Raw genomic sequence first — 112,072 nt, forward strand, 5'->3', positions numbered from 1 at the left:
AACATGGAAAGTGTTAAATGAAATTATTAAAAACAGAACTGGAAAGCCAGGATATCCTTCTTACTTTGTAAACAGTAACAATATAACTATAAATGAACTTGCAATGATTGCAGAGGAGTTTAATGATTACTATGTTGGTATTGGGCCTACTTTGGCGGAAGAAGTACCAAAAAAAGGGAGTACAAGTGACCTAATTAAGGATGTACCCATAGCCAAAAGTATGGTTCTAAGGGGAACGGATGAGACGGAAATAATAGAAATCGTTAGAGGATTTAAAGGTAAAAAGTCAACTGATTGTAATGGAATAGATATGTCACTTGTTAAAAATATTGTTGAAAGTGTGGTGAAACCCCTAACACATATTTGCAACCAATCACTGACAAATGGTGTTTTTCCGAGTGAAATGAAAACAGCTAAAATTATTCCGATATATAAAGCTGGGGACAAACACATATTCTCAAATTACAGGCCAATATCTTTACTCCCACAATTCTCCAAAATACTAGAAAAAATATTTTATAAAAGGCTTGATGATTTCATCACAAAACAAAATATTCTGTGTGACCAACAGTATGGATTTCGGAAAAATAGAACCACCACAATGGCTTTGTTAGATTTCGTAGCTGAAATAACAACAGCTATTGAAAATAAACGATATGCTGTAGGTGTCTTCTTAGATCTTAAGAAAGCTTTTGATACTGTAAATCATAAAATACTGTTAACAAAACTTGAGAGATATGGCATACAAGGTATGCCACTCACTTGGTTAAACAGTTATTTATCAAACAGGAATCAATATGTGCAATTAATGGACTTCAAATCAAAGTTAAAGCAGGTAAAGTGTGGGGTTCCTCAGGGCTCAATATTAGGCCCCTTGTTATTTATTTTGTATGTTAATGATATGTGCAAGGTCTCCAGATTACTCAAGGCCGTAGTTTTTGCAGATGACACGAATCTGCTCTGTAGTGGGGACGACCTGGACCAACTACTGGATATTGTGGGTATTGAAATGGAAAAATTACAGAGTTGGTTTGACACAAATAAACTTACATTGAATTTAAGTAAAACAAGGTATATTATATTTGGAAACCGTCCGACAAACACAGACAAAATTCTTACAATAAATAATATAGAAATAGAAAGAGTGAATGAAGTAAAATTTCTTGGAGTGCTAATAGATAAAAATTAAGTTGGAAACCACATAACGTATATCAAATCAAAGATCTCAAAATCACTGGCAGTATTGTATAAAGTAAAAGATCTTATAAACCAAACATCATTATATTCCTTGTACTGCTCCTTCATACTCCCATACATTATGTACTGTGTGGAGGTGTGGGGCAACACATACAAAACAAACACAGATCCAATCTACATTCTACAAAAAAAAGCTATACGACTTGTAAATGATGTTGATTACAGAGAACCATCTAACCCTCTTTTTGTAAAACTGAATGCACTGAAATACAATGATCTAGTCGATTTTAAAACAATCCAACTCATGTACAAAATAAAAAATAATCAATTACCAAACAGTATCCAGAGGTTGTTTGAGTGGAGGGAAAGTACCTATGATTTAAGAGGAACACCATCCATCCATCCATTTTCTGAACCGCTTAGTCCCCACGGGGGTCGCGGGCGTGCTGGAGCCTATCCCAGCCGTCATCGGGCAGTAGGCGGGGGACACCCTGAACCGGTTGCCAGCCAATCGCAGGGCACACAGAGACAAACAACCATTCGCACTCGCACTCACACATAGGGACAATTTGGAGTGATCAATCGGCCTACCAAGCATGTTTTTGGGATGTGGGAGGAAACCGGAGTGCCCGGAGAAAACCCACGCGGGCTCGGGGAGAACATGCAAACTCCGCACAGGGAGGGCCGGAGGTGGAATCGAACCCGCACCCTCCTAACTGTGAGGCGGACGTGCTACCCAGTGCGCCACCGAGCCGCCATTAAGAGGAACACTTATGTTTAAAAGAGATTTGGTGAGAACAACTTTAAAGTTGCATTGTATAACAGTTAAAGGTGTGGAATTATGGAACGCCAGCAGTGACGAACTAAAGAATTGTAGTTCATTACCTCAGTTTAAAAAAATGTATAAAGGCAAAATACTGATGGGATACCGTAGCATGCTGTGAGGTGTTTAAACTGCTTTTGTATTTATTTAAAGGAGGTGTATGTATGTATAAGTGTGTGTATGTATAATATCTATATGTATGTATGTATGTATGTGTATATGTATATATATATATGTATATCTTTAACAAATCTGAAAATGGACAAATCTTGACGGAATCAAGCAAACGTGGTTACAAGGGGTAGAGCTAGATAAGCCTAGGCTTCCTTCTACTCCCTTTTGAACAAATAAGATTTTTTATGATAAAGTGAAAATTTATAACGCAATGTTTTTTTTTTTTTTTCTGTTCTTTCTTCTCTATTGTACTATGGAGTTATTATTTTCAGTATTGTTACTTTCTTTCTTGTATTTCTTTAAATGTTCGAAATAAATAAACAAAACAAAACAAATACCAGGGCTGTGGATTCGGACTTTCGGACTTTCGGACTCTCGGACTCGGTCGGACTCGGTCATTTTTGCCGGACTCGGTGCTGATTTTGACAGAGTCCACCGAGTCCGACTAAAAAAAATACGTTCAATTTTATTTTCATCATGCTGCTGAGAATGCGCGTAGGAATACTGTCCGCAGCCCTGCTTTCGATCAATGCGGCCACGTTGAGTTGCACTTAGGCTAATGTTTACATTATGTACCAATGTCAAGGACGATTATGTCACCCAGCTTATATAATGATGTGTTTCGATAGTTGTGGGGTCGTCACTAATTATTTGTGTTTAGATAAATGTCTGAGCTATAATGGTGTAATTAATGATTAAAAAATATTATCTTACATGTCCTGTGTTTCAGAATGGTTATTTAATTGGACGAAAGTGTGTGTTTTCAAGCGTTTTGCCTCATGCCAATGGCACTCAGGGCTTCAATGACTATTTTTGTAAAGCCACGCATTTAATACCATGTCAAATAATATATTAGAGTGTAGGTTATGTTCCAATGTATCCACTTCTATCGGTTAAATTGTCAACCGTACATTTCTGACTATGCCATGAGTGATCTACGTTATGAACTAGCACAACTCCGGTAGGGCAGGGAAAATGTTATCGATCCGACGTCCTATTGGAACGTCGCCTCACTTTTACGTCCGCGCTCTCAGCAAGGGATCCTATATAAGCCGAACCAGCCAGTGTGAAAGCAGTTGCGTTCGTTCTGGTAGATTTTGATCTAAATTAGCTTTGAATAAAGACTAAGCAGTCACATGAATTAACAGAAAAAATGGACAGCCGGACTCGGTGGTCAAGAGGCCGGACTCGGACTCGGTGCAAAAATCCGACTGAGTCCACAGCCCTGGTTCATACTGTCCTTTCCGTTTACTGTGTTAAATGGTTATTTTGGTCAAACAGAAAAAAGTTTGATCTTTGCTTTACATGTTTTGGCTACTTCCTGTCGCCTTCCTCAGAAGTGTCACAAGATGGGGAAGTGACGTGTCTTACTGTTTGTTTATGAGGGTTAGGTGGTTCTTGGTTTGGCCAGACAGCAGGGGCGCTTGCGCCCAGAAATGACATCATGTAGCCTGAAAACTGGCCTTTGAGGATGCAGCCTGTAAATTTGGACACAGGGTGGGTGTGGGCCCCCTCATCTCGCGTCATACTTCTGGGACCTTGCTTGCGGATTTCGATGGCCTCTCTGATCCAGCGGTGGTGTTTATTGCTTTCAGCACATATGACCCTGGCATTGTTCCAGTCCACGATGTGATTTTTTTTTTTTTCTCTTACAATGATCGAATATGGCTGACTTGAGATTTTCTTGCTCGGCTTGTTGTTTTATTGCTCGTTTGTCTGTTGGTGGTCTCTTTTTCACATTCCTTCTGATGTCTTTTCCTTGTCCCAAACACAAATGCAAAAAATAAATAGAACATCAATCCACGGGTCATCCTACACACAAAACAAGTTTTAGTTACACCCAAGGACAAGATAAATCCAAAACACAAATGAGATGTAATATACGAAATACCTTGCCTATCTTTCAACAACACATACATCGGGGGGACAGCGAGAACATTTGGGAAATTTCGTCCACCCATCCGTTCATCCGCCCATCCGCTAGTATAGATCCTTCACTTATTTCTGTGATTCCATCCATCCATCCATCCATCCATCCATCCATCCATCCATCCATCCATCCATCCATCCATCCATCCATCCATCCATCCATCCATCCATCCATCCATCCATCCATCCATCCATCCATCCATCCATCCATCCATCCATCCATCCATCCATCCATCCATCCATTTTCTATACCGCTTGTCCCCACGGAGTCGTGGGCTCTATGATTTCAGTTATTTTCAAATAATTACTGTGTACAGTTATGGATTTTTTTTATTCTGGCACGTCGTAAAATATTCCGTCTTAATGAAAATAGCTCAAAGGTAACTCCAAGTAAACTACCTGCAAGCAGAGTGTACAATTATTTCTCTTGTGTTCTTTCTGTTAGGCATTAGGAAATCAGTCGCCTTATATACATAAGGTTGTACTGATTTGCTTATTTAATGAATCATATTAAAACAAGATAGGGAAGTGTGTCTGGACTGAACGGATTTGAGAGGTAGAGACTAAGAATATGCAGATTACTACTACAGGGGGTCCTCGGTTTACGACGGCGATCTGTTCCTACGCGGCGACGTAAACCGGTACGCGGTGTCGTAAAGATAAAAAAACTGGGACTTTGCTCATTACTTGTTACTTTGTTCGTCAAGTACTGTGTACATCTGTACTGCCTGTTCTCTTTTACTGTCTGGATAGACTAGCACAGGGCTTATTTTTTAGCATGAATGTGAGATTTCTGCATCACCACGAATTTCTGTACATTTAGAGACAACAGAGACACTTACTTCCTGTGTCTCCCCGCCATCACTTTGTTCAGCTTCAGTGTTTTCAACTTGAGTATGGGGTGGACCTGGGTGCTGCACTGATAAATGTCTATCGCTACCACAGTCTGTGCACTTTATCCCCACCTTGCAGTCCTTTGCTAAATGTTGAGTAGAGCCACAACATTTAAAGCAAATCCTGTTGTCTTTAAGAAATGATTTACGTTCTTCCATGGGTTTTGCTCTGAAGCTTTTGCACTTTTTAAGTGGGTGTGGCTTCTTGTGTAATGGACATAGCTTGTCAGGACTTTCTGTGAGCTTCTTGTAACTGTGTTGAGAAAAACTAGAATCTGCAGGTAAATCTGTTTTGTGCACGCTTATCACTCGCCTGTCATTGCCTTTGAAGCTTTTCTCAATTTTTAAGCTTGTGTTGGCAGGAAATGTAATGAAGAAACTTGGGTCGTTTTTAATTTTGGCTTGTTGTCTTATAAACTTTGAAGACGTTGAAAGGGGAAAAGGCGACTCTGTGGTCCTCTTTGTACTTTGCTACTATTGCAATCCATTTTTCCTGCATACTGTAGGGTAGTTTTTCCACGATCGGGCTAACTCCTCGAGCCGTGTCCAGATATGAGAGACCTGGTAAATATCCACAATCTTTGGCACATTCAATTTCTTGCAGTATGTCACTCCGCTCTCTTAACTTTGTGTTATCTTTGTCACTAAGTTTGGGAACATGTTCAATCTTTTTTGATAGTGCGTTTCCCACTACTTCCGGAGACCTGTAGCATTCCTGGAGTCTTTGCCACACAAGATCACAAGTTGCAATTGGACTGAAAATGTGAATTGAGCGAATTCTTTTAGCTTGCTGACCAGACTCATCTCCAAGCCACTTTATCATTAAATCTTGCTCCTCTTGAGCCGTAACATTTAAGTCTCTAATGGCATTTTGAAAGGATGATTTCTACACCCAATAGTTTTCAGGGAGATCATCAAACTTCAAGAGTCCTGTGCTTAACATATCTCGACGGATTAGGTACCTTGTAATAATATCCTGAACATCCCGTATGTCCGTTGGTGTTGTAGGGTTGCCATATGGATGCAGCCTGGTAGGATATTGTCTCTCTTGTTGTGTTGCGCCATTTTAACAGCTTCACTTTGTGCACAGCGTGCGGTTTTGTCTTCTGTCTTTATGTTCATAGACTTTTCACATCATTCACGTGCAGCTTTGTCATCAACAACTGGTTCAATTTGTATTTTGACTCCTTCATAGGAAATTTTGGTGTTTTCGTACATACTCTGCTGTGCGTTGCATTGCGTTGGCTGTTGTTCCCACGAACAAATGGCTCAGTTCAGTTTTCGAGAGTCCCTCCTCTTCTTCATGAACTGCAACCTCTGCTTCTGCCATTGCAACGGCTTTTTGACAGCTTAAAACGTGTAAATTAGCCTCTAGTTCAGATTTCTCTTTCATTATGGCAGCTTCCTTTTCTGAATATCCCATCTGTGCATGTGCAGCCATTACTTTTGCTCGTACTTTTAGAGCCGCAGAACTAGTTGATGAATGTGTGGATGTATGCGTGCGTGTAGACTTAGCTTGTAAATCTGTGTTGCTTGCGTTATCCTTGTTCACCATAAAAGTCAAAGTCAAAGTCAGCTTTATTGTCAATTTCTCCACATGCCAAAGACACACAAAGAAACCGAAATTTCGTTCCCCCCTATCCCACGGTGACAAGACATGGCTCACAACAGACAAACAAGTAAACAAGTATAACAAAAGCGTGCTGAATAAATAATGAATAAATAACACAACAATAAATAAATAAGAGGAGCAGAAAAAAAAGGAGCAAGTGCGCATACAGCAGACATTCCCGAAAATAGCGCAACAGTGCCGCACGCTACGCAGAAGGGGGTAGCGAGTTCAGGGCCCTAACAGCCTGGAGAAAGAAGCTGTTGGCGAGTCTGGTGGTGCGGGAGCGCAGGCTCCTGTACCTCTTCCCAGAGGGCAGAAGGTCAAACAAAGAGTGAGCCGGGTGACTCACATCTCTGGCAATCGAGGTTGCCTTGCGGGCGAGATGGGAGGTGTAAATGTCCTTCAGGGAGGGGAGCGAAGCACCAATAATCTTACCAGCCGTGTTGACTATGCGCTGCAGGGCCTTCAAGTTCTGTTCAGTGCAGTTACCACCCCAGACAGCGATGCAACTGGTGAGGACGCTCTCAATGGTGCCACGGTAGAATGTAGACAGGACTGCCTGAGGAGCACATGCACGCCTGAGCTTCCGCAGGAAGTACAGGCGGCGCTGAGCTTTCTTTGCCAGTGACGAGGTGTTTGCGGACCAGGAGAGGTCCTCACTGATGTGCACCCCCAGGAACTTGGTGCAGCTCACCCTCTCCACCACAGCACCGTCGATGATCAGCGGCAGGTGTGTTGTGTGACCCTTCCGGAAGTCAACAATGATTTCCTTGGTCTTATTGACGTTCAGCAGGAGGTTGTTGTCCCTGCACCACGTGGTCAGAAGGTCAACTTCCGACCTGTACCGAGTCTCGTCGCCCTTCGTGATGAGACCCACCAGTGTCGTCAGCAAACTTCACGATGCGGTTGTCGCTGTAGGTCGCAGTGCAGTCATGCGTCAGCAGAGTGAAGAGCAATGGACTGAGCACGCAGCCCTGGGGGGCCCCCGTGCTCAGCGTGATGCTGGCGGAGATTTTGTCGCCAACACGCACCACCTGAGGCCTCTGACAGAGGAAGTCCAGTATCCAGTTGCAGAGGGAGGTACTGAGGCCCAGCTCGTCGAGTTTGCAGATGAGTCGCTGCGGCACAATGGTGTTGAAGGCAGAGCTGAAGTCCACAAACAGCAACCTCACATATGAGTCCTTTCTCTCCAGGTGGGTGAGGGCCGAGTGGAGGGCAGAGCAGATGGCATCCTCAGAGGACCGCTTGGCACGGTACGCAAACTGGAAAGGGTCAATGGTGGGGGGGAGAACAGACTTGATGTGCTCCATGACCAGCCGCTCAAAGCACTTCATGATGATGGGCGTCAGTGCCACAGGGCGGTAGTCATTGAAGCAGGACGGTGCAGGTTTCTTCGGCACAGGAACGATGGTGGCAGCCTTGAAACATGAGGGGACGATGGCCTGCTGCAGGGAAACGTTAAAGATGTCCGTGAAGACACCCGACAGCTCCCCAGCGCAGTCCTTCAGCGCTCGACCCGGGATGTTGTCAGGGCCCGCCGCCTTACGGGTGTCAATAGCGGCAAGCGCCCTCCTCACACCGTCGGCAGAGAGGCGCAGGGGCTGCTCGTGTGGGGGGGGGAGTGGTCTTCAGCGGGCAAGTGCTGTTCTGGGCGTCGAAGCGAGCAAAGAAGCGGTTCAGATCGTTCAGCAGACGGACGTCGCCCTCACAGCTCCTCGGCGCGGGCTTGTAGTCCGTGATGGTCTGAATGCCCCGCCAAAGGCTACGTGCGTCCTTGCTGTCCTTGAAGTGGGTGGAGACCTTGCACGAGAACGCCTTCTTCGCTTCTTTGATGCCTCGGGACAGGTCGGCCCTCGCTGTCCTCAAGCCAGCCTCATCCCCCACTCTGAAAGCCTTGTCCCTGGCCCTCAACAGTCTGAGGACAGCCCCCGTCAGCCACGGCTTCCAGTTCGCGCGAGTGACGACGGATTTCGAGCAAGTCTGCCTCCATTTTACTGTCCAGTTGTCTTGTTCCATGTGAGTCGGGAATATTGTCCTCTTCTTAAACGTCCTGATGACACACTTTTCCTGAACGTAGGCTCATGGTGCTGATGTGTCTCCTGGTGGTTGTGCCTGCTGTGCTATTGTTCTTTTGCTGTGCTGTCCTCACTCCGAAGCGTCTACTTTTTCCACCAGTTAGACTGCCTGTTTCATGTGAGTCAGGAATATTGTCCTCTTCTGAAACGTCCTGATGACACACTTTTCCTGAACGTAGGCTCATGGTGCTGATGTGTCTCCTGGTGGTTGTGCCTGCTGTGTATTGTTCTTTTACTGTGCTGTCCTCACTCCGAAGCGTCTACTTTTTCACCAGCTAGACAGCGAGCGAACGATGCCCCAAATAATCAGACTTTATTGCTGATTTATTGAGGAATGGCCTCAAACCATTGCCCTCTTAAGACCATCGTAAAACTGAAAATACAAAATAAAGAAACACCGCGTTAGATAACCGTTAGCTTGTAGCATGTTGGTTAACGTAACTTCGATATGTAAATAAAATTAACATAGAATCGTTTACAAAAGTAAAGACAGAAAAAACACAAGTTCACAAGACTTACGGACAAATCTTGTCCAAGGCAACAACGTTTGAAGTATAACATCCACTTCGTACATCCACAGTAGGTATAACTGATTCGTCCGTGGGTCACGTGCTGAGTAAAACACTTACACTAAGCGTCCACAGGAGGGCGCTCTTAACAATTAAATAGAAAATGGTGACGTTTCATTACAAAACATACAGAGGGCAGAACACGATTAATACTAATTCAGTTTTCCAGCAGCATTCATACCGCTGAGTGGGTATATAAAAGACATACTAATGACATGAGCACAACTCAATAGACTTCTAGAAATGGCTGCCACAACAAATAAAACATGCATTCAAAACTTTGCACACACTACAGATATCGTTGATTTGTATTAAGTATCATATTTTGGATTAAATATTTGTATTAAGTATCTTATCAACTCGGTGGAGAACTGGTTACCACGTCCGCCTCACAGTTAGGTGGGTGTGGGTTCAATTCCACCTTCGGCCCTCCCTGTGTGGAGTTTGCATGTTCTCACCGTGCACGCGTGGGTTTTCTCTGCGCACTCCGGTTTCCTCCCACATTCCCAAAACATGCTTGGGTAGGCCGATTGAGCAACCCCAGATTGTCTCTAGGTGAGAGTGCGAATGGTTGTACGTCTGTGTGCCCTGCAATTGGCTGGCAACCCGCCTATTGCCCGGTAACTGCAGGGATAGGCTCCAGCACGCTCGTGGGAACAAGCGGTATAGAAAATCGATGGATGGATGGATGGATGGATGGATGGATGGATGGATGGATGGATCTTATCACTAAGGAGTGATGGGGCGTGTCCAGCCGCGATGCAGCAGCCAATCATTTTGCAGCGGGGTGTGTCCTGGCAAGATCAATGGGATTTATAATAACGCACCCCCATCATCGTGAGTCCCCCCGCAAATTATTGTGAAGTCTTTGTCCTAAATTGTTGTTAAATACCCCCACCCCCGGTTTGTGCACTAGACGTTCTGAAAGGGAATGCGTAGTAACGCTTAGGAGAATACAAAAATTGGTTGGACTCTACAGTTTTGCAGTCTTTGGTGAGTGACCTAACGTTGTAGCTTATCAATGCTAATGCTAACAATGGGATTTAACTAGCATTCTATGTTGTACAGATGGTGGTCGTGAAACCATTGTAAAATTTATTTGATGGAGTTACCGTGTCATATATTCTAGGTGCCACCTCGTTGCACTTACGGAGACCAGCTCAACCTTATGGTAGGTTTAGACAGTCGGGCCTTGTTACGGCTTGTGTTTATATCCTGTCGTGGCGCTAGCAAACCCCCTTTTCAGCCGAGTGCGTAACGGTGTTCAATCACAGCAGAATAACCATGGACAGTTAATTAAAAACGAAAACCTTGAAAGCAAGGCTAAGAAACTAAACATAGTAAATAAACCCTAACGCCTCTTCGCTGCTCCCGAAGCAGTATGTAATTGATCAAAAACATTTTGAGCAGAGGTACTCACTAGATGAACATAGATTAGAGCAGTGGTTCTTAACCTGGGTTTGATTGAACCCTAGGGGTTCGGCAAAGCCTCCACTGCGGAGATTTGAACACACCTGATTTATCGTGTAAATTCGTGATGACGCATATCTGAACTGGTCTTGCAAAGGCAACAGCAGAAGAAGTCACACTGATTTGCAGGTATGTAATTTGTTGTGAGTTCATGCATTGTGTTGGTTTTGTTCTTTGAACAAGGTCATGTTCATGCACGGCTCATTTTGTGCACCAGTAAAAAACATCTGTCTTGTATTTGGAAACAAATATTTTATTTTTCACTTAAGAGGGAATGCGCATGTGCAACTTGTGGGGTTCTGTACCTCCAACAAGGTTAAGAACCACTGGATTAGCGACTTGAGACTCAATTATCATCACAAATGTTTTTTTGCCACATTGGCAGAGCAAAACCAAGCCATCGGAAAGAGACGCTTCAATCGTTGCGCTTGTAACTGTAGAATAGAATCATCATCAAGTGTCTTGCCTGGAACAGGCATTGACGGCCATGGCCCTCCATTCTTCTCTGTCATCCGAAGCTTTCATGAACTGGTTGTTTGTTAGCTCTTTATGAGTTGCCCATTCATTGAGGCTGTCCACATACATTTGTCGTTTGCGTCCTCTGCTTCTCTTTCCCTCAATCTTTGCTGTTGCGCTGAGATGTTCTATTCCCTTTGTTCTGTAGATGTGCTCAAAGTATTTCATCTGTCTTTTTCGTACTGTATTGAGGAGTGATCTTTTCATATTCATCATTTCGAGGACCTCCTGATTTGTCCGTTTTTCCTTCCATGATATCTTCAGAATTCTTCTGAGGAACCACATCTCTGTTGCCTCTAGTTTTTTCCTTATGCTGCTGTCGATTGTCCAGCATTCGCATCCATACAAGAGAACCGACCATACATATGCCTTTAGTATTCTGAATTTGGTTGTAGTTTTGATGTTTCTGTTGGTCATGACTGGGGACAGCTGTTTAAATGAGACTTTCGCTACGGCAATGCGTTTTTGTACCTCTGATATGCATTTCCCGTCTGTAATGGAATAGCCCAGATATTTGAACTTGTTGACTTGTTTTACTTGTGCGCCATCACTTTGTAGTTGGCATGTTGGTGCTATAGGCTTTTTTGAGATCGTCATGCTTTCCGTTTTTGATATATTTAGAGCCAGTCCTTTCCTTTCACTTGCCTCCACAACAGTATTCAGTATCTCTTGGAGGGTCTGTTCTGACTGTGCCATTAGAACAATATCGTCAGCGTATCTTGGATTGTTGATATTGTGTCCGCCCAGCCATATTCCTCTCATGTCTTCGATGTTTCTTAGAATCATTTCACTGTATAAATTGAAGAGGCCTGGGGATAGGACACATCCCTGTCTCACTCCCCGCCTGATTGGAGTTTCTTCACTATACACGCCATCTATTGTCACTGTGGCTGTCTGTTTCCAGTAGAGGTTGCTCAATATTCTAAGGTCCTTGCCATCAATATCCAGTTTGTTCAGAATTTGGAAAAGTTCTACATGCCTCACTTTGTCGAAGGCCTTAGAGTAGTCAATGAAGCAAAGGTAGATATCATTTTGCATTTCTATACACCTTTCTATTATCATGGTCATTGTGAATATGGCATTTATTGTTCCTTTATCAGCAACAAAACCAAATTGTGCTTCTGAGATCTCTGGTCTTATTTTATTTCTCAGCCTCACCAGGAGTATTTTCAGGAGGAGTTTCAATGTATGGCTCATGAGGCTTATCGTTCTGTGACTTTCACAATCAGTTGTTCCTGTTTTTTTGGGGAGTGTGATAAATGTGGAGCGAAGCATGTCAGCAGGTATGTTCCCGGTATCATAGATGTCATTCAGCAGTGAAGTAAGTTTCTGTGTTCCCCATTCTCCAAGGGCTTCATACACCTCTATGGGAATTTGATCGGGCCCTACAGCCTTTCCTTTGTTCATCGTTTTAATTGCTTCTTCGACTTCCGTATCCAGGATTGGCGGTCCTTCCATTGGTTTGGTACTCTCTGGTTGGTCTTCTCTGTCGTCATCAAACAATTCTTCAATATACTCAGACCACCTGTTGAGAATGTCTGCTTTTTCCATCAGGATGTTTCCATTTTTGGATTTTATGCAACCGCTTTGGGATGTTGTCTTTTTGCCAGAAATGTCCTTGATCTTGCTGTGCATGTACTTGCTGTCCGTCCTGCATGTTCTCTCTATTTCATTACACTGTTCATTTAACCAAGCCTCTTTAGCATCATTGCACATTTTCTTTATTTCCTTGTCAATGGATTTGTATGTTGTAGGGTCATTTTTCGCTTTGCGTCTGGAGTCCATGCGGTCCAAGATCTCGTTTGTCATCCATTTTTTGTGCTCTTTCTTTGGCTTGGATGGGATATTTTCTTTAGCAGCCTCTTTTATGCTTTCTTTCAGATTTTCCCATTTTCTCTCCTCTTCTGTGATTGCTTCAAGAGCATTATATTTGTTTTCTACATCAACTGCAAATTTGGTTCTGAGGTTGTTGTCCGTTATCAATAATTTGAAGTTGTAGCTTGGATATGTTTTTGCCTTTTTGATAGCTTTGAGCTTCACCTTCATTTTCGCTACCACAGGAACATGGTCACTTCTGCAGTCCGCGCCGGGCATGGATTTGGCTGATTGGATTGCATTACGGAAGCGACACTGGATCAGGATGTTGTCGATCTGATTGCGTTGTCTGTCTCCTGGGCTCATCCATGTCCATTTCCTTCTTGGATGATTCTTGAACCATGTGTTTGTCACTGTGAAATTGTTTTCTGAGCACCATTCAGTCAATCGATCCCCTCGATCATTCATTTGACCGAGTCTGTGTGGGCCAATGATGTTTTCAACTCTGTTTGCTCCAACTTTAGCATTGAAGTCACCCATTATAATCTTGACATCGGACGTCTTCAGCTGTTTCAATGTTTTGTCAAGCTCTTCGTAGAATGACTCAACTTCTGTGTCATCATGGTCAGTTGTTGGTGCGTATACCTGTATAACGCTGATGTCAAAAGGCTTGCTGTTAAGAGTGGTCACAATGATACGGTCTGATATTGGCCAGTATCCTTTCAAAGATTTTGCCATATTGGGTGTGAGCATTACTCCAACACCTCTCTGGTGTTGGTCTCCTCCAGAGTATAGTAGTTTGTAGCCGTCTGAAGTAAACTCTCCTGCTCCCTTCCATCTGACCTCTGCAAGTCCCAAGATGTCAATCCCTATTCTTTTCATTTCCATCTTTACATTTTCAAACTTTCCTTTCTGGTGTAGACTCCTCACATTCCATGTACCTATATATACTGGTTGTTTCTTTGGTTGGTTTTGGGCAGTATCTTGATGATGATCTGGTGCCACCTGTCCATCATGGCAACCCCTACCGAGCGAAGTGTTCTTATTGAAAACCCCATTCACGCTGTTCTTCGATTTAAGTATTGAATGTCTTTCCATGGCTTTCTTTGCAATTTTACAGACAGTAGGTTGCAATTGCTTTCTGTCCGAGCAGTGTCCATACTGGGCGGCTGTCCTGACCATTGTACCTAAGGGTATCCTCTGCTCAGCACGACGAAGTCCAAAACCAGTAACAAAGATACTCTCTGGCTGCCTTCAAGCTTCATCCACCACCTGCTTCCCGTGGCTTCATCGTGACCCTGACAAGGGGGGCTAAATGGGTACTCAGTCTTGCCCAAGGACCTCCCATAGGCTAGCGGAGGGAAGGAGCGCCTTACACTTCCTTTGTCAAAGCAAGCTCTGACCCGCCACCCGCATAGAATAGAATAGTATAGAATAATAGAATGCCTTTATTATCATTGTACAACAGGTAAACAACGAAATTGGGAGTGCTGCTCCGTTGGTGTTCTGTAGTAGGAAATGGGTGTGTGAAACATAAATGAGTATCAGTTGCGGTTCTCCACTGAATTACTCCCTGGGCGAGACAATTTCCGAGTGGAACAGCGATGCTTTTGTCTGAATTCCTCATTTTGATACTGTCACAGGTCTCTCTTTTCTACTCGTTCTGAGGTGCGGCAAGACGTTTTGGTGCAGTATCTCTAAATGCAAATGAGATACTTCTCAGGCCGCAAGATGTGCAACTCCCTTTCCGGTCGATGTTTGTAGTTTTTTTTAGCCGAGGTAGCGTTTACATTTTTGTTTTTTTTGCTTTATTTAAATGAGGTAATGTTTACTTTTGCGCCACAAACTTTTTGATTGATTAAAAGATATCAGCGGCAGAAGACTTGTCCATTCAACCATACATGACACATAAATAAATCCCCTTACAATATTTATGAACGTCTCATAAACAAGCACTGCAGTCAAGCTACGACGTAAGCTAATGCTAGCGAGAAGCTAACGAATGCATTGAACGTATTCGTGTTCCCCAAAAATACAATTCTTTAAAACTCGATGCGATTCATCTGATACAACTACTCAGAATACACCCACAAGAGGTGAAAACATAGGGTGCACAGCTCCAAAATCGGCAGAAAGACTGACACCAATGTAGGGTGACCAGATGGGTTTCTGAAAAAGAGAACACCTTTTTTTGGAGGGGGCGTGGTCATTTTTGGGAGGGCGGGGTAATTTTTTTTTGGGGGGGGGGGTCATTTCTGTCATGTTAGGACACAAATGGCATGGTGTCTGTACAGTAATCCCTCGTTTATCGCGGATAATTCGTTCCAAAGCCACCCCGCGATAAGTGAAATCCACGAAGTAGGGTGACCCTCTCTCATCTGTATATTTTTTGTGCTTCAATAAATGTATATGAAATCATTTAAGTGCATGTTATTATTAGAACATTAAATAATTGTTTCAAACATGTAAATAATGCATTAATACTATAAATAACATACAGAAAATATTGTATAAATATTGAAAATATAAATATTATACGCGTGTGTGCGTGTGTTTGTGTGTGTATAACATATGTAGATGTGATGTTCTGTTGTTAACCTTGGTTAAACAGGGACCTCTAGTGGTCACAAGTTACCATAGCAGCACTATGCGCATTTTGTAGATGTAGATGTAGATGCAGCTAAAGTATACATACTGTAGATATGATTTTAAGACTCTTATTATTATAACAACTATTTATAACAAGGTACATTACTGTAAATATGTTTTCAGAAGTCTTTTGTGATAACTTCGTTTATAACAAAGTACAAGACTGCAAATATGTTTTTAGAACTCTTATTCTAACAACTTTTTTTGGGGGGCTGGAAAAAATCTACGATGCAGTGAAAATGCGCTAAACGAACCGCAAAGTAGCGAGCGATCACTGTATAGCAATTGCATTTATTGGCCCGAATAACACAAAACAACATATATACAATAACAAAAACATATTTACACAAAAAAAAAAAAAACATGTGTACAATGACTTTTTTAGTTTTATAGGGGTACGGCCATCGGTGCAGCATTTGAAGAAAAAAAGAAGGGCTCCTCCTCAGTCCTCCTCTTGCTGGGTGCGTTGGCACCTTTATTTGCCACAGACACGTAAATGCCTTTCTTGCATGTCAAGCACTCGGCTTCATAAGGGTAACGACCATGTTGAAATCACGGGAATTGTTTTTATTCAACTTCTCCGTGAATGTGCATTTTCGTTTCGGCATTGCTTCTAAATACTCGGTGGAGAGTGTAGACTGGCCAGCCCACCCTACTTTGTAGCAAAGTGACTAGATTTGAGGAGAAGGGCGTAACTTATTTGCGAACGATACAGAAAAACCTGGAATTGAGTGAAATGGAACGGAGTGGCAATTGTATTGACAATGTACTGTACGAGTATTGTGTTTGAGGCAGTCCCACAAAATCCCGGACAATTTCGAAATTCCCCCCGGATATCTTTTTCATGGGCTCAAAAGTAGGACATGTCCGAGAAAAAGAGGACATCTGGTCACCCTAGCTCAGGGGTCGGCAACCCAAAATGTTCAAAAAGCCATATTGACCCCCCCCTTGGATAGATGGGAGGTTCATTCCAATTATCTTTTCTGCAGTCCTGATTGTCCATTGCAGTCTGTGCTTGTCTTGTTTAGAGGCCGATCCAAACCAGACAGTGATGGAGGTGCAGAGAACAGACTGGATGATGGCAGTGTAGAAGGTCTTCAGCAGCTCCTGCGGCAGATTGAACTTCTTGAGCTGTCTCAGGAAGTACAGCCTCTGCTGGGCCTTCTTCCGGACAGAGTCTATGTGGCCGGTCCATTTCAGGTCCCGAGAGATTGTGGTTCCCAGGAACTTCAAGGTGTCTGTGGAGAGAATAGTATTACTGCGGATAGTGAGGGGTGAAAGTGGTGAAGGGTCTCGCCTGAAGTCCACTGTCATCTCCACGGTCTTGAGCGGGTTCATCTCCGGGTGGTTTTGGCTGCACCAGTGGACCAGCCGCTCCACTTCCTGTCTCCTGGATCAGTTCGATGAGAGTGGTGTCGTCTGCATACTTCAGGAGCTTCACAGGAGAGTCACCTGAGGAGAAATCGTTGGTGTAGAGAGAGAAGAGCAGTGGGGAGAGGATGCACCCCTGAGGGGCGCCAGTATTGGTGGTCCGGGTGTTAGATGTGATGCTACCCAGCCTCACACGCTGTCTCCTGTTGGTCCTGAAGCTGGTGATCCACTGATAGGTGGAGACAGGCACCGCGAGCTGGATGAGCTTCTGTTGGAGCTATATAAGGCAACATAGACTGTCAATACATGAGCTGTATGGCTACTATTAAAATAATTAAGTAGGCTACAAATACAAAGCAACAAAGCGACGAAAAATGTCGCCCCTGGATAGCCAGCGGACTTTGTTGTGCAGCAGGAGATCGGCATATTCGCTGTCAACTTCATCTAGCAATTCACAGAACTGGCGGTGGTTTAATGCTTTTGTGATAATTTTGTCCACAATATGGATGACAAGGTTCATTACCTCCATACACTCCGGTGGGAATATTTACGCACACAGCGCCTCTTGGTGCAATATGCAATGGAATGCAAACAAATTTCAAACCAATGCTTTCTGTCGTGAAGTCACAAACTTTTGCGACCCTCTCATACTCGGTGACCCGTCTGTAGCGACTGAAATCAGGTGGCCAGTGTGTATCTCGCAGCACAGCCTCGCAGATGTCCTACCCCCGTGTGTGGCCTTTTAGTGGTACCAATTTCTTCTTGCGACCCATTAGAGTTCACGTACCTGCATAGCAGAGCTGCTGATATCGGTCACGTCACACGACTCGTCCATCACAGGCAATTGAGAAAGCTGGAGCTGAATTGATGTCCTTGATTTGCTGATCGGTGATATTGCCATTCAAATGACCATTTCCTTCACAGTTTTTGCGGAGAGGCATGTCTTTAATTTTCTGAATGATCTCGGTTTTGTTTTTGAAGTCCGAAAATAGGCACTCTGAGATTTTAACGAATGAATCCCTCATGTACTCGCCATTGGTGAATGGTTTTCCGCGCTTTATTCCGCGGGCTGCAACAAAACTTGCAGCAGTAGTAGAGTTTGGAGATGCAATCCACCTCTTGAAACAGTTTTTTCGTTCCTCAAATTGCACCTTTCCTCTCAGTTCCAACTGGGTGATCAGCAGCAAATTTAGCATGCTTTAGCTGAAAATGTCGCTCCAAATTGCTCTTCTTGTTATATTTGACAACTTCTCATTGCAAATCACACATTCAGGCAATCCTTCAGCATTGGCAATGAAAGCAAATAGTTGAATCCATTCTTTCTTTAACCCTCTGTTCTCATCAGCAATCTTTCTCTTTTTGCCTTTTGAATCCATGGCCCGTCACTCACGCACCTGTTTACAACTCGCCTGTGCTGTGTCGCTTGCAATTTTGCGCCATTCTGAAATTTGGTATTTTTAATATATTTACAACTACATACATTTTCCACAGCATAAGCATGTTTGTGTCATGATTACCATCTAAAAACCATATTTAAAAAAAAAAACAAAAAGAAAAAAAAAACATTTTTCCATTTTTATGCATTTTTGCAAGAGCTCCAGGGAGCCGCTAGGGGAGAGCCGCGGGTTGCCGACCCCTGCCCTAGCTAATGCTATGGACGTCTTGTAAAGAAGCACTGCAGTCAAGCTACGAAGTAAGCTAATGCTCTCGTTAGCGAGAAGCTAACTAATGCCTTGAACATATTAGTTTTCCCCAAGAATAAAACGGTACATGATGCGCAAGTTTAAATGTACTATTTCATTGATGTAACATCTAACCATAAGATTGTAGCATAGCCTGTAGTTATGCATTTAAATAGGAATGAAATCTTATTTTCATTTAGGTGCAATTCAACAGAAGAAAGAAATGACTTGGAAGCAGCTCAAAATGAAACAAAAATATCGTTAAAAAAAGGTAAGGCATGTTTTGCTAGGCTGTGATTACACCTCATTTAATTTTTATTTTATTATTTTAATGTACTCATGCTATTAAACAAGGTCAGTATTAATTTAAAATAAAATATTAATTATGTGGCTATTTCAAATAATTTAAACCCCAAACTAAATGTTTTCCAACGTCTTCTCAGTTAATTCTACAATTCTATTTCTAATTCTATTTCTTAATTCTGATTCTTTGCGGATTAAAACTTGACACAAATTCAATTGTTTCATACCTATTGTAGTCATTTAAAATGTGACGCCATAGCCTACACCAACACTCATTAAAATACTATTTTAAAACAAACGCTGAGTTCTGCTCAGCCAACAGAAAAAAAGTAATGCTCTGCATCCCCAATATTATAAAGAAAATGCCATTTGCAAAGCGGCAGTGCTATGCATAAAGGTTGCTCTGATCTTAGTGGTCATTCGGAGTGTGTGGGAATTGAACTCATGATGCCTGCACATAAGAGGCGATTGTACCATTACACCATCAGGCATCCCACAGCCAGTGAATGTTATTGAGATAAATTATACTCTTCAAACGTAAAGCATTTCAAATTACTACGGCTTCCATATCAATCGGATTTTGAATTAAGGGCCAATCCATGATTAACAGCTTTCTTTATGTGGGAGAAGATAGATTGAAATTCTGGGTCTCTTATAGCAAACCTGCTAGCGAGCAGGTCATGTTCACAGAGTAAATTACTGAAGTAACTGGCCCAGAGTTTAAGTTACCTCTCTTTCTGGAACGGATAACTCAGTTTCCCTTGTTTCCGGGGTAACTTACTCAAACCCGCTTTCTGGAATACCCCCCAGGTGCTGCAGAGATACTATTATGATTGTTTTAAATAAGGTGATCTGTTTTTTCTCAGTTGTTGTCATGGTGACTTGTGGTATCGGGACTTAATTGATAATGGCTTTTTATAGGAGTTGTGCACGCGCGTAACTCCAGGTGAACATACTCAGAGTTGATTGAACTAACTCGGATCAGCTTTTCTGGAACCAAATAGTCTCCCATCTCAGAGTAAGTTAACTCAGAGCTTAGGGATAGACTCGAGTATGTTGAACGAACCTACTTTCTGGAATACCCCCTGGAGGGATACAGTTGGGCAAATAAGTATTTAGTCATCCACCAATTGTGCAAGTTCTTCCACTTGAAAGATGAGATGCCTGTAATTTTCATCATAGGTACACTTAAACTATGAGAGACAAAATATAAAAAAAAAAATCCAGAAAATCACATCGTCTGGGTTTTAAAGAATGTACCGTAATTGCCGGACTATAAACCGCACCGGATTATAAACCGCACCAGCTAAAATTTAGGGATATTTCATTTTTTTTCTTACATAAGCCGCACGTGCACATGAGTTTTTTACAAAGAAAGACAGTACATAGAAAGCCTTTTTAACAACGTTTTAATAACATACTTGAACATGTCTTTCTTAACATTGCCTGTGATGCAGCAGTAGTACCGCAGCAACGCGGAAGTGTGCACGAAAGTTATTAGCGAAGAAAGACTGGACACAAAGTTTTTTTTAAAGCTTTAATAACATACCTTAACATTTCTTTCCAAACACTGCCTGTGACGCGGCAGTAATACCGCAGCAACACGGAAGTAACACAGCACCAACACAGCAGCAACACGGTAGCACAGCACGAACAGGGCTGGTTAAAAAAAACATACCAGTAAAAGTAAAAAAAGAGCCGTCTTCATCTTCCTCCTGTGCACTGAAACTATCGAAGTCTTCGTCCTTAGTGTCCGATTGGAATAGCGTTAGATATCCTTCGCCTCGCACTTTCTCAGTCTCTCTTTCGTCGGCGGTTTTATGCATTTCTTCGAGTGTGAAGAGGTTCTGTTCATGGTAATCTTATTCATGCACGAAGCGCTAAATTATATTAAACTAGCGAGCGGCACGTATTGCTTAAAAGCGGCATCATATGCATTTCTTTTATCCCCCATAATGACGGTTTGTGTATGAAAGCTTCCTGTCTTTGTGTGAATGCGGGAGTGTGCGTGATGTGCGAGACGATCACGTCTTCTTCGGCGCATTATCTCTTCTTCGCCTGTCCCGCTCTTGCTTCCTGCTAGAGCGCCCCCTGGAGACCGGAGGCCGGAAAAATCCATAAGGAGGCCACGCCGCCGTTTAAGGTTCAAAGTAACCTTCTGAATAAAATGCATTAAAAGTTCACATTCATTACAACTTGTTTTTGGTGAGCAAAATGTCAGAAGAATTTAATTTAAATGCGGATTGATTGGGTTTTAATACAATGCAGATTACTTCGCTGGTTTCTTTTATATCAAACAAGAAACCAGTGAAGTGATTAAAAAAAGGAAAAACAAGATGAACTTAGTACAATTACAATGCAGATTGTCCAAACAGCGCCACTGCTTTGTGTAATCTCTGAGTGATATGGCAGAGTAAGAGAAAGGGTTTAGAGCACAGGTGTCAACCTCAAGGCCCGGGGGCCAGATACGACCCGCCACATCATTCTATGTGGCCCGCGAAGACAAATTGTGCATCAAATTCGTGTCATTACTAGAATTGCAAATTGTCTTCACTTTTAATAATAGCTTTTTTTTTAAATATTTGACCAGTTTTTACTCCTCTGATTTGAAAACGAGTTATTTGTCAGTTTGTTTTGTAGCTTTTACTGTATATAATAGTGTTAAGAGTAAACGTGATCAAGTCATCACAAAAACCTCGAAAAAAATCGTATATAAGCCGCACCTGACTATAAGCCGCAGGGTCCAAAATTTTGGAAAAATGTCGCGGCTTATAGTCCGGAAATTACGGTACTTGCAAATTATGGCGCACATTCCATATGTCATTCTCCCAATCCTTTTCTGGATCATCCAAATGCTCTCCTGCAAACTTCAGACGGGCCTGGACATGTGCTGGCTTAAGCAGGGGGACATGTCTGGCACTGCAGGATTTGAGTCCCTGGCGGTGTAGCGTGTTACTGATGGTAGTCTTTGTTACTTTGGTCACAGCTCTCATTCAGTAGGTCCCTCCGTGTTTTTCTGGGAATTTTGTTCACCGTTCTTGTGATCATTTTGACCCCACGGGGTGAGATCTTATTGACCAAATACTTATTTTCCACCATTATTTGCAAATAAATTCTTTAAAAATCAATGTGATTCTCTGGATTTTTTTTATTTAATTTTGTCTGTCATAGTTGAAGTGTACCTATGATGATGAAAATTTCAGCCATCTCTCTTTTTGTAAGTGGGAGAACTTGCACAATTGGTGGCTGACTAAATACTTTTTTGCCCTACTGTATATCACAATTTTTTTACACTCCTGGATACTCCATATACACAAGAAAATGATTTCAAAAGCTAAAACAGTCAATTTTCCATGACATGTGTCCTTTAAAAGAGCCCCTGTAAATGCAATTGCGATTGAACTGCCCCAAATTCTATGCTTGGCACACGCTCAGTTATGACAGTTGTCAGGAAATATAATTGCACTAGCAAATGGCAAGTGTTTGTCTATGAAACTAGCTTCAGATATGAGCATTCCGTTAGCTAAATACAGGCCAACGTTAACTCGAGGGGAAATAAATAGGCCTAATAATTGAACTTGTAACAGTTTTGTTGCTAAGCACAATCTTATAATCTTAAAATTATGTCTCATGTTTGTTGAGTCTGATATTGTCATCTGCGTATTGCTTCTTTTTTAACAAAATATCAACAGACCTCGATTTGTGTGGAAGATGGACGGCAAACTGACCAAAAACACACCTGACCTGAAATAATGTAACAAAGGACCCCTTCGGCGGTCCAAAAATGTGCCTTTCTCAAAATAAAACAAGGCTTTCTATACAACGCGCTTTCGGGGTTAAAGCGATTGAACGAAAATGAACCCATCAGTGGCCCCAGAATGAGCGCAGTCACACAAAAATGTTCACAAAGCAACAATACACACCGTTCTGTTCATGTTTGTCCAAATATGAATGAGTTCATGAACTTGGGTTCATTAAACACATTCAGGTACCACTGCTAGTGAAATATTTGTTATGTGAAATGTTAGAGATTTGCTCACTCCAACTTATTTTGCAAGAACCACACGGGAGACAAGCAAGTCCTTTTAGACACGTGCAGGTGGAGAGTTCACTCGCTCAAGGAATGAAATCTGAAAGTCTCCTTCCTGCAAGGGCATATTTATTAGGAGGAACAGAGTGGGGGTGAGAGTGGACAGGTTTGGTGAACCCCCGGGCTCTGGTAAGATCAGAGCAGGGGGTGTTTTACGATGTTGTGGGAAACAGAACAACTTTGATTGCTTCCTCTGCAGCTGGTCACTCAAGCAGAGGAAGCAACCACTTTATTTTACTGTTGTGAGAGCAAGACAAGATTGGTTAATCATTATAGTCTACATTCCAACATAATCCTATGATAAAGATAACCTGGAAAACCCTAACATCTCCCTCCTGTTTTATCATATGATTATGCCACCCCAAACAACAAAGACAAGTACGAAAAAAAATATATGTATAATGAAGAAAGAAGAATTGTAAAAATAAAAAACAACAAACAATGATAGCAACACTTCCCAGTGAAGATGAGGCATTACCTCAATACCCCAGATCAAACGTATTGTGTAAGCGAAAAACCTGCTGGCCAGATGTTATTAGCAGGAAAATTCTTACACGGCCCCTTTGCCTTAGGCGACCAGAATGCTATCAATAAAAAAATAAAAATAAAAACACAGAAACAGTACATCATTGTATCCATCACTTGCGAAGCATTTTCGATGGTCAAATCATCAAGTTTCTGTAAAACATGCTCAACAGAACAGCATCTACGCAATCCACGTTTCATTATCGTCATCACATCCGTCATCTCTAAGAAGTTGTATATGAACCTAGGCTACAGTAGAGGACACAAACTTCGACACAGCAGACTTCAAACATGGGATAACGCAGGTCGTAAACAAGCACAACACCACCAGCACAACAAGCACAGGAGACAGCAATTTCAGCAGCAGTTGCCACCAGTTGCCAGAGAATAGCCATGAAAAGAAATCAAACTGATGTGGGACCTTTTCTTTAGACATGGCCTACTGTAAGTTCTTCAGCGAATTCATGGCGTCGTTGATGTGGGTGTCATTTTCTCCTGGTATATATGTGCAACAGGAAGTCCCAATGATGTGGCACACACCACCTTGTGCTGCCGTGAACAAGTCCAGAACCATCCTGTTTTGCAAGACCATCAGTCTAATAGCCTGAATATCTCTATTTTGTCAATCGTTGACTTGCAGTGAGAGATTCACAAAGGATTGAAAACGATAGTTCAGTGTCTCGATGAAGAGCGATAGTTTCCCAACCCCAATCTGAGGGAAGAGCGCAAGGACAACTTTGTCTCCGACGGACCATACTTTATGGTCCTCTGGAACGTTCGCACCCCAGACAGGGTCATGAGGGTCAAAGGTTGCAACTGCTCTGCGTCGACGTCCAGAAGAGTTGTGTGCTCCTGTCAGCTGATGATGTCGTATCCTGTAGGTGTGGTCTGTCACCCACACTGGTGCACACACTCCTGTCCAGTTGGCGGGCAGCATCGGATAAACCTTGTGACCACAAAGCCACCAGCCATTCTGTATGAAGTATGTTCCGTTCGATGGTGCAGCCATGTTGGTTGGAGAGCCCTCACCACCTGAAATGGCTCTCTTATCTTGACACTCATCGGTGATGTCCAGAGCTCCCATCCAGTTTCCTCCTGGAGAGCAGTCGTCGTTAATGCAGACGTGGGTCTTGTTACCTTGGATGTAACGTGGAATTCACTCCAGTTGGTCTCTCTGTGTAGGCCACTTGTGGTATTGTTCGTCCTTTAACAGTCACATTGAGATTTGTCCAGAATAGCTGATCACAGGCACCGTCAGCAAGTCCAGGGCGGTAAGGGTCGGCATCTTTGACTGCGACGGCACGGTGCTGATATCCAACTCCTCCCATGGATGGCATACATTTTGCTTCAGTGACATTCATTGCTCTGGCCTCCAAGCGAACTTGCGTGGAGGAAGGGGGGAGTTTCGAACACACATAGCACGCCTCCTGTGTGTGAGCTCTCACAGTGAACCTGACATACCGGTACCAAGTGTTGGTTTCGTGTGGGTTTCTGGGGTCCCATGACCAGTCTTCAAAGTTCTCATCATGTGACCATTGTTTACCACGGGCAACATTGTCATTTGGTCTGTTCAGATGAGTCAATAGACCATAGCACGCTCCAACCACAACGCAGCAGAGGATCCATCTGGCATATGGAGCCCCGTTGCTACTAGGATGGCAGAGACACCGGGACATCCCCTCGCCTAGCGGAGTGGGGATCGATGAATTCTTCACCAACATTGAGACGCCTCACCCTAAACGATGGGGCCCCTTTGTAGTCAGGCTTCCCCACCACTCCGAATTAGGGGTCCAGCACTCTCTGCAACTTGCAGTGGCTGAGGTGAATCCAGCTGGGCCGTTGAGAAATTTTTACCGCCGTCGGAGTAGCAAGCAAAACTTGGAACGGTCCCTCCCACCGCGGGCTGGCCCAGCTCTTTCTTTTGATGACCTTGATGTAGACCTAGTCTCCTGGATTTATGGTGATGAGATCAGGCGGCAGTAAATTTGCATTTGACACATCTTTCAGTTTGAGCGTCCTGATTAGATAATCTGCCAAGGTCTGTTCTTCATCTGCTTTTTGCAAATCTGCAGGGAACACTGGTAGTCTTTATGGTCTCCCATGTATGATTTCAAAAGGTGTTAGTCCTTCTGAAGTGGGAGTAATTCTCATATAGAGCTTCACTAAGTCGAGGCACTCTGGCCAAGGTCTGCCTGTTGTTTCCATGCATTTTTTCAACCTGCTTTTGATGGTAAAGTTTGCCTGTTCAACCAGGCCTGCGCTCGAAGGATGCCAAGCACAGTGGTTTTTTAACGTTATTCCAAGGTGTACAGCCATGTTCTGCACAACTTGGTTCACAAAGTGTGGACCATTGTCACTGTAAATGGTTTGGGGGATGCCATGAGTTGGTATGATGGTTTTGCAGATGGCTTTTGCCACTGTTAAGGCATCTGCGCGTTTAGATGGAACTACTTCCACCCATTTGGAAAATGCATCAATCATCACTAGGCAGTATTCGTAAGGTCCACTTTGTATGAGTTCAATAAAATCCATATGCATGATTTGAAATGGATAAGAGGGTTTTGGAAATGAGCCTCTCTTAGGTCTCATGTTTCCTTGTGGATTAGGTTTCACACAAACAGGACATGCTTTACAAATTTTTTTTGAGTAAGCATCTAAACCAAAGGTAGTGAATTGTTGATCTATGATGGTCTTCATCCCTCCTGTCGACACATGGCAAAGCCCATGTGTCGCAAGCGCTGCTGCCTTAAAAAGTGATTTTGGTAAAACAGGTTTGTCATTGATGCGGTGGATATTATCTGTATCCACTATTGCACCTTTTGTCGTCCACATTCGTTTTTCCACCATTGGAGCATTGCCCTGCATATCTGTCAGGACAGTCTTATCTATGAGTTGTGTGTCCTCTGAACCCAGCAAAAAAAAATAAAAAATCATGGCCATGTCTCCCTGCAGCTGCTTCTTTTGCAATTTTGTCTGCTAATCTGTTTCCATTTGAGACTTCATCTCTGCCAGTGGTGTGAGCAGCACATTTACACACAGCTAGTTTAGTAGGTAAAAGAATGGCCTGCAACAAGTCTTTTAACAAGGAGGCATGGGTAACCGGCTTACCGGTTGATGTTGTCATCCCTCTGCGCTCCCATTGTTTCGCAAAATAGAACAGAGTAGAAAACGCATACTGACTGTCTGTGTATACAGTGACTTCCTTATCTTCCGCTAATTGACAAGCTCTTGTTAGAGCAATCAGCTCAGCAGCCTGTGCTGACCTGTTGTATACATGCTCCTCTGCTTCAACAATCTGGTTTGGCAATTTCACAATTGCATAACCACTTTGATTGTTTCCTTTAGGATCCTTTGAACATGATCCATCCACAAACCACTTTTCCCCTTTGTCAAGTGGCGTGTCACTTAAATCTTCTCTGGGCAGCTTTCAAAGTCAAAAGTCAAAGTCAGCTTTATTGTCAATTTCTCTACATGCCAAAGACACACAAAGAAACCGAAATTTCGTTCCCCCCTATCCCACGGTGACAAGACATGGCTCACAACAGACAAACAAGTAAACAAGTATAACAAAAGCGTGCTGAATAAATAATAAATAACACAACAATAAATAAATAAGAGGAGCAGAAAAAAAAGGAGCAAGTGCACGTACAGCAGACATTCCCGAAAATAGCGCAACAGTGCCGCACGCTACGCAGAAGGGGGTAGCGAGTTCAGGGCCCTAACAGCCTGGAGAAAGAAGCTGTTGGCGAGTCTGGTGGTGCGGGAGCGCAGGCTCCTGTACCTCTTCCCAGAGGGCAGAAGGTCAAACAAAGAGTGAGCTGGGTGACTCACATCTCTGGCAATCGAGGTTGCCTTGCGGGCGAGATGGGAGGTGTAAATGTCCTTCAGGGAGGGGAGCGAAGCACCAATAATCTTACCAGCCGTATTCACTATGCACTGCAGGGCCTTCAAGTTCTGTTCAGTGCAGTTACCACCCCAGACAGCGATGCAACTGGTGAGGACGCTCTCAATGGTAGAATGTAGACAGGACCGCCTGAGGAGCACATGCACGCCTGAGCTTCCGCAGGAAGTACAGGCGGCGCTGAGGTTTCTTTGCCAGTGACGAGGTGTTTGCGGACCAGGAGAGGTCCTCACTGATGTGCACCCCCAGGAACTTGGTGCAGCTCACCCTCTCCACCACAGCACCGTCGATGATCAGCGGCAGGTGTGTTGTGTGACCCTTCCGGAAGTCAACAATGATCTCCTTGGTCTTATTGACGTTCAGCAGGAGGTTGTTGTCCCTGCACCACGTGGTCAGAAGGTCAACTTCCGACCTGTACCGAGTCTCGTCGCCCTTCGTGATGAGACCCACCAGAGTCGTGTCGTCAGCAAACTTCACTATGCGGTTGTCGCTGTAGGTCGCAGTGCAGTCATGCGTCAGCAGGGTGAAGAGCAATGGACTGAGCACGCAGCCCTGGGGGGCCCCCGTGCTCAGCGTGATGCTGGCGGAGATTTTGTCGCCAACACGCACCACCTGAGGCCTCTGACAGAGGAAGTCCAGTATCCAGTTGCAGAGGGAGGTACTGAGGCCCAGCTCGTCGAGTTTGCAGATGAGTCGCTGCGGCACAATGGTGTTGAAGGCAGAGCTGAAGTCCACAAACAGGAACCTCACATATGAGTCCTTTCTCTCCAGGTGGGTGAGGGCCGAGTGGAGGGCAGAGCAGATGGCATCCTCAGAGGACCGCTTGGCACGGTACGCAAACTGGAAAGGGTCAATGGTGGGGGGTAGAATGTTCTGTAGTATCCAAACAGTTATGTGGTGTTCCATCCCCTGGCAACGGGATCAACGTTGCTGGGTTAAGGATTGTGCACCTCTTTATCACGATGTGTGGTTGTGACAGAAGTATAGCAGTGTAGGACAGATGTCTGGCTGGTGACAAAAAGTTCATTTTGCTTTTCAGCAGCAACACATCTACAGCATGTGGAACCAGCAGCTCCATTTTGTGAAAGAGCACCACATCTGCAGATTGTCTCACTGCAAGCGCCGCCGCGCATACTGCTTGGACACTGGATCCAGTTTCTTTGAATAAAATGTCTTATAAAAGGTCTTAGTTTGCTGCCATGACTCTGCAGTAACACTGAGGTCATAAAACCATTCCTGCAGTCTGCTGTTTGCACAAAGGTTTTATTGTAGTCTGGCAAGATAAGAGTTGTGGTCTCTATCAGAGCCTGTTTCAGCACTACAAAGGCATCATCCGCTACTGGTGTCCACATGATTTTTTTTGTCATTGTCATGGGAACTCCATGCACAATATCCAGCAGCGGTTGTGTTTTTTCCGCTTAATGTGGGATCCATGCTCTGCAGTAATTGCAGAGCCCCAAAAATGACATCATTTGTTTTTTTTGTTTAAGGTTTCGGTGCATCTGAAATAATCTGCTTTCTGGTACTTTGTATCTGTCTTCCAGAAGCCGACAAAGTGTGACCTAAATAGTTCACTTCCTGTCTAACCCATTGTAACTTATTTTTTGCTCACTTTATTCCCTGTTTTGCAGAGATAGTGTAACAATGCTAAGGAGTCTGCCTTGCAAGCAGCTTCAGTTTCAGAGGCTACCAGGAGATCATCTACATAAACTAGAAGTTGGCTTTTGTTTGACATCTGAAAATCAGCCAAACAGTCCATAATAGCTTGAATGAAAATAATTGGACTATCAGCAAATCCTTGTGGCAATCTGGTGTATGTATAGCTTTGTCCTTTAAAGGTAAAGGCGAGCCAAAACTGTGAGTCTGGGTGAATTGGCACTGAGAAAAATGCATTGCTGAGATCAATTACAGTGAAAAACTTCTGATTAGGCTTCAAAGTGTTCAGAAGTGTGTGTGGGTCAGGCACATTGGGTGCTCTTGTTTGCACTGCATCATTCACTGCTCGTAGATCTTGTATCATTCGCCAATTAATTTTGTCGGCCGTTTGGACTGGAAAAATGGGAGTGTTGCAAGGAGAATCCGAGCACTCCCTGTCAAAAGATCATTTATAACAGGGGCAATCCCATTTATTGCCTCCTGTTTTAAAGGATATTGCTTAACTCTCGGACGCCACTCTGATCTTGGTTTGATCTGTACTGGGGAAATGGATCGTAAAAGTCCTACATCAGACGGGCCCTTGGTCCACAGTTTTTCAGGAAGCCCAGCCAATTCCCCCTCCTCCTTTTCATTCAAACAAATGTCAACTAGTCAGGGAAGCGCACAAGCGCCTGCTCTGCCTACAGCTACTTCACACACTGTTTGCTTCCACACGTCACAACTGGTACTGTAGCTCCACCCATCACCTTTGTCCTCATAATCAGTCACAGATCCAGCAAGTTTAATTCGGGAACCCACATCTGCCCACGTTATACTGTGAGGTTTAAACAATGAGATGTGGGGTACAGCCGACAATTTGTATCTGTCTTTCTGAGGAGCGGGCAAGAGCACAGCAGCAGCTGCAAATGACCTGCGATCAGTGTACAGAGCAGTGATTGTTAAAGTTACTTCTGTGTCGCTGAGAAAACTTACAATATAGTCATCTTGTGGATCAGTGAGAATATTCATGGTGACATGTAATTCATTACAAGTCATTTCTGATTCAGGTTGGGACAATTGTTTTCGAGCTTCACTCAGCAATCTGCTTGGGAGTTTAGGATTTCGTTCAGGAGGGATGGCATAGGAGCAGCAAATCTGTTCACCTGCTTGTGCAGCATATGAGTCCACATCTCTCACTCTACATGCTCGCATGCCATCCTTTACTGGAATTATTGCAATTCCCAACCGAGTCATCAGATCTCGTCCCAGCAGGTTTATGGGACATTTTGGAGATAGGACAATCGAAACTGAAACCATGCTTCCAGTTTCCTTATCTCTCACTTAAACTGGATTAGAGATACTCTCCTTGTGTACCTGCCCATCAGCAGATTTCACCCAAATAGTATTTTGGGAGGCCTTTAGATTTGGGACTTTAGTTTTTATCACGGTTTTACAAGCCCCGGTATCACACAAAAACTCGACATCACTGCCTCCAATGTTTAGAGTAACATATGGTTTTTCTTTTAATGCACTCAGAATGTCCCATGCTGTATGGACCTACTATTTCTTCCTCTATAGGAGCACCAGAGGTCAAAGGGGGGGAATCTAGTCATGATGAGAATTTGGCCCTTCCTCCGCCCCTTCCTGCACCCTTTGATTGATATTGCTTTGCAGAACGACACACTCTTGCAAAGTGTCCTCATTTCCCACAGTTCCAACAGTTGTCAGAATCTCGTGGGGGTTTTGAATTATATGGCGGCCTGCGACCTTGTTGGCCTCTACCTCTTCCTCTGCCTTGCTGGGACCCTTGGAAGAAGACTGTTGTATCTTCATCTAGTTCATCATCATCATTATCTAGATGAAAACCCTAACCCTAACCCATCAGAACTTTTGCCTTTTTTGATCACTTTTTCAGCATGTCTGGCCCATTGCATAGTTGTTGTCACACTTGCAACATCCACTTCCACCAAATGTTTCCTCACCCTGTTGCCTATTTCAGGGCGGAAATTAGTGAAGAGCGCATTTTTAAGCTGTTGTTGATAAGCACTCTCAGCTGTATCATTGAATCGGATGCCACTATGCACCCTGAATTCTTATACAAGCAAGTCCTTTTAGACACCTGCAGGTGGAGAGTTCACTCGCTCAAGGAATGAAATCTGAAAGTCTCCTTCATGCAAGGGCATATTTATTAGGAGGAACAGAGTGGGGGTGAGAGTGGACAGGTTTGGTGAACCCCCGGCCTCTGGTAAGATCAGAGCAGGGGGTGTTTTACGATGTTGTGGGAAACAGAACAACTTTGATTGCTTCCTCTGCAGCTGGTCACTCAAGCAGAGGAAGCAACCACTTTATTTTACTGCGTTGTGAGAGCAAGACAAGATTGGTTAATCATTATAGTCTACATTCCAACATAATCCTATGATAAAGATAACCTGGAAAACCCTAACATGAAATATGACAGAAAATATTGGGTGAGGCTAGATACGTCATTTTGTACCCCCCTCCCACTCGAAACATTTAAACAGCTTTGATTTACGATAGCTGATTTTCCTTTCCTTCTCTAAATTTGTTAAGCTTTCGTGTAATGTGTTAGTATTTTCAATCACTCAATCAATCAATCAACCAACCAACTAGTTTTACCGGGGGTAAGTAGTCTATTTTGGTAGAACACATTGGGCGCTTCTCAAGACGTATTCCTCTTGCGTACACACACAGAAGGATGCATGCCAGGCACTTAAAGCCGCTTCCTCAACAACATACAGGTGGTTTGGCATATGCATATACTTGCCTTTGAGACAAAGCTGGCAAGCTGTAAATAAAAAAATACTGAGAAGAAAAAAAGAAAGGTATCAAGATATTTTTGATGCTAAAATACCAAAGTATTGTACTGATATTGGTAACGGTATCCCGTGCAACACTAGGTCAGCATAATTTTCTTTCCAATTTGCTCCCCTTTTCCCTTTTACAGAGATCATGTGATAAAGAACTCCTTGAGGTTGTATTCAGCTGTGATTGTAAATGTATTTCAAGATGTTCAAGTTAACAAGTAAAAACTAAGTTTTTTATTTTGTCAATCATTGTTGCAGTGGTAACATGCATTTAATGAAGCTTGTTTTTACTCTGGTGTACTCAATTAAAAATTCCATCTCTAGTTTTCGATTTTGCCATCGGGCCAATACTCTGTGGCCAGGGTTGCAAGGGAACTTTATAGCTGCTCGTAGCTCAAGTTTTTGTTTAGGTAATGATTTGGGCGTATTCTTTTTTTAATCACACTGTGTATGGTGGCATATAGTTTTTGAGATGTATTTGATTTCATGGTGGATTTTTTTCCCCAGTATTGCCCATCTCTAGTTCTCTCTCCACTTCACCTCCCTAAAAACCTGAAAAAATCTTTTCATATTTTATTTTGTTTTACAGAAACTTTGAATAAAATAATTATTGAAATATTTTTGGCAGACTTTGTGGGTTACTTAATTGCATTGATGATATGAAACATTTAAGTATGATGGATGCCAAAATGCTCCAAAAAACGAAAATCTGAAACTAGGACGAGGCAAATCCTATTTCATCACATTATATTCATCATATACTAAAACAATTCATCAAATGATTCCTTACAATTTTTTGAATGAGAAAAATTGCTTTACTCTTTGAAAAATTGCTTTACCCTTTGACTGCAGAACTTAAGAGATGCCTGAAGTTTGGGAACTTTCTGAGGCTTTGCCAGAGCTGCCCATGGACCCAATCACTGGAGTTGGTGTTGTAGCCTCCAGGAGCAGAGCACCAACTGGTTATGATGTTGTAAGATAATTTACTTTTTTCATTGTTTGTATCCTAGTGTAATTGTCCTAAATAAACATAATAAATCATGATTATTACTAGTTAATCCCGGTCATACAGTGAAGTTGTATGCAGCATCTCCTATGTCACTCCTGAGATGCATATGAATTTTGCAATTGCATTCAAACTAGGACTGCCACAAGCAATTACTTTGCTAGTTGACTAATCACTAGCAGTAGCTGCAATTAGTCGACTTATCGAATCATGTAAATCACAGCATATTGCACCAGCAAGCAGCTGCTCCTATATCACCATCAATACCTTACAGCTTGAATTCTTTAAACTATGTATAAAGACGATGATGATAGTACATTCAACGTGAATTAAACTTGTCCCAGCATTCCTGACACCTTTTTAAATAATGGAACAACAGAAATTGAAGGCGATGTTTTAGCTGTTAATATTCAGTCAGGTGGATACAACCTACTGTATTTTCCGCACCATAAGGCGCTTCGGGTTAAAAGGCACAGACTCAATTCCGGGGTCTTTTCTGTATTTAATCCACACATAGGACGCACTGCATTATAGGGTGCATGCATGCCATGATTTACGGTAAAGGAAAAAAAAAAAAAGTCACAGGAGCAAGGCTTCTGTTGTACTTTATTGTACTATTTAATCATGTACTCACATTGTTAGTTGATATTAATATGCAAACTTATCAAAATCCTCATCTTTTGTATCCAAATTAGACAGTTTGGTAAGTTCGCCATTAAACATGCCAAGTTCCCTTTCGTCCCTCATTATCTTGTCCTTGTCACATTGCGCTTCTGCAATGATCCTGGCTTTCCAGAAAGCTCAATTTGTGTCTCGTAAGCAGCTATGCCTCCCCTGCCATCATGAAAAGGGGAAAAACAAATGCAATTGGGTTTTTTTCAGGGCTGTTGACTCGGTCGGATTTTTGCACCGAGTCCGAGTCCGGCCTCTTGACCACCGAGTCCGAGTCCGGCTGTCCATTTTTTCTGTTAATTCACGTGACTGCTTAGTCTTTATTCAAGGCTAATTTAGATCAAAATCTACCAGAACGAACGCAACTGCTTTCACACTGGCTGGTTCGGCTTATATAAGATCCCTTGCTGAGAGCGCGGACGTAAAAGTGAGGCGACGTTCCAATCGGACGTCGGATCGATAACATTTTCCCTGCCCTACCGGAGTTGTGCTAGTTCATAACGTACATCACTCATGGCGTAATCATAAATGTACGGTTGACAATTTAACCGATAAAAGTGGATACATTGGAACATAACCTACACTCTAATATATTATTTGACATGGTATTAAATGCGTGGCTTTACAAAAATAGTAATTGAAGCCCACCCTTAGCCCTGAGTACCATTGGCATGAGGCAAAACGCTTAAAAACACACACTCTCGCCCAATTATATAACCATTCTAAAACACAGGACATGTAAGATAATATTTTTTAATAATTAATTACACCATTATAGCTCAGACATTTATCTAAACACAAATAATTAGTGACGACCCCACAACTATCGAAACACATCAATGATATAAGCTGGGTGACATAATCGTCCTTGACATTGGTACATAATGTAAACATTAGCCTAAGTGCAACTCAACGTGGCCGCATTGATCGTAAGCAGGGCTGTGGACGGTATTCCTACGCGCATTCTCAGCAGCATGATGAAAATAAAATTGAACGTATTTTTTTTATTGTCGGACTCGGTGGACTCTGTCAAAATCAGCTCCGAGTCCGAGTCCAGCAAAAATGACCGAGTCCGACCGAGTCCCCGAGTCCGAGTCCACAGCCCTGTTTTTATTATAAAGTCATTTTCCTTTTAATTTCAATAGTTTTGTATCATTTTGAACCAAAATCGCTGAATTTTTATAGTTATTTTAAAACCGAAGACGATTCGCTCTGAGGAGCCAACTTCCTGTCTAGCCTCCTCTGAGGATTGCGTAATCACACGACTGCCTATGTTGACAGGCAGGCCTGGTGGAGGGGTTTGCATGTCCCAATGATCCTAGGAGCCTTGTTGTCTGGGGCTTCATACCCCTGGTAGGGTCACCCATGGCAAAAGGGACCTAGGTGAAGGGGCCAGACAAAGCACGGCTTACGCAAACCCCTTATGAAGAAAAATATAAACGGACTTCGTTTTCCCAGGCCACCGAGGCCCCCCTTTGGAGCCAGGCCTGGAGTTGGTGCTCAAAGGCGAACATCTGGTGGGCTTCACCCATCGGGCACGGCCGGGCACAGCCCGAAAAGAAAACGTGGTCCCCCTTCCCCTGGGCTCACCACCTGTGGGAGGGGCCAAAGGGGTCGGGTGCAAAGAGAGCTGGGCGGCGGCCAACAGCGGGGACCATGGCGGTCCGATCCCCGGCTGCAGAAGCTGGCTCTTGGGACATGGAATGTCAACTCTCTGGCTGGAAAGGAGCCCAAGCTGGTGTGCGAGGCAGAAAAGTTCAGACTAGACATAGTCGGACTTGCCTCCACACACAGTTTGGGTTCTGGTACAAGCCCTCTTGAGAGGGGCTGGACTCTCTTCCACTCTGGAGTTGCCCATGGTGAGAGGCGTCGAGCAGGTGTGGGTATACTTATTGCCCCCCAGCTGGGCGCCTGCAGATTGGGGTTCACCCCGGTGAAGGAGACGGTAGCCTCCCTCCGCCTTCGGGTGGGGGCCCTTTTGCTGACTCTGCACCAAACGGCAGCTCAGAGTACCCGCCCTTTTTTGGAGTCCTTGGAAGAAGTGCTGGAGAGCGCTCCTTCTGGGGACTCCATCGTTCTACTGGGGGACTTCAATGCTCATCTGGGCAATGGCAGTTAGACCTGGACCCCCCCCCCCCCTGCCATCGATCTGAACCCAAGCGGTGTTCTAGTTTTGGACTTCTGTGCTCGATACGGATTGTCAATCATGAACACCATGTTTAATCATGAGGGTGTCCATGTGTGCACTTGGCACCAGGACACCCTAGGCCGCAGTTCGATGATCGATTTTGTAGTCGTGTCATCGGCTTTGCGGCTGCATGTTTTGGACACTCGGGTGAAGAGAGAGGCGGAGCTGTCAACTGATCACCACCTGGTGGTGGGTTGACTCCGATGGTGGGGAAGATGCCGGTCCAACCTGGCAGATCCAAACGTACTGTGAGGGTCAGCTGGGAACATCTGGCATAATCCCCTGTCAGGAAGAGCTTCAACTCCCACCTCTGGCAGAGCTTTTCCCACGTCCTGGAGGCGGTGGGAGAACTTGAATCCTAGTGGACCATGTTCTGTGCCTCGATTGTTGAGGCAGCCGACCGGCGCTGTGGCCGTAAGGTGGTCGGTGCCTGTCGTGGCGGCAACCCCCGAACCCGCTGGTGGGCACCGGCGGAAAGGGATGCCGCGTCAAGCTGAAAGAGGAGTCCTACCGGGCTGTTTTGGCCCGTGGGACTCCAGAGGCAGCCAACAGGTACCAGATGGCCAAGCAGAACGTAGCTTCGGCGGTTGCTGAGGAAAAAAAACCTGGGCGTGGGAGGAGTTTGGCGAGGCTATGGAGAATGACTTCCGGATGGCTTCAAGGAAATTCTGTCTCCACCATCCGGCATCTCAGGAGGGGGAAGCAGTGCACCGTCAACACAGTTTACAGTGGAGATGGCATGCTGTTGACCTTAACACGGGACGTCATGAGTCGGTGGGGAGCATACTCCGAAGACCTCCTCAATTCAACCAACACTCCTTTCATTGTCGAAGTAGGGCCTGGAGACTCTGAGGTGGACTCTCCAATCTCTGGGGTCGAAGTCACTGAGGTAAAAACTCCTCGGGGGCAAGGCCCTGGGGGTGGATCAGATCCGCCCGGAGTTTTTAAAGGCTCTGGATGTTGCGAGGCTGTCCTGGTTGACACGCCTCTACAGCATTGCGTGGACATCAAGGATGGTGCCTCTGAATTGGCAGACTGGGGTGGTGGTTCCCCTCTTTAAGAAGGGGGGCTGGAGGGTGTGTTCCAACTCCAGAGGAATCACACTCCTCAGCCTTCCTGGTAAGGTCTATTCAGGGGGGCTGGAGAGGAGGTTCCACTGGTAAGTTGAATCTCGGATTCAGAAGGAGCAGTGTGGTTTTCGTCCTGGCCGTGGAACACTGGACCAGCTCTATACCCTCGGCAGGATCCTCGAGGATGCATGCGAGTTTGTCAACCAGTCCACATGTGTTTTGTGGACTTGGAGAAGGCAAGGCGCGTGTCCCTCGGGAAGTTCTGTGGAGGGTGGTTCAGGAATACAGAGTACCGATCCAACTGATAAGGGCAGTTCTGTCCCCGTATCATCGATGCCAGAGTTTGGTCCGCATTTCTGGCAGTAAGTCGGATTCGTTCCCAGTGAGGGTTGGACTTGGCCAAGGCTTCCCTTTGTCACCAATTCTGCTCATAACTTTTATGGACAGAATTTCTAGGTGCAGCCAAGGTGTTGAGGGTGCCCGGTTCAGGGACTTGAACCTTTTTGCAGACAATGTGGTGCTGTTGGCTTCTTCAAACCGTGATCTCCAGCTCTCGCTGGAGCAGTTCGCAGCCTCATGTGAAGCGGTCGGGATGAGGATCAGCACCTCCAAATCTGAGTACATGGTCCTCAGTCGGAAAAGGGTGGAATGGCCTTTCCGGATTGGGGATAAAATCCTGCCCCAAGTGGAGGAGTATCTTGGGGTCTTGTTCACGAGTGAGGGCAGGATGGAGCGTGAGATCGACAGGCGGGTCGGTGCAGCGTCGGCTGTGATGCGGACTCTGTACCGGTCCGTTGTGGCTGAGCCAAAACGCAAAGCTCTCAATTTACCGGTTGATCTACGCTCCTACCCTCACCTATGGGTCGTGACCGAAAGAACAAGACCCCAGATACAAGCTGCCGAAATGAATTTCCTCCGCAGGGTGTCCGGGCTCTCTCTTAGAGATAGGGTGAGAAGCTCGGTCATCCGGGAGAGACTCGTAGTAGAGCCGCTGCTCCTCCATGTTAAGAGGAGCCAGATGAGGTGGCTCGGGCATCTCACTAGGATGCCTCCTGGACACCTACCTGGGGAGGTGTTCCGGGCATGTCCCACCGGCAGGAGACCCCGTGGACGACCCAAGACACGCTGGAGAGACTATGTCTCTCAGCTGACCTGGGAACGCCTTGGGATCCCCGGGATGAGCTGGACGAAGAGGCTGGGGAGAGGGAAGTCTAGGAGTCCCTCCTAAAGCTGCTGCCCCCGCGACTCGACCCCGGATAAGCGGAAGAGGATGGATGGATGGATGGATGGATGGATGGATGGATGGATGGATGGAAAACTAAAAAATACACAAAAAAGCCTCCATAGGGTCCGTGAACTGGCGCAGAGGCAGTTCGGCGATTCGCAGGCAACGGTGCACGCGGACAGACTGGTTGCAATTCGTCAAAACATCACAAAACAGTCGTGCCGTGTTCTGGCACTCTGGCTGGGCAGATGCAGATGGTGTGCATTCAGTTGTTTCTGCAGAAAAACACTAAAAAGCCAACAAGCGCGAACGACACAATGTGGGCCCAGCGCTGGTTATAAAATATTGTAAATGTATGTATATAATACATATACAGATAAATATCACTACATGGACATATTTTAATGATTTACAATTAGTTTTAGAATTATTTTATATTGTGACAGACCTCAGGACCAGGCCTCTGACCAACAGGGTTAGGTGACCCTAACCCTGCTGGTGAGAGGGTTATATACGTACATTTGAGTTAGGTGACCCCTACCCAAATGTACGTATTTAATACATATACAAATAAATATCAATACATGTACATATTTTAATGATTTATAATCAATTTTAGAATTATTTTATGTTATGGCACACCTCAGGACCAGGCCTCTCACCAGTAGGCCAGCAGTTAGTGATTGAGTTGTATGTGTGTGGCCTTTGTTGCGTCATGTTGGCTTTGTTGCTTTGAAGACTTGCCACAGTTGTTGGCACAGTCATGGAATAAATGTGATCCTCACTTCTGCCATAATATCATCACTTCCAGGAGACTCCACAAAAACTCTAAAAAAACAAATTTGGCTTTTAGTCTGAGACAGTGAAAATCGTTAGGTGTAAACCCACCATGAGCACACAAAAACTGTTTTGGTTGTTAATAAACGTGAATTCACTAACCAATGCCTCTGTATTCCACAGCAAATGCTACAATATATTCGCATACCCACTACATGACTTTGAAGAGTTCCATCAAACACATGCTACCATGGTAGCCTGCATGTCTACTAACTACAGCTAGCCTCCAGACACGACTGTTACTATGTCAGAAATTAAATAAGGCATCAGTCACAACGTGCTTCCTTTTTAGATGCCTATTCTCCACCACCATGTTACCATGAAAGGAAGGTTTGCATCTTATAAAGTATTCCTGGTGAAATCTGCCCGAACTTTTGTACTCTGTTGCTAGCGCTATTGTTGGTTAGCCATGACACTGAATTATCTGTTATGAATCACCAGAATTACCACTATTGGGCATGTGCATTTCAGACAGGCATACAGCCAGAGGAGGAAAGGGCGATAAGGCAGTTTCGAGAAAACAGTAAATAAAATTAGATACTAGATTTTGATCTAAATCAACTAATCTTGACAGCCCTAATTCCTAACCATGCTAATCAGTGACTATTCTGTTGACTCTAGGTTTCAACAACATCTGATGGTCTGGATGCTGATCTGTGGAAAGATGGACTTTTCAAGTCCAAGGTGACCCGATACCTGTGCTTCACCAGGGTATTCTCAAAAGAAAATGTAAATGTACTAATCCTGCTATCTGTGCATGAAACTCATTGATTGATTGAACATTTATTGATCCTGGGGGTGGGGAAATTCAGGCCCCAGCAGTATCCATACCACAGAGCGGGTATACAAAAGACACACAGATCGCATGAGCGCAACTCAATAGGTTCTCATAAGGCTGCCACACAACGGCGCCACAAAGAAAGCCAGAAAGTGCGAAAGATAAAAGCCAGCAAAGCAAGCAAAAAGACAAAGGAAAAAAGTAACAGCGGCCAACCAGCACCCCTCAATATCAGAGAACACCCCAAAACACACAAAATAGCCTCCACGGGGTCCATAGACAGGTGTAAGGGCAGTCCAGTTCAATGGCGCCCAATGGACCGTGGTCGTGAATCGGTGAAAACATCACAAAGCAGGCAAACATGTGAGCAGCGTCCTGGGCACCCAGTCGGGGCACGCGCAGATGGTCACCACGGGGCTAGCATGGTGAAGGTCGTTGGTTCTGACGAGCACGAGAGAGCGGACTCCCCACAGGGGTCGCGGCTGCAAGGCTAAGGCGAGGGACCTGGTCAGCACCTGCCGTATAAGCAGGAAGCCGCCGTAGAGTTACGCCAATCTCGACCGATGTGCGCAGCCATTCCGGTCCCAGGGAAAAACAATATCCGATCCGAAGCGATACCGAGGTGCGGTAGAAGGCACCAGCATCTCCGAATGGACAAAAAGACAGAAATAAAAAGGAGAAAAGAAGGAAATAAAGAGAAAAAGAGAGAACACTGCTGGGAGGGTGCCACTCACATCGGCGCCATACCAAAAAAAAAGATAAGGGATGCACATGAACAAATCTGTGTGTTTCTCAAAAGAAGACCAAAGGTGGTTGTTTGATGCTCATTTGGTTATTCTATGTCAAGTCAAAAACCCTCCTTACTGACATTTTCAGTTTTCTTGGTTTTTATTCTGTTAGTAGCTCATAATGCCAAATAAAATGATCAAAATTTTGAACCTCAGCTCAAATGATTTTCGAGTTACGGCCAATCAACGTTTGTGTGCCATGCCCACTTTTGTGATCCAGAAATTGCACACTAAATTTTGGACCATATTTGGAGGCCCTCATATTTTGTTTTAAGGTAGGTACAGACCTATAAACTGCTATATATTGAGTTAATTATGAAAACTAAATTGCTGTGTTTGTGTAACGTATTAAAAATCAAACTGAAATACCACTTTGAATCTAACTTATAAAAATGTTTAAACAAGGATGAAACAGTTCCCCAGATGACGTACATTTTAAAATTTAAGTTGCGTGAATCAGAAGAAAAATGTGGCAGGAAATGCAGGAGAAAAAATGGGCAGAATAAAAAAGAAAAATAAAGAATAAGAAGAACATATGTGAAATCCTCCGCCTTCACAAAATTAAGATCTGCTCTATTACCTAATACCTGACTTTCTCTTGCTTTTCGTTTCCACCCACAATTCCTTTCTTGTTCTTACAGAGCCATTTAGGTAATGTTCTTGTTGACATGAAGCTGATCGATATAAAGGACACCCTGCCTGTGGGCTTTATTCCAATCCAGGAGACTGTTGACACTCGTAAGTCACCACTTCAAGTCGTGAGTAATGTTAACTGACTGGACAGACATACACGATGCAACCGAAAAGGATTTGAAAAGGGAAACTCAACTAAGATTGTAATTAGTGGATGCAATTATAATTAATTATAATATATACAGTATTTTCTGCACTATAAGGCGCACTGGATTATAAGGCGCACCTTCATTGAATATTTTATTTTAGAAACCCCTGACCACGGTTGCCATAATGCTGAAAGCAATGCGACCTTGTGATTTACTAGTCGTACTGAAACATTTTGGTAGAGCGCTGTGTACAACCATTATGGCTCAACAAATTCACCCAATGATCCATATAGAAAACGTACCGGGTTATAAGGCGCACTGTGGTTTTTTGAGTAAATTAAAGACTTTTTAAGTGCGCCTTATAGTGCGAAAAACCCCCGGTAATTACCGTATTTTTCGGACTAAAAGTCGCTCCAGAATATACGTCGCATCAACCATAAAATGCACAATAACGTGAAAAAAAACATAAGTCGCTCCAGAGTATAAGTCGCATTTTGGGGGAAATTTATTTGACAAAATCCAACACCAAGAACAGTCATGAGCAACAACAGGCTAAACGATATGGTATGCTAACGTAACAAACACAAACGGGAAGCTGAGAACGGGCCTGATGTAACAATAACAGTTATTCAAATAACTATAACATAAATAACACCTTTATCAAACCATCTGTGTCACTCCAAATCATTAAAGCCATCGATCGAGTTGGTCCTCCTTTATGTTGTCAAACCTGCACTTTTTATTAAAGTGACCGGCTTCCTATTAAAGGGTTCGGTAAGCCGGGGTGAAGGGACTCGTCCGTCTCTGACCACCTGAGTTAAATTAATTCTAAAAGAATCAATATGACGCCAATCCCTCTCAAGTCAAACGACGCTCGTGCTGAGTAACTCAAATTTGAGGCACGTCGTCAGAATAACGGTCGGTTGTTTGATGCTTTTGTTATCCATCCATCCATCTTCTTCCGCTTATCCGGGGTCGGGTCGCGGGGGCAGCAGCTTTAGGAGGGACTCCCAGACTTCCCTCTCCCCAGCCACTTCATCCAGCTCATCCCCGGGGATCCCAAGGTGTTCCCAGGCCAGCTGAGAGACATCGTCTCTCCAGCGCGTCCTGGGTCGTCCCCGGGGTCTCCTACCGGTGGGACATGCGGGGAACACGTCCCCAGGGAGGCGTCCAGGAGGCATCCTGATAAGATGCCCGAGCCACCTCATCTGGCTCCTCTCAACGTGGAGGAGTAGCGACTCTACTCCGAGTCTCTCCCAGATGACCGAGCTTCTCACCCTATCACTAAGAGAGAGCCCGGACATCCCGCGGAGAAAACTCATTTTGGCCGCTTGTATCCGAGATCTCGTTCTTTCGGTCACGACCCATAGCTCGTGACCATAGGTGAGGGTAGGAGCGTAAATCGACTGGTAAATTGAGAGCTTTGCCTTTTGGCTCAGCTCTCTCTTCACCACAACGGACCGGTACAGGGTCCGCATTACTGCCGACGCTGCACCAATCCGCCTGTCGAGCTCACGCTCCATCCTCCCCTCACTCGTGAACAAGACTCCAAGATACTTGAACTCCTCCAGCTCAGTGGCCTAGTAGTAGAGTGTCCGCCTTGAGACTGGAAGGTTGTGGGTTCAAACCCCGGCCGGGTCATACCAGACTATAAAAATGGGACCCATTGCCTCCCTGCTTGGCACTCAGCATTAAGGGTTGGAATTGGGGGGTTAGATCACCAAATGATTCCCGAGCGCGGCACCGCTGCTGCTCACTGCTCCCCTCTCCCCCAGGGGATGGATCAAAATCACATGGGGATGGGTTAAATGCAGAGGGCGAATTTCACCACACCCAGATGTGTGTGTGACGATGATCATTGGGACTTTAACTTTAACTTGGGGCAGGATCTCATCCCCGATCCGGAGAGGGCATTCCACCCTTTTCCGATCGAGGACCATGGACTCGGATTCGGAGGTGCTGACCCTCATCCCGACCGCTTCACACTCGGCTGCGAACCGTTCCAGCGAGAGCTGGAGATCACGGCCTGAAGAAGCCAACAGCACCACGTCATCAGCAAAAAGCAGAGACGCGATGCTGAGGTCCCCAAACCGGACGCCCTCAACGCCTCGGCTGCGCCTAGAAATTCTGTCCATAAAAATTATGAACAGAATCGGTGACAAAGGGCAGCCTTGGCGGAGTCCAACCCTCACTGGGAACGAATCCGACTTACTGCCGGAAATGCGGACCAGACTCTGGCATCGGTGATACAGGGACCGAACCGCCCTTATCAGTTGGCTCGGCACCCCGCACTCCCGAAGCACCCTCCACAGAACCTCCCGAGGGACACGGTCGAACGCCTTCTCCAAGTCCACAAAACACATGTGGACTGGTTGGGCGAACTCCCATGCACCCTCGAGGATCCTGCCGAGGGTGTAGAGCTGCTCCACTGTTCCACGGCCAGGACGAAAGCCACACTGCTCCTCCTGAATCTGAGGTTCGACCTCCCGACGGACCCTCCTCTCCAGCACCCCTGAATAGACCTTACCAGGGAGGCTGAGTAGTGTGATTCCCCTGTAATTGGAACACACCCTCCGGTCCCCCTTCTTAAAGAGGGGAACCACCACCCCAGTCTGCCAATCCAGAGGCACTGTCCCCGATGTCCACGCAACGTTGTAGAGGCGTGTCAGCCATGACAGCCCCACAACATCCAGAGCCTTTAAGAACTCCGGGCGGATCTCATCCACCCCCGGGGCCTTGCCACCGAGGAGTTTTTTAACTACCTCAGTGACTTCGACCCCAGAGATTGGAGAATCCGCCTCAGAGTCTCCAGGCCCTGCTTCCTCAATGGAAGGCGTGTAGGTGGAATTGAGGAGGTCTTCGAAGTATTCTCCCCACCGATTCACGACGTCCCGAGTCGAGGTCAGCAGCACGCCATCCCCACTGTAAACAGTGTTGACGTTGCACTGCTTCCCCCTCCTGAGACGCCGGATGGTGGACCAGAATTTCCTCGAAGCCGTCCGAAAGTCATTCTCCATGGCCTCACCGAACTCCTCCCACGCCCGGGTTTTTGCCTCAGCAACCGCCGAAGCCGCGTTCCGCTTGGCCATCCGGTACCTGTCAGCTGCCTCCGGAGTCCAACAGGCCAAAACGGCCCGATAGGACTCCTTCTTCAGCTTGACGGCATCCCTTACCGCCGGTGTCCACCAGCGGGTTCGGGGATTGCCGCCACGACAGGCACCAACGACCTTACGGCCACAGCTCCGGTCGGCCGCCTCAACAATGGAGGCGTGGAACATGGTCCACTCAGACTCAATGTCCCCCGCCTCCCCCGGGACGTGGGAAAAGCTCTGCCGGAGGTGGGAGTTGAAGCTCTTCCTGACAGGAGATTCTGCCAGACGTTCCCAGCAGACCCTCACAGAGCGTTTGGGTCTGCCAGGTCGGACCGGCATCTTCCCCCACCATCGGAGCCAACCCACCACCAGGTGGTGATCAGTTGACAGCTCCGCCCCTCTCTTCACCCGAGTGTCCAAAACATGCGGTCGCAAATCCGATGACACGACTACAAAGTCGATCATCGAACTGCGGCCTAGGGTGTCCTGGTACCAAGTGCACACATGGACACCCTTATGTTTGAACATGGTGTTCATTATTGAAAATCCATGTCGAGCACAGAAGTCCAACAATAGAGCACCGCTCGGGTTCAGATCAGGGGGGCCGTTCCTCCCAATCACGCCCTTCCAGGTCTTACTGTTATTGCCCACGTGAGCATTGAAGTCACCCAGTAGAACGATGGAGTCCCCAGAAGGAGCGCTCTCCAGGACTTCCTCCAGGGACCCCAAGAAGGGTGGGTACTCTGAGCTGCCGTTTGGTGCATAGACACAAACAACAGTCAGGACCCGTCCCCCCCACCCGAAGGCGGAGGGAGGCTACCCTCTCGTTCACCGGGGTGAACCCCAATGTGCAGGCGCCCAGCCGGGGGGCAATAAGTATACCCCCACCTGCTCGACGCCTCTCACCGTGGGCAACTCCAGAGTGGAAGAGAGTCCAGCCCCTCTCGAGAGGGCTTGTACCGGAACCCAAACTGTGCGTGGAGGCTAGTCCGACTATATCTAGTCGGAATCTTTCTGCCTCGCACACCAGCTCGGGCTCCTTTCCAGCCAGAGAGGTGACATTCCATGTCCCAAGAGCCAGCTTCTGCAGCCGGGGATCAGACCGCCAAGGTCCCTGCCTTTGGCTGCCGCCCACCTCACATTGCACCCGACCCCTGCTTTTGTTATATTTCGGATATTTTTAGATGTCTTTGTTAAGACCTCAGGGATTTGTTGATCTAGTGCACACTTGCCCTAGTTGTGCCGAAGTAACTATTTATATGGGTCTGCTCTACTTTGTTGCCGAAGTAGCGAGCCTACTTGTCTTTATTCGATGACGGGTCGAATCAATGGAAGTACGACAATAATAGTAGGAATTCACTGGGGAGCCAAGGGGGCGCTAGTCTGAAAAAGTTTGGGAACCACTGGTTTAAACGAATATTTTTAAAACGAATCAAATATTTAAGCGAAATAAAATTATCCTTCAAATAGTTTTGAAGGCAATTTAATTTGTCAATTGTCCGAGTTACATTTGAACGCGGCCAGACAAGTACAGGACGGGCCTGCAACCAACGAACAATTGAATGGATTTGAATCCAACAATAATCCGACTAGTTTAATTTAGACACATTCGTTGTTTTACTTAATTGAAGTAAATATCTAAACAAATTAAACATTTAACGGGATAAACTTATCTTTCAAATAATTTTGAAGGCAATTTAATGCGTCAGTTGTCCAAGTTGGATTTAGACGCGGCCCGACAAATACAAGACGGGCCTGCGACCAACGAGCAATTAAATGGATTTGAATCCAACAATAATCCAACTAGTTTAATTTAAACACATTCGTTGATCTTATTTATCACGGTCCGATTTTATACCATAATAATGACCTGTAACCGAATCGAATTGTCAGATCAAAAACAATCGATTACCATACAAATTAGCGCACAACGAATTTAATGATTATACAAGCCACATTTATTGAAAAAGTATGCAATAGAATTACAAATCTTAATTCCTCCAACAACTTGAACAATTTCACTCACTGATACCCGTGCAAATAAAATCGTTCAGTCACTGAGTCCTTTTGATTATAAAACATAAATCAGTAAAGTAGGAAAAGGTAGCTACCAGTTGTATCAAATTTGGGAAATAGGTTGGCCTCGAGAGGACCGGCGCTCGCCCCGATGGCTGTCCTCCCCCCGGCTTAAACACGGAAAAATCCGTTCCCCTCACCTAGTTCCTTGTGAAATGTCGTTAAATCCAATTCTTTGAGTAAATCCAAGTTAACCCAAGCAAACGATCTTGCGTCTTACACTAAGATTCCTGAGGCTGGAAAAAGTCTTGGAACTCTTGCGGGCTTCTTCACGTATTAATGCTCTTTGGGAGAGAAAAGCCCCGTGGTTGTCTGCGGTGGCTTTTTTATAGGCCGCTCTGACACCCCCCGCCCTTTACTCGCATCTATACTTCGCATAGCATAGGATTGCACAATCTCAGTTGATCTGTGAGGATTGCGCAATCCCCTTTTGCCTCAGCAGAGAACCACTGCTGGTTCCGCGTCCTTACCCAGGATTGCCTAATCCAGGTTTTTCCCAGATTAGGCAAAACTGCTGCCGCTTGGCAGCTGTTTCCACTTTTTCATTTTTCCCACGAACTATTTTCCACCAAAAATACAGCCAACACCCTGGTGAGCCCCCCTTCCTTTTTAAATCCTTCACAACACTTTTCATTATAATAAAACTTCAACGTTACATAAAACATAAAATCAGTAATCGTTGACTATACTGATTGAAACATCTCAAGACATTTGAATCAACCTTTTTGAATATTTCTTACTGGTTAACACATCTCAAAACATTTGAATCAATTTTTTTGAATATTTCTTGCTGATTAACACATCTCAAAACATTTGAATCAACCTTTTTGAATATTTCTTACTGATTAACACATCTCAAAACATTTGAATAAACTTTTTTGAATATTTTTTACTGATTAACACATCTCAAAACATTTGAATAAACCTTTTTGAATATCTCTTACTCATTAACACATCTCAAAACATTTGAATCAACCTTTTGAATATTTCTTAACAAACCACCATATTCTAATGGTAGTGGGCACCTTGGTCCAATTATGTGATAATATTGCTTTAAACTGTTACTGAATATATGTAGCCAAGCAAAGAAATAAAATAAAAAATCCAAACATTTGTGCTTCCATGTGTGACTCAAAACCGACCCCGTGCTATTCTATGTATCCATATTTTTGCTAGTTCAGCTTGTTTTGCTCGACTGCCCCTTCTGGTCTCATGTATAGGTTTGGCACCAACTCTTAGAAAAATTTGGAATTTCAGCAATGCCAATTTACCCAATAATTCTCTATTCACATTTTGCACCATCTGCTGCTAAAATTTGGAATTTCAGCTATGCCAATTTATTCCTGGGAACAATCCAATACTCACATTTTGCACCATCTGTATTCCCCATCCACCATGTTACTTGACAATGTAAACAAGTGTGTCACTCCAAATCAATAAATCCGTCAGAATCTTCGTCTTCCGTGTCACTTGGAAAAAAAAAAACAAAACACAGCTGTTGACACCGGAACTACGTGTGCTGCTGACGTCAGACTAGATATATCAAATAAATGTAATATAAACAACAATTTTATCGAACCATCCGTGTCACTCCAAATCAATATTCATCCTGTGTCAAGAAAAAACCAACCCCCCAAAAAAACAGCTGTCGATTCCGGAACTACGTGCACGCTGACGTCAGTCTCGTTGTCAGTTGGCGGCTCCAATTATTCCACAGATCTACGTATATAACTATGTTGTAGCATTACCAAAGTACCAGGCAGTTCCTGGGAACCACAATCTCTCGGGACCTGAAATGGACCGGCCACATAGACTCTGTCCGGAAGAAGGCCCAGCAGAGGCTGTACTTCCTGAGACAGCTCAAGAAGTTCAACCTGCCACGGGAGCTGCTGAAGACCTTCTACACTGCCATCATCCAGTCGGTCCTCTGCACCTCCATCACTGTCTGGTTTGGATCGGCCTCCAAACAAGACAAGCACAGACTGCAACGGACAATAAGGACTGCAGAAAAGATAATTGGAATCAACCTCCCATCTATCCAAGACTTGTACCTGTCCAGGACCAGGAAACGTGCAAGTAACATCTCAACAGACCCTTCGCACCCAGGTTGCAGCCTGTTTGAACTACTCCCCTCCGGACGCCGTTATAGAGCTCTGTACACTAAAACCAGCAGACACAGAGACAGCTTCTTCCCCCAGGCTGTCGCTCTGATGAACTCACACCACTCTTAGAGTCTCAGAGTCATTACTGTGCAATAACATCCCGCTTGCCACACCTTTTTTGTCTACACTGTTTGTACTATGTGTCCTCTCTGCATCCATTGCAGCCTGGTCATCCTAGAAGAGGGACCCTCCCATCTGTGGTCTCTTCTCAAGGTTTCTCATTTCCCCTAGCTGGAGTTTTGAGTTTTTCCTTGCCCTCTTGGGAGTTTAAGATCAGGGGGTGTTTGAGAATATCTTTCGTTCTTCACATGTCCTGAGTGTTGTTGTTAGTCACCTAAATGTTGAACAGAGGCTGTGATTTACCGAAGTCAAATTCCTTGTTTGGCACGCTCAAACATGGCGAATAAAAAACTCTTGAATCTTGAATCTTGAAGACATGGGTTTGAAAACCGGCTCTTTATTTCACAAATCAAGAGCTCAACATGTGAGCCAACACACGCAAGCGCCCTGGATCGCTCGTTCCGCGCCCCCCCCCACACACACACGTTGCTACTCTAAATAAACTATATATCAAATAACTATAACATAAATAACCAGTTTATCGAATAATCTGTGTCACTCGAAATCATTAAATCTCCCGACTTTGGAAGTCAGTGATGGAACTCAGTCAGTGAGGCTCCAATTATTCCACAGCTATAGTGCGCCCTCATGCGGTTTAAAGTGAAAATAACATGTGAAGTGATCAACTATACTAGTAAGTAGTGTTAATGATCAAGTAAAAATTTGTGAAAAAATTCACATATAAGGCGCTCCTGAGTATGTCACCCCCCCACCCAAAGTATAAAAAAACGCGACTAATAGTCCGACAAATACGGTAATTATTATTAATTTTAAAGGGACAATAAAGCGAAGATTGTTCATTTCTTACTGACGAGCCCAGTTTACCGTATTTTTCGGACTATAAGTGTCATGCTGTCATGTGTCGTCCGGATCACTTCCTGTTTTATTGTGTAATTTTCCTCTCGTTCCAGTCGGTGTGTCCTTCCCCTGTGCGTCCGGTCACGTGAACCCCCGATTCCAAGTGTGTGCACCTGCGTTAATGACCAACTGTCTACACCTGTGTTCCCCTCCTGTGTCCATATAACCCGCGTCTTTCCCAGTATCCAGTGCCAGTGCGTCTTGCCTTGTAAGAACACTAGCGATCACGAAACCCTCGAGTTCCACGTAGAAGCCTTGTTTGAGCGACTTTGATCACCAATGTTAACTTGGTTACATCGCTATCTTGTTTTTGTATTTCCCTCGGTTCGAGGCGCTTTGATTTCCCCTTTTTCTCCCTCGGTTCGAGGCGCCTTAGTTTTCCCTTTTTTCCCTCCTATTGAGGCGTTTTTTGTTCGACTATCAGTGGAGACAATAAAAGCCTTTTTGGACATTGAAATCTCTGCATTCGAGTCCTCTCCCTGCTCTGCGCCTGACAATAAGTCGGGTTTTTTTCATAGTTTGGTGTCGGGGGGGCGACTTATACTGAGGAGTGACTTATAAGTGAATTTTTTCACAAATTTTCAAAATTCCCCCCAAAAAAAGTGAAATCGCGATAAACCAACCGCGATGTAGCAAGGAATTATTGTAATTTGAATTTCAAGTGATGTCATCGTTGCAGCGCAGCAGTTGTTTACATAAAGGACAAAGATCCGATCACGGGATGACAAAGATGACGAAGGGCCCCACGTACTACCGGCATCATTAGCGACTTTGTTTGTAAGTGACACGGAGGACGAAGAGTTTGAAGGATTTAATGATTTGGAGTGACACAGAAGGTTTGAAAAACTATTATGGCTTCTACGCACGCCCGGTCCTACTCTACGGAGCTCTCTTTCACCTCCGTGGATGGAAGTCGGGGGCCGGCGCTCTGCCGGGTGGCTGTCCGGGGACAGTGGATCGGGCTCGGACATGGCTTTTACGCACGCCCGGTCCTATTCTATGGAGCTCTCTTCCATCTCCGTGGCTGGAAGTGCCACCTTCGGGGATGGAAGTCCACGCCGCCACACGCCTGGAAGTAGACGGCGGTGCTTGGGGCGGTGAACTATTTATGTTAGTTATTTGATATATTTTATTTCGTGTAGCAACTTGTATGTTTTTATCGTTACTGTTCAGTAGTTGTTGGCTCGTTGAACTCTTGTTTTGTTAAATAAAGAGCCGTTTACCAAACCCACGTCTTTCCTTGTACTTTGTTAACGCTACAATATAGTTATATACTAGATCTGTGGAATAACGATGAGGCTGACGTCAGGTCGCACGCGCGGCGTTGTTGACAAAGGACGAGGAATTTGATCGATGGATTTAATGATTTGGAGTGACACAGATGGTTTGATATTATTGTTCATATAATAGTTATTTGATGTATAATTTGTACATCGTTATATGGGCCTGTGGAATATTTTGAAGTGCAACCGCCGTCAGCAGCGCGCACCCGGTCGGCATTGTTGACATAAAGGACGATCGACGGATTTAATGATTTGAAGTGACACAGATGGTTTGATAATATTATTGTTTATATAATAGTTATTTGACGTATAATTTATACATCGTTATATGGGCCTGTGGAATATTTTGAAGTGCAACCGCCGTCAGCAGCGCGCACCCGGCCGACATTGTTGACATAAAGGACAATCGATGGATTTAATAAATTGGAGTGGCACAGATGGTTTTATAAACGTGTTATTTTTGTATTAGTTATTTGAACAACTCTGAATGTTACGTCAGGCCGGTTCTCAGCTCTTCATTTGTGTTTGTCACGTTAGCATACCTATCGTTTAGCCTGTTGTTGCTCATTCATGTCTGTTCTTGCTGTTGGATTTTGTCGAATAAATCTCCCCCAAAATGCGACTTATACTCCAGAGCGATTTATATGTTTTTTTTTTTCACATTATTGTGCATAACTAGCTCAGTGGCCTAGTAGTAGAGTGTCCGCCCTGAGACTGGAAGGTTGTGGGTTCAAACCCCGGCCGGGTCATACCAAAGACTATAAAAATGGGACCCATTGCCTCCCTGCTTGGCACTCAGCATTAAGGGTTGGAATTGGGGGGCTAGATCACCAAATGATTCCCGAGCGCGGCACCGCTGCTGCTCACTGCTCCCCTCTCCCCCAGGGGATGGATCAAAATCACATGGGGATGGGTTAAATGCAGAGGACAAATTTCACCACACCCAGATGTGTGTGTGACGATGATCATTGGGACTTTGACTTTGGGACTTTGACTTTATGGCTAATACGACCTATACTCCGGAGCGACTTTTAGTCCAAAAATATGGTATTTAAAAATTGATAAGGGTTCATTTGATTTACATTTTGCCTGAATTTCACGTATGGATTAGCACCTCCGCTGCCTTTTGGAAAAGGTGCTTCAAACGGCCACACACAGCTTGCTGGTGCTCCCAATCTTTCCAACAAGCCGACATCCGGGGGTTGCCTTGCCGTTATTTATCCGAAATTGACGGCTGACGCGGTCCACGCCATTCAATTGAAACGCGGCTGACGTGGCCCACGGGAAGCCTGTTTGATGAGCCACGGGCTTCCGACGCCGTCCACAGCAAGCCCTCATGCTGAGCCGCGAGCTTCCGACACCATCCACCGCGAGCCTTCGCGCTGAGTAGCAACAGTCTGAGGTGAGCCTCCTCACTGAGCCACGAGCCGGCTTGCCCCAGATCGCGCCACAACCCCCAGAGCACCGGACTTACAGCAAGAAAGTGTTCCTTCAGCGAGTGTTGTCATTAAAGCACCTCCTTTTCGGATAGGTGGCGGAGGTGTTAGCCCAGGGGTGGGCAAACCTTTTGACTGGCGGGCCGAATTTGGTTCTAAATTTAGACCGGGGGGCCGAACCAGGAGCAGATGGATGTAGTGTTTGTAGAAATGTGTAATAGATGTAATAGAAATTACATGTAAAGGTCATTGCTTAAAAGGTTTGCACTTTTAGTAGGTAGTAAAGCATGGATATTAAAAAAAGAGGTTTTTGAAAACAAATGCATTATTAACAGCATTAAAAAGATATTTCACCAAAAAACTACTATCAGTGATTCTCTTTATATACGACACTGTTATTATGAATAATAGTTTCCATCACTTCAGCGCCTGCAGGTCAGATTTATGAAAGATGTTTAGCTCATGAGGCGAAATCACATCAAACGGCAAACATTCTGACCAAATACATCATCTTGAAGAATCAGTGAAAGAATACATCTAAATAAAGTAATAAAGAAATCAGTAGTATTGTTGGTCTCCCGTTTTTGCAAGTGCATCATGGTCTGGAGTAAAATGTTTTGTGGTAATACTTAGGATAGAGCCGATGTGTCGGTCCGTTAACCTAGATCTGTGACGGGCTTCGTTGACATTCATGTGGCTGAATGTCTGCTCACACACGTAGGTCGAGCCAAATTGTCTACTCTTTTTTTTCTTAAATAGTCGGCACTCAGTGTCCACCTTTCTTTTCCTCGGGCCACTCATTTTAATGGAAGGATTCCAGGGGAAGGTTTGTGGGTGGCATTAGCGTAAAACTGTATCTGAAAGTTCAGTTCGCGAATTACAAGAATGCTGACGTCACAGCCCACACTCGAAATTCGGCACTGATGGAAATAGAGCGCGGAGTGCGCCGGGTCCGTACTACTTGGTACGTATACGCACTTCCGGGAGTAAATGCGCAGGCGGGCGCTTCCCCATCTATATGGGAAACATAGTAATTGCAGGGAAAATGACCCCAAAAAAAGTTTGATAATACAATTTATTCAGGTTTGGCGGGCCGGATTAAACGGCCCCGTGGGCCGGTTGTGGCCCGCGGGCCGTAGTTTGCCCACGTCTGTGTTAGCCCATACATGGACTTCAGGGGAAATGTAAGTCAAATGGACCCTTTCCAATTTCAATCGACTATATAACGACAAGTCAACCTTATTTATATAGCCCTTAATCACAGACAAGTTTCAGGCTTCACATGGTGAAAGTTGACAACTATTCTCAACATGCACTGATCTTAACTCAGCTTACATAAAGCCTCTCGAAACACGTCGCGTTTGTGTATGTTGGTGACTGGTCAAAGGAAATAGACGGGCGTGACAGGGCACTTTAGCTCCAGAGACTGCTCATTCCTTTACATATTGTGACACGCTTGCTGTGCAAGTAACTTGGTGCATTCAGTGTACTTTCACTACATCGGGAGCTTGTGCTGTTTAGCGCATGAGTCATTTTTCTTTGATTATGTTTTTAAGATTGAAAAATAAAATTTAAAAAATAAGAATCGTGATTACATTTTGACTGATTGCCCAGCTCTACTCAGGCCCCTACATTTTTCATCATCAATCACGAGTTCGGCTGTCTCGCCTTGTCATCTTCTTGGGTCGTTTGAGAAACACCTGATTTGACTCTCATATTTGTGACCTTTATAAATGAAAGACATGATGGAAGTTTGGAAACCAGACTAGGGTTAAAACTGGCATTTATCACAGCAAGTTTTGATTTAAGAATTGCTTAGAGTGGCGTAGCAACTAGTCAAAAGTAGATGCGACTTGACCTTTGACTAAGTGGTAGAAAACATGAAAATCAATATGGTCTGTAACGCTTGCTTGTTTTGGTGTTTTCTATTGTGTAGAGGAACAGGCATTCAGGAAGAGGCGACTCTGTATCAAGTTTATTCCAAGAGACTCTACAGAGGCAGCCATCTGTGATATTCGTATCCTGGGAAGATCAAAGCAGGCTCCCCCACAATACACCTTCATTGGGTTTGTCTCTGCATTGTTTTTTTCCCCAATATTGTTTCTATTGCAATTGTCATCAATGCATGCAAAACATTTCCCCACCAACACTCACAAAAATCTATATGCGTATAGAGTGGGCCAAAAGTAGGGTTACATTGAACAATTTGACATTTTACATTTATTAGACATTTAGACATTTATTCATATCTGTCCAAACCACAGTGACACACATTATGATGCAAAGTTCCATCTCCATCAATTTCAGTAAACTTATTTGAAATGGCCTGGATCTGGGTCTCCACGCAAGATCTCACCCCGTGGTGTCCAAATGATAACAAGAACGATGAACAAAAATCCCAGAAACACACAGTGGGACCTAGTTAATGACCTGCAGAGAGCTGGAACCAAAGTCACAAAGACTACCATCAGTAACACACTACGTCGCTCAAATCCTGGAGTGCTAGACGTGTCCACCTGCTTAAGACAGTACATGTCTGTTCAAATGCAAATGGGATACTACACACCCCACCCCTTCCAGGCTGCAAGATGTGCGCCTCCCTTTCCGGTCGACATATTTGTAGTTTTTTAGCCGAGGTAGCATTTACTTGAAACTCTATAACATCAATGAGAATATAATTGCAGTCGTTGAGAACTTATACAAGACAGCCACAAGCGCGGTATACCTACAAAACAACATAGTGGTTTAGGACAACAATAGGAGTGCGTCAAGGTTGCTTGCTATCCCCCATGCTCTTCAACATCTTCCTTGAAAGAATAATGACAGAGGCCCTTGAACACCATGAAGGCTCAGTGAGCATTGGAGGCAGAAAGATCACCAATCTCCGCTTTGCGGATGATATTGATGGTCTTGCCGGCGACGAACAAGAACTAGTCGACCTGATCCACCGATTAGAAGAGACAGCCAGAGACTATGGCATGGAGATAAGTGCAGAAAAAACAAAACTAATGACCAACAACCCCAACGGATTCACCGAAGACATCAAGATTAACAACCAGACCCTAGAGGTAGTCAACAACTTTAAATACCTAGGTGCTGTGGTCTCAGATGAAGGATCTAAACCCGAAATACTTGCCAAGATTGCCCAAACTACAAATGCAATGACCAAGCTGAAGACCATCTGGAACAACAAAAATATCTCTACCAGCTCGAAGATCAGACTAATGCTCTCCCGAGTAATCTCAATCTTTCTATATGCTTGTGAATCCTGGACCCTAACAGCAGACACTGAAAAGCGAATCAAGGCACTGGAAATGCGATGCTACAGAAGACTCTTTGGAATATCTTACAAAGACCACATCACAAACGAAGAGGTAAAATGATGTGTAAAGAGTGCAATCGGACCATACGTCGACCTACTAACGACAGTCAAAAGGCGGAAACTGGAATAGTACGGCCATGTCACAAGATCAACAGGACTTGCCAAGGAGATCCTGCAAGGCACAGTGAACGGAGGCAGAAAGAGAGGGGGACAGAAAAAGAGATGGGAGGACAACATAAAGGATTGGACAGGCCTAAAAACATACGAGTTATTGAGAACAGCGGAGAACAGAGAGGAATGGAGAAAACTGACTGTCAAATCCTCAGCGGTGCCCCAACGGACAAAGGTCTAAGGGATTGGAAGTGGAAGTGGAAGTGGCATTTACTTCCTCCGCAAACTTCTTGATTGAGTAAAAGATGTTAACGGCAGAAGACTTGTCCATACATACATAACACGCAACAAAATAAATCCCCTCATAATATTTATGAACACGTCTTGTAAACAAGCACTGCAGTCAAGTTCACCAGTAGGCGAATGCTAGCATTAGCGAGAAGCTAACAACTGCATTTAACACATTATTGTGTTCCCCAAGAATAATACAGCACCTTCGATGCAATTCATCTGATACAACTACTCAAAATACACCCATAAGAAGTGAAAACAGAACGCACAGCTTCAAAATTAGCAGAAAGACTGACGCTAATGTTATGAAAATGAGTGCATAGACATGCAATATTATTAAAGTGAAATACAGTTAATTATTTTTATGTCACCTGAAGTTTACCGCTTTACTGTGTTTCCATAGATTGAAGGAACTGAACCTTAAACAAAACTAAGCCTATCGGCAAATTCTTCTCTATAGTGAAACACTCGCCCTTGAACAAGCAAGACTCTGCCCACATACGTGGGAAAACTGCTTGAAAAATGATATTTGACCAGGCACTTCTTTGAGTTCTGATGCAGGGGGACGGTGCAATGACTTGTGTGAATTGATGCATCCAACAACAGAACATTTTGACCTCTCCACTTCGGCATCCTCGAGTTGTTTGGACTACAAAAGTCTTGCGGAGTAATAAAGATGGCGGATTTGCAAAACCGTTTGGCCACAGCCATTATCTTGTTTGATAGTTACGCCCCAACGGATGTGATGTAATCGATACCGTATTTTTCGCACCAAAAGGACCACTAGATTATAAGGCGCACCCTCATTGAATTTTTTATTTTAGAAATTATTTCATATATAGGGCGCACCGGAGTAAAAGGCACATAAAATAGAAGCTATACTGCAACAAACTGAGGTTGACTCGGGTTGCGGTATGTATCCACTAGCCAATAACCAATGAGCCCTCTGTAAACAATTGCGTTTCTCAAATGATCAGAACTGTCTAAAGTTCAATCTAACGCATTGGTACTGCTTACCTATGTTTCCCTTCCATATCAATCCGTAAATTTACTCGAAATAGTAACAGAGCAGCCTATTTTGACATGAAATAGCCTCGTGCGTATAGAAGCTATCATTATAGCATTAGCCACCCGCAAACTCCCATGAGCCTCAGCTCGCAGAGTCCCATGAGCCTCTGCAAAATGTAAACAATCGCGTTTCTCAAACGATCTCCTATAAAATGATGGGAACTGACTAAAGTTCAATCTAACACATTGGTACTCCTTACCTATGTTTCCCTTCCATATCGATCCGTAAATTTACTCGAAACATTAACGGAGCAGCCCAGTGACGTCCCCTGACCACGGTTGCCGTAATGCTGGGAAGCGATGCGATCTTGTAATTTACTACTCGTACTAAAACGTACTGAAACATTTTGGCAGAGCGCTGTGTACAACCAGTATGGATCAACAAATTCACCAATTGAGCCATATATAAGGTGCAAATTTTAGGTTTTTAGGTGCGCCTTATAGTCAGGTAACTACGGTAATAGAAAACAGAGAAAACTGAACGGATGGTTTGATAATATTGTTGTTTATATAATAGGAATTTGATATATACTTTACATATCGTTATATGGGCCTGTGGAATATTTTGAAGTGCAACCGCCGTCAGCGGCGCGCACCCGGCCGGCATCGTTGAGATAAAGGACAATCGATGGATTTAATGATTTGGAGTGACACAGATGATTTGATAATATTATTGCTTATATAATAGTTATTTGACATATAATTTATACATCGTTATATGGGCCTGTGGAATACTTTGAAGTGCAACCGTGTCAGCGGCGCGCACCCGGCCGGCATCGTTGACATGAAGGACGATCGATGGATTTAATGATTTGGAGTGACACAGATGGTTTGATAATAATATTGCTTATATGATAGTTATTTGATATATAATTTATATATTTGATGGTGAATATTTGTTACACGTGAAGTTATCTAAAACAGGCACCGTTTCATCAGCAAGACCGGTCGGGGCGGGGTGATTGGATTTGTCTACTACCCCAGTAGAAAGTGTGTTTATGTGTACTGTAGCACTATTCAAACTGTCACACTCTAGTCTAGGCTGTAGTCAGCCCGCTAGCCCGGTTAGCATTAGCCCCAAGCGGCTTGCTAATCGCGATGAGCCAGGTAAGACGCATAGCCGTCCAAAGTCATCTCGGTCTACTGGCCCTCGCACATTGGTCATAGGTGACTCCATTACCCGAAACATTACGCTTAAAAATCCAGCCACGGTAATGTGTATTCCTGGGGGCAGAGCACCCGACATAGAACCTAATCTTAGGGAGCTGACTCGCAATAGGCCTAGTCAACGGCGTAGTTCCACCAACACTAGCTACTCGGACATAGTGATACACGTCGGCTCCAATGATGTTAGGATGAGACAATCAGAGATCACAATAGGGAGCTGACTCGCAATAGGCCTAGTCAACGGCGTAGTTCCACCAACACTAGCTACTCGGACATAGTGATACACGTCGGCTCCAATGATGTTAGGATGAGACAATCAGAGATCACAAAGAAAAACATAGCGAGGACTTGTGATCTTGCTAGAAAGATGAGTCGGCATCGAATATTTGTCTCTGGCCCCCTGCCTGGGAGAGGCACTGATGAGAGGTTTAGTAGATTAGTCTCCCTTAATCGATGGATGGCTGGGTTCTGTAAAAAGCAGGGACTGTATTTTATAGATAACTGGTCCTCCTTCTGGGGCCGCCCCGACCTGCTGAGGAAGGACGGCCTTCACCCTAACCGTGAAGACGCCTTCACTCTTTCTAGGAATATAGATTACTGTCTGAGCCACTCATGACAGGTCACTTTAGAGCAGGCCAGGGCACAGGTGATTAGACCACCTGTGAGGATGGGTTTGGAGTCTGTTAAGTTAAAGTTAACTAGCGCTAGGCTAGACTTTCAGCATACACGTAGCTCCTCATGTAGACTAGAGCGCGACAGTTTGAATAGTGCTACAGTACACATAAACACACTCTCTACTGGGGTAGTAGACAAATCCAATCGCTCCGCCCCGACCGGTCTTGCTGATGAAACGGTGCCTGTTTTAGATAACTTCACGTGTAACAAATATTCACCATCAAATTCCCACGGTCGTTTCATCCCACCGCACTAATAAACTTTTGAGAGGTGATGTCAGGCCTAGAGAACACAATCTTACTCGCATCCCGTTTAAAAATCCTTCGATAGATACGCACCCTGATCGACTGATTACACTTAAACTCGGTTTTGTGAATATTAGATCGCTTCATACGAAAGCAGTTCTCGTTAATGACCTTATCACGGAACATAATCTAAACGTTTTCGGTCTTTGCGAGACCTGGTTAAAACCTAATAAACTGCTGCCGCTTAACGAGGCCTCGCCTCCAAATTTTGTGAGCTCGCATGTAGCGCGTCCTCGAAAAAAGGGTGGGGGTGTCGCCCTCATCTCAAATTCTGAGCTTAGATTTAGGCCTCGTTCAATTCACGTATTTAAAACATTTGAAGTTCTCATTATGCGATCCACTGCTTTACCGTCATTCTATCTTGCTGTTATTTACCGTCCACCCGGGGCTTACTCTGGCTTCCTGGATGAATTTTCTGAATTTGCGGCTGATCTAGTGACAAATGCAGATAATATAGTTATCATGGGTGATTTCAACATCCACATGAATTCACCATCAGAACCACTGACTTCAGCATTTCAGACTTTAATGGATACGTTTGGTTTTACGCAAGCCGTACAGGCAGCAACGCATAAGAATGGAAATACCTTAGATCTGGTATTATTCGGGGACTAGCAACCTCAAATATAGCAGTACTGCCATACACTACTGTTTTGTCTGATCATTTCATAATAAAATTTGAAATTTTTGTTCCTTGTCAAAGACAAGAGAGCAATCAGAATTATAGCAGCCGTAATTTTAACTCCATGACTGCAAATGCGCTATCTGAGTTACTGTCGCCGGCAACCGCCATGTTTCCCGCATACAGCGGCTCTATTGATAATCTTACAAATGAATTCAATGCGACATTATTAAAAGCCATCGACTCTGTGGTGCCGCTACGTCTGAAAACTCGCCGTGGATGGCCAACTCCGTGGTTCGCAGATGAAACACGTACGCTTAAGCAATTATGTAGAAAGCATGCGCGCAGATGGCGTTTAACCAAACTTGAGGTTTTCCATCAGGCATGGAAGGACAGCCTCCTGAAATATAAAGATGCGCTTATCTTAGCAAAAACTCGTTATTTTTCGCAAGTCATTAATCTCAATAAAAACAATCCTATTTATCCTATTTGATACAGTGGAAACGCTAACTCTACGCCAGCCGACCCCCGATAGCTCCTTCCACTCAGCTGATGAGTTTATGAAATTTTTTGCTCAAAAGATTGAGTCCATTAGGGACGAGATCAAGAATACGATTCCAATCGCTCCGCCGGTTACTAGCGCTGGGGATCATGTAATAACCCTCTCAAATTTTAAAAGCGTGTCCCTTGAAAGGCTTACACAATTGGTTAGTGCGGCTAAACAAACAACATGTTTACTCGACCCGCTTCCAGCCAAACTACTTAAAGAATTATTTCCAATTTTAGGACCGTCCGTCTTAAGTATAATCAATCTGTCTTTCTCCTCTGGGATAGTGCCAACAGCCTTTAAAACCGCTATTATTAAACCGTTACTTAAGCGAGTAAATCTTGACCCGGACTGTCTCATTAATTATAAGCCAGTTTCAAACCTCCCATTCATAGGAAAACTCCTTGAAAAAGTAGTAGCGCAGCAGCTTATTGATTACATTGTTGCTAATAATCGATATGACTCTTTTCAGTCTGGCTTTAGAGCTAATCGTTCCACAGAGACAGCACTTGCTAAAGTGACTAATGATCTCCTCATAGCTATGGCTTCAAATACGTCGTCTGTACTGTTACTACTCGATCTTAGTGCTGCCTTTGACACTGTAGACTTCGATATTTTATTAGGGCGTCTTAAAATTTGTGTTGGTATCTCAGGGTCAGCACTAAGCTGGTTATATTTCTATCTATCAGACAGGACTCACCGAGTGGTCCATGGCAATACGTCCTCTGAGCTCTGTAATGTTACGTGTGGTGTCCCACAGGGATCGGTACTCGGACCGATTTTATTTAATATTTATATGATTCCGCTTGGGGATATAATACGTAAATATAATATTAGTTTTCAATGCTACGCGGATGACACCCAATTATATATGCCGTTATCGATGACAGATCCGCGGGACTGTTGTAATCTCGAGGCGTGCCTTGCGGAGATCAAGCAATGGATGTCTCAACTTCCTTCGTCTTAACCCAGATAAAACTGAGATGTTGATAATTGGTCCTACTCGTTATCAACACTTATTTAAGGAAACCACTATAACTATAGATAACCGTACTATCACTCAGAGTGATACTGTAACTAATCTCGGGGTAATATTTGACCAAACGCTCTCCTTTCAAAAACACATTAAGAATACAACCAGGATTGCGTTTTTTCACCTTCGTAATATTGCTAAGATTCGTTCGATCCTCTCGACCGGGGATGCGGAAACTATTATACATGCGTTCGTCACATCGCGCCTGGACTACTGTAATGTATCATTCTCTGGTCTTCCTAAGTCCAGTATCAAAGGTCTACAGTTAGTACAAAATGCCGCTGCGAGGCTGCTGTCACGGTCAAGAAAATTTGATCACATTACCCCAATATTAGCCAACTTACATTGGCTCCCGGTCCATTTAAGATGTGACTTCAAGGTTCTTCTACTAACCTATAAATCACTGCATGGCTTAGCGCAGGGGTGTCAAACTCATTTTGGTCTGGGGGCCGCATACAACTTAATCGGATCTCAAGGGGGCCAGACCAGTAAACTCATTCCAAAATTACATAGAACTAACAATAAGTCCACTTTTTTTCTTTGTAATAGTGCAAAGAAGATGTAAATTATAAAAATCTTTATATGAAATGAATTGTCCCTGTTACTAAATATATTATGAACAACTTAAGAGTTTTTAAGAAAAGTATGTGCAATTTCACTAACACTTTTAATCACTTTAACATTTATTCAAGTGCAAAACTCACATAACATATATGGCATGCATAAGAAATAATGCAAAGAAAACTGACAAGAAAACTGACTAGCACTGACTTTTCCAGCAATTACAACAGCAAATATTCAGAGCTGTTTATTTTTATAGTGCAATGTTGAAAGCAGCATTCCATAGGATTTAGTCTTGCTCAGTATTTGCCCCTGAAACTTGGCATCTTTTAGCCTGCATCAATATCAGGCATCATGTCCTGAGAAGCAGCCAGTTTCAGAATCTCATTTAAGTGCTTATGTGTGAGCTTTGAGCGAAGTTTTGTTTTATTAATGTTCATTACTGGTAGGAGATACTTGCAAAATGTGTCCAAGCCCACAGAAGCAAATTTGTCCTTCAATTCTACATCACACCGCAAACCAATGATTTCAAGTTGCATTTCAATGGGCACATCAGAAGCTCTGACTGTGAATGGTGAGCGAAAAACTGCAAATTCTGTCTCAAGTTCCCTAAAGACCTGAAATCGCTTCTCAAACTCCCTCAGCAACCCTGTAATCTTGTCTTTGTACTTTGTCACTTCAGGATTAACGCTTGCAGCTCACACATCTCTGAGACAGGGAAAATGAGCAGGGTCACCGCTTGCCATCTGCGTCTCCCATAACGCGAGCTTTAACTTGAATGCACGTATGCTGTCATAATACTGTGTTACAATTTCTTTGCGTCCTTGCAACATTTTGTTCAGATTATTCAAGTGCTCCGTAATATCAACCATAAATGCAAGGTCCTGCAGCCAAAGTGGGCACTGTAATTCCTTAACAGGTTTTCTTTTTTTCTCCATGAATTGTCCGATTTCCCCACGTACGTAGATCAAAGAAGCGCTTCAGCACAGCACCTCTGCTTAACCATCTTACTTCAGTGTGGTATGGCAGACCATGGGTAATGTTACAGTCACTGAGAAAGCTGTCAAACTGACAATGATTGAGACCTCTGGCTGGGATGAAATTAACAGTTCGGACAACCACCTCCATGACGTGATCCATTTTTAGCGACTTGCAACATAATGCCTGATGATGCAAAATGCAATGAAATGTCAAAACAATCACCTCTTCCATTTGCGGCTTGTACTTTTTCTCTGAACTTTGTCACAACACCTGCCTTTTTCCCGATCATTGACGGCGCGCCATCAGTAGCCAGGCTTATGGCGTGGGACCAGTCCGCCCCGACAGCGCTCCAACAATGGAGCGTAAAATGTCATCAGCAACTCTTCTGTGACAGTCAAAGTCTCGTCAACTCCACGAATTAATATGGCCAGTTGAGCGACGTCCGTAATATCAGTACTCATCATTTGCAATGGAAAATGCCAGAAATGACTCCTCTTTGCGTTTCAGTTGGCTGTCCTAGTCTGCCGATAGTTCCGAAATCCTGTCTGCCACGGTATTTCTCGTCAAGCTAATATTGGCAAAAGCTTGTCGCTTCTCAGGACACACAATTTTGGCAGCCTTCAGCATACAGTTTTTGACGAACTCCCCGTCACAGTACGGCTTTGACGCTAATGCTATTTGGCTAGCAATTACGTAGCTGGCTTTCACCGCAGCATCACTGACCTCTCGGCTCCGGGTGAAAACAGATTGCTGTTTCCTCAGACCCACCAGCATTTCATTTACCTTCTGTTTTCTCAGTTCTCCGTGCAAGCTGTTGTATTTTTCTCCATGCTGAGTTTCATAGTGGCGCCGAATATTGTATTCCCTAAGCACCGAAACTTGCTGCATGCACACCAGGCACACGGGTTTCCCATTCACCTCCGTGAACATATGGGAAGAGGTCCATTTTTCTTGAAAACTCCGACACTCTGTGTCCACTTTCCTCTTTTTTGACAAACATTTCACTGAAGAGGGTGCCAGGGTCAACAGAAAAGGCAGGTAAAGCGATAGAATTGACTAAAACACAGCGCCCCTAGCGGACAATATAGGAACTGCACATTTGAGAGAAAATTAAGTTTATTCGTCTTTAATAATGTAGATTTATCCCGCGGGCCAGACTGAACCCACTGGCGGGCCGGTTCCGGCCTGCGGGCCGTACGTTTGACACCCCTGGCTTAGCGCCTTCATATCTCGTCGACCTAGTCGTTCCTTATGTTCCGTCTCGTAACCTTTGTTCGCAAAATGCTAATCATCAGAATCAGCTTTATTGAGTAGTAGTTTATTAAGTTTGTGCATGCCAAACATGGAATTTGACTCCGGTTGATCTCAGCCTCTGTACAACATTTAAGTGACTGGCAACATTTAGGTAACTAACAACATTGAAGTGGTGAGAGCGGGATGTTATTGCACAGTTATGTCTCTGAGTCTCTATGAGTGGTGTGAGTTTATCAGAGCGACAGTCTGGGGGAAGAAGCTGTGTCTTCGTCTGCTGGTTTTGGCGTACAGCGCTCTGTAACGCCATCTGGAGTGGAGGAGTTTAAACAGACTGTGTCCTGGGTGAGAACAGTCTGCGGAGATGTTACTTGCATGTTTACTGGTCCTGGACAGGTACAAGTCTTGGATAGGTGGGAGGTTGGACCCGATTATCTTTTCAGCAGACCAGATTGTCCGTTGCAGTCTGTGCTTGTGTTGTTTGGTGGCCGATCCAAACCAGACAATGATGGCGGTGCAGAGGATAGACTGGATGATGGCAGTGTAGAAGGTCTTCAGCAGCTCCTGTGGCAGGTTGAACTTCCTGAGCTGTCTCAGAAAATACAACCTCTGGTGGGCCTTCTTCCGGACAGTCTATGTGACCGGTCCATTTCAGGTCCCGGGAGATTGTGGATCCCAGGAACTTGAAGGTGTCTGTGGTGGGAAAAGCATTACTGAGGATGGTGAGGGGTGGAAGTGGTGAGGGGTCTCTGCTGAAGTCCATTGTCATCTCCGCGGTCTTGAACGGGTTCAGCTCCAGGTGGTTTTGGCTGCACCAGTGGACCAGCCGCTCCACCTCCTGCCTGTACACTGTCTCGTCACTGTCCCGATGAGAGTGGTATCGTCCGCATACTTCAGGAGCTTTACAGAAGAGTCACCTGAGGAGCAATCGTTGGTGTAGAGAGAGAAGAGCAATGGGGAGAGTACACACCCCTGTGGGTCGCCAGTGCTGGTGGTCCGGGTGTCGGATGTGATGGTCCCCAGCCTCACCTGCTGTCTCCTGTTGGTCAGGAAGCTGGTGATCCACTGACAGGTGGAAGCAGGCACTGCGAGGTGGATGAGCTACTGGTGGAGGATATCGGCAGCGATGGTGTTGAATGTGATGCTTCTCTAATTTGTGTACTTAATAGTACCTGTTACTTACATATAGCACAAAAGAGGTGGCAGCAATCACTAACTCACTTCACAGCCGGTCTAAAATTCCAGCAGAGCATTGTAAAAAACTCAGTGGTGGTTACCGGAAGCGGTTATTTGCAGTTATTTTGTCTAAACGTTGAGCTACCAAGTATTCCGGCACACGTATGTATATATATATATATTTGCATACAACTGTGTGTGTGTGTGTGTGTGTGTGTGTGATTGGGCGCGCGTGTGTGTGGGTATATATATATATATATATATATATATATATATATATATATATATATATATACACGTATATGTATATATACACGTATATATATATATATATATATATACATCTTTGCTTTTGTAAAAATCCATAAATATGCTCCAGAGTAGACACAACACAATGTCATAAACATCGACTGCCTTTGGCTTAAAAGCGGCATCATATGCATTTCTTTTGTCCCCCATAATGACGGTTTGTGTATAAAAGCTTCCTTCCAGTAATGTCTGTCTTGATCGCGCTCTGCGTGATGCGCGAAATGTTGTAAACACAAAGTATCGCGCCTTCTTCGGCGCATTAACTCTTCTTCGCCTGTCTCGCTATTGCTTCCTGCTAGAGCGCTCCCTGGAGGCCGGAGGCCGTTAAAATTCCATAAGTATGCCGCGCCGCCATTTAAGGTTCAAAGTAACCTTCTGAATAAAATGCATTAAAAGTTCACATTAATTACAACTCGTTTTTGGTGAGCAAAATGTCAGAAGAATTGAATTTAAATGCTGATTGATTGGGTTTTAATACAATGCAGATGGTCCAAACAGCGCCACTGCTTTGTGTAATCTCTGAGTCACATGGCAGAGTAAGAGAAAGGGTTTAGAGTACAGGTGTCAAACTCAAGGCCCGGGGGCCAGATACGGCCCGCCACATCATTCTATGTGGCCCGCGAAGACAAATTGTGCATCAAATTCGTGTCATTACTAGAATTGCAAATTGTCTTCACTTTTAATATCTTTTTTTTTTAATATTTGACCAGTTTTTACTCGTCTGATTTGAAAACTAGTTATTTGTCAGTTTGTTTTGTAGCTTTTACTGTATATAATAGTGTTAAGAGTAAAAGTGATCAAGTCATCACAAAAATCACGAAAAAAATCTTATATAAGCCGCACCTGACTATAAGCCGCAGGGTCCAAAATTTAGGAAAAAATTCGCGGCTTATAGTCCGTAAATTATGGTATATGCATATATGTATATGTATATATGTATATATGTATGTATATATATATATATATATATATATATATATATATATATATATATATATATGCATATATATATATATATATATATATATATATATATATATATATATGCATATATATATATATATATATATATATATATATATATATATATATGCATATATATATATATATATGCATATATATATATATATATATATATATATATATATATGCATATATATATATATATATATATATATATATATATATATATATATATATATATATATATATATATATATATATATATATATATGCATATATATGCGTGTGTGTGATGGCTGCTGGGATAGGCTCCAAGCAGGTCCGCGAGCCCGGTAGTTCCATCACAGATCATTCATGCTGATCCATTACTGGTTTCTCATGCTTTTAATTAGCATTTCCTTTCTATCTGTAATTCATATCACTTTGACTCTTATTGGACTGCCTGCCCCACTTATAGTTCCATCTGAGATCATTCATTTTCCTTTAAAGGTTTTTGCCCAATGACATTTTTCTTGCTCTACAGCAATTGAAATAAAATACTAGTTCTGGTCCAGATGGTCTTGAAGTTAAATTTATTAGACTTGCTGCTCATGTTTTGATGTATCCTCTTGCTGATTTTTTCAATTTGTCTCTGTCCACCTGTTCCATTCTAATGATTTGAAAATGTGCTCGGGTTACTCCTCTTTAAAGGAAGTTACTCCTCTTATATAAACAGCTATTGCCCCATTATTTGCTCTATTGCAAAAAAAAAAATCCTTTTTCATTACATGAATTTATTTAATATTCTATTTCCATTCCAGTTTCAATTCAGGCCAACTTTTTCCACTACCACAGCCAAAGTTGCCTCTAATTTTTCAAGTGTCTGTGCAAACAAACAAGCTCCCTGTACACACTGTGGACCACTGTGTGCAACACTCGATGAAATAAATAAACAAATAAATGAATGAATGAATAAATGAAATATTGTCAATGAGAAATGTAACTTGCTCCAGGTCGGATTTTGCTTTCTTTTTTCTTTTGTGCTCTCCCGCAATAATGTAGGGATCCCCTGTCCCATCTTTGTACAATTTCAACAGCTTTCAAATGACATTTCTCTGAATGTGACACTTGAAGTAGCCAAACTTCCATTCAGTCAATATTTTTCCCTCCGTAAACTCGCCCGCCACTTTGGCTTCACTGCATGTTTTGCATAGTAGACCATTCTCACTCGAAAAAGAGAAAATCACACCTAGTTTCACCGTTTGCTCTGTTATTTGTACACACACCGACAACCATTCCATCTTAAAAGAACCGCCACATCTCTTATTTACTTTGGCTTGGCGTGTGGATGTGTCGCTGCTCGTTCGTTTTGCCATGAATAGGGGTTAGCTAACTTAGCATTTGCATCTCTCGACTCCGCCGCACAGTTAGCTAGCTAACCTGCACGGCACGGATGGGCACAACACATTTCCAGGCACTGTCAATGCTATGATTGGCTATGTAGCGTAGGTGAACCATATCATATCATTGACTGGACACCTTTCAATCACTGATTTACACTACAAAAAGGCACAGAAAGAAAATCATTTGTCCGCTTAATTAAATCAAGTCAAGTCAAGTTTATTTGTATAGCCCTAAATCACAAACAGTCTCAAAGGGCTTCACATAGCCAAAAATTGACAATTATTCTCAAAGCATCCCCTGATCTTAAGCTCCCAAAAGGGCAAGGAAAAACTCAAAAAAACCTGCCAGGGGAAAATGAGAAACCTTGAGAAGGGACCACAGATGGAAGGATCACCAGGTTGTAATGGATGCAGAGAGGGCACAAGTAATACATAATATGAAAATCAATGAAAAAATGGATGTCGGAGGCGCCCTCGATTGTCCTGGCAGTGTTTTCAAGGAGGTTGAGCTGCAGTTTCTTCATCTTGAATTGGTCCCCGAGAATCCAGCTAGCCGCTATCAGCTTTTGCGCCACCTAACCCCCTCCCCAGCCAGGGAGGGGGTGGGCAGAGAGAACAAAACAAACTCCGGCCGAATCGGCCACTACAAGTTAGTTAAAGGCCATCTCATAGAAATGTGTCTTTAAACGTATCTTAAATGTTTCTACTGAGGTAGTAGTTCTAATATCCATTGGTAGGGCATTCCAAAGCTCTGGAGCCCGAATAGAGAATGCTCTACAACAGGCATGTCAAACTCAGTTTGGGTCTCGGGCCGGATCTAGACTTTCTGTTCTCAGGTGGGCCGGATCAGTAAAAGAATGTCAACTCCAAATATTTTGCTTTGTTTTTCAGTACTATGCTTTATCATTCAGCCTACATTTGTAGCCTACCCTACATATTATAATCACGGATGACAAGGAATCTTTTCTAAGCACAACACATTTTTTTCACAAACAATGAAAAAAAATGATTTCATGGTTCACTGGTTTATTTTAACAATGAAGTGAATGCAGTTTTACACCTGAACCAACTCACCACACTTAACAAACTCAAGTGGGAGCTATGAAAAAAATATTCTCGCCTTAATTGTCGTACTGCTTTGAAATAAATTAAAAAAGAAATACAAAATAAAAGTTATAGCAGTGCATGCTTATACTACATGCATGCTTATACTACATCCGATCAAACTACTAGGCTGGGCCTACTGACTGCACAATATTAACTGTCTTTAATATGAAAACAGATTAATCTTATTTTTAATGATCTGTATTGAGTGCAAACAAATTTCGTGTCATCACACTTTCACTGCACTCCTGCAGTCTACTTGCTGCTGCTGGCTCCTGAAACTTGGGATCTTTTTGCCTTCACAAGTGTATCAATAATGGGTGTCAAATCCTGAGTAGCAGCACATTTAACAATATCATTCAAGTGTTTATTTGTTAACCTTGAGCGCTGCTTTGTTTTATTATTGTTCATTACGGAGAAAACCTGTTCACAAAGATAAGTAGTCCCAAACATGGATAGAACGTTTGCAGCCATGGCTGTTAATTCGGGGTAACCTGGCACGAGATATTGATAAAACGTATCCAGTCCCACGGACCCAAATTTATCCTTCATAGCGGAATCGCACTGCAAGTCAATAAGCTCGAGTTGAATGTCAGCTGGCATATCAGAAGGCTTCACTGTAAATGGCAAGCGAAAAAAGCCAAATTTGTTCTCAAGTTCACCGAATACCTGAAACCTCTCAAACTCTCGCAGAAAAATCTGTTATGTTGTATTTATATTTTTTCAAATCATTATCGGGACGGTCCGGTGCCTCCGGACGAACAGCTGTGATACAAGAGAAATGCACAGAGTAACTTCTGTGAATAAATAATGCTCAGTCCATTTTTCCTTAAACTCTGCACTCCGTGTCCACTTTTCTTTTTTTTTGACAGTGCCATTTTGGGAAGGGTGTGTTGACTAGCAGGCTAGACTTTCAGCATACACATAGCTCCTCGTGTAGACTAGAGCGCGACAGTTTAAATAGTGCTGCAGTACACATAAACACACTTTCTACTGGGGTAGTAGACAAATCCAATCACTCCGTCCCGACCGGTCTTGCTGATGAAACGGTGCCTGTTTTAGATAACTTCACATGTGTAACAAATATTCATCATCAAATTCCCACGGTCGTTTCATCCCACCGCCCTAATAAACTTTTGAGAGGTGATATTAGGCCTAGAGAACACAATTTTACTCGCATCCCGTTTAAAAATCCTTCGATAGATACGCACCCTGATCAACCGATTACACTTAAATTCGGTTTTATGAATATTAGATCACTTCATACGAAAGCAGTTCTCGTTAATGACCTTATCACGGAACATAATCTAAACGTTTTTGGTCTTTGCGAGACCTGGTTAAAACCTAATGAACTGCTGCCACTTAACGAGGCCTCGCCTCCAAATTTTGTGAGCTCGCATGTGGCACGTCCTCGAAAAAAGGGTGGGGGTGTCGCCCTCATCTCAAATTCTGAGCTTAGATTTAGGCCTCGCTCAATTCACGTATTTAAAACATTTGAAGTTCTCATTGTGCGATCCACTGCGTTACCGTCATTCTATCTTGTTGTTATTTACCGCCCACCCGGGGCTTACTCTGGCTTCCTGGATGAATTTTCAGAATTTGTGGCTGATCTAGTGACAAATGCAGATAATATAGTTATCATGGGTGATTTCAACATCCACATGAATTCACCGTCAGAACCACTGACTTAGGCATTTCAAACTTTAATCGATACGTTTGGTTTTACGCAAGCTGTACAGGCAGCAACGCATAAGAATGGAAATACCTTAGATCTGGTATTATCCAGGTACTAGCAACCTCAAATATAGCAGTACTGCCATACACTACTGTTCTGTCTGATCATTTCTTAATAAAATTTGAAATTTTAGTTCCTTGTCAAAGACAAGAGAGCAATCAGAATTATAGCAGCCGTAATTTTAGCTCCATGACTGCAACTGCGCTGAGTTACTGTCGCCGGCAACCGCCATGTTTCCCGCATACAGCGGCTCTATTGATAATCTTACAAGTGAATTCAATGCGACATTATTAAAAGCCATCAACTCTGTGGCACCGCTACGTCTGAAAACTCGCCGTAGATGGCCAACTCCGTGGCCACAGATGAAACACGTACGTTTAAACAATTATGTAGAAAGCATGAGCGCAGATGGCGTTTAACCAAACTTGAGGTTTTCCATCAGGCATGGAAGGACAGCCTCCTGAAATATAAAGATGCGCTTATTTTAGCAAAAACTCGTTATTTTTCGCAAGTCATTAATCTTAATAAAAACAATCCTAAATACCTATTTGATACAGTGGCAAAGCTAACTCTGCGCCAGCCGACCCCCGATAGCTCCTTCCACTCAGCTGACGAGTTTATGAAATTTTTTGCTCAAAAGATTGAGTCCATTAGGGACGAGATCAAGAATACCATTCCAATCGCTCCGCCGGTTACTAGCGCTGGGGATCATGCAATAACCCTCTCAAATTTTAAAAGTGTGTCCCTTGAAATGCTTACAAAATTGGTTAGTACGGCTAAACAAACAACATGTTTACTCGACCCGCTTCCAGCCAAACTACTTAAAGAATTATTTCCAATTTTAGGACCGTCCGTCTTAAATATAATCAATCTGTCTGTTTCCTCTGGGATAGTGCCAACAGCCTTTAAAACCGCTATTATTAAACCGCTACTTAAGCGAGCAAATCTTGACCCGGACTGTCTCAGTAATTATAGGCCAGTTTCAAACCTCCCATTCATAGCAAAACTTCTCGAAAAAGTAGTAGCGCAGCAGCTTATTGATTACATGGTCGCTAATACTCGATATGCCTCTTTTCAGTCTGGTTTTAGAGCTAATCATTCTACAGAGACAGCACTTGCTAAAGTGACTAATGATCTCCTCATAGCTATGGATTCAAATACGTCGTCTGTATTGTTACTACTCGATCTTAGTGCTGCCTTTGACACTGTAGACTTCGATATTTTATTAGGGCGTCTTAAAAGTTGTGTTGGTATCTCAGGGTCAGCACTAAGCTGGTTCAATTGCTACCTATCAGACAGGACGCACCGAGTGGTCCATGGCAATACGTCCTCTGAGCTTTATAATGTTACGTGTGGTGTCCCACAGGGATCGGTACTCGGACCGATTTTATTTAATATTTATATGATTCCGCTTGGGGATATAATACGTAAATATAATATTAGCTTTCAATGCTACGCGGGTGACACCCAATTATATGTGCCGTTATCGATGACAGATCCACGGGACTGTTGTATTCTCGAGGCGTGCCTTGCGGAGATCAACCAATGGATGTCTCTCAACTTCCTTCGTCTTAACCCAGATAAAACTGAGATGTTGATAATTGGTCCTACTCGTTATCAACACATTTAAGGAAACCACTATAACTATAGATAACCGTACTATCACTCAGAGTGATACGGTAACTAATCTCGGGGTAATATTTGACCAAACGTCCTTTCAAAAACACATTAAGAATATTAGTAACCGGCGGAGCGATTGGAATGGTATTCTTGATCTCGTCCCCAATGGACTCAATCTTTTGAGCAAAAAATTTCATAAACTCGAAAGCTGAGTGGAAGGAGGTATCGGGGGTCGGCTGGCGCAGAGTTAGCTTTGCCACTGTATCAAATAGGTATTTAGGATTGTTTTTATTGAGATTAATGACTTGCGAAGTTTTTGCTTAGAAAAGCGCATCTTTATATTTCAGGAGGCTGTCCTTCCATGCCTGATGGAAAACCTCAAGTTTTGTTAAACGCCATCTGCGCTCATGCTTTCTACGTAATTGTTTGAGCGTACGTGTTTCATCTGTGAACCACGGAGTTGGCCATCTACGGCAAGTTTTCAGACGTAGCGGCGCCACAGAGTCGATGGCTTTTAATAATGTCGCATTGAATTCATTTGTAAGATTATCAATAGAGCCGCTGTATGCGGGGAAACATGGCGGTTGCTGGCGACAGTAACTCAGATAGCGCAGTTGCAGTCATGGAGTTAAAATTACGGAGAAAATATTAATCAATTTAAAATGTGATTAGATTAGATTACGTCAAACATTAGATATTACTCAATCAGTTTATGCTGAATTATTTTGTGTCCAGCATGGATTTACTTGTGCGCAGAGACTGCACGAGCAGTGCGCAATTACGCAGCTGCGCAGCTTAGAGGGAACACTGACCACAGCCCTCCTGAAATTCACTAATGATGTGTTCACTTCCTTTGATAAAAGTCAGTATATTGTTGCAATTTTCATTTCTAAGCTTAAGGCTAGCCTAACGTAGAATCAGAGACACGATAAATCATTGATTCCCTGCATAATTGTGGGGAATATGAACTCGCTGTCTGTTAAGATTGACGAGATGTCTGCACTGACCAACCAGCGGGTTTATCGGGAATGCAGCTTTTTATTGTTACAGAAACGTGGTTGAATCGCCTCATACTTGATGCTAACATGGACCTGTGGGGATTCACTACGGTGAGAGCTAAAGCTAGTGAGAAGCAGAAAGGTGGGGGGTCTGATCATATTTGTGAACCAGCATTAATGTAACTCTGGACATGTCTTAGTAAGGACTGTGATGTGCTGCCGGGACCTCGAGCTGTTAGCTTGCGGCCATATTATCAGCTGAACGAGCTGAGTCACGATGTCGCGGCCAGGCTTCAGACACGCCATTCTCCCTTGGACGATACTTTGCCCGTTTTTCATCAGGCTCTTGACTGTCCTATGAGAAACAACAGGACTATTGACCTCCTGTAAGCTAATGTAACCCTTACCCCAACTGAGGAAGTCGCACCACAACCTGGTTCACCTGCAGCCTAAGTATGCCCCACGAGTCCGAAAGCAACTGGTTACAACCTACACCATCAGGAGGTGGTCCCTTGCGATAGAAAGTGGATTGACTGACTGCTTTGACTCCACTGACTGGAATGTGCTGCTTGATCCGCAAGGTGAGGACATTGAGTCGCTGACACTTTCTGACGGACTATTTGAACTTCTGCACTGACGTGGTCTCTTCTGTTGTGACAGTCTTCTAATATCCGAATAATAAGCACTGGGTGACGTGGGAAGTAAAGGCTGTCCTGAACAGGAAGAAGGCTGCCTTCAGGAACAGGGATATGGAGGCCATGAAGGCATTGCAGTGGGAGGTAAAAAACTGTGGGAGGGTGGCCAAAGACGCCACAGGACAGACACAGGAGAAAGGTGGAACAGAAGCTGATGGACAATGACATGAGAGCCGTCTGGGACGATGTGAGGACCATGATGGGCTACAACATTAAGTCCAGGGACGTTGACGTGTCCATGGAGCAGGTAAGTGAACTTAACATAGTTTTTAACAGGTTTGACCTGCCCTTGACTCTCCCGCCTCTGCCGCGACCATCTCCCCTTCCCCCCCAACAACTCATCTCCTCCGGACAACACAGCCTCCCCCTGTCAGCCCATCTTGGCATATCCCCTGTCATACATCACTGCTGACCAGAGGACAGCTGAGGAAACTTCATTCCAGGAAGGCAGCAGGCCCGGATGAGGTGTGTCCAAGACAGCCTAAAACCTGCGCTGCAAAACTGGGGGAGCCACTGCAACGGGTCTTCAACCTCAGCCTGTGACTAGAGAGAATGTCTACCTTGTGGAAGAGGTCTTGCATCACACCGGTCTCTAAAAAAATGACCCAGTGACTTCCGTCCAAAGGTGCTTACCTAGCACCTGATGAAGACGTTGGAGAGAATCTTCCTCAATCTTCTCAGACCTCAAGTGCAACATGCCCAGGATCTCCTGCAGTTTGTGTACCAGCCAGTTGTGGCGGTTATGGTGCCGCCCTCTACTTGCTGCACCGAGTCCACTCCCACATGGACAAGGGTGACGGCAAGGATCCTCTTCCTGGACTTCTCGAGTGCCTTTTAGCCCCACCCCCTAGCCTGCTCGGTAAGAAAAACTGAATAGGATGGGAGTGAACCTCTTGCTTGGTGGAATGGGTCTCTGACTATCTCACAGGCAGGCCGCAGTACGTCAGGCTGAGAGACAGCATCTCTGACACTGTGGTCAGCAGCTCTGCCCCAACCCCAGGACACGGTTCTGGCCCCTGTATTCTTCATCCTATACACTGTGGACTTCAGTTACAACTCTGAGCTGTCACATACAGAAGTATGTGGATGACACAGCCATTGTGGGGTGTATTACGGATGACAATGAGGAGGAGTTCAGGAGTCTGGTGGGGGCTTTTTCCGCCTGATACCACACCACCGATTTGGAACTCAACATCTCCAAGACAAAGGAGCTGGTCATAGACTTTGAAAAGTTCAGAACAAAGCCTAGGCCAGTACTACTGGAGGGTGCCAAGGCGCTGGATTCGTATCTTGTAGTGTGGCTGGATGGTAAACTAGACTGGTCAGCACACCCCACCTGCACAGGAAGATTCAGAGCATGATGTACTTCCTGAGGAGGCTCTGGTTGTTGAAGCTGTTGAAGGTATTCTACCAGTCTGCGGTTACTAGTGTCCTCTTCTAACACATCCATGAAGGATGCTTCCAGACTGGATAAACTGGTCAGGCGAGCAGGCTCTCTGGTTTTGTAAAGGTGTGAAGTATCATATTTTCACACAAAACATTTTTCAAAAGCTGTTGTGAAAAAAAAATCCTAATGGTCCATACTTTTTGGTTTAATTTTTCTTTGTTCATCAATGCGTAACCATTATTTTTTATTTTACAGAGAGCTAAACAACATGGGTATCTGGTATCGTATGGGAACTGTGCCACGAACTCAGGAGTCCTCTCACACATCAGGTGTGACTGACATCCAGAATGTGAATTCTATCTCCACTTCAGCCTCTGTCCCACCAGCATCCGTGGCTAAGTATGCCCACTCATATCTATTTGCTACATAATGTTGATTTGTACTTATTGTTATAATCATTTTAGGTTATGATCTACTACATGTACTGTGAAAACAGTCTACATATTTTTAGCCAGCTATTTTCAGACTAAATGGGTCGTTTCATTTTCCAGGAGCCCAAAGGTTATGGTTAAAGTTAATCTTTGTCTAAGTTTATAAAAATACAAACCGGATTCGGTTGAAGTTGGGAAATTGTGTAAAATGGAAATAAAAACAAAATACAGTGGAGTCTCGGTTTCCAAATGTCCCGGTTCTTGAACAAATCGGTATTCGAGCAAAAAATTCGAGATTTTTTTGCTTCGGATGTTGGTCGAAATTCGAGATGAGCCGAGAGAACCTGCATGCCAACTGACTCCGTACGTTATTACATTTTCATTACTCTGAGGATAGCATCAACTCTAATCATGCCTCCAAACGAAGCAATTGGGAGCAATAAACCCATCCTAAAATACGAAGACGCTTCTAAAGCAATGCAACAGTGAGCGCCCGGCGCGCTGCGGTTGCGCGATTGGACCAAGTTAAGCTCCCTGCGCACTGAGGTCCACTTAAATTTTGGAAAGTCCATTGGGACTTTAAATATATTTTCTAAATTTTAGCGACCGCTCTGTCACAATAATGCAACCAGCGCGGTGCAGTTGCGCGGTTGGCAGCGCGCTACAGTTGCGCATTCTGCGGTGCGCGATATGACAAAATTAAGCTCCCAAAAATTATGTCCCAAAAAAACAAACCCCCACGTGCTGAGCGGGAGGGGAGAAGCGCTCCATTACAAATGACCCCACTGATCTGTGGCAAAGTCCGAACCGCTCTCCGCGGCACATGGGTGCACAGAACCGCGCTCGGCGGAAACTCCGGGAACAGAACCGCACTCGGCGGAAACTCGAGGAACAGAACCGCGTTCGGCGGAAACTCGGGTAACGGAACCTCGCTCGGCGAAAACTCGGGGAACGAAACCACGCTTGGCGGAAACTCTGTGAACAGCACCGCGCTCGGCGGAAACTCGGGGAACAGAACCGCGCTTGGCGGAAACTCGGGGAACAGAACTGCACTCGGCGGACACTCGGGGAACAGAACCGCACTCGGCAGAAGCTTGGGGAACGTAACCGCGCTCCGCGGCAAACGGAGAGTCTGAACCGCATTCGGCGGCATACAGGAAGTCAGAGCCGCAATCGGCGTCATTTGGAAGTCAGAGCCGCAATCAGCGGCATTCGGGGAGCCAGAACCGCAATCGGCGGCATTCGGAGAGTCCAGACCGCGATCGGCGGCATTCGGAAAGCAGAGCTGTGCGGAGCAGCAAGAGCCACCATGCGCCGCAGCAGTGGGAGCGTTGTCAGGGATGATTGCGGGTCCGGCACAGCTGGCTCGAAGTCCGGCGATGGCTGCGGGTCCGGCAACGCTGGGGTGAGACCGCGAGTCTGATGGCGGCCGCGGGTCTGGTGTCGCTGGAGCGAAGTCTGATGGCAGCCGCGGAGCCAATGGCGCCGATGGCGTCGGGAGGAACTCCGATGGCGTTCCGCGGGTCCGATTCGCTGGAGCAAAGTCCGACTGCGGCTGCGGAGCCCGTGGCGCTGGAACAAGCTCGGACGACGGACTGGATCGGGCGTCGCGGCGGGAGCTGGTGGAGGAGATTGGTCCAGGGGTGGTCGCTGTGATGGTCGGATCGTTCTGTCACGGATCGGAATGGAGCAGGGCGACCAAATGCAGCTTGGACCAGGGTTTATTGAGGGAAAAGGTAGTTGGAAGGGAGAATGAGGAGAACAAGACCAACAGAACCGGCAAACTAACATAACTTAACAGACCGACCGACAGACTGGCCAACTGAAACAGAACTGACAAAGACAGGAACCAAGAAACAAGACATCAACGGTCCGACGGAAGTGAGGAGCAGACAGGACTTAAATACAAGACAGGTAACAAGAGGCAGGTGACTGTGATTACATTGATTGAACACAGGAGGGGAGGGGCGACGCGAAAAGAAACCATGGTAACTATGGTGACGTGTTGTGACAATATTCAATTGAATACATTACAAAGACAACATATTTAATGCTCAAACTCATAAACTTTATTTTATTTTTCAAATAATAATTAACTTAGAATTTCATGGCTGCAACACGTGCAGTAGAAGTTGGGAAAGGGCATTCTTTACCACTTTGTTACATCACCTTTCCTTTTAATAACACTCAATTAACGTTTTGGAAGAGAGGAGACTCCCATTCTTGCTTGATGAACCGCTTCAGTTGTTCAACAGTCCGGGGTCTTCTATGTCGTATTTTACGCTTCATAATGCGCCACACATTTTCAATGGGAGACAAGTCTGGACTGCAAGCGGGCCATGGAAGAACCTGGACTCTTTTGCTTCGAAGCCACGCTGTTGTAACACGTGCAGAATATGGCTTGGCATTATCTTGCTGAAATAAGCAGCACCGTCCATGAAAAAGACGTCGCTTGGATGGCAGCATATGTTGTTCCAAAATCTGTATGTACTTTACAGCATTTATGTTGCCTTCACTGAAGTCCAGTCACCCATGCCATCCGGACTGTTATCAACGCAAAGTTCAAAAGCACTAATGCACCCCATACCATCACAGATGCTGGCTTTTGAACTTTGCATTGATAACAGTCCGGATGGTCCACTTCCTCTTTGGTCAGGAGGACACGATGTCCAGTGTTTCCAAAAACAACTTGAAAAGTGGTCTCAACAGACACGAAACATTTTTCCATTGTCAGGGATGAGAATTTTCCGCGGCTCTGCGGATTTCCGTGTTTTCTTCCATAAAAAGTATATTTTCGTGAATTGTGTAAATCCGTGACCTATGATCACGAGCTATGGGTCGTGACCGAAAGAACGAGATCCCGGATACAAGCAGCCGAAATGAGTTTCCTCCGCAGGCTGTCCGGGCTCTCCCTTAGAGATAGGGTGAGAAGCTCGGTCATCCGGGAGAGACTCGGAGTAGAGTCGCTACTCCTCCACGTTGAGAGGAGCCAGATGAGGTGGCTCGGGCATCTCATCAGGATGCCTCCGGTGATGACCCAGGATGCGCTGGAGAGACTATGTCAGCTGGCCTGGGAACGCCTTGGGATCCCCCCGGGATGAGCTGGATGAAGTGGCTGGGGAGAGGGAAGTCTGGGAGTCCCTCCTAAAGCTGCTGCCCCCGCGACCCGAACCCGTACTTTTTCCCCTTTATAAACATTTCTGATTCAAAATACCATAGTAAGTGGTAGAATAGACTATGTTCTTCTGAAAATACTACAGTAAGTCTCAATTATACTGTTAGTAATGCTGTAAATAGGTATTTTATGCCAATCCCCATTTGGGGATCATGGGCAGTAAGTTTTCTGATTTCTGATTTCTGAAGAATATTGTAATGCCTAGGAAAATGTATTTTGTCACTTACTGATATATTACCTCAATTTTTCATAAAGTAACAAAATTTACCAGCATTATCATTCACTTAGCAAGGGAAATTGAAGGAATGACGCAAAATAAATTATTTCATCATGTTTTTGATTTGGAACTGAACCTGAACATCTTTGTAATACAGGCTCCAACTCGGTTTTATCTACTGAAATACATGGATCATGTATTCTTCTTTGACAATTTCTTCACAAGGTTCGAGCTCTTGAAATTACTAACTGAACAAGATGTGTCCGCTTCTGGTACAGTGAGGCTCAATCGTACCAACAAGTGCCCTCTCGCATCTGAACAAAGAGTAAAAGCCCTGAAAAAGCAAAAAAGGGGCTTTATTGACTACAGTTATGACAGTAGCAATAACATTTTTGCTGTTGTATGGAAAGACAGCAACGATGTCAAGATGTTGTCAAATCACCAGGGTGTAGAGCCGACTGAAAAAATGAAAAGATGGAGCAAGCAGAAGAAGGATCAGGTCTCGTTAGAACAACCAAAGTGCATCGCTGATTACAACAAGTACATGGGTGGTGTGGATAAAATGGACTGGCTCATCAATAAATACAGGATCAAAGTTCGTGGAAAGAAATGGTGTTTTCCAATTTTCACGAACATTATTGACATGACAGTCATAAATGCACACATACTGTTTTGCATGGCAAACGGAAAAATGCCCTTGCTGGAATTCAAGAGTGGAATAGTAAGGATATATATGCAAGTATCATCTTTGTCAGATCCTAAGAAATCAGGTCGCCCATCATTCAGTAAGCAATCAAAGCGGCGTGTGTTGGACGACGTTCGAAGAAGTAATTCAGGGCATGTTCTACAGCGAACAGATGGTGGAAGACAACGGAAGTGCGCTGTTTGCAAAATAAATGTCCGAAAGGAATGTTCCAAGTGCAACGTTGGGCTACACGTTGAATGCTGTTTTTTTCATGTAATCTAATTCATTTTGTGCTTTTTTTGTGGTTATAAATAAAGGAATTTGCAATTTGCATTAGAAAGAAGCCCTATTATCACGTACTCGCTTCATAAGTTTAGAAATAATGATAAGAAAGGTGACGAAAATGAATTAGTATTTTTTTATTACCCTTTTGCCCATGATCCCCATTTGGGACTTTTTTTTTTTTTAAACAACTGCTACTCTCATTCTATCCTCTAAAATTGGGAAGAAACTGTTTTATATGAAATATTTACACCATATGAAAGTGTTTAGATGGAAATTGCACAAATCATACATTTGGGCGTTAATGGGTTAAAACTGTTTTTTATTATTATAACAATTTTTCTATAACAAAGTATAACACTCTTAACCCTTTGATGCACAACATGGGTCTAAAAAGACCCGGCTGAGTTTATATTTTATATATCTTTGCAATAAAATTAATTCCATCGGTTGGTACTCAAGGAATTCCTCAATTAACTAGTTTTTGATGACCCTACAACCTTATTTTCATTTTTACATTTTTGAACAAATAACATTTTTGTATCACTACCCCTCTAATGAGCAACATGGGTCTAAAATAACCCGTATCTATTTTCTATGGTATTTCATGTATGGCCGAGTATTTCAATGCTGCAGGAAGAAGCAGATGAGGAAGATGAGGAGGCATTTTTTCCAAATTTAGAGTGTGAGGTTTCTTATGATGACCCAGAATATTTGCCACAGGGTGAATTTGTTTCTGGGAATTCATCTACCGTATTTTTGGACTATAAGTCGCGTTTTTTTTCATAGTTTGGGTGGAGGCGGCGACTTATACTGAGGAGCAATTTATATGTGATTTTTTTTAAAAAAAATTCAAAATTAAAAAAAATAATAAATGAACCGCGATGTAGCAAAGGATTACTGTAGTTTGAACTGCAAGTGACGTGTGAGGCGCGGCGGTTGTTTACATAAAGGACAAAGGTTTCGATCACGGGATGACGAAGATGACGAAGGGGCCCACGTACTACCGGCATCATTAGTGGCTTTGTTTGTAAGTGACACGGAGGACGAAGAGTTTGAAGGATTTAATGATTTGGAATGACACAGAAGGTTTAAAACACTATTATGGCTTTTACACACGCTCCTACTCTACGGAACTCTATTTCACCTCCGTGGATGGAAGTCGGGGGCCGGCGCTCGGCTGGGTGGCTGTCCAGGTACAGTGGATGGCGCTTGGACATGGCACGCCCGGTCCTATTCTATGGAGCTCTCTTCCACTTCCGTGGCTGGGAGTGCCATCTCCGGGGATGGAAGTCCACGCCGCCACACGCCTGGAAGTTCACGCCGGTGCTTGGGACCGCGTGGCGGTGAACTATTTGTTATAGTTATTTGATATATTGTATTTCGTGTAGTAACTTGTATATGTTTTTATCGTTACAGTTCAGTAGTTGTCGGCTTGTTGAACTCTTGTTTTGTTAAATAAAGAGCCGTTTACCAAACCCACGTCTTTCCTTGTACTTTGTTAACGCTACAATATTGTTATATACTAGATCTGTGTAATAACGAGGAGGCTGACGTCAGCGGCGCATGTGCGGCGTTGTTGACAAAGGACGAGGAATTTGATCGATGGATTTAATGATTTGGAGTGACACAGATGGTTTGATATTATTGTTTATATGATAGTTTTTTGATATATTTTATTTTGTGTAGCAACTTGTATATGTTTTTATCGTTACAGTTCAGTAGTTGTTGGCTCGTTGAACTCTTGTTTTGTTAAATAAAGAGCTGTTTACCAAACCCACGTCTTTCCTGGTACTTTGTTAACGCTACAATAGAGTTATATACTAATCTGTGGAATAATGATGAGGCTGACGTCTGCGGCGCACGTGCGGAATTGTTGACAAAGGGCGAGGAATTTGATCGATGGATTTAAAGATTTGGAGTGACACAGATGGTTTGATAATATTGTTGTTTGTATGATAGTTATTTGATATATACTTTACATATCGTTATATGGGTCTGTGGAATATTTAGACGACAGCGGCGCGGCGCATACGTGGCATTGTTTCCATAAAGGACGATCGATGGATTTAATGAATTGAAGTGACACAGATAGTTTGATAAACGTGTTATTTATGTAATAGTTATTTGAATAACTGAATGTTACGTCAGGCCGGTTTGCAGCTCTTCGTTTGTGTTTATGTCACGTTAGCATACCTATCGTTTAGCCTGTTGTTGCTCGTTCATGTCTGTTCTTGGTGTTGGATTTTGTCGAATAAATTTCCCTCAAAATGCGACCTATACTCCGGAACGACTTATATATGTTTTTTTTTTCACTTTATTGTGCATTTTATGGCTAATGCGACCTATATTCCGGAGTGAATTTCAGTTCGAAAAATACGGTACTTTTCACAAAGAAGACTCCTTTGATAATACCGACGACTCATCAAATGAGTCGTCGGTATTATCAAAGGAGCCTTCTGAAGAGGAAACTCAGACCCAGTCCGGCAGACTTACTGGGATGAGAATCCTCCCACTCATGGCAGAACCAGAAGCCATAACATTCTCAGGAGCTGCCCAGGACCTACACCTGGATCAACAGCCGTTTCACCAAAAGATACCTGGGAAATATTCATGAGTGACGACATCATTGTGGAGGTTCTAAAATGCACCAACTTAGAGGGACGACGAACAGCAACAGCAAGAGAGAAAGACTGGAGAAGCGTAGACAAAGATGAATTTTTGGCATTTTTGGATTTGTCCCTCCTTGCAGGGGGGGAGAAAATCTGGGATGTGGCTTTATGGGAGCTGTTTCTGGATCCCCTGCAGAATCCACTTTACAAAGCCACCATGGAGCTGAGGAGATATGAAGATTTCCGCCGCACTATATGCTTTGTTGACAAGACGACCAGGACTCTGTGACTGGACACAGATCACATGGCACCCCCAGCGAGGTAGGCAGGTGCAAGTTCCGGCAATGTATGCCAAGACAGCCTGCAAAATATGGCATATGTAATAATATAGAAACTATATTAGTTCATAAAGTATGAAAAGAAAAATAGAAATAATGATCAGTGGTGATAAAATACAAGATATTTAAAGAACATTTGGAATATTCAATCATAAAATAAAAGATAGAACAAATAAAACCTCAGCCAGCATGAAATACCATTGGAAATGAATGCGGGTCTTTTTAGACCCATGTTGTGCATTAGAGGGGGTGTGCATATGTTGCGCATCAAAGGGGTAATAGTGTTTTTAGAACTCTTATTATATTTTTTTTTTTATAAAAAGGTACAAGTGTATGCACTGCAATTGTGTGGACACTCCCTGCCTTCTGCTGACAATGGGCAACACTCGTGCCATAATTCCTCAATTTAAAAGTTTTATTTCAAATTAAATTTTTTTTTTTGTTTAAAAAAAAAAAAATCCGTGATGTAGTGAAACCGCAATAAACGACCTGCGATGTAGCAAGGGATTACTGTAATTTGAACTGCAACTGACGACTAGTCCGACGTCAGCGGCGCGGCGCACACGCAGCGTTGAATAAAAATAAAACTCACCATTACATTGAATTAGTGGGAGCACTGAGCTTGTTTCTCAGAAACGAGCCGGTCCCATCTAGGCGTAATCGGAGACAATTACACCCGCAGTGGTTAAGGTTTGTCTTTTAATGCAGGATGCTTGGTCTCCATGTGCCGAAGCAGTTTTGAAGGCTTCATTGCCTCCTTAGCTAGCCTGTCGCCACATATTATGCAGAGTGGGCTTGGCACATCAGAGTCACCTGTGGCGATAAATCCATATTTTAAGTAGGACTCCAGAAATGTTCATTTAATAGCAGCTTTCCTTTTCTTAGAAGTCGTAGCCTCTTCTTCTTCAGTCTCCTCATTGGGCTTTTTTCCCTTTCCGAAGCTTTCCAAACATCTCTGTTTCTTGCTCGTATTTGCTTGCTTCGCAGGCTCGACTGAGGGGACATGTCACGTGACCGAGACGAGCGTCTTGACCTGAACCTATGGATGTAATTGGGAGAGAATCAATTTTTTTTTTCTTTTTCAAAATAAATGTTTACTCATTTTTGCTAGCTTTGCGGGCTCGACTGGGGAAACATGTCATGTGACCGGGACGAGTGTCTTGACCTGAATTAATTGATCGTCAATAAAAAAAACAATATTTTCTTTTTTTTCTTGGCGGCCCGGTACCAAGTGACCCCACGGACCGGGGATTGGGGACCCCTGGAATAGCACATTACCAATATGGACGAGATTCCACTCGCCTTCAATCTTGCCATGAACCGCACTGTAGAGAAAACAGCCACCAGTACAGTGTCTATATGCACCACAGGGAATGAGAAGTCATCATTTACTGTAGTTCTTGCCTGTCAGGATAATGGGAAGAAACTTCCACCAATGATTATTTTTAAGAGGAAAACCTTGCCATAAAATGACTTTCCAACCGGCGTTGGCATCAAAGCTAACTCGCAGGGATGGATGGATCAGGACAAGATGGGTGAGTGGCTGAGAGAAATTTACATCAAGAGACCGGGGGGCTTTTTCCACACTTCTCCGTCCTTGTTGATTTACGACTCAATATGCATTCATATCACAGATGGTGTCAAAAAACAAGTGAAGAAAACTAATTCGGTGCTTGCCGTCATTCCGGGCGAATTAACTAAAGAACTCCAGCCGCCTGATATTGGTGTCGACAAGGCATGTGGGAACAGTGGATGGCAGAATGCGAACACACATTCACCAAAACAGGGAGACAGCGTCGGGCGACTTATGCCATTATCTGCCAATCGATTGTGGAAGCCTGGGATGATATAGTATCAGTCTCAACTGTGGTCCGAGCTTTCGTGAAGGCAGGAATAATATCTGAACTGCCAGGGAATATCACTGACACTGATAATGACGAGAGGGAACCGGGCATAATGAATGCCGCACTCGTCCAACTGTTCAATTTGGACACGGAAGAGGAAGAATTCGATGGATTCGTGGACGGGGACATGTAAATATGCACATTATCGTTTGAACAACATTGTTATTGTACAATATTTGTATTGTATGTTGAATTGTATATAAAGTTTGCCATATATAAAGTTTGACTGAATACCTCATTGACTGGTTTAACATTCCCTTTAGCATAGCTCCATCTAATGGATGCATAACGCAAACCCAATTTGATGCAGTAGCTCCTATTCTATGCGCCTTTTAATCCGGTGCGCCATATATATGAAAATATTTCTAAAAACACTTAATGAAGTTCAGCCTTATAATCCCGTGTGCTTTATAGTACAGAAAACACGGTAATTAACTTTTGGTCGCCACCACAGGCTATATGTTGTTGTTGCTGTTTTTTAATCTTTTTGTTGTTTTGTTTTTCTTCCCGCAGGCATTTTTCTATGACCCTCCCGGCCAGTTTCAGAGGAAAAAACACAACTCGACCAGATTATGAGCACCAAAATTCCAACCTCTACGCAATCTCTGGTTTGATATTCAACATCTCTTAGAAATTTAAACTGGATTAAACCCAGTCTTTTTGGACTGAGTCCATTATTATTGTTTGTCAAACTTTTCAGATTAATTAATAATGAATAAAAACATGCATGGTAGGCAGATTGACCATTCCAAGGCATCAGTTTTGTTTCATATTTCCTTTGCCACATAAGCGCTATCAAAATCAGAATTTCCTTTATTACCATCGTCAGTGAAGGAGTTCACAAACTAGGAATTCTTGCCGCAGGAAGAACTTCCTCTGCTGGACCTTCTTGATGAGTGAGCAGATGGTCGGTTCTCAATTCAGGTCCTGGGTGATGGTGATGCCCAGGAAGTGGAAAAAATCCACAATGAGGATTGGGGAGTTTGTCAGGGCAAGAGGAGATGGTCGGACTGTGACTTCCCTGAAGTCCAAGATCATCCCCACTCCAGGTTGTTGATTCAGCACCAGGACACCAGCTGGTGCGCCTCTTTTCTGCAGGCAGACTCATCACCGTCAGAGATTAGATCAGTTTAATAAACTGGTGGCTGAAGGTGCAGCTGTTGGTGTACAGAAAGGAGAGCCAGAGGGAAAGGACACAGCTCTGGTTGGATCCCATCCTGATCGTCCGAGTGTCCATGACAGTTGTCCCCAACCGCACATGCTGCTTCCAGTACATCGGGAAGCAATCCTGGGAGGATGGTGTTAAAGGCAGAACTGAAGTCCACAAACAGGCGTAGTTTCCTCCGGAGTCCAGATGCTGTAGGATGAAATGGATGGCCAGGTTTACTGTGTCGTCTACAGACCTGTTGACTCTGTAGGCAAACTGCAGCGGGTCCAGGAGAAGGGCAGTAATGGCCTTGAGGTGCAGAACAAAATGCTCAAAGGACTTCATGACTACAGACATCAGCACCACTAGCCTGTAGCCATTTAGTCCTTAGATCCTTGGTTTCTTGGGAACAGGAACAATGGTGTAGGCTTTGAAACAGCCATGGACATTGTTAGACTCCAGTGACGTGTTAAAAATGTATTTTCTTTCCTACCGTTATTTTATTTTTTTCTTCTCCGTGCTACCGCTATTTTTATTTTTATTCTTCGAGATAGGGGTTCGCTTTGACCTGGGGAGTTAAGTTCAGCATTCGCTTTAAAGATATCTGGCGCCATAGGGCGCGTTGTGAATAGGTATAATGTCTAGACCCCGAATGTACTTTTTCAGTCTTATTTCAATGCAAAAAAAAAAACGTCTTATATTTGGGCCAATACGATATATTGTAGCGTTACCAAAATACCAGGCAAGTTGCGGGTTTGGTAACCGGCTCTTTATTTCACAAAACAAGAGCTCAACATACGGGCCAACACACAGTGTGTGCTCTCACAAAGCGCCCCCCCACCCCGCTGCTTCTCACGGCCTCCCTAAACAATCGGAAACTACTGAACTGTAGCAATTTGCAAGTTGCTACACTAAATAAACTAACAAATAACTACAGTGGTTCTTAACCTTGTTGGAGGTATCAAACCCCACCTGAGACGGACTCATCATGGGTTCGGTCGAACCCAGGTTAAGAACCACTGCTCTAGACCCTGCTGACTTCTTTTTGGCCCTCGGAATCACTAAAAGACCAGCGTTGTGCGAACAAAGGTTTCGGGATGGAACGTAAGGTACAACTAGGTCGACAAGATAGGAAGGTGCTAAGCCGTGTAATGTTTTATAGGTTAGTAAGAGAACCTTTAAGTCGCATCTTAAGTGGACCGGGAGCCAATACAAGTTGGCTAGTATCGGGGTAAAATGATCAAACCTTCTCATCCTTATGATCAGTCTCGCCGCAGCATTTTGTACCAACTGTAAACTTTTAATACGAGACTTTGGAAGACCAGAGAACATTACGTTACAGTAATCAAGGTGCGACGTAACAAACACATGTATAATAATTTCTGCATCACAAGTTGAAATAATCGGACAAATCTTAGGAATATTACGGAGGTGAAAAAACATAGTTCTAGTTACGTTCTTAATGCGTTTTTGAAAGGATAGAGTTTGGTCAAATATAACAACGAGATTGGTTACAGTATCACTTTGGGTGATAGCACTTTTATCCGCATTTACAGTGGTTTCTTTAAATAGGAGGTGATAACGAGCAGAACCAATTATCAACATCAGTTTTATCTGGGTTAAGACGTAGGAAATTGAGAGACATCTATTGTTTAATCACAGCAAAACACGCCTCAAGATTACATCAATCCCACGGATTTGTCAAATATAATTGGAAGTCATCCACATAACAATGAAAGCTAATGTTATATTTACGTACAATGTCCCCAAGCGGAATCATATTAATACTAAACAGTATAGGTCAGAGTACCGATCCCTGCGGGACACCACACGTCACATTAATGAGCTCAGAGGTTGTGTTGCCATGGACATAGTACGCGGTGGGTCTTCGGAGAGATAAAAACTAAACCAACAAAGTTCTGACCCCGAAATACTAACGCAGGTTTTAAGGCGCTCTAATAACATGTTGTGATCGACAGTGTGGAAGGCAGCACTAAGGTCGAGTCATAATAGTACTGATGAGGTGTTTGAGTCCATGGCTAAGAGGAGATCATTGATCACTTTAGCAAGAGCTGTCTCAGTAGAGTGGTTAGCTCTAAAACTAGACTGAAACGGTTCAAATCAGCGACCATGTAATCATTAAACTGCTGCGCTGCGACTTTTTCAAGAATTTTTGCAATGAACGTGAGATTTGAAACCGGCCTATAATTACTAAGGTGGGCCGGGTCAAGGTTTGGTCGCTTAAGTAATGGTTTAATAATAGAGGTCTTAAAGGCTGTTGGCATACTTGCCAGAGGAAACAGACAGATTAATTATATTTCAGACGGATGGTCCTAAAATTGGCCCGAATATAAGACGACCCTGATTATAAGACGACCCCCTCTTTTTCAAGACTAAAGTTTGAAAAAGGTTTGAGAGTTTGAAAAGTTTGAAAAGACTTTTTGAACACCAAATTTAATTTTTATAGAGAAAATGATTACATCTGAAACAAAGATTGACAATATATTCGAGAGAAAAGGCATGTTATTTTGCCTCATTCAAATCATGCAAAAACTCTATCACATCTTAATATCTGAACATTTAAATATGTAAACTAAAGTGCAATCACATTTGTAAATTAATGGCTTCTGGTTTTTGAAATGTAAATAAACCACAAACTACTGTAATAAAACAACAAAATTGCAATAACTGCATTAACCATCAAAGTGAAGTCTAACTGTAGTCTTGAAACAAATCAGAATAAGGAAAAACATTGCAATAAAATAATGCAAACTGCTACCGCTATTGTTGGGGAGCCTGAGGACTGTATAGGGCACATATGTCAGAGTTACAGCCCGCGGGCCAGATCCGGCCCGCGAATTGATTATCTATGGCCCCCTGGATGATATTGAATTACTATTAGAACCGGCCCGCAGGCCACAGCCGCCCGCTGGTGTTTTGCACGCACCAACACTACATTTCCCACAATGCAACGGTAGCCCGCCAAATCCCTGCAGCTCGCACGAGGGGCTTCATTATTCATCAGTAGTCAGAGCAGAGTTCAACTTTCTGATACCCCCCTCCTCAAAAATGGCTAAACGTAAGGTGGACGCTAAGAACAGGGGTTTTCAGGCCAGGTGGGAGGCAGAGTACATGTTTACGGAGGTAAGAGGCAAACCTGTGTGTCTTCTGTGTGGAGGAAATGTGGCTGTAATGAAAGAATTTAATTTAAGAAGGCACTATCAAACGTCTAAGAAACACACAGACAAAGACAAGAAAATGGAATATGAACAAAAGCTACAGAAGGTGGAAGAATTAAAACGAGGCCTTAAGTCCAGACAGGCTATGTTCACGTATGCTAAATCGCACAGCGAGGCTGCTGCCAAGGCTAGCTTGATTGTGGCAAAAGAGATCGCAAAATCAGCCAGTTCAAAATCAGTTAATCAAAAACGGGTTTTGAGCCTCAGAGCCTAACCCCCAACATTGATGAACTTGTACAAAAGATGAGACACCTCTAAGTATCAGGCTCAGCCTCAGACAAGTGAGCATCACAGAGCAGTAACGTATTTTCCGTTTTTTAATTCGGTTACATTTTTACATTTGTTTCTACAAGACGTGATTTTTCTTTGAAGAAAGTATTGTTTTGTCTGTGTGCCGTAAATTTTTGAATTTTATTTATTTATATTTATTTTTCAGTTGAATGGACCAAGGGAAAATTGCAGATAAGAGCCATGAGAAAGAATACAACTGATTTGATTAATTTTTTATTTTACGATTTGAAAGCAATGATCGGTAGATCATAGAGCAGCACAATAATAAACTTTCAGTTTATAATGCATGCACTTTTATTTATGCATTTATCATGATATTAAGAAACACATTTTGTTTTTAAAACAATTTAATTTTTTGCTGTTTGGCTGTTGAAAATGTTTTCCCTTGAAGTTACTGACAGAGCCATAACAAAATATTGCCATATTCATTTAATCATTAAATAATGTACACTGTGTTAGGTCTTAGTTCAATAGGCTATGTGCAATCATTCCGATATATTTTAATAAACATTGAACCAGTCCGGCCCTCGGCTTGTAGCAAATTTGTTTTTTTGGCCCTCGATGTGTTTGACTTTGACATCCCTGGTATAGGGGGTTGGCTCGGATGGTTATGCTCTTTTCGCCCCCGGGTGTCGGTCAGAACACAGGAGGGAAGACGTGGTTCAGTTTTGATTGCTTTACTGAATTATTGGCAAAAAAGTAACAGGCACTGTGGCTCGTAGGGGCATACAGGCAAACTGGCAAAAGTTTGCCTGTATGCCAAACACATGTTTGGTTGGAAGGATGTGAGAGCAGGTGTGTGGAGTGTACATGGGTGACTCTTTGAGTGTGTGAATGTGATTCTTGTGTGTGTGATTATTGTATGAAGCGTGTGAAGGGTGTGGGGTGTGTGTGTGTGCGTGTGCGCGTGGGCGTGCGTGCGTGCGTGTGTGTGTGCATGCCTGTGTGTGTGGTTCTGTAATAGACAGAAATACAGCACGCAAGTCAACGCTCAACTTCTGACGTCACACAACACATAACTAACTGCGTGTAACGGTTCCGCTATACTAAATAACCATGAATGAAATACTCTCGGCAACACACCAAACATAAGTCATCGAGACAACAAAATACATTTGCTGGCGACCATTAGTCGTAACGGCTGTAGTCATGCGTGTACGCTGCTCGTACGATGGGAGGCAAACTTAAAGGAGCGCGCCAGAGCTGACAATCAAACGGTGCGCACAGGAAGCAAACCACAATCGGACAAACGGCACAACAGTGGACAGTAGTAACAATGAAATGTATATACTCACTTTGTGTCAAAGATGCACACGATCACAGCAACATACTCAGTCGATACCAGCAACCTTTAACTTACCGTTGCGCGCAAGTGAATGGGTATAATGTCTAGACCCCGAATGTAAGATGACCTCCACTTTTTCAGTAAACAAAAAAAAACGTCATGGGAGCAAGAAAGTGAGTTCGATCGGTTGTACAAACCGGATTCGGTTGAAGTTGGGAAATTGTGTACAATGTAAATGAAAACAAAATACAATGATTTGAAAAGCCTTTTCAACTTATATCCAATTTAATATACTTCAAAGACAACATATTTAATGCTCAAACTCATAAACTTTATTTAATTTTTCAAATAATTAACTTAGAATTTTATGGCTGCAACACATGCAGTTGAAGTTTGGAAAGGGCATGTTTACCACTTCGTTACATCAACTTTCCTTTTAATAACACAATAAACGTTTTGGAAGAGAGGAGACTAATTCTCTTAGCTTCTCATGTGGAATTCTTTCCCATTCTTGCTTGATAAACCGCTTCAGTTGTTCAACAGTCCGGGGTCTTCCCTGTCGTAATTTACGCTTCATAATGCGCCACACATTTTCAATGGGAGACAGGTCTGGACTGCATGCGGGCCAGGGGAGAACCTGGACTCTTTTACTTCGAAGCCACACTGTTGTAACACGTGCAGAATGTGGCTTGGCATTATCTTACTGAAATAAGCAGCGGCGTCCATGAAAAGACGTCGCTTGGATGACAGCATATGTTGCTCCAAAATCTGTATGTACTTTTCAGCATTTAGGTTGCCTTCACAGAAATGTAAGTCACCCATGCCATGGGAACTCATGCACCCCCATACCATCACAGATGCTGGCTTTTTAACATTGCGTTGATAACAGTCTGGATGGTCCGCTTCCTCTTTGGTCCGGAGGACACAACGTCCGTCCGTCCGTCCGTCCATCCGTCCATCCATCCATCCATCCATCCATCCATCCATCCATCAATCCATCCATCCATCCATCCATCCATCTTCTTCCGCTTATCCAGGGTCGGGTCGCGGGGGCAACAGCTTTAGGAGGGACTCCCAGACTTCCCTCTCCCCAGCCACTTCATCCAGCTCATCCCGGGGATCCCAAGGCGTTCCCGGGCCAGCTGAGAGACATAGTCTCTCTAGCGCGTCCTGGGTCATCCCTGGGGTCTCCTACCGGTGGGACATGCCCAGAACACCTCCACAGGGAGGCGTCCAGGAGGCATCCTGATGAGATGCCTGAGCCACCTAAATCTGGCTCCTCTCAACGTGGAGGAGTAGCGACTCTACTCCGAGTCTCTCCTGGATGACCGAACTTCTCACCCTACCTCTAAGGGAGAGCCCGGACACCCTGCGGAGGAAACTCATTTCGACCGCTTGTATCTGGGATCTCGTTCTTTCGGTCATGACCCATAGCGCATGACCATAGGTGACGGTAGGAGTGTAAATTGAGAGCTTTGACTTTTGGCTCTACTCTCTCTTCATCACAACGGACCGGTACAGAGTCCGCATTACTGCCGATGCTGCACCGATCCGCCTGTCGATCTCGCCCTCACTCGTGAACAAGACCCCAAGATACTTGAACTCTTCCACTTGGGGCAGGATCTCATCCTCGATCCAGAGAGGGCATTCCACCCTTTTCCGACCGAGGACCATGGACTCGGATTTGGAGGTGCTGACCCTCATCCCGACCACTTCACACTCGGCTGTGAACCGCTCCAGTGAGAGCTGGAGATCACGGCCTGAAGAAGCCAACAGCACCACGTCGTCTGCAAAAAGCAGAGACGCGATGCTGAGGTCGCCAAACCGGACCCCTCAACACCTCAGCTGCGCCTAGAAATTCTTTCCATAAAATATTATCCGGAATTCATTCTCCATGGCCTCGCCAAACTCCTCCCACGCCCGGGTTTTTGCCTCAGCAACCGCCGAAGCCGCGTTCCGCTTGGCCATCCGGTACCTGTCAGCTGCCTCCGGAGTCCCACAGGCCAAAACGGCCCAATAGGACTCCTTCTTCAGCTTGACTGCATCCCTTACCGCCATTGTCCACCAGCGGGTTCGGGGATTGCCGCCACAACAGGCACCAAAGACCTTACGGCCACAGCTCCGGTCGGCCGCCTCAACAATGGAGGGGCGGAACATGGTCCAATCGGATTCAATGTCCCCTGCCTCCCCCCGGACGTGGGAAAAGCTCTGCCGGAGGTGGGAGTTGAAGCTCTTCCTGGCAGGGGATTCTGCCAGACGTTCCCAGCAGACCCTCACAGAGCGTTTAGGTCTGCCAGGTCCGACCGGCATCTTCCCCCACCATCGGAACAACCCACCACCAGGTGGTGATCAGTTGACAGCTCCGCCCCTCTCATCGCCCGAGTGTCCAAAACATGCGGCCGCAAATCCGATGACACGACTACAAAGTTGATCATCGAACTGCGGCCTAGGGTGTCCTGGTGCTAAGTGCACACATGGACGCCCTTATGTTTGAACATGGTGTTCATTATAGAAAATCCGTGTCGAGTCCAGAAGTCCAATAATAGAACACCGCTCGGGTTCAGATCGGGGGGGCCGTTCCTCCCAATCACGCCCTTCCAGGTCTCACTTTCATTGCCCACGTGAGCATTGAAGTCACCCAGTAGAACGATGGAGTCCCCAGAAGGAGTGCTCTCTAGCACTTCCTCCAGGAACCCCAAGAAGGATGGGTACTCTGAGCTGCCGTTTGGTGCATAGACACAAACAACAGTCAGGACCCGTCCCCCCCCACCCGAAGGCAGGGGGAGGCTACCCTCTCGTTCACCGGGGTGAACCCCAATGTGCAGGCGCCCAGCTGGGGGGCAATAAGTATACCCACACCTGCTCGACGCCTCTCACCGTGGGCAACTCCAGAGTGGAAGAGAATCCAGGCCCTCTCGAGAGGGCTTGTACCGGAACCCAAACTGTGTGTGCAGGCAGGTCTGCCTTCTCCGATTGGTTCATCGGGTCTACATATTACGCCTGTTTATTACGTCTCTGTGTGGCGGAAGCCACACAAAACAATATCCAGACTTGCACAAACAGTAATATTTATCTATCAATGGGGACAGAGGTACATACTTTGCGCGGACGGTAGTATTATTTACCAATGGCGGCGGAGGTACGTGTTCCTCTACGTGTCAGGCCCAGTCCTCTGATTGGTCGACCGCCACAAACTACGTAAAACCAAGTGTCCTCTGATTGGTTCATCGGGTGCCTGTATATTATGTCTCTCTGTGGCGGAAGCCACACAAAACAACTTTACAGATTTGCACAAACGATGGCAGCGAAGGTACTCCTCTACGTGTTACGTCTAGTCCTCTAATTGTTTTTTTTGTCCCGCTATACGTACGCAAAACAATGTCCTCTGATTGGTTCATCGAGTCTTCATATTACGCCTGTATATTACGGAAGCCACACAAAACAACTTTTTGATTTTTGAATTTGGTCCACACAAAAGGCGCACCTTATTAAAAGGTGCACCTTCGTCTTTGGAGAAAATTAAAGGCTTTTAAATGCGCCTTATGGGCGTGAAAAACGTAAACGTAATCGGCCGACTATTTAATCAGTCGCACCATACTCTTTTTACTCTCTCCATTGCACAAAGTTATGATGTATTAGTGCGAAAGCTAAATATAATTTCTGTGTCTTTTAGCAATGGATGGAGTGCCTTTCATCATCTCTGAGAAGTTTTCATGTGCCTCAGAAGTAAGTTTTGAGAATCCTTTCCAGTGCAAATGATAAATATTGTTTATACATGCAAAAAACACTGTTTTTCGCACCATAAGGCGTACTGGATTATAAGGTGCACCCTCATTGAATTTTTTATTTTAGAAATTATTTCATATACGTATAGGGCGCACCGGATTAAAAGGCGCATAAAATAGAAGCTAAACTGCAACAAACTGAGGTTGACTAGGGTTGTGGTATGCATCCACTAGCCAATTACCAATGAGCCCTCTGTAAACAATCGTGCTTCTCAAACTATCTCCTATAAAATAATCGGAACTGACTAAAGTTCGATCTAACACATTGGTACTGCTTATGTTTCCCTTCCATATCAATCCGTAAATTTACTCGAAACATTAACGGGGCAGCCTATTTTGAAATGAAATAGCCTCGTGCGTATAGCAGCTATCATTATAGCATTAACCACCCGCAAACTCCCATGAGCCTCAGCTCGCAGACTCCCATGAGCCTCAGCAAAGTGTCGTGGCAGCCCCCTGTAAACAATCGCTTTTCTCAAACTATCTCCTATAAAATGATCAGAACTGACTAAAGTACAATTTAACACATTGGTACTGTTTAATTATGTTTCCCTTGCATATCGATCCGTAAATTTACTCGAAACATTAACGGAGCAGCCTATATTGAAATGAAATAGCCTCGTGCGTATAGCAGCTGTCATTATAGCATTAGCCACCCGCAAACTCCCATGAGCCTCAGCAAAGTGTCGTGGCAGCCCCCTGTAAACAATCACGTTTCTCAAACTCTCTCCCATAAAAGTGATCGGAACCAACTAAAGACCGATTTAACACATTGGTGCTGCATATTTATGATTCCGTTGGATATTTATCCGTAAACGTACTCGAAAACATTAACGGAACAGCCTATTTTGAAATGAAATAGCCTCGCAGGTAACACAGCTATTCATTCTCGCCCCCTGACCACGGTTGCCGTAATGCTGGGAAGCGATGCGACCTTGTAATTTACTAGTCGTACTAAAACGTACTGAAACTTTTGGCAGAGCGCTGTGTACAACCAGTATGGAACAACAAATTCATCAATTGATCCATATATAAGGCACATTATCAGGCACACTGTGTTTTTTTGAGTAAATTTTAAGTTTTTAAGTGCACCTAATAGTGCGGAAAATACGGTAGTATTCTTGTGTAAAGTCATGCAAAAATCAGGACATTCTATAAACCTTTTTTTTCTCGTCAAGTCAAGTTTATTTATATATCCCATAATCACAAACAAGTCTCAAAGGCTTCACATAGCCAATGTTGATAATTATTCTCAAGATCCCCTGATCTTAACTCCCAGGAGGGCAAGGAAAAACTCACGAAACCCCAACTGGGGAAAAATGAGAAACCTTGAGAAACAAAAAAACCCCTCAAAACTCCAACTAGGGGAAATGAGAAACCTTGAGAAGGGACCACAAGTGGGAGGATTCCCCTTCCAGGATGACCAGGCTGCAATGGATGCAGAGTGGGCAACATTGAACACACAATATAAAACAATCCAAAGAAAAAGTAGATGTCCATAGTCAAAACGAAGAGCTGCAGGAAGATTCCCTCAGGTTTCATGGTAGTGTCAGCCCAAAAAAAGGTAAAAGTTAAAAAAAAAGTAAATAAGTGGCAGATGTGTACTGACCATGAATTGAAATGTGATTGGTTATTTCTGAACACACCCACGTCTCATGGTTATTTCTGAACACACCCACGTCTCACTTACAGTATAGGAAGGTGTGCACAATTAATATTTCATATTTTTATTTTTCCTCTCAGATTTTTAAAATTATTTTAAAATGGTTTGTCTCATTTTTTTTAATTAAGATGACAAAAGCTTAGTGTTTTAAACGTGAGTGTAAATATTCATATTTACTGTATGTCCTAATAAGTGGGCTGTAATTTGTGTGCATTCAACTCCTGCTGTTTTGTTTATTTCTATACATGTTGGGTCATATAGAATTGTTCAGCTACTAAATGGTAGCAAGAAACACATGATAATCTGGTCTGATTCTCGTATACAAATGTTACTGCTTAACATTACCGTATTTTCCGGACTATAAATCGCTCCGGATTACAAATTGCACTAGCCATAAAATCTAAATCAGTTTTAATTGATTGACCAAGTTTGTGCATGCCAAACAGGGAATTTGACTCCGGTTGATCTCAGCCTCTGTACAACATTTAAGTGACTAACAACATTCAAGTAACTAATAACATTTAAGTGACGAGACCAGGATGTTATTGCACAGTGATGACTTTGAGTCTCTATGAGTGGTGAGAGTTCATCAGAGCGACAGCCTGGAGGAGGAAGCTGTCTGTGTCTGCTGGTTTTGGCGTACAGCGCTCTGTAATGCCGTCCAGAGGCATGCATAATACATAATAAAGAAGAAAAAAACATAAGTCGCACCGGAGTACAAGTCATATTTTTGGGAGAACTTTATTTGACAAAATCCAACATCAAGAAAAGACAACAACAGGCTAAACGAAACGGTATGCTAATGTTACAGAAACGAGGAACTGAGAACGTGCCTGACATAGCATATTAACAGTTATTCAGATAACTATAACATAAATAACAAGTTTATCAAACCATCCATGTGACTTCAAATCCTTTGTGTCACTTATAAACATCGCCGCGCTGACTCCGGAAGTACATGCGGCGCTGACGTCGGACTCATTGTCAGTTGCGGTTCGAAATATTCCACAGGCTTATATAACTATATATAAACTATGTGTCAAATAACTATAACGTAAATAACAGTTGTATCGAACCACCCCTGTCACTTTAAATCATTAAATCCATCAAAATCTTCATCCTCTGTGTCACTTAAAAAACACCGCTGCTGACTCCGGAAGTACATGCGGTGCTGACGTCGGACTCATCAGTTGCTGTTCCAATTATTCCTCAGGCCTATATAACTATATGTAAACTATATATCAAATAACTATAACATAAATAAGTTTATCCAACCGTCCGTGTCACTCCAAATCATTAAATCCATCGAAATCTTCGTCCTCCGTGTCACTTATAAACAACTCTGCTGACTCCGGAAGTCAGTGGATGGTGCAAGTCAGTGGATGTCAGACTCATCGTCAGTTGCAATTCCACACGCCTAGAGCGCCCTCATGCAGTTTAAAGTGGAAATAACATGCGAAGTGATAAACGACTAGGATGTAAGTAATGTGTTAATGATCAAGTAATAATGTAATAATAAATTCACATATAAGTCGCGCTGGATTTATAAGTCGCACCCCCGGTGCTAATTATAAAAAAAACTGCGACTAATAGTACGGAATTATGGTATATTATTTATAGAGATGTTTCACAATACTGCATGTTTAATTTGTTCTCAAAACATTGTCTTTCTGTTAAGTTGCAGCAGATGGATCTCATTGGGATTACGATCAAAACATTGGCTGAAATTGAGAAAGAAGTGAGTATTTAAAGCACATTGAGTTAATTGAAATTTAAAAAAAAAATAAAATAGACTTTTGATTAGCAGCATGGGAGTTGATAAATCGACATCTCTACTTAATTCCGTCATTTGTGGACCTTTGAACCAGTTAAGCTCGCTGGGTGAACCTTTAAATGTGGGTGTTCCCTGTATATACATTTTACATTTGAGCACTTTTCCTATTGTGCGCTCCAGAGGGCTGTTATAAGTTTCGCACCTCTTGGGGGTAAAATATCATATTGCCCATTTTGAGTCATTTCACTTCTTAGACCAGTGACGCATGGTAACAGCCCCAGCGGCTGACTCGTAATGACAGTGTGGGGCATATACTACGCTCACCTCCTGCCCAACAGCCATAATGTGTCCATATTAGATTATGCCGACGGATGGCCAAATGTTGCCATACTTCCTTCCTTCCTTCCTTCCTTCCTTCCTTCCTTCCTTCCTTCCTTCCTTCCTTCCTTCCTTCCTTCCTTCCTTCCTTCCATTATATATGTATGTGGGTGCCTCTACTTATAAATTTAATTCGTTCCATGATCGGGTTGTAAGTGGAAAAGTTTGTAAGTTGAAACAATGTTTCCCATCGGAATCAATCGATGTAGAAACAAATAAATACACACAAACCTTTACACTGCTAACACGAACAGGGAATGCCTTAGCAAAGGAGACGGGGGGGTTCGGAAGTAGAAATATGGTTCCTAAGTAGATATAATAAATTTGCGAGGCTCCAGTTCATACCTCAAAAAGTTCATAAGCATAAGTTGAGGTACCACTGTATCTGTCAGGAAAATCACAATTAAATATTTTCTTGAAATTGTTCAGCCCTAATGGCATCTCAAAGATGCAGTATTTTTAACAAGGCTATGGAAAATTGACTTTTTAATTATTTTGGTATTGTTGAATAAGCTTGGAATTTAAAAAAATCTTTCAGTATGATTACAGTTTCCGTACCGAACACAGCGCTGCAGCACGGCTCCCTCCCAGTCCAAGTCGAACACCCCTGAGCTCTGAGGCCTGATGAACCAAACTACTACCTTCACCACTTTCTCCAGCTGGACAGAACTGTTCAAGTCCACTGTTGGCCACCCTACTAGACTTTCTTCGATACACTCCACTCATCCACAATTGTATTGAGGAATAAATGGGGCAACACTGAATTTGTAGAAGCTGTTTTGAGCCTTTTCATTGCATCAAAATGGGTATGAGAAGCAATTTAACAGAAATAAAATGTGAAGAGAACCACTCAACTTAAAATTCAAATGGGAAAGATCATTGTTCAAAATCACAATGTAGACACATTGTTATTTTACCTTGACATATGGTTTTGCTTTTCTGTGTGTAGCAGTTAGAACTGACACTAACTAATGATTGATAAATTTGTCGTTTATCCAGTAGTCGATGAATTGGATGCAAAAAGTCAGGTTTAATTTTCAGCCTTTTATTCAAAAACATGACATTACTTTAACATGACTGCACACAAAATACAGAAAATTGGCCAAAATGTTGATAATTGAATTCCAAAGCAAATATTTTATTTTGATTCAACCCAAAGATGATCGGTCCTGTTTCGGAAGGAGGGACGGACGGACAGATGGAAGCACAAATTACCTTTGCAACAGTTTTACCTCCATATATGTATATGTGGCCTTTGCGTGATGTACGTATTAGGTCGCTAATGTATGGCAACTAGGCAGGTGACCACGGGGAAGCGCCATGTGAGGATGCGTTCTGGCTGAGCTCCCAATTGGAACTGTGATCTCCATGGAAGATCATCATGGAAGAGAGAAGAGAATCACCAATTTTGTGTCCTGTTGCCTGCGGGACACATACGATCTCCCCAAAACGCCCACTTTGGATATCGCCCACCGAACTCTGTGCAAGAGGAATGAAGACCGGGCGCTTTAGTTTGTCGTATTTCGATGGATACTTTTAGGACAGTGGTTCTTAACCTACTGAACTCCACCAGTTTCATATGCACATTCATTGAACCCCTCTTAAGTGAAAAATAAAAGAATGTTTTTCAAATTCAAGATAGATGTTTTTTACAAGTGCACAAAACGAGCCGTGCATGAACATCACCTTGTTCAAAGAAAAAAAACCCACAATGCATTAACTCACAACAAATTAAATACCTGCAAACAGTGTGACTTCTGCTTCTGCTTTTGCGAGACTAGTTCAGATATGCTAAGACAGACTTACCGAACCCCTAGGGTTCGATCAAACCCAGGTTAAGAACCACTGTTTTAGGACAATGGCGAGAAGGAGGGTTGTTTGTGGTTGTCCTGGTTAGTACTATCTTCGTTTTGAATATTACACAGTTCCGATGGGGCTTGGCCCCACAGGGTAGGCTTAGTAGAAGTTTTTGTTGATTGGTAAATGTCAAGACGGTATTTTTGCAGTCTCCCATTGAGAGAGGGGCCTGCCAAGGGGTTTTGTTTTATGATCTGGTTTTTTAAATTTGTTTCATCTAATTTTTTTTGCTGCCACATTGTCAATGTAGAGCTTTACTGCTTACCGAATGATTCTATTAGCAATGTCTCCTGCCAGAAGGTAACATTATTCTTTGCTGCTTGTTATAATGGCTCTACCTGACCCTGGTAGACTTAGGGCGGCTACAAAATTGGAACAGTAAGGGGGATCAACCCTCTGGTGAAACGCAGCAAAGTATTCACATATCTATCCAAGCTGAAAGCAGATATAGCCTTTTTGATTGAGACACATTTGCTTGATAAGAATCACACATGCCTCCAAAAAGACTTAAGTTAAGATATTATTTATACATTATTTAGTTATTGTTTTATTTTTGATTTTCCACCTTTTACAACACACACATACCTTGGAATTAGACCAGGTTTTTATTCCTTTTCTCAAACAATGCCTGTATTTGTGCACAAATAAAGAGCTGGACAGGTCAATCTCTACTTTTATTTGAAACAATACCTTTCTGTGAATTTGGAAGGCTTTTTTGGCCAGACAAAGAGTATGGAGGTCTACCACTCCCAAATTTCATGCGGTAAACATTCATAAACTAATGTATTGAATGACCACGGGGTGGAGGCATGTTATGGGCTGAGATGGAGCAATGCTCCGCTTATCCTTTGTTATCATCCCTTGTTTTCGCCCCACTCCCTTTGAGTGAAAAGCGTTTTATAAATAACCCTATGGTGAGCAGCTCACTTCTTATATGAGCACAGTTCAGAACATACTGAGGCTGCATACAGGCCCTATCTTCCCTCTCAATTGAGTCAAATGCACTCTTCCCCCCTCGCTCATGGATACAGCATTCAAATTGTGGGCCAGAAAGGGGCTAAAGCGAGTGAAAGTTCTGTTTTAAAGAAAGGGTGCTAATGTAGTATTTTAAACGGATGATGAGTGACTACGGCATTTGCCTCTCACACTTCTTTAGATATTTACAAGGGCGTTTGTCAAGAAATCTTTTACTTGTCCCTTACTCCACCCAGACAGATGGCATGACGAGTGGCTGGACGGGGGCATGGTGAGCAAACTATAGCGATATCCAAAAGATAGCATTCCCTTCACTGGCCTGCATAAGGGAGTAAGGGATTCTTGGCGCAACAATACACTGTATGCGAATGGACATCCTCGATAAGTCTTGGCATCTAACAACAGAATACATTCATCATCTTTCAAACTCAAAGACTGTTTCAAACTCAAAGACTGTTTCAAACTCAAAGACTGTTTTCAACGGACAGGAGCTGGGGACACACACAGACACAGTTCTGGGCTACATCCAGTTCTGCACCAGCAATGTGACTGAGACCAAAACCATCCGGGTCTTCCCTAACCAGAAACCCTGGATGTGCAGCCAGGTCCGCTCTCTCCTCAGAGCCCGCGACACCGCCTTCAGGTCAGGAGACAGAGCTCTGTACAGCGCTGCCAGAGCTGAGCTGAGAAGAGGAGTCAAACGGGCGAAAGCGGACCACAGACAACGCATCGAGTCCCACCTGTCCAGCAACAACGGCCGTAAGGTGTGGCAGGGCCTCCAGGAGATCACCAACTTCAGGGGCAGTGCCGCTCAAGTCGAAGACCAAGGCGCACAGCTGGCAGAGGAGCTAAACAGCTTCTTTGCTCGGTTTGGAACATCCCAGCAGCACTCCCCTGTCTCTGCCCTGCCCCCTCCCCCACCCAGCTCTGACATCACTCCACTCACTGTTCAGGAGCACAAGGTCAGAAAGGTGCTCCTTGCAGTGAATCCCAGAAAGGCCGCAGGCCCAGATGGGGTTCCCGGCAAAGTACTGAGGGCATGCGCTGAGGAGCTCGCCCCCACCTTCACCACGATCTTCAACCGCTCCCTGGCCCTAGCAACCGTCCCGCCCTGCCTGAAAACCTCAACCATCATCCCAGTGCCGAAGAAGTCGGCCATCTCTAGCCTGAATGATTACCGACCAGTGGCCCTCACTCCGGTGATCATGAAGTGCTTTGAGAGGCTGGTTCTTCAGCACATCAAGGATTGTCTTCCCCCACACCTTGACCCCCACCAGTTTACATACCGAACCAACAGATCCACAGAGGACGCCATCGCCGTAGCCCTCCATTGTGCGGTGAACCACCTGGAGCAGCAGCAGAGCTATGTCCGGATGCTCTTTGTGGATTACAGTTCGGCATTCAACACCATCCTCCCGGACAGACTCACGACAAAGCTGGACACTCTCGGACTCCCCTCTCTCACATGTGCCTGGATTAATGACTTTCTGACCAACCGACTCCAGGCTGTGAGAGTTGGCTCCCGTCTCTCCTCCACCCGTACGCTGAGCATCGGCTCCCCACAGGGCTGTGTGTTGAGCCCACTCCTCTTCTGCCTCTACACTCATGATTGCAGACCGGCTCACAACCACAACCGGATTGTCAAGTTCACCGACGATACCACTGTGGTCGGTCTCATCTCCAAGGGCGATGAGGTAGCCTACAGAGAGGAGGTCCTGAAGCTGGTCGACTGGTGCTCAGAGAACAATCTCGCTCTGAACACCAAGAAGACCAACGAGATCATCATAGACTTCAGAAGGCACAGCCCTGAGCCAACTCCCCTCTTCATCAACGGCGAGCAGGTGGAGAGGGTCCACAGCACCAAGTACCTGGGCGTCCACATCTCTGACCGGATCTCCTGGTCAGAGAACATCACCACCATTGTCAAGAAGGCTCAGCAGCGGTTACACTTCCTGAGAGTCCTCAGGAGGTACAACCTCAACACCGACCTGTTGCTGACCTTCTACCGCTCTTCCATCGAGAATCTACTGACCTACTGCATCGTAGTATGGTTCGGCAGCTCCACCGCCGCTGACAGGGAGAAGCTGCAGAGAGTGGTGAAGGCAGCTCAGAGGATCATTGGCCGCCCTCTCCCCTCCCTTACGGACATTTGCACTACCCGCTGCCTCAGCAGCACTAAGGCCATCTCAGCGGACAGCTCCCACCCTGGCTCTGCCCTGTTTGACCTGTTGCCCTCTGGAAGACGCTACAGGCAAATGAAGACCAGGACAAACAGACTCAAAAACAGTTTCTTTCCCAAAGCCATAGCCGCCCTCAACTCCAGCCGACACTGATGACACTTTCCTCCTGCACTACTACCGCACTTTGTCCGCACTACTGTTTCCGATTATTCATCTACTTTTCTATTATTCGTTTACGTGACTATGTTACTTGTATCTACCTCTCATGCACTGGATGGAGGTCTCCAATTTCATTGTACTATGTACAATGACAATAAAGGTTTCTGATTTCTGATTTTCTGCGTCAGACACAGACTGCTTCGATTTAAAGTGCTCCATTGATTACATGTATTCAGAAGCAGGCTTGCTGACATCTACCCAGGTGACTTGACCTGCATCAAGTCCCATCAGGCCCCAGCCACTTCCATATGTTCTGGTCATGCCCATCTTTCACACGCTTTTGGTTTTTGAGACTTTCTCTTATGTGTGCAGAAAAGAGTTTAGTTGCAATATTTACAGTGGTATTTGACAAAGCAACTGTCTGTGGCTCATTCCAATTGTTAGGGTTTTCCAGGTTATCTTTATCGTAGGATTATGTTGGAATGTAGACTATAATGATTAACCAATCTTGTCTTGCTCTCACAACGTAGTAAAGTAAAGTGGTTGCTTCCTCTGCTTGAGTGACCAGCTGCAGAGGAAGCAATCAAAGTTGTTCTGTTTCCCACAACATCGTAAAACACCCCCTGCGCTGATCTTACCAGAGGCCGGGGGTTCACCAAACCTGTCCACTCTCACCCCCACTCTGTTCCTCCTAATAAATATGCCCTTGCAGGAAGGAGACTTTTCAGACTTCATTCGATAATCGCTGTTCAGACAGCGACGAATGGACTCTCCACCTGCAGGTGTCTAAAAGAACTTGCTTGTCTCCTGTTTGGTTCTTGCAAAATAAGTTGGAGTGAGCAAATCTCTAACATTTTGGTGCCGAAACCCGGGATCCTCATACCCACCATCTGACCGGCGAAGGAGGACGTGCTGCATTGTCGACAAGCCAGCGTCCATTAGGAGGACCTGGAAAAGAAAGTCCTGGGAAGAGAATTCTTCGCTGGGCCAGCATCTTAGGTCTGCCTTCGTCTGACAGAGGTGGATTGACGGGATCCGGCGGTGCAACGAACCAGGGGACAAGTAAGTTAAAGCGCTAAAGATACGGCTTTGGTTTGACCGAGCTATGAGATTCGGCTTTGGTTTGTCCGAGCTATGAGATTCGGCTTTGGTTTGTCCGAGCTATGAGATTCGGCTTTGGTTTGTCCGAGCTATGAGATTCGGCTTTGGTTTGTCCGAGCTATGAGATTCGGCTTTGGTTTGTCCGAGCTATGAGATACGGCTTTGGTTTATCCGAGCTATGAGATACGGCTTTGGTTTGTCCGAGCCATGAGGCCTAAAAAAGCGCTGGAGTTAGTGTGATTGAGTGTGTGACTGGTAGGATAAATTGACTAAAAAGCAGTTCTAGCGTTGATCCACGGCAATAATACAGGCTAGTAATCTGTTGAAAGGTCAATTTAAACCTGCATTGAGGATCCTCAAAGAAAAAAAAAATTGAAAAAAAAAAAAAAAAAAAATTGTAAAACCTTAAACTACTAGAATTAAGATGGGAAATAAAAACGGTAAATCTCTACCTCTTGACGGAGATGAGAAGTACATGGCGAGTAGATTTCTTAATTGTATGCAATACATGCCAAAGTGGAAGGAAAAGTATGGTGTAGAAGGGAAGTTGAAAGTTGAAGTGTGGAAGATAGTGGTTGAAGTTTTGGAGGACAGTGTGGCTAGGAAGATAGGACTGAAAAAGAAAAGAAAAGAGAGTGAATTGGATTGTGCTAAAATGTGGTTGAAAGCTTCACAAGAAAGAAGAGAACAAATCCAAAAGACAAAAGATAGAAAGTTGAAAAGTGATGAGGCCGCCATTCAATTGAGATTTGAAAAAGAATTCAGGGTGCATAGTGGCATCCCATTCATTGATACAGCTGAGAGTGCTTATCAACAACAGCTTAAAAATGCGCTCCTCACTAATTTCCGCCCTGAAATGGGCAGTTGGGTGAGGAAACACTTGGTGGAAGCGGACACTGCTTGGTTTACAAAAAACATGCAGTGGCCCGGAGACGCTGATAAAGGGATTGAGAAAGGCAAAAGTTCTGATGTATTTCATCTAGATGATGATAATGATCTAAATGAAGATACAACGATCTTCTTCCAAAGTTCCCAAAGGGGCAGAGGAAGAGTTAGATACCAACAAGGTCGCAAGCCACCATTCAGATCAAAACCCCTATCAGATTCAGACAACTGTTGGAACTGTGGGAGACGAGGACACTATGCAAGAGTGTGTCGTTTTGCAAAACAATATCAATCAAAGGGTGGAGGAAGGAGCAGAGGAAAAGCCTCATTTTTAGAATGACAAGCTTCCTCCTCTTTGACCGCTTATGCTCATACAGAGAAAGAAAGAATAGATGCCCATATGACAGCAAAACATGTCATTGTCAGATTATTAGAATTTTTTTTAGATTATTAGAAGTCCTGTCCATCCAAGAAGTATGACAATGCTGTTTGTATGCCCAAATTACAAATGACTAGAGCTCAAATTGTGTTACACTGAAGTTAAAATATGCAAATCAAGTGGTAAAGGAATGCAACTTGCTTCTAGAAGATAAATAAATAAAATTAGAATGTGCTGTCCTCGTGTGCATGGGAGGGACCAGCTCATGATCGACCACAGGAAATGGCCAGCCTGTGACGAATCATTGGTGCTGGGAACTACCTTTTGCATGCGAGAGCTGTGCATGTGTGTGCGTATATGTTAAAATGATGAACATTGGCTAAAGTTTTAGTATAAAAAAATTTGCTAGACTGTGGTCTATCCAATTTGCACCGCAGAACAGAAATGATTTTGAAAGATAAAAATGAGAGGAAAAATTGAGAAGTCTGTTTGCGAGCAGAAACTAATCCACACTAGTGCATGTAAAGTGTCGAGCCCACATGAGAAATTCGAAGAAAAAAAAAAAAAAAACAACGACAGAACATGCTTTCAAGAATTGGGAGAAGCTAAATTGTGAATTTAAGATTTTGCAATGCTACATTTAATAGGAATAATTGATTGGTTGTGTTATAAGATTATACAAAATTCTAAATGCAAGCTAAATCTGAGAGATTGAGTTCTTCAAATTTAAAAACAAAGAAAAAAATTCAGATTAATTTGCCAATTGTTTGTTTTAGTTAAGTTTTTTTGAATTGGTGGATTGTTCTACCAGGAAACCTGAGTTGAAAATGATATATGAATGTTGTGTGGTGAGCTTGGATGAATTGGGACCAATGTGATAGAAAGACTCCTTTTTGGAGACTGCGTGTGAGATGCAAATGAACATTGATGAATGATAGCCTGAATGAAAAGAAATTACAGGTTGAATGGTTGAAGTCGTTGGCGACTACTATAGAGAATTAGTAGAGCGACTTTGATGAAAGAGTGATTTTGAGCAGGTTAAATGTTAGAAAGAAACACGTAGCTTTTGGATTGATAATTAACTAGAAAAAAAAAAAACTGGAGAACCAGTAACACATGTAGAAGATGTGTGAACTGAGAAATTGAGAAGCGTTTTGGAAAGAAAGTCAAATTAAATGATGATGGAATCGTATGTAGTAAAGAACACATTCTCCCAAAAAGTTTGTCAAGGTGTGAGGCATGGGCGTTGCCAAGCCTCAAAAGGGGGGGAGTGAGTAGGACAGATAGTGGAAGATAGTAATAATACAACACTTTATGACAATGAATTTTCGAATACATTTGGTGTTATATTGTGGTAAATTTTTTGTTCTTGTGTAGATAGGTTAGCAACACGAGAGATTTAGAGGTTCAAAAGAAAGACAGTTAAAAGAAAACATTTTTGATTTGGACAATTGCAGGCTAACAGGAACATGAGAACGATAAGAACTACGAGGTGGGATCCAATTTCATTGGGGAGATTGAGAATTCACAGCACCATACTCTAAGTCACATTTTTGAGCAAGCATGACAATAACATGTGAGAGGTCAAGACATACAGATCAGGGCTTGATGTGGAAAGCAGACCTCGATGAGTTGATTTTCAATAATGATACTGAAGACAACATACTGTCCGATTAAATTGGAACTATAGATAAAATGTAGCTCAAAAATAGGATGAGTTGCAGGATTTACGATATAAAAACGAGACCGCTGTTATTAGGAGAATTTGAAGTTTGGTAAATAAATGTTACCAGCAAATTGATGGAAGCAGCTACATTTGGAGATAGTCTTACAAGTTTGACGTCCCAGCCTGTCATTCTCAGTGTCAGAGTCCCTGAAACCCAATCCGAGACTTCGCCTGCAGCCGTGAACAACCACAAAATGGTGCCTGGCTCTGAAGCACCTTTGACCTTTGGCGAAGGACAAGAAAAGACTGCTGTTGTGCTTGGAGGAGGACAAGTACACTCCGGAGGACAGACAACATCCTCGGGGACGAGAAAAGACAGTGAAAAGCGGAGGAACTCACAATGATGAAAATTGACTCATTTGAACAATGGACTCATTCAAGAGTGATGGATGGGGTCGCTCTGAAGCAACAGCCAAAGAACACCAACGTGAGAGGGTGAAGTGCGGCAAAAAGAAATGGACTTGGAGTGTCCGACAACCAAATCGCACTCCTTGGCGTTACCAAATTTGGTGGAGCTTGGTTCAAAGTGGAAGGGAGGTTCATTGTGCACTGAGTTTGACAGAATTGAGGAGATTTGATAAATAAATAAATACAAATTTGAAAAATACGTAGGGGTACAGATTATAATCAGAGATTGAACGGATTTGGATAAAACAAATAGGCTAAAACGGTAGGAAACAAGAGCAAGATCTTATATTTTGGCTCATCAAGCTTAAGACGTAGAGGTTGAGTTATATAAATTTTAGAACAGGACATTTGGCAGTCAGGAGGAAGCTAGGTTGCTCAATGTACCTACTCAATACAATAGTAAGTTTTTTTTGCACCACAGTGGAGGTTGGATGGTCAGAAAGTTAGGTACGTTCAATTTTTGACATTCACACAATCATGCATAGGAGCCACACGGCGACAGTTAACAAGACAATGACTGCAATAGGGGCCACCTACGACTGCACCGACATGAAAAAGTAGAAGCGAGAGAGCAGAGTATGGGATTATATGCTAAAACGTCTGCTATACAGTTACCAATAGGAGATTCTATCAAGAGAAGCTACATGAGAGATGGATTAGAATCTCTTTGTCTGCGTGGGTGCGTGTGTGTGTGTGTGTGTGTGTGTGTGTGTGTGTGTGTGTGTGTGTGTGTGTGTGTGTGTGTGTGTGTGTGTGTGTGTGTGTGTGTGTTCACACCCTGTGTGGGTGCGAGCGTGTGAGGAGAAAGAAGGCATGGGTAAGACAATCTCTTTTAAACCAGGAGGCAATAAATGGGAACGCCCCTGTTATAAATAGTCTTTGGTTAAAGGGAATCATTAGGAAGTGTTCAAACTCTTCCCGCAAACATTCCTATTTGCCAGTTAAATGGGCACTACAATTGACTACGAGAGTTGCAAACAACAGATGAAGAGCAGTCCTTGGCAGATTATATGATCAGGACGCTCAAACTGTGTCAAAGACAAATTTACTGCCGCTTGATCTTTCCTCCTCACAGGTCGACAACCCCATCAATCCAGGAGACTGGGTCTACATCGAGGTCATCAAAAGAAGGAACTGGGCCAGCCACGATGGGAGGGACCATTCCAAGTCTTGCTGACTACACATGTTGCATCCAAGGTTGCAGGACCCACAAATGCATTAACGACGACTGCTCTCCAGGAGGAAACTGGATGGGAGCTTTGGACATCACCGCTGTGTGCCAGGATGAGAGAGCCGTTTTCAAGGTGTAAGGGCTCTACTACCAACATGGCTGCACCATCGGACGGGACCTACTTCATCCAGAAGTTCAGAGGCACTGCCTCACCTGCATCCTATGAGTGCACGTGCCTGTTCAGTACGGATCATGGTTTTGTGGTCACGAGAGTTGTCCGATGCTGCCTGCCAACTGGACACGAGTGTGTGCGCCAGTGTGTGTGACAGACCTCACCTACAGACTAGAACATCAGCAGCTGACGAAAACGCGAGCACATATACAACTTCTTAGACGTGACAGATGTGATAATGATAATGAGACGTGGATTGCGTAGATGCTGTTCTGTTGAGCATGTATTACGGAAACTTGTTGATTTGACCATCAAATATGCTTCGCAAGTAATGGATACGCTGATGTACTGTTTCTGTGTTTTTCTTTTTATTTTTTATTGATAGCATTCTGGTCGCCTGTGGCAACGGGGCCGTGTAAGAATTTTCCTGCTAATGACATCTGGCCAGTAGGTTTTTCGCTTACACAATAAGTTTGATCTGGGTTGTTGAGGTAATGCCTCATCTTCACTGGAAAGTATTGCTATCATTGTTTGTTGTTTTTATTTTTACTATTCTTCTTTCTTCATTATACATATATATATGGTTTTTTCTTACTTGTCTTTGTTGTTTGGGGTGACATAATCATATGATAAAACAGGAGGGAGATGTTAGGGTTTTCCAGGTTATCTTTATCGTAGGATTATGTTGGAATGTAGACTATAATGATTAACCAATCTTGTCTTGCTCTCACAACGTAGTAAAGTAAAGTGGTTGCTTCCTCTGCTTGAGTGACCAGCTGCAGAGGAAGCAATCAAAGTTGTTCTGTTTCCCACAACATCGTAAAACACCCCCTGCGCTGATCTTACCAGAGGCCGGGGGTTCACCAAACCTGTCCACTCTCACCCCCGCTCTGTTCCTCCCAATAAATATGCCCTTGCAGGAAGGAGACTTTTCAGACTTCATTCGATAATCGCTGTTCAGACAGCGACGAATGGACTCTCCACCTGCAGGTGTCTAAAAGAACTTGCTTGTCTCCTGTTTGGTTCTTGCAAAATAAGTTGGAGTGAGCAAATCTCTAACACCAATGCTGTGGCCTTCTCTGTTGGCTTGACGCCTTATCCTGTCCAATTGGAAGTCAGCTGTGTGTGGCAACCATTCTTGGATTATTTTTGTCTCCGGCAGTGTGCATAAAGATGCGTAGAGACGTGCGTTAAAGTGACGTTCGGTAAAGTTGTTGCTACTGTGCCGAAAAACAATGATCGTGTCTGAATTCCCCTTTTTCCCTAATTCACTATATTCCATTTGGCAATTTGGACAGCCATCTTACTAATTTTCTCATTGCATATCAGGTGACCACCATATGTATCAGGACAAAGTGGCACAATAAGATCTGACCATTTATTGTGGATAAAAATTAATGAATTGAAATTGTACTTATTTCCTTTATTGTAAAAATTATTAATTAAATGAAATGACTGAAATATAAAAAAATAAATAGGCGGCTCGGTGGCCCACTGGGTAGCACGTCCGCCTCACAGTTAGGAGGGTGCGGGTTCGATTCTACCTCCGGCCCTCCCTGTGCGGAGTTTGCATGTTCTCCCCGAGCCCGCGTGGGTTTTCTCCGGGCACTCCGGTTTCCTCCCACATCCCAAAAACTTGCTTGGTAGGCCGATTGATCACTCCAAAATTGTCCCTAGGTGTGAGTGCGAATGGTTGTTTGTCTCTGTGTGCCCTGCGATTGGCTGGCAACCGGTTCAGGGTGTCCCTCGCCTATTGCCCGATGACGGCTGGGATAGGCTCCAGCACGCCTGCGACCCCCGTGGGGACTAAGCGGTTCAGAAAATGGATGGATGGATAAAAAAAGGATAAAAAAATACTCATAACAATGTGTTTATGTGAAATAGCACACATGCTGCTCTTTGCAAATTCTATGGGTCTGATTTTTATTATTTTACTTATTCTGTTTTCAATTTTTCATTTTATATTTGCAATGCACATGTAAATAAAATGTTTAAATAAAATGTTATAAAACGTAAAATGTATATACATTTAAATAAAATGTTCTAAAACAATATTATATTATTGTTGGAAAGTTTTTGCATATCCGGACCCTGGTCTACTAGGTTGGTCGAGACCTCTTGCT

At 43.8% G+C, this 112,072-nt stretch overlaps 1 protein-coding gene across 9 annotated transcripts; it reads left to right on the plus strand.

The window, feature by feature from the left end:
* Positions 1-9,835: 9,835 nt before the first annotated feature.
* Positions 9,836-99,709, plus strand: mvb12ba (multivesicular body subunit 12Ba). Of its 9 annotated transcripts, none has more exons than XM_049738662.2 (11): positions 9,850-10,265; positions 18,976-19,046; positions 32,907-33,027; positions 39,674-39,781; positions 41,260-41,356; positions 54,364-54,493; positions 75,986-76,129; positions 85,888-85,982; positions 95,010-95,062; positions 98,463-98,522; positions 99,475-99,709. In XM_049738662.2, exons 3-11 carry the CDS (start codon positions 32,917-32,919, stop codon positions 99,559-99,561), a joined length of 885 nt encoding a protein of 294 aa, XP_049594619.1. In that variant the 5' UTR covers positions 9,850-10,265; positions 18,976-19,046; positions 32,907-32,916; the 3' UTR covers positions 99,562-99,709. The 9 variants fall into 9 exon arrangements, with proteins under 9 accessions (XP_049594630.1, XP_049594626.1, XP_049594619.1 ...); XM_049738661.2 differs by lacking the exon at positions 18,976-19,046 and adding an exon at positions 10,341-10,443 and having other exon boundaries at positions 9,851-10,265; XM_049738660.2 differs by lacking the exon at positions 18,976-19,046 and adding an exon at positions 10,402-10,443 and having other exon boundaries at positions 9,851-10,265.
* Positions 99,710-112,072: the final 12,363 nt, after the last annotated feature.

The sequence above is a fragment of the Syngnathus scovelli genome, chromosome 13 (assembly GCF_024217435.2).
Source record: "Syngnathus scovelli strain Florida chromosome 13, RoL_Ssco_1.2, whole genome shotgun sequence".
Classification (NCBI taxonomy): Eukaryota; Metazoa; Chordata; class Actinopteri; order Syngnathiformes; family Syngnathidae; genus Syngnathus; species Syngnathus scovelli.

What these genes read in the sequence shown, in the direction of transcription:
- mvb12ba (XM_049738662.2), top strand. Translation starts at nt 32,917, where the DNA reads ATGCCTGAAGTTTGGGAACTTTCTGAGGCTTTGCCAGAGCTGCCCATG. An exon ending in CCACAATACACCTTCATTGG is followed by an intron (nt 54,494 to 75,985) that starts GTTTGTCTCTGC and finishes TTTATTTTACAG; the next exon opens with AGAGCTAAACAACATGGGTA. An exon ending in AGTTTTCATGTGCCTCAGAA is followed by an intron (nt 95,063 to 98,462) that starts GTAAGTTTTGAG and finishes CTTTCTGTTAAG; the next exon opens with TTGCAGCAGATGGATCTCAT.